Here is a 144,179-nt window from a genome sequence, read left to right as displayed (position 1 = left end):
CAGTATGGGAGTAGAGCCACAGATTAGAAACAGCATTAAGAATTAACAAAAGGCAGCTGATGGTGCATTCACTTTCTGCCTGGCCAAAACTAATTTGGGGATTTCTTTAAAGAGAGCATAGGGCACCCTTCAGTGTTGGCTTGGGATTTGCACTTGCAGGTGTTGCTGCACTCACAGTCCAGTAGAGGCAAGGCTGGCACAGCACCAGGCCCCCTGTCCAACCAGTAACAAGACATGTTCATGCTTAGCACATATGCATAGGCATGCATAACTCTACAGCACCTGTACAGTCATGGTCAGTTACACTGGTTAGCACAGATACACTCAGCACTTGCAGAATGCACTTGCAAAGGCAGACAGCACCAGTGGCCTCATCTTGTTCCCCTCTCTCTCTGACCAGGGTAAGTTTTGCTCAATTCCCGAATGCTGTTCCCCAACATTGAGCTAAAATGCTTGGCAGTGACTCCTCAGCCTCTGGTGATCTTAATACACCACAGATCTTGCAGTCACACAGTGGTGGATGTCCCCCCAGCCCTGTGGGGCTGATGTCTTGGAGGTGACAGGGCTTTTAGGGGTGTTGTGTCCCTGACTGGGTTATTGGGGTTCCTCTTCTTATGCCTCAGGAGAGCAGGTTCTTACCACAGGTCCCACAATATTGCAGTTTAAATGTTGATTCACTGTGTACAGGAACAGTAACGCCAGCAAGTTTCCCAAGCAAATTTCAGTTAGAATTGTCTCTTTGTAATTTCCTATTTCTTATTTTATCTATTTTGCATGAGTTAAGCAGCTGTCCTGAGGTGCAGTGTGTATCAACTAATTGCTTTGCTTCCTCCAAGATGCGGCTGCAGTTTTGAGGAAGAATAACATGCATGTGCTTGCAAAATATTTTGGAACCCTAACATTTGTATGCTCCCCTCTACACTTTTCTTCTTCAGATTTTCAGAGCTGACTAATACTTAAATTTCAGAAAAAATAAAATACTACTTTGTGTTCATGAGGAAGATGAGGGATTTCATATTCACAGCCTTCATGTCAAATGCTTGTATTCTTCAAGAATTGCAATGCAGAAGTAAAATCAAATTGATGTTATTAGCACTGAGGGAAATATTCTTCATTCTCCAACTCCTTTTTTTTCTTTTTCTTTTATGACGCTTACTGCAGCAGTATGAAAACCTCTCTTAAATGAATCAGAGATCTTTTTCTCTAGATTGTGTTTTGATAAGTATATAATTTCACTCTACTACCCAAAAGACTCTGATTTTTCATATGGTGTTTAATTGTTAACGTAATCAAGCACAGATGTAGAGTGGAGAGGTTTCTTTAACTAAAATGATTTCCATTTTTTGACTCTGTTGAACAGGTGCATTTCAGGGCTTCACACTTTGAGAAGATTTCACTTTATGGCTGGTAAATGTGTGTATGTATTGGTAATTGATATGGGCAATGATATATTGCCATTTTTCTTTGAAGTGTCTTAGCAAAATTTTTCTTAGCTGGAAATTCCTGTTTTGTGCTGCTGATTCTGCAGCTCTTCTACAGAACCCTGAAACTCACAGTTTGGGTTTTAATCAAGTTTGCTCTTTAAAATTAAGGCAGCACATAAATAATCTTAAGGAATTAATTCAAAGCAGTTGTCATACTTGTCAAATGTCTGTAGTCTGCACAATTAAATGCCCATGGGGGGACTGGTGGAGTATAGCACTGTTTGAAAGAGAATTTACAATGAAAGAGAGTCTTCTTTTAAACAATCGACAGGACATTAATGAGGTCAGGATAAGCTGGAAAGATTGGATATTTTTTCTTGGTAGTTACAATAATGTTTTATCAAGAGCTTTATCAAGAAGAAAAGACTAAGCTTAGAAATTTGCCTGCTTCCTACACACTTCCTACACACTGTGATCCCTTTTCAGTACTCTGTCACGTTTTCCCCAGGGTAGCTGTTAGAAAGCAGTGTCTCTAGAGTTTCTTATTAAGCTTTGTGCCCTTAATCTGGTATCTAAATTGATATTTCTTAGAGCTTTTGCAGAAAAGAAGAGGGATTGTAGGATTTTTTTTTTCCTTTGTAAAAGCTTGTGAGTTTTTTAGTTCATATCTAGAGCTAAGTTTCAGAAATCATTGAAAATAAAAATGTATTTTATTTTATTGATGAAAAACAGCAGAAATTATATTTTTCAGTTTGTCTTGAAAACCCATGCCTGAACTGGATTTAAAAAAAAAAAAAAAAAAAAAAAAAAGCTTTCTCACTGTGGCAATCTATTTCTTGATATATAGTATGAGTGATGAATATTTCTTCCTCTCCTCTTTTTTCTTGCTTTGGGGATTCTGGATGATAACACACAGAGGATTTGCTTTATGATCATTTAAGGTGTTCAGGAACAAGAACAGCTTTAATCAGTCAGCTGTCTGTCTAGTCATGGCAGAAAAAATGCCTCAATAGGAGATATGCCTTCAAATTTACTGAGTGTAGACAAGATATGCTGCAGAGAAGTTGATCATCGTATTATTAAATAAAATCTTAAGAGGATCATCTCCCTTTCATAGGATTGATTTTTATCATGTTGGCTGTGCATTTTATGCTCTTCCTTCCAGAACATCCCCTGTTGTTCTGAGTACTTCCCAAAAGGCAAAAGACAAACACTGTTTCCATTCAGTTTTCATTCTGTTTCTTGTCTGTTTCTTTAAAAGTTCTTTTCTTCTTGAGATTTTCATGAGTCAGACATTTCGAAGTGCTTCATGAATGAGACAGATGAAGAGAAACACAATGTCTGTGAAAGAAAATGGATCAAGTAAATTCTGAGAAATAGTTTGCATGCATAATTTTCAACATATTAGCTTTTAGGTCTCTCAAAGCTCTGTGTGAGGTTGTTGCCAATTCAAGCTTTGTAAGTAGAGCTGTTCATGCCTGATAGAAAATGTTGCACTACTACCAAATTAGGAAAAGAATACTGTTTAAGTATTGTGGGCTTTTTGCCTTATTGTCCTCAAAATCCAGAAGATGCAAAAGAGAAGAATATCCAGTCTGAAATTACAAGATTGGTTTGCAAAAGTAAAGCTAAATTTCTGAAAACTGGTCCATGCATTTTCAGTTCTACAGTGACTTACTGAAACTGTTAGAGCTGTTTTTTTCCTAGAGACATCACGTTGGTATATACCACATAGTAAGGCAAAATTTTGCCTGTAGCAAAGTCTCTTGTTTAGTGGGCTTGGACACTCATCTACACATATCTACACACATCTACAAAAAATCTGCGTGAATGACTGCTTCCAGACAGAATAAGCGTGCTCATTCTTATTAGATCAGCTTACTCCACTGTGTGGTGAGACAGTTCTTACTGCCACCTTTAGCTGTCTGATCTAACATAATGTAGAAAGCTGGTTATTTTTCTCCCTGATCAGCTGTGAGAAAAAGGTGAATCAGATCTATACTGCTCTTTGAGAAACTTTTTTTTTTTTTTTTTCCCCAAAGGCTGGTAATGCCTCTATCTTCACAATAATTGTGTCATCTACAAAAGATGTTTCTAGACACCGTTCTATTCCTGCCAGTGACAATAAATGTGACTCCTACTTCTTTTGGGATGAGCAAGGTTGATTTAATCGATCTTAATCCTGAGACAACTTGAAAAAAGAAATTAGATTTTCAAGCAGTATTGAATTGAAAAGAAGATATACCATAAGTATTGTTTTACAGGCTTCATTGTTATCAGCCTGTTATCTTACTGTTCTTCCAAGTGACTCTCTAAGAGAATTGAAACAGCGTGTAACAAGGTAGACTTTCAGGGACTCCTGTCTATAGGACAAGTGCTTGCTTCTCAAGCATTCTTCTGAGAAGAGGGAGTGGAGCTATTTAGAAGTTGATTTTAGGTCTGTTTCTGCTCTGACATGATTGCGTACCTCCTCTGCAGTGCTGGGTAAAATAGCTGGTTGTATGGTTTTTTTGACTTAACATTAGCTCTTCATCTAAAGGATCTTGAAGTGGTGTCATTTCAGAACATGATCCTCATTAATCGATGGTTTCTTGTAATTGTTTTTCAAGATTCCTCAGCTATAACATTATGTTATAGCAGAGAGCCCAGGCAACAAAACATTGTAAGTGAAAATATTTGTATTTTCATATGTAAAATAGACTAAGAGACCCTATGTTGAGAAACACCTGATTGTGCTAAATTTAATAAGTTGGAGTTAATACTCCAGACTGCATGCACATGAACTTACAGACACTACAGTAAATTACTGCTCTCTCTGAGACTGTTGGATTTTTAGGTCAGTAGTTAACTGGATAATCAAATCCAAACAATTATGAACAATTGCATTTGTATACTTGGTCATTGTCTGACAGGTTGTTTTTGGCTAACCAGCACGGCTTTCTTGATTACTATCTCACTAGTGGTAGACTGTACAGTTTTCTGTGATTACTATTAATCAATTTTTAAATTTTTGTTTATGATTTCTGACTTCTTCAAAGAAGTACAGATGAGGTTCAAAACAGTTTTGTCATTTGGTTTTTTTAACCTGAGTGGTAGTAAGTTCACTGTCTAGGGTAGAAGTGATAGTTTGGTGCTATTTTGCCAAAATGGGAAAGGTATTTTTGTTAAAAATCAGACTTCTGAATTTGTTCTAATAGAAATGACAGATTTTCTTGTCTTAATAAAAACAAACAAACTCATTTTTACTTATGAAACATTAGTAATAAAGTAAAAAAAAAATTTTTTTCTTTCAACAGATATTAAGAATTTTCCACAAAAATTAGACTAAGGGAATGGCTTCAAACTGCACGAGGGGAGATTTAGGCTGGACTTTAGGAAATACTACTTTTCTGAAAGACTGGTCAGGCACTGGAATGGGCTGCCCAGGGAGGTGGTGGAGTCACCGACCCTGGAGGTGTTCAAGGAATGTTTGGATTTTGTGTTGAGGGACATGGTTTAGTGAGAACTATTGGTGATAGGTGGATGGTTGGACTGAATGATCATGTAGATCTTTTCCAACCTTGGTGATTCTGTGATTCTGCAAGCGCTGATGAACATGGTGGTGTCCATGTGGTGCAGTTTTTTTCCACATGAAGGAATTCAAATGACACACCTTGGCTTCATGTGTACTTCTATGTCAGATGCCATTTTGTCAGATTGCCCCTCTGCTGCCCTCTGCCACGCAGCACAAAATGAAACTGAATATTGGTAGGAAGATTCAACCTCTACTGCCATGCCACCATCATCTGCTTCTGGCATCATGGGACAACATCATAAAATAGGAGGCATTACTTTCAGAAAAGCCTTCATATGAATATGTATCAAGAAATGATTTTATCTGGTGACTAACCAATTAGCTCTTTGCTTATCTCTTTCAGATATGGAAAATCAGAACACAAGAAGTTTTTTCAGAATAGCTAGAGGTGTTTAAAAAAAAAAAGTTTGTTTCAGATGAAACAAGAATATGGAAGGGGAGACAGAAAATAGTGGTAATAATAACACTGTTGTTTTGAGCATATCTGAGCCTTATTTATGTGTTTAATTAAAGGATATATATTCCAAGAGGAAATGCCAAGTGATTGTTTTGTGATGCTTCAGTGCACAAATTAGTATAGTTTTGCTCTTCAGCTTTTTAATTTGGGCTTATCAGTCATCTTCTGTCTAAACTGCTTGTAAGGGAAAACTGAGGTCTTGACTAAATGAATGATTTCATGCCTCCTGTCCATGGAAATCTCCAGGATTTTTAATGGAACACTAAATTTATGAAAATTGGCTTCATCTCCAATGATGTATTCCACTGCATTGCATCTTGAGTTGAGCTAAGAGTGTACAATGGGAGTATATGAATCACAGCATCCATTCAACATCAACAATTTTTATCTAATTAGTTTTCTTTTGAAGATTAATCTTTCTTAAAGAAAATGTCTATATGCATTTTCTAGTCAGAAGAAATTTGAAAATGGTGACTAATTTATGTGAGATCATTGTTAATGCTCTATATGGTAATAATCATAGAATCATAGATTCATGTCTTTTTTTCTGGCATCTCACAGACCTCTGATGTAGTGGTAGTTCACTATTTTTCCTTCAGCAGGCTCTTCTGTATTTGGATCCAGTTTCATTTTATTTATTAATTTTAATTTAGGATATTTGAAAGTGATCATCTTGCTTATTTTCAAGATCTGATACTTATAAGGATCATAGAGCTTCAACCTCCCAGCCGCTAGTAGGGCCACCAACCTCCCCATTCAATACTAGACCAGGCTGCCCAGGGCCCCATCCAACCTGGCCTTGAACCTCTAGGGACAGGGCATCCACAACCTCTCTGGGCAGCCTGTTCCAGCACCTCACCACTCTCTCTATAAAGATCTTCCCCCAAACATCCAACCTAAATCTTCCCTCCCTAAACTTAAAACTATTTCCGCTTGTCCTACTGTTATCCCTTTCAAAGAGTTGATTCTCCTCCTGCTTGTAAGCTCATTTAGGTACTGAAAGGCTGCAATGAGGTCACCCCACAGCCTTCTTTTCTCCAGGCTGAACAAGCCCAGCTCCCTTAGCCTATCTTCATAGGGGAGGTGCTTCAGCCCCCTGATCCTCTTCGTTACCCTTCTCTGGACCCTCTCCAACAGTTCCCTGTCTTTCTTGTATTAGAGGCCCCAGAGCTGGACACAGTACTCCAGATGGGGCCTCTCGAGGGCAGACTAGAGAGGGACAGTCACCTTCCTGTTGCTGCTGAACACCTCTCTACTGATGGAGCTCAGGATACCATTTGCATGAGATCTGTACTCTTAATTCCTGATCTTGAGCATATTCCTCCTTATTTGATGACAAAAGGAAAAATGAACAGGTGCGAAAACAAGCACAGATGATAGACTCAGTGAACTCGTGTTTTACCCTCATTTTAATTTATGGAATCTCTGTTCCAGGATTTTTTCTCAATTCATTATTCATGGTTGTCAATGATCAGAGCAGCCTAGAAAATGCTTTCCCAAATGAGCTGGCTGCTAGCAGAATCTGTATGAATGAAGTTGCAGGCTTTAAAAGAAGCAAAGGGAAAGGACAGAGGTTTGGTATACGTGTTTTCTTCTGTGTGTGTTCAACCAGGAACCAAACCATCACATATTAAAACGTTTTCACAGTACACAGAGGAATATCTGTCTAGTTTCTGCCCTGTTTTAGCCCTTGGTTTCAGCTCTGAATATCTCCATGACTGCAGCCTCTGCACAGATTGGAAGGTTTACAGCTCCCTGCCTATTTTGCTAGCAAGAGAATGTTATTAAAGCACAAAATAGGAGTAGATCCATTATGTGTATTATTGTATAGAAGTAAATAAAACCTTAGGACTCTGAAAATAAAGAGTTTGTTTCTGAAGCAGTAGAGGACATTTTTTATTACTGCTACTCATTACTTTCCTAATTGGCTTTGTTTTTATTCTGTATATTGATTAGGTAGTGAAAACACTGAATTTTGAAACTCTAAAGGACTATATGATTTTAAAGAGTTCTTGAGATAATAGAGTTATATTTTATGGACTTTTTGAGATAAAACTACTGTTTTCATAGATGAAAAAACAAATTTGCTCAAGGTATCATCAGCTTATTTTGCAGTCATTTTGAGCTTGCCTGGGCAAACCATGCTCTCTCAGCTTCAGGCAATCGTTGTGAAAGTTGTGCTGCAGTTAAGCTTCCTCCTCAGTGATTTTTGATGTTGCCTTTCATCTCTAGTCTCTTTTTATTTTTTATACCTTATAATGTACTAGGTACAGTGGTTTTTCAGACATCAGTTGTAAGGGTGGTCACTAGTGCTTGGCATAGTTGGAAGGATTTGGGGCAGGCTGCAGGACTGCTTGAGGATGGCAGCTGCCCACTGCACACCACAACATGACACCTCCACTCAAGCATACCCAGGGAAGGGCAGGAGCCTTTGGAGAAGGCAACACAGGGTGACAGAAAAGGGGGGAGTTGCAGCTGAAGGCACACTTCTGAAACTATGCTAGGGAAACTGAGGGACTGAGGCCATGGGTGGCCCATACTGGGTCAAGAACACCCCTGAGTGACTGCAGCTTGTCACACACTGATGTGGGTTGCCCCTGACACAGCAGGACTACTGATTTCATTTGTTTTTGCTTGTGAAATTTTAAATTCTAGATCATTCTAATTCATATGAACTCTGAAATGTCTTTTCAGTTGATTGCTTTTTAAGTTGACTTTTAGAGTATTTTAACATTAATTCCCATCTTATTCTGAGGTCATATTCACTTAAAAAGAAAAAAGAAAAAAGCACATAGACAAGATATATGTAGTGAGAAAGCATTCCTACTATCACATCAGCCTTTGCAGCATGGTGCCAGATTTTTGTAGTATAATTTTAAATTTAGCACAAGGAAGAAATGGAAGTCACCTTTCAATTTAGACATTTTTCCTGTGGTCAAGATGTCCTAAGTCATCTGTTGAACAGTGGAACAAGATCCTTTCCTCCTTCTATCAACTCTGCATACAAACTCCTTTCCTGATATCAGAAACAGAATGGAGCATTATCTGTGTATGCTTAAAACAGGTAGTGAAGATCATTCACAACATTTACTTTACAATTACATTGTAGTATTCTAGTGTTCCTCTTCTCTTGCAATACCAAAGCACTTTCCTGATCAGATCTTGCATCAATTCACACAGTTCTCTTTCTTTCACATCACTCACTCTCAAAACTGTGGAAATACTTTTTTCTGGGATGGATGGAGCCAGTACAAGCCATCTCTTCTGACCAAAATAGTTGTTGAGAGCATCTGGATTTGAAGAGCTGTTTTTCCTCAGGATTTATTTTTATTCATGTTTGTTCAGTGATTCTGTTCAAAAGATCGTCTCATAAGTAGTTATCATTAAAGATGATCACCATATATGGAATGGATGTAGATAAGAGAACTAAGAGTTCCTGCTAGCAGTGCTTTGCTATGGTACTGAAACCTTCCTGTACAACTGTTTTCTTTTGACTGTTTTTCATCTCCATAGGGAAAAGCAGAAGGAGATGGATAAAGGGATTACCAAGTATAGAAAAGCGTGGAAGCTGTAGAAACTGATGATTGTTTTTGTAGTTTATTAGGTGCAATTTTAAAAAATATGAGACCTCACAAAATTCAGTCTTTAATCTTGTGTCTTGACACGTAGTAGGCCTTTTGTGTTACTCTTTTGTCTTTATCTAGATTATCAGCAGTTTCAAGTCAGGAGTTTAAGTTGGCATTTTGTCTTCTCTTCTTCTCTCTTTGAATATCTGGAGATCATGTTTGAAGAGATGCTTTTTTTTTCCAACAGAAATGCTCTGACAATATGAACTTCCTGTTTATGTTTGGCTGGCTGGCCTGCCAGCTGTAGTTTGATAGTTATTACAATTAATTTATGTGTAAAATAAAGGCTTCATGTGCATTGCTGAGGCATTTTACACCTAGCTGACAGAATAAGCACCTTTCTAATTACAATGCCATTCTTGCAGTGCTGTGTCTGACCTTGCTTATAAATCTGAGTCGGACAAGCGTACAGGAACCTATAATTCAGAAACTGACAGCATTCCCAAAACACTCAAATCAGAATTGCAACCTTCATTGATTTGAAAGGAAAAATTCTTCTTCTAAATGACTGAAGTGTAGCCTTATGTCACAAAGGAAAGAATAACATTGGGAAGATCTGTGAAGGCATAATTTGTGAAAGAGTACATTATTTTGTTGTCTTGTAACTACTGGTACTTATTTAACTAACAATGTTTATAAATAAAGGCTTGATCCTGAACTCAGACGTATACCTATAAACCATCACCTACACACTCATTTTAAACAATCTAATTTATTTTTCTGGAATACATACAGACTGGATTTGGAATAAATAAGAGCCGCGTACGAGTGCTCTCCTATAATATATAGCCCAGATTCAAAGATAAACTTTTGCTTGATTATGTGGCCTTGTAGCTTCTTGAATAATACAAAAGATCCAAAAGCAGTGTATTGTAACCAGGCCAATAGAGCATTTGGGTAAGTTGCAAATTCATTTATCAGCCCTTGGCCATTTTTCAAAAAATGTGCAGGATGCTGCAAATGGAAGAAGCAGCAACAACTGGATGCATGACTAGTCTCTTCAGATACCTAACATCACATTACTATCACTCATGCTTCTAGGTTGACTTTCCTTTTCTCTTTTTTCATTCTGTGCCTTTTTAATGACAAATTATTGAGAAGATATTGGAGTTATTCCTCAGGTAATACATATTGGATTACTCACATATCAGAATGAAAAGATTTTGAATTTCACAAGGGTTTTAGATGTGGCACGAGGGTGATTCCAGCATCTTGGCTGAGCTGAGAGTATGCAGTACTGAATTTTAGGGTGTGTGACACCAAAACTTTTAGATAATTAACTACGATTCCTTTAAGATCATTAATTATGATCAGGCCATTCATTTCAATATTGAAATTACAGGCATCCAAAGAGAGTGGTTTAACCCATATATGACTTACATCATTATCCAGATTCTATTTCCTACTGTCCCTAAGGATTCTGATCTCTTTTGCTTACATCTGTAAGTTTGATCAAATCTGCCAATTTTATATGTTTAAGCAAACATTTTTCTTTCTACACGATTCCCTGACAGAAACTTTGGAAACATAAACTGCTCAGGCATCAATTTGATACAACTGAAAGAGGATATAAATCCAATCAACTAGATAGAGATTTTCTTATATTGCAGAGTCTTTGAGGAATGGGCTCTTTCAGTAGTTGTTTGAAAGTTACCTAGCACAAGACCTGACCATGGAAATTTCTATGTCTTCTAAGATACAAAATTTTATTAAAGCTAGTAAAGATACCAGTAAATTGAGATGAGTATTTTTATTCTCAGAATCAAAAGTTTCAAATAGCAGTTGTCTGGATTTTGCATGTTGTCAGTCACTGTTTTGCTATGTTGAATCTTTGATAGTACGGAACATTTCCTATTACTTCAAATCAAAAGTAATGAATTGAAGTAAACTGGGAATAAAGTGGAAAAGCATTAAAAAGAAATAAAAAAACCCCAACCCCCCAAAAAAATCCAGAATAATTTAAAATAAATTGAATTATTCAACATGTTTCTAAAGTAAAATTATTAGAGTTTATCTCAATAAACATCTGAGACACATTTTATTTTTAAAATGGTAGTGCAGAAGGAAGGAGGTTATTCTTGGTATAAGATCATGATATTCTGAAAAGAAAACAGAAACTTCGTCTCATAACATTTACAATAACTCTTTTCATTTTAGATTTCTTATGGTAATTATAAAATGGTAAATTGTTTCATATCAAATTTAGCTTTAAGTTAAACTTCATAAACTTAATTTTCCATCAAAACAATTCCAGGCATTTCCCAATTCTAATGATAGTCTTGATCCATGACATTACCTTTTCATTTTTTTGGGGGGGGTCAAGTGGATGAACATATTAATTCAGTATAAAAAGTTAAGTTTTGAAATATGTGCAAGAGAATCCCCAAATGATTATGGTAGGAAGAAATATCACGATGTAAGGAAAGGTTATGGCAGACAGGTAATCCAGGAGCAGTGACACTTCAACTGTGTCTATGAAGAAAGTCTTTGTATGCAGTGCTGGTCAGCTTGCCTTCAGATAAGAAGATAAGCAGTTGCTGTGATTTTTATTAAAGCTTTTTATGTACATGCTTATTTAACACCTTATTTTAGGTAGGTGTAGGAGATGAATTGTGTTACAATTATTTTTTATACCAAAGGCAGTAAAATAACAAGCCTGAACAAAAGTGGGACAGAAGTAAATGTGGAATAAAAATATAAAAATGTAATAACTTATCCAGGATTACTTGGAGGTGAGTCTTTTCAGGATTCTTTAGGAGACTTTTATCTTTTCAAATGTATGAATTCTAATGATCTAATTCTGACCCATAATTTAAGAAGAAAAATAATTTGTTCCAGATGTTGTAGGGAACTCAGCAGCCTCATGTGGTTCATTTGTAGTACGAATGTGTCTTTATGGACAAATATTACTGTGTCCTTCAGGCCTTCACAAAATTTACAGTTGTGTATTTTCTATGTGTAAAAATACCAAGAAGAATATGAAGGAACTATGTAAAGTAATTCGAAAGAGTAACTCCTCAGTCTAGCTTCCCAGCAGAACTCTTGTTGGCTACTAGAACTAAAGCATTCAAAGAAATCCTATTTTATAGTAATTACATTCTTACTGTCTTTTGAAGCATACCATATTTCATAAATCTCTGAATGTTTTTTCTTACCTTTTAACTTCTTCCACTGTAATTCGAAGTAGTGAACATTACATGTTAAAAATGATGGCTTTAAAAAATAATGTTCCTGAAAGTGCTCCCTACAGTTCTAAAGTCCACCCAAATCAGCACCTGTGTAGCTTAAAAAAGTGCATTATACCTTGGCCTGTTATGGTGCTCTTAGCAGCGCTTTGGTAACTTATATGGATGCTAAATAACAGCTCCAAAATTCTTGGTGAGTAATGCAGGCATCTGAAATTCAGATGTATTGAATGTTTATACACCACAAAAGCATGTACTCAACTTGGGGAAGAACATCTCTTCCTTAATCGATGTGTTTTGTTTACACAGTATATATTTCTTTAACAGTCCAGAAGCATATGGCTTTCAGTGTTCTTATTTTTGTCTTTCATTCCAACCAGTTTTCTTCTATGAGACTGTCCCTCAAGAAGACACACTTGAGATTCTTTGTGTCTTTTCCTTAAAATTCTGCCCCCTAAACATCTTGTTTGCTTTCCTGGGCAGTTTTTCTCTTAAGCCATCATTTTGACATCCCTCTTCCCTTCTTTATAGGGCACAAGCTTCTACACATGCTGTTTGGTGCCTCTTTGTGTCATCAGAGTAATGTGGAAGCTGCAGAACTACTGATTTTTTTCTGCTGTCAATTTAATTTCATAGAGCTAAACAACAACAAAAATCCTATAAAGCACTATAATTAAGTTTAGACTTAGTTTTCCAAGCTAAATCAGTGTTTATAAGTGAAATACAGCACTTTTTTAAAAGTAATCATTGTATAGGAATGTTGCTGATTTCTGAACACTCTGAAGAAATTTACTGAGATGCAATTTTCTATAAATTTGTATAGGATGGGGTCTTTCACACATACATCACTCCTAAGTTATGTTTATTAGATGTTGAAGACCTTTAGTGTTTGATGAAGAAAAGCACTTGCTTTTCTTTTTTTGCTTCTTATTACTTATTATATGCTGGCTTCCATTATGATTTTTCCTGCTGTGCAGTAAAGATGCAAATGATATCTGATGTCCCAAAATACCAGTTAAAATTGAGTTGCGTGTACATGTCTGCCAGCAGTTATTTACCTGTCTTTCAAGTCACTTGTCTAATGCCCAATTCAGTAATTGCCTCCTTCAGTGTGTATTATAGAAACTATCGACAGTCTGTCAGATACTGAAATATGGTGTACAATCAATGAATATACAAATGATATGGTATATACAAGAGCTTAGCTTATATAATTATTATACCAGAACAGAAAAGGACACTCATCCTATCCTGGGCTTGCACAGGAAACTCCGGTGGAAGGGATTTCCAAAAAGAGGCCCTTCTCTACTGGCGGTCAGCTCTTAAATGGGTCTAGGAGAGGTGGAGCCAGGCTCCACCCTTTCCTGCAGCACAGGTGAATTGCCTTCATCTGTGCTCCTGTGGCTGACTCATTGCTCGCCTCAGGTGATTAACCAGAGGTTCAGGCTATAATTCAGCAGCTCTATACAAATGGCTTGCTTGGATTTTTTTTGTTGTTTTGCTACTTCCTATGCTTTGATTTGAACTAATAACTTGAGCTAGAATTGCTCTTTGTACTTGAGAGTACCATATCTTTAGTGTCAGGTAGTCAAAGTACTCTGAATGGAGGAAAGGGCTCACAGATGACAGCAACATGGCTCCTAAGTACCCCTGGATGGTATGAACAGGTATTTCACAGTGGAGACTGGTTTGTTTCTATCAGAAGCACCAGAGAGCAGGAGTATTATCACTGCTGACCATCGTTGCAGTTTCTTTATATTTTAGTTGTATCTCATAATTACAAACTTGATTTGTAGTGGACTAATTCCATGGAGTGCTGCAGGTCTGGAGTCCTCATCATCAAATCCACAGTCTGAGTGGATTTGAGCATACCGTGTGGAGAGGTGTACTTTTGAGAAGCACTAAAATGTCTGCTTTGTGATTGCACCAACTTTTGCTCTCGTTTTGTACAATGTGAAAAGGTAGAAAGTAAAAACTGATCAATCTTTGGTGTACAGGTTTTAATTATGAACATCTTAATTGAATCTCCATTAATTTGTTCTCTCCATTTAACTCTAATGTTTAGAAACTCCTGGCATATATAAAATATGCGTTGTAAAAATTTTCTGCAGACACTTGCAGATATAGCTGGAGGTAACTGGTGTAAAGGTTGCATTAACCTTTTTAATTAGAACAGACATATATTTTTCTATTTCACACTTTAATGATCAAATATAATCTTCCAAGTTACTAATGGCCATTGCGTTTTTCTAGACCATTTATAAGTTAAAACAAACTGTTCCATTAGTAGAAGAAGTAATGAAACTCCCTTTCCTACTGACATCAGTCCTTGCACACCAGCCCACATTTGCATTATTGCCATACAATCATTGAAGCAGGCAGAATTCTTTGTCTGTTGCTGTACGCCTGCAGAAACACAGATTTTTATTTTATGTTTTTTTGTTTGTTTGTTTTATATTTAGCTACTGCTTCTTGGAATAGATTTGAACTAAGCTTTTTCTGAATTTCCTTTACTGAGGGAATAATTACTATCATTTTCTTCTCACTAGAAGTAAATTTCTACTGGAAAACAAACAAAAATAGGGGCTTAATGCCCCTAAGACCTTGTCCACTTTCAAATTCGAGGAACATATCGAAGGGAGAGTGAGATGCTGTAAATACTTATGATTTATATTTTAGGAAAGCTTGTTATAATACAATGTACTCAACAGAAGAATCAAATCAAGAAGGCACCTACTTATGAAATGCAGCTTTAAGGTTAAAGGTTAACATTAAATTTAGGCTGAGAATTCAGAGCAGTAAAATCCTAGACGTATGGAGCTTGATTATTTGCTATCAGTGCAGTCAAAGAGCATAGGCTTTTATTTCAGATAGGAGCATCTAATCTGACTTTCTTGAGAGTACGTTTTACAGACTTTAAGCCAAGAGAGAGATGAAGAGGAGAAAGCACTGCCCTTTCCTTCTACTTTGGTGCACAAGGTAAGAGATATGGGAAAATTTCCACATACAGTCATGCTCCCACCGTGAAGCTGAAGAGAGCCACTTTCCTCATCATGTTTGCCAGTGCTAATTCTTCTTATTGCTAAAAGTCTGCTCCTTATTACTGCTCTGCATTTACCTAGCCAGTTTAGCACATAGAGTATATGCAGTAAAAAAACCTACTCAGCCTTGTGTCATCTGTTGTTCTGGGTTTTGTATTTGAGGGTTTGTTTTAAATATCATTTACCTCTCAAGCTCTTCTCTTTTGGCCTTATGCAACACATTTTGTGTAACAAATCTGTGATGATTAAGCCTAAAGATGAGTTCTGAATTTGGGAGATGTAGTTGGCATGTAGTTTGAGAATAGATCTCAGAGTAAAGTTTTGGTCCTCTTTAAGCTGATAGGATTTGTCCCAGAGATATTTTCACAGGAAGGAATTTGTGTGAATAGCATAGCTGTGTGCTCTGACAATGTTGGAGTGCACGTTGCTCATCAGTGCTTTTTGGATCAGGCTGCTGGGGCTGGACTGGGGTTAAGTCTTCCTGTATGTTTTTAAATGGAAACTTAAAGATCTTTTTACTGCATGTAATACAATGGCTGTTTCTCTAATTGGCAAATTAAGGTTATTTCATTCTCCTTTCAAAACACTCCAAAAGGTGGGATGAATAATTTAAAGTACTTCTCGTTCCATTTTTTCTACTGTTTAGTGAACACTCACTGAAATGTCAAGAAAATGTGTTATTTTAAAATTACCGATTGTCTTCTTAGATGAGTATGTTTTTATGACCAAACTATATGATATAATTAACTATATGTGTATATATACATATGCTTGTTTCCATGACATTTGAGACAAACTAGGCATATCTTTCTCCTGAAGGAATTACTTTTTTTTTTTTAATTTGCAGTCCTACTTACTTGACTTGAAAATACAGGATTTAAAATGAAAACATTTTCCAAATTACAGTGGAGGTTTATTTTTTAATGGGTGTAATGGCTAATTTGCAGTGATTACATTATTTGCAAATAAAAATGCTAGCACTGCCTCCCTGATAATCAGTGGGGTCTCCTAAAGTAGTAGCTTGAGGGCTTGCTGTATATTTTTGGATTATTTCTTCTCTCCCTCCACTGGATGCAATCAAAACAGAAATGCATCCTAGTTGCTTGTAGCAACCAGAGAGAATTAGGGCTCTGCTATGAACCAACAGCTGGGAGAGCAGCTGCCACATCTGATGCCCAACAGCACCCTAACATCGCACAGTGGTGCGGATGCAGTAACAACTTTGGTCTCCCTGTGTGCTACATTTCTCCCTGAAGCTGTAACTCTTCTAGTAGTAACTCTCCTAGTTCAGATAACAGTTGGGGCTGCAGTTGCAATTTAAAAGCAACAGTTGCTACGTGTGAAGTAAACTGATAAGAAAAGTAAAGATTCGGAAGCCAGAAAGATGGAAGAATTACTTTTACTTGAAGTCTCTGCACTGTGAAATAAGAATGCTGGGGCAACCATCTCAAATTTTTTGCAATTAGCTTCCAAGAATTTCTAGACAATGTTATGTAGGCAGTTGCTATTTTTTCTCTACATTTTTGTTTCTTGAAACAATACAACAATTAATACCCATACTGCTGGAGTGTTGGTTTTTTTCCTTAAGACAAAAAACATCCTCTCTTGCTCTGAAGGGTGTATGAGGCACTTTGTCACAAACATATCTTTGAAAAGGAATCAATGTATTCTGCTACTTTGCAGTAAACAACTCTGATTTGGAAGATAAAAGCAACCACTAACAAAAGGTCTTCATTTACATTCAGGCACAATTCCTCACTCAAATTTGTGAAAGAAATAGTCTTTTAATTTTTTTTTTTTTTCTCAGAATTGAGGGAAGAAAATAAATCCCCCTCATGGATTTTAAAATCTTTTTAGTTTTGAATAATTAAATAATTTAAAATGGTGATAAATTCTCTTAACTCTCTTTTGCTGATGCAATCTCTGATGACACTCTTCAGATAGGAAGCTGAGATTCTGAAACTGCAAGGTGGCTGGAACATGAAACCTTGTGCTTCTGACAAACTTCTGCAGTCTCAAAGGATTCAATTGAGACTGGACACTTAGAGGTTGGGAGTAATAAACTGCTTGAGCAGAAGAGATTCCAGACTCTGGAAGGAAATAAGAGATGGAAAGTGATTTTTCTTTAGATAGCACTCTTAAACAAGAATATACATGTTTATGCAAGGTCTGCTCTCAAAGTAATATCTCCTGTTTTATTATGTTGGCCCCTATCATAAGAGGCAGATGTGGTGATATGGCAGTAGAAGTTGAACCTTCTCAACAATATTTGATTACATTTTGTTACTATGTGGCAAATGGCCACAGAGGGGCAGTCTGACAAAATGGTGTCTGACATGGAAGTGCATGTGAAGGAAAGATATGTAATTTTAATTCCTCCATATGATATTACCCTTGACACTCATCAATGCTTGCTGATCACTGACGGTGACAAAGCAGTGGATGTGAGCACAGCAAGGTGGTGGGCAGTGCATCTCAGTAGTGGTGGCAGTGATAGTGGGTCACCTCTGCTGGTGCAGATTTTTACAAGTGCAGCATGCAGGCTCACGTTTTTGTGGTGAAAATGCAAGACTGTTGGTGCTGACTTTGTTGAAAAATAGGTTTTTTTGTAGCTGAAAATGAACTTTATCAAATAGTGTTATTGTGCTCGTAGTTGTTGTTTCCATGGAGGCACTCCTTCCACAGTGATCTCCATGCTTTGCAAAGTACTGTATGTGATTAAGGTATAGCACTTGCAAGAAGGTAAAGGTTTTGAAATTAAGTAATGGATGTTTTCTGTTTTGCTGTGTTGATGTTGTTTTGATGTGATGGTGAATTTTGATAGCTTGTTTTTTTTTTTCTTTGCCAGAACACTTACAAGGGAAAGAAAGAGCACACAGTTGGTGATTGTCAGCAACTTCCATGGTTGACACAAACATTTCAAGTGTTTATTTTGAAATACAAAGTACCCCTTGTGCTCATTAATATTCTTCTTGAATCTTTTAAAGAGCTTTTTTTTTCACTGTTAGAAACTAATAGCAATATAGTAAAACTGAAATAAGCTCTTGTATTTCAAGCGTTCTATCAGTTTAGCATTGTTCTAATTGCTACCAGTGTTTGCAATTTGTTAGACTATCACTTCAGATCTCCCTGTGAATTCCTGAGAATTGGGAAAAGTACTTAACTCCTTTTAATTTCAGGGAGAGTCTAAGACTCAGTTTCATCTAGGTTTCTCATTTAGTTGTAGACTTTTAAGATGCTGTTATGGTTTAATTAGTCTTCTCTATGCTGATCTCTTGAAAAGGTAGTTAAAAGTACTGCCTTAACTGGGAAAAGACTGCATTATCATATGAAGAAACAGAATTTCAACTTTCAAGATTGTTTCTTAATTCCTGTAATGTTTCTGCACTGAATTAGTTGTTGCAGCTTCACACTGACTTAACTCAAGGATTTTTGTCTTTCTTATGTTTCCAGGCATACATTCAATGTTTCAGCGCTAACTCCAAGCCAAATTACAAACAGAGTTATTGTATGTCTTTTCTTTGAAGTCAATATGAATTCTGATATTCAACTTTGGAGTGGTTGTTTTCAGATTATGTGCGAAGAAAATTATAGTACAGTCCACACAATACAGCAGGCAGCTGGATCTTTTCATCTTTGCATTTTATATGGGCATAATAAATCAAAACTGTGAAATCATGATTATAAATCGTATTTACTAATCTTTATTTTCAATTCTTATTTTTGAGGTATACAAGATATCTCATAAGAAATCTTTCTGAAATTAAATGTTAGTTTCTGAAATGAATTAGTGAATGTACTGACTTTTAACTTCATTGGCATCTTTATTAGTTTTCTTTGCAATTCCTAATCAGTTTCTACTGATGTCATGGAGCAAAAATATACCTATCTAGAGGCAATTTAGTATCTGTGAGCTCCCATAACTATAAAACTGATGGAAAAGTAGTTTACCAGCTAAGTAGCATTACCATATGTCTACATGGTAATGGAATTCAACTTCTCCTGTATTTTGTCTTATTTTAAAATAAATAAGCAATTATTTTTTCATATATTTTATGTGCAAAGTAATTTTAATGTAAAGAATACTTGCATCGTAAGTATTGCAATATATTGTAAGATATTTGAGTGGTCAATCCAATATTGGGGAAAAACATTCCATTTTGCAGTAGAAAAAGATATGTAATTATTCTTGGTTTGTTTCTGTAAAGAACTGTGGAGTATCACCTTCAAATGCTTAATTCTTATGATCTGTGTTCAGACTGATTAAAAGTTGAATCCTTAAATAAATTATACCTGCAGCCAACTTTTATCTATTCAAGAAGGTCTTAATAGAATAATAAATATTTGTAAAGCTTTTTATTTCAGTAAATATTAACAGAAGTATTTCAGGCTATGTTTGAAGAATGAACTTTTAGAATTCTCTTGTAGTTTTATTTAGTACGATCTTAGAGACCTGTAGTTTACTGTAGTATGTAATGGTTGCTGTACCAAATCATTGTGAGTGTATACTTCTACATGGACTCAAAGCAATAATGTAGGACTGCTTTGATTGGAAAGCTACTGCAATACACCTGGCAAATTCTTAAAATCTGTATTCTTCCCTGGCAAAGACTTCTGAGGTCTGTTGGAAAATGGTCTTTCCTTGCGGGCTTATCATACTCACTGTCCTCATAATTGAGTGTTATAAGGGGTCTCATGCACAGACCAAAAAGAAAGCTATCATCACAGAAGAAATTTATCATTACACCCACAAGTTTAAGCCTTGATCCTCCTCAGCCTTCAGTTCCCTTGTGTCACTGTAGACCAAGGGGCAACTGCCCAGGGAGCAGAGGCAAGACCTGGAAATGTTAGCCAGGATTAAACAGTCAAGATACTGAGACCAAGTGTCCAAGATGCTTCCACTAGGTATGGAATAGTGCTATTTTAGTGTGACTATGGATAGATAAATTCTGTGCTGCATCACAGGTTGATTAACTACATGGATGTAGTTGCTTCTTTATGTGCCAAACTAGCCAATCTAAGCAGGTCAAGTGGAAGCAACTGGAAGAAAGTGTGTGGAAAGATAAAACCAGTCAAATGGTAGCAATAAATATACAATTATAGCTGAGTTAATCCTCTTTTCTTGCCCTGAAAAGATGCAGAAATCCAAATTTGGGGGCTTAGTAGAAGGAAAGAATTTCCCTGTACTTGAAAAATATTGCATTGGTTACCAAGAAAAAATGCAAGTTTGATTTAAAGGCTAGATTAAGATGTAGATATTCTAAATAAAACGATGGGATACTATCGTTACCAGAGATAATAAGGCAGTGTTTTGGAGATGCTCAGGACTTCCTTCCTCGCTTACTTTGGTGGAGTAGGTTTTAGTCAAATTACAAGAAAAAAAGAAAACAACACACTAAAGAAGTACAATAAAATTCCCTACCAGTTTAATATTTTCATGAAAACTGTAGGAGAAAGGATTGATTAATGACTAAAATTATTTTAGCTTCAATTTCTGTATTTATTTGTAAGTAGCTAGAATCTTTCTTAAATTTATCTTTTTTCACTGAGATATTCTTTGTAAACAACTCCTTTGTCTTTTTGGCCTACTTACATTTACAGTATGTAAAGCAGGCACCGCCATTTTTGCACTGATTTGAGGTACCCTCCTGTTAGGAAACAACAAATTTTAGAAATTATCCTCTTCATTCAAAGGTAACAAAAGCAAATGCATTCAAATTACTGAAATAATCAAAAAGTTATTGTAGTACATCCTTTTAGGTAAGTCTGTAACAGCTTGAATATGTAGTTCTGGGTACTCACAGTATTGCAGCATTTTCCCAAACACATTTAACATTGACCTGCTCACTGGGTAGCCAAGTAGCAGAATAAATTTAAACATTATTGCATTTTTCATCCATTACCAGAGGAGCAGAGTACTCAAGACTCTATTTTTATGTGTCACAGTGGAAAACCACATTGCTCCAGAGTGCATTTAGCAATAAACTACTGAATCTGAAGCATACAATAGACTTCCTAAAATGATAATTTCATTCATAGTGCATGTTCATGAATCTTATTGCTTTTGCATTATCATTTCTGACTGCTTCTGAAATTAACATTGAGAACATGAATGAGGAAGGCAGTGTAGGAATGTGCATAACAGATAAAATGAATAAAATAGTGCGTTAGAATTTTTATAAAGCAAATACTAGTAAGTGTAGTGTATAAAAAATATTTTAAACTTGTTGCAAGAAAGTACTAAGAACATAAAAATAAGCTACTCTAAGTAGAGTTAGTATGATGTGAGATTTATGACTGCAGCACTGTTCTGGGAGACATTTCTGGAACATGTCCACTGTCTATCTTTTAAAATATCTGTAACACAAAGAGATAAACAAAAAGAAGTGGTGCAACTTCCTTTACTAGGAGTGTCTAACAATGTGACTAGTCTAGTATTGGGTTAAAGAACCTGATGATATCTCTATGGAGATAGAGCCTATTTGATAAAGAAACATATGTTTTCCAAGGCTATTTTGAATTTGGTTTTTCCTTATTCAGTTCTCAGAATTGGCAAACTTTTAATTTTGTTGGACCATGTGGCATCTCCTGGATGTTTTTCAAGATGTCATTTGAATGAGTGAACGTCAGACTTCTCTTGACTCCGAAACATAAGAGAGACAGCTTATATACAACTCTCTCTCTAAGACACTGAAGAGATGTACTTTTCTTGAGAACTTGATGTTGCATAGGGCAGAGTTTCTCTCGTTTCCTCTCTATTTCAGCATGTCACAAGAGGGTTTGTTTTCAGTCTTGTTAAACACTTATCTTATGTAAACTTTTTTTTTTTTTTTCCTCAGGCTGAAATCGTCTGTTTGCTTAAGTGGAAATTAAATCTCTTTGGAAAGAAGATACTGCAACCCTAATATTTGTCAAATGAGCCAAGTTCCACTGTCTGAAAGCTGCTGTCACATATTTGTGAGGGTTAAGAGCCGTGTTTCTACCTCCATCAAAATTATTGCAATCTTCATTGGGGGCTAAAGTTGTAAAATTCACAGACATGAGTAGCAGGCACAAGGAACAGATGTAAAACATAAAGGATTTAGATAACCACATAGACAAAAATAATTTTGCATAACCTTTTGTATTTCTGATGAAGTATATAACTTCATTAATAACAAGGGAAGGACTGTACAGAAAAAGAAAGATCCTGTAGATCTGACTTCAAGTCCTGGGTCCAATCTAAAGCCTTTTAGCAGGTTAGAACATCTATTATTTTGTTTCCATTTCTAACATGAGGAACAAACCGCCATATAAAAATATGCATAAGTGACTTTCAGTAGACTTTCAGTAATTTTAAGAAATTACCATATTCCTTGTAGTTAATTCAGTTTTACCATTACAGCAGATAAAGTTTCAATCAAAGATATCATTCAAAGGTATATTAGTAAAAGTTATTTTTACAAATGCAAGCTCTTTTGCCTCTTTATCTTAATATCTGAAGTAGAATTAATTAAGCATTGTTCTTAAAACAATTTAGGAGAAAGTAGTAGCATCTAGTAAACTTTACATCCTGGTATAATCAACACCTAATGCTGAACGCTAAAACCTTTACTCTCCAAAGTATTATGTACTTGAACTAAAGTACAAAATCTGGTGCAAAATCTTGTTGTTCCTAGACTTTTTACAAGCATTGAGTGTACTTTTTCTCACTTTCAGTGCTTCACTCTTAGCAGTGAAAGGTGAGTTAGGCTGAAAACTTTTTTTATGCATGCAGGAAGGTAAGCCTTAAACATATATATATATATATATATATATATATATATATATATATATATATATATACACACATATACATATGTATGTATTTTTTAATACATCTGAAGCTAGGACTTGAAACATACATGATATGAGTTTCATGGTGTGCAACAGTGGAAGATAGCATCTCATTTGTTCATTCGTGTATAATAGATTTCTGACTGAAGCATCTACTAAACTCAGTAACCAGTATCTGATAGGCATGTCTGACTAAAAAGGCATAAATTATAGATGTGAAGATCAATTCTTGGTTAAGAAATCAGCATTTACCATTTCTTTGGTTAACTTGAGCTACCCATATTCTGATTTGAAATACAATTGCTTGTGAATTAGAATAATTTTAGTGCCTTCTGCCAGGCTATGATACCACTGAATGCTTAGATAAAGAGGAAGTAAAGGACGGTACTTCTTAGAGACATCATTAGAAGAGATAGAACAGAATATTTGGATAGAAATGGGAATTTCTGAGAGCTGTGTCTGTGTATGTGTATCAAGTCTTAACAGCAGAACAGTGCATCAAAACTCATCAAAACTTGACTATAGGCTCTGGCACTGAAGCTGTGCGCAAGTACATAATTGTGTTCTTTTCCTGAAGGGATTTTGAACACAGTTTACTTTTGTAAACTGCTTCAAAGATACTAATTTGGATATTTTATTTTTCTTCCCTTCTCTGTTTCAGCTTCCTTTTTTCAGTTTTCCTTTTTTTTTTTTTTTTTAACATAGATATATTCTTTCTATTTGGACTAAGAAATATTTTGCCTCTGGTTCTGAAAGGATACTGTATGTCCCTGTGTTTTAACTAGTGTTTAAAAAAAAAAAAAAAAAAACAAGCCAGATTCTCAGTGAGATCAAATGCAGTCTTACTGAAAATACTGGAACCATCTAACCTCCCAGACAGCTTACATTTGAAAGTCTGGCTAAGAACTTAACCTGGTGGCATGTTTCTTATTATTTTTAGTCTTTTTTACAGAGGTTTCCATTATTATCAGACTGATGTTTGTCTATCTTGTCAGATGCAGAATTGATGCAGAACCTCTGAAACAATGTTTACGTGAAAATATTATTGTCACCTTGACTTTTCTAGTGTTGACTTAATGTCACTTCTTGCTGTGGTAACGCTTCCATGACAAAAGGACTAAATGACATATTGAACATATTTATGCGACATAGTGCTATTTAAAAGGAAGTTAAAATATTTTAGGTGAAAAAAAAAGGAAGAAAAAAAGTAATGGTGTTAATATGTGTTGGAGACAGGCTTTACTGAAAATTCTGAGCAAGAAGGGTCTTTTTTCTTTTATCGATGCTGTGAGACTTATGTAGGAATGGTGTGTTATAACATGAATCAGCAAAGAAAATGAGCTTTACTAGAGTGTACTGATATTTGAAAGAGTGCAACTGGATTATTATTTTTTTTTTCTAACATGCACGTAACATGTGCAGTGCTGATGTCAGAAAATTCTTACTAGTACTGAATCTTCTAGAGATTTGACAACTGAATCTTCATTTATGACACACAGGAGATATAAGATTATTCTGCATAAGAAATTTAAAATCTACTGCTTTACTTGGGAAACAGTCAAATATGCTGTATTACAAGGTGTTTTTATTTATAGAACTAGTATTCACTCTATGTCCATATATAATGATCTAGAAAAACAGATCATTTTTTATTTTCTACAATATATACTTCATGTAAATCTAGACCTTCTCCCTACCGCATACAAATGTGGGCATGTTTGTGTATGCTAAATTTATAGTCTGGAACAAGCTTCATTTGGATCTGTGTGATTTTATGGTTATAAATTTTTATCCTAATGTTGCATTAATTTGTGTATTACTACTGGTTATGAGATAATTCTTCAGAGTTTTAAATAACAACCTGTAGTGTAGCTGTAAGAAAATAAGAGGAGTTAATGATCTCACAATTGTATTTATTTACAATAGCATAGCAAAGGCTACGTGTTATACTGGCTTATTATTTAGGCTAGCAAGCAGCACACTAAAATGTTATAGTGAAATAACAAACCAGATTAATGCACAATTTTTCATGACTAGTTTGTTTTTTCTTCAGTAATGCCAAGATGAATATGTGCACCTCTGGGATTTTTTTTTCTTCTTATGAACCAAAAGGAATCTTTTAATGCAGTGAATTAGGTAGCCTTTCAAGATGATCCCAGCCTCATTTCTAAGAGTTTGAATATGCACCCATGTTGGAGAAGTATCTGTAAATGTTACTCACATACAGTTTCTTTTGTTTCCTAGGTAACTATGATCCAGAAAAGTTTATGGATGATGTATAAATCGCCAGTGAGGAAAAGAAATGAAATAAAATAAAATAAAATTAAAAAATAATGGTAGGGTAATGATTCTCTGTTAACACTGAAACTTTGGTATTCACATTCACATTTCAGGTACGATATTAGGAAGAATGTCTTGTCAGAAAGAGTGATGGTGCATTGGAATGGGCTTCCCAGGAAGGTGGTGGAGTCATCGTCTTGGAGTTGTTTAGGGACGTGGTACTTAGAGGCATGGTTTAGTGTGCAATATTGGTGGTAAATGTCTGGTTGGACTAGGTGATCTTAGAGGTTTTTTCCAGCCTTTACTATTCTGTGATTCTATGATTTTTAATTTGATATTCACATTTTCTTGTGCATACCTGTGAGTGTATGTATCCATCCATAGCCTTTATATGAGTCCTTTATACTTTTATGAGTCCTTTTTACTCAGCGTTTTAATCTGAGACAGGTTGCCAACAGTATTTTTATAGGACAGGTTCTACTACCTTATACAGAACCCTCTCTTCTGCTATTAGCTGATTTCAGTTGGGCTTCCTGTGGAGAAATATATTACTTACATCAAGATATAAATATTTATGTTGTGATGTTAGTTGCTAAACCTTTTATATTCCCAAATGATTTCAGCAGGCTTCTCAAAGAGCTCAAATGGTGACCCTTTCTCTGAAGTTCATTTTATAGCATCTGTTAATGTGTTTCAAGCTTCACAAACCTATCCTTTTCCTAGATCAGGTAGAGTCCTGTGCTAACCTGGTTGTTGAGCTGCCTCATTGGAAGCAGATCACACCTGGTTACTTTGAAGCATTCACCTGCCTGCATAGACAAGATATTTTGTAGATTTTAATACTTAGAGACTCTTGGCCGGCAGACTGCAAGGTAAAACCAGCTCTGCTCTACAATAAAACCACTTCTGCAGCTACTAGCAGAATGCTGAGTTTTAGATTTCTCTATTCTTCCACTGGGAGCTCTAAACTACTTATTGCCTTTTCAGTCACAGAATCATCATGGGGAGATTGGTTTTGTACACTGACTGAGAACTAAGCTTGAAATACTCTAGCATTAGAATATTGTATTCCAGTGGCTTTCCTCCATAGCTTCAAGTTATTAAAATCTATAATACCCAATATAGCAATACTGCTATAAATAACACTGCAGCTTTGTTTTGAATTGTCATCTGTCAGTTATCCCATGTCTTTGGGATGGGTGGTGATTCTTCTTCATTTCATCTGTGCATATTTGAGATTTTGCAATAAAAGTTTCTTGGAACTAGATTGGGTTAGTCTGTACCATTTTGCCAGGCCTCAAAACAATCCGTTTGTGTTGATGGCAGCCAGTGGAAAAAAAAAAGGGGAAAGTATCTTATGGATTACTTAATTTCCAGTTAAGAAACTGAAAATGCCATTATTACATATCCTGAGCAATTCAGTGTGGTGCTGAGAAATGGATCTGGAGAACCAATCACCTTTTGATATTTAGGGGTGGAAGTTGTGCCTAAGAGACTCACTTATGTTCTTTCCTTAACAGATTTTTTTTTGCAAAGGAAAAAATCTATGAATAATTGCCTGCATAATTTCCCTTTGCTCTATGTGTTTAACTCTCTATTGTTGATCTCTTTCATGTATTAGTGGGATAACAAACTTAATCTTTTGGTGGAAGTGTATTACACTTAATTACACGTAATTGAGCAGTTTCATCCCCCTCAGCTCTGGATGCTTAAATGAAATATTAAAAAGAGAACTCCCAGTGACCAGATCTCACATAAGAATCAGAAGATAAATGCCTAGAGAAAGAAGTTAAGTCCACAAGAGGTCTCTGGAGATGTTAGTCTTAGTTCATTGAAAAGGACTCCCATATGGCTAAACTTCAAATTTAGTACATGTGCTGAAATGCCCAAATGTGGATGGGATGACATATCTAAGGAGTTTGTAATGCCATAAATGGAGAAAGAAATCCATTTGTGAATTGTTAGCGTGTTTTGTTTCTGAAATTAGAGCCCTTCATTGTTTTTACTGTGTTTTCAGAGAAGTAGGGACAATTTTGAATTTTTCCCTTTTAGATTCATCTTATCTCTATTTGAAGCAATGAGTTTCTTTCACAGCTTGGTAAGTAGTCTAATCTGCCTGTGGCTGATGGACTCTGGGCAATATTGATTAAAAAAAATAATAATAATAACAAAAAAAAAAAAAAACCCTCTGCAGATCTGATTCTGTCTGTTTCCAGCTGAGCTGAGTATTCTAGAAGTCCCTGTGGATCCATAGAGCTGTATTTCCACCAGGTTGCTTAAGGTTTTCCTAAGGCAACATGGGAGCAAAATTTCTTACCAAGCTGAAAATCCAGGTACTTTTTTCCATCAAGATGAATGGAGTGATCTTTGAAGCAAGACTGGAATGAATCTTATGACTGTGGGTCTGGATCAATACTTTCTTTCTTAAGAAAGAAAGAAAAATAAAGGAAGAAAATATATTCAAGTTGCTGAGCTTTTAATGAGTAAAGAAGACGGGACAGCTATTTTGTAATGTTCGGTTCAGCTGTTCTTGTGGCAAAGATCAAGATTTCTCAAAAATTCTGCTTATGCTTTTGATAGTCCCTCTCAAAAATGAACAACAGGTATTTGTCACCTGTGTAGTGTATATGAATGAGAGAAGGGATTTAGAGCTGAACCTTAGAAATACAAAGGTCAAATAGGCTATTCCCTACTTAACTGTTCTTTCTAGGCTCTTATAATAGATTAAAATGTTCTGCAAATAAGTAGAAAGACTCTTACTGTTGAGCAAAGCTATATAATTTCTAGTGGGTGCAGCTGCAAAGCAAAGACACTGTTGAACTGGGCAGAAGGCATTCCTTAGTAACAGTGCATCTGCCCAAGTAACTTGGTTACGTGTGATCTCAGGCTAATCATTTTACCTCTCTGTCACTGTATCCATTCTTAAGAATGAGAGTAATGTATAACATACTTGCATTCTTAAAAATATTTATTGAAGAAATAATCATCCACAGAGTTCTGAAAATGTAAAATTCTGTGTGAATCCACAGATGGTGTTTGACTCAGCCTAGAGAGACAGCTGTGTTTCTTTTTACACTACTTTGTTAATTATTGTCAACATACTGACAACACTAGTAATATGTTTAGGTAAAGTCAAAGGGACTATACTTAGCCCTCCTTAGAGGAGGTAAAAAGGCAAAAATGACTGATTCAAGACAGTCAGCATGACTACCAAGGGAAGGTCGTGCCTGACCAATCTGGTGGCCTTCTATGATGGACTGATGATATCAGTGAACAAAGGGAAGGCAACCAGTGTCATCTTCCTGGACTTGTGCAAGGCCTCTGACGTGGTTCCCCACCACATCCTTATGTCTAAATGGAGAGATACAAATTTGAGAGGTGGACAATTTGGTGGATAAGAAATTGGTTGGAAGGCCATAGACAGAGGGTTGTGGTGAATGAGACTTCGTCCAGTTGGAGACCAGTGATGAGCAGTGTCCCCCAGGAGCGTGTCTTGGGACCAGTGCTCTTCAACATCTTCATCAGTGATGTCAGTGATGGGCTCAAGGGCACCCTCAGTGAGTTTGCTGATGAAACCAAGCTGAGCAGTGTGGTTTACACATTAGAAGGAAGGGATGCTCTGTTCCTGGAGGTGTTCAAGTCCAGGTTGAATGGGGCCCTGGGCAGCCTGGTCTAGTATTAGGTATGGAATTTGGTAGCCCTGCGTGTGGCAGCGGGGTTGAAAATCTATGATCCTTAGGGTCCCTTCCAACCTAAGTCATTCTATGATTCCATGATTCTATGACTGCTCAATCTCTGGCTGAGATGGACTTTATAAGTTATTTCAAATAATGGAAATGATTAATCTATAAATTACTAAAAATAAGATACTAAGTATTGCTCAGATCCTGTATGTTTTTAAATATGTCCTATCTTAGTGACAGGCTTTCTGAGATGTTAGACAATTGCATCTCCCATTTTACAAAACAAAACATTCTTATCATCTATTCAGGCTATAAAATTACCCTTTTTATAATGTAGTATATGCAGTTTCATGGCTTTGAGACTTCTATAAACCATATAAACCTGATGAGTTCATCCTGCCAATGAGTTATTGTCCTTACACAATTGTTTTAAAGTGACTTCTTAGTTGTTCCATTATAGTGGGAATTAAAGATTAAGGAAACTTGTTTAAAGAGTGCTTACTGCTGTCTTTTAGCACAGGGAGCACTAATTTGCCATTGTTAAAAGATTAAAAAGTACAGTGATTCTTCATTTTGCAGTCTGCAGTGAAATTAACTCTTATGAGACGAGAGAGGGATTTGGAGGCAATTCTGGGTGAGGTGTAAAAGCATTAAATAAGTGATAAAGCAATCAACAATAGCAGCTATATGCAAAACCTTCTGGGCACTGTAAAGGAGGACAGGAATAATCTGTAATCTTCACATGTAGCATCAAGAGTTACTGATAGTGAAATAGTACCTCGATTCCGGGGGACTCTTTTCAGCTTTCTGTCCAGACTCTGTTCCCTGGTTTGCTCCTTGCCGGAGGCCTGGAGCTGAGATCGTTGTCTTCAAGTTCTCCAGTTCTTCCGCATGACTTCCAGGACACATTTTAATTGTTATATTACAGTTCTAAATAAGACAAGTAAAACTTCAACTATGCTTGTCGTTATTATAGTTTTCAATGGTTGAATCAAAGGCAGAAAGTGAGATGCCTTTAGAACTATTTGGGAAGTTTTACAATTTTACTCTTTCATTTCCCATTCTTGAACCTTTACTAACTACATGATTTTACCTTACACTCACATTCACCAAAACAAAAAAAAAAAAATACAGGAAGTTGACATGTTACTGCAATAACTAAGAACTTCCTTTGATCAGAGTAGTTGAACTGCAGGATTTTTATTTTTATTTTTATTTTTATTTTTTTTCTGTTGGAGTTTTCTATTTTTCCTCTGGAATGGCTTAGTTTCTAATTAAATAGAGCTGTAAGGTGTTTTTTTGTCTCTACTTTGCTTCTGTAATGTTCATCATCTGTTGAGTAGTTGGAAGATGTTCCAAGAAACTGCTTTCTTTCAAGGATTCCTACACTTGGAAATTCACTAGGTAATTCTGCTTTTTATTTTGATTTATTTTTTTTTTTACAGAACCTGTTTTCTTGGTATTTTTATTCATTCTTTCAAAGTAACTAATACCTCTGAAAAAAAAAAAAGAAGTATAGAATAATTGTATATACAGACATAGCAGCGCAGATCTTCTAAGAGAGAGGAAATCAGGCTTATGGATATCTTGCATGTCTATTTCTACCACAAGCCTTTTATTTTGATTTAGACCTAAAACGTAATTTAAGTTGGACAGCTGAAACGCTTTAAATCAGCTTCCTCATTTAAATGCCATACTCTGGCAATACCGACAGCTCCCAAAAGACAGAAGTTTTCTGCCCTTAAACCTTCTGCATAATAATTTATTTGTTGATCCGTTAAAAAGTATTGCATTATCTGCCTAGACAGTAGATTCTGACATTCACAGTGCTTGGCCCTTACCCTGGGACATATAAAACCCTCTTGATGAATTACTTATGAAAAGGCTAGGTAGACAAGGGGCACAATGACAGTAACGTATCTCTATTCCTTACCTATTTCAAATAGAGCGTCAGTGTATTTAGTGTGTATGCTCTGCAGAACTATGGCAGTATTGTGAAACGGCATTCATTTTTTAAGTTTCATCTCCTTCAGTGCCCCTCTTTTCTCTTCACTGAGAAGAATACCAATTGATGTAATAACTGTAAAGAAGTAAGCCCTCAAAGTGCATATTATATTATCTTTTTTTATTATTTTCATATTGGATTCCCACACAATGTCAAGTGAAATGCAGGGATTCTGCATCCTCCAGACTGTTTTCTAAGCCGTACACTGACATCTGCAGCTCCAACATGAAAAGCCCATCAACAAGTTGGTTCCCCTAACATAGAAGAGGTTTCTGCAAGAAGAATAGATCATGCCTATATGGATGACAGAATTCACTGGCTGCTGGATCAGCACAAGGCTGAAACCTGAACTAATCACAGACAGAGCCAAATGTATGGCACAGTTCACTAAGCAAAACCCATATCCAGGCCCCTCTAAAACAAAATATTTTGCAGCAGTTCCTTTGGAAAGTGAATGAAATAGTGGACATTGTTTACACAGCCAGTAGTCCATAAATCCAGGGATTTTGAAAGACTCTTGGATGCTGCGGTGAACTGTATTTCTACAAGTGAATAGGGAAGATGTTTTTTTTCATTATAGAATTAAGAATCTATGCAATTTCAAACTGATATTTATATAGCTATTCCATTCTCCTCTCTGAAGATTTGAATCCTAACCAGCAAAATTTGAGATTATAGAATGTTATGAAAGAAAATTTATTGGCTGCTGAGAAACCATTCATTTCAGTAGTTTGCAGTGAAGGAATTTCCTAGAGAAAATATTTAGATAGTAAAGAAAGTCTTCATATAGACTGCAACGGTCTTTTTTCGCTTCTCTTTGTGGTCTTTCAGGCCTTGTCAATAACTGTGCAAGGATGGAGAATGAATCACAATATATTTATATTTCATTTGAGCAAGTAGAATGTCCTGTGCTAAAGCCTTGGACTTACCTCATATAGCAGAAGATTACTCTGGGATAACTGCACAGAGTTCAAGCCTGTGGTAAGTAAAGACTGTAAAATATTGTTCTGCTTAACCATTTATTCTTGAGCTTGACTTGCTTTTTGTCTGTTCTCTGCCTCTTGTAAACATAGGAGAGGATCTCAACTCATCTCTAAGGGACAAGTAAAAATATAAGTTGTTTTTCCTCTTTCCTTGTTGCAAGAAATTTTCTAGGGAGAATTCCTACTTGCTGCTTAATAGATTAAAATGCTAAGGAGTGATCTTTCTTGTCAGAAAGTTTTGTTAGAAGTCCTTATCTGTACTCTGTATGTTGTATTTCTGTTTTCATTGCTAGTTTTATATGACAAGATTTAGGAAAAAGAATTTTAATGGCTTATACTATACTGACGTCAAAATCAACCAGCCTCTTGAATTTTGCCTCAAAATAGTCAAAATTTCCACTAGTGCAATGCACTGAAATCCAAGTGAATGAAATAAATCCTACAGGGTCTGGGAGATGAACAAATATGTGATTGTTAGGCAGGAGATAACTTACATCTTCAAGGAAATAGAGATAATAATCACCACTGTGTTCTTTTCATTTTTATTTTCATTGGCATTGTAAACACACTCTCTAAAATATAATTGCAGTTTAATAATGAGATAGCTGCAGTAGGTGAAATAATTTGTTCACTTTGACTGTATTTACATTATGTGTGTTGTTAATTAAAAGCATATGATTTTATTGATTGCAATACAGTAGAAGGAACATTAATTATCATGATTTATAATGATAGATGTTATGAATCGTTATTCTTTTTCCTTACTTTACCATGCTATTTAGATTGGCCATTTTTATATTTATTAAAAAACATTATGATTAGCAGGTTTTCTAAATGTTCTAAGTAGTTCTTTAAGATCCCATTCATTATAAATTAATCAAGACTTTTTATTTAAAACCAGTTACTTTATATAATTTTTATCTTATATTTAAAGAAATTAAGCTTCCCCTTTAGAAAATTTGACCTTCTTTTGCTAGTTTTGTGTTTGCTTTCCACTTTCCTTTTTGTAACTCTCATCTTCCACATTTCTTTCCTTTAAATGCACTGCCTGAGCTCATGAACAGTGTTATCTAATGTCTCTGATAAATCTTGTGATTTCTGATATTTGAGTGACAGGGCTAGCAAATCAGCTCTTGCCTCAGATTTTGGGATGCTGGCAGAATGTGCTGAAGAAACTCTTCACATGTGCTATCTTCTAATAAGCAGCAGATAAAATTTTGAATAATTCCTATTAAGTGGGGGAGGTTTGCTTCCCTGTGAAAGATAAAAGGAGAAAGACGATATTTTTGCCTTTTAGATCAATGGAACAAAACATTTAGTATAGCAGTAAACCTATAACTAATTAAACCCACTAATCATTTGCATAATACATTCTTCTCTTCTTGAAAGACATAAGAGAATGGAAGAATGAGGGAACAAACTGAGGAACAAACTTAGGAACACAACTGAACCTTTCCAATATGCAAGTAAGCATACTTAATGTATGTAAGCATGCTAGCAAGCATACTTAATTCCAAGAGAATACTTCCCAGGGAGATAAAAAAAAGGGAAAGGCAAAGAAAAACTAAAAACTAAAAACTAAAAACTAAAAAAAAAAAAAAAAAAAAAAAGATAACACCTCAACAACATAAAAAAAAAAAAAAACAATAAAACGACAATAAAGATTCCACTTTAGTGAGAGATTTAAGAAACCCAGACAAGTTAGTGTTTGCTTTATTTTAAAGTGACTTAAAAGATGAATTGACCACAGTACAGACACCTAGCCTCTGTGATTTCTGAAAGTGAGTAGCTTATTAAAGTAATAGAAAAAAGCAAAACATTAAAGAAAGGCCGAATTCAGCAAGATATGTCTCCAAAGAAAATCAACTGCTAATTTTCACTTATCTTAGGACAACAACTGAACACGTCCATCAAGCAGCATGACAATTCTTTAATGCTTGTGCCTTAAATTAAGGTTTTGAGATACAGGTCAAATAGGAGATATCGGTAGGGGAGATGTGGCCTGTTCTTAAATAAGAAGTCAATATGCAATCATAAATTATTTATTTGGCCTGAATTTACTTATTTCCAAGTAAAAGAGTTTTCCCTTTAATCCTCAGATTATTTACAGCAAGCATTTAAGTTGTCCTTTATGGAATGTTCTTGATTGAATTTCCTCATCCTAATTCCTCAAAACTGTTCACAGAGACTGCATGCTGTGTATACTCAATCTCTTTCACTCTGTGATGAGAAGACTTGAGCATGATACAAAACAGAGGATGGTAATCTGAGTTATGCCTGTTGCTTTTCCTTAGCCCTTTTAAGAGTAGCAGCATATTCTTTGTATCACTAGGTGAGGACAAATGTGCGTGGCTCTCATACTAACTTTTGGAGCAGAAATGAGGAAAGGCAGTGAAGAAATGTGTAAACAGTTGCCTAAATGTTCAGAACCAGTGTGTTTTCCCTGACTATGTATTTGTATTCCGATTATTTGATGTCATATCTCCTACTTTGATTTTGATAGCAGAATGCAGATCTTTCTTTACCATGTATATTAACTTTTGTTGAGCAGATGCAGAAATATCTCAGTCTAGCTCCTTGCTGTCACCATGGGATAGAACAAGTAAATCATGGATGGTGGGACTGTAAACTTGCTACAAAGAGCATTTGGGCTGCCAGGAGATGCCACCAGAAGAGATGATGTCCCCTAATTCCATGTGTTTTTCGTGCAGGTAAATTGGTGCCAAAACAGAACAAAATTATAGTCTTTGATGTAATTATTATTCAACCCCAACAATATAAATGGAGTGTCAGTAACTGCAGACAGAGAGATTTCTATGGAAGTGGGTTAGTATCATACATAGCATATAATGTTTCATTTTAGCAAGGACTTTGCCACTTCTCTGTACGCTGCTCCCATGTGTCCAGCCATCAATGGAGGTAGTGGAGGATTGTCAGTTCACATATTAAGTGGCACTAAAAGACATGGTCTCCACCACCATTTAATTTAGATCCAGATTGATGAGATTCATCCAGTTTTCCTTTCAATCAAGGTGAAAATCCTTTAACTGTACTTCAAATAGAAGAAAATTACTCACTTTCCTGACAGAAAACCCAGGAGGGGAAGATTCATTATTGAAATGGCAAAAAAAGAATAGTCTCTGCTGTCCTCACTCACTCTCTAGTGAGATTCGTTTCTTGCAGATTTGTGCATTACACATCCAGAGGCTGGGTCTCAGTTTTGGAGGAATGCAGAAACTATGAGTAAATCAGTCTCATTTCTTTATAAGACTAATGTCGCCTTGGGTTTACCGTTCCCTCTTCAGTTAAATCAGAATTACCACATGAGTCTAAGTTATGACATCTCTTTCCCTAAAAACAGGAGGAAAACACTGGCGTTTATACTAAAATAACATTTGCCACATGAGCTGTGCTTTCTAGATATGGCCTGAAAAAATTTTCGCAGCAGTTAAAACTTCCTAAATTTATAGACTGTGAGGGAACTTGAGGCCAAGTGCACTACATCTTTTCAGCAGAATTCAATTTATAATTCTAGAATGAAGACTAGGCTTTTACTAATAAAGCTCCTAGTGAGTCTGAGGATAGAAAAGATAAGCCCTTTTGCTCTTTTTGCTACTCATTTCTGGGACTGAAAGGTGAAGTCTTCAGAACACCACTTTAGGATTTCTTGAATAGCTTTAATGGGCTTTTAAAATTCCTATTCTGAGTGTTTTTTCAGATTGTACCTTTATTTCAGCTTTTATATAGCAGTTCTACGTATTCTCCAAGCTATCTCTGAGGTAGCCGGAGACTGCACTAAATATGCGTGTCACAGAGGAAGGCAGAGAGAACTTTTGTTTTGTTTTGGTTTATTTTATTTGTTTTTTACCTAAGGCATCTCATCTTATATTACACTATCCAGTCACTTACCTGCTTATGTAAGTTCACATTGTTTATTGCTAAAAATCAGTGTTCAAGTTTAATCCTCATTGCAGCCAAAGTAACAGATCTTCAGATGGATTAATTTTTGTGGTTGTCATGAATTCAGGTGAAGCAGTGACCACTTTATGTCAACAGAGCATTTGCTCTGCTAAGATTTAATGTTTCATCCATCTTGTCTGGAGTTTTCTCATCTCTTCTTGAAGGAAAAATAGGGAAGAGACAATATCCTCAATAGCTGTAAATCACTGTAGGATTGACTTCAGAGGGAGAAGGAGATGGGGAGATGAAGGAATAATGGTTCGAAAGAGTTGAGATATCTGGCCATAATAGGCAGATGAAATAAGAATTCATTGCAGTGCTGTACAATTTATTCCTTCTTTCAGGAAAGACCTGTCTCACATGAAGAGGGTATCTATATGTCTTTGTAAGGTCTTTGTAAGTCTGCTCTTACTGCAGTGGATGAGGAAGCTGCAGGGAATTGCATTTAGCCACCCCACTTATATTCTGCCCACAGATTGGCGCTGTGAGAACAGTGGCAGCTCAGTGTACTAAAAAATGCCAATGGACTGGATTAAATTCAGGAAAGAGGGATTTCCTCATCAAATTTTGCTAGTCAGAACAGAAAGGCATCAGTATTCCCTATGAGCTGATAACAACTTTAACAGATGTAGTATAACCAACACCACCAGGAAACAGCATGAGCGAATCTTTCATTTGCTTCTGTAGAATAGAAATTACAATAGAAATTGTCCCAAAAGGTTATGTTGAAACAGATCTTCATGCCAGCTTTTATAAAGCTTTGTGCTTTATAAAAAATTGTGATGCTTGGAAGTTGCTCTACCAAAAGTTTTGATTTTATTTTTCCTTTTTTAATTTTTTTTTTATTTTTTAATATACTTACCTGAGGAAGTGGCAGAAGTTTTAGTGTAGAGACACTTGGAAACAGGAGTTGTTGAATATGCCAGCCTATAGTAATGCCTAGAGCAGGAAGCAACAACTTAGCCTCAGGAAAGGCTTTTAATTGAGCCCTAGAATACTCGGTAGGCTCTATTTTGAAGGTTGCTTTTCTTTTTTACTGAAGTTGAAGAATGAAAGGAAATAGTTTTTCAGCAAAGGTCTTTCCAAGATGACCCTGTAAGTGTCTTACTCTTGAGACTCTGCTGAATGGATGGTGAGGGGATCAACGTTGTCAGTTGCAATGCATAAAGAATGAAACAGTTTTCTGTAGCTTAGTTGAGAATCATGAAAGTTACAGAATTATGTAAGGCATATAGAAATGTGCTCAATTTCGTGGAAGGAGAAGCATAGGATGAGTGCTTATTTCATTAAGTCTGTTTTTTTTTTTTCTATCTTCCTTGCTTTTAAGAGTATATCATTTATCACTTGGTACCCAGAGTCACCTGTGCTAGCTGTGGAATTCATTTTTGCATAGGTGATGTGGATTGAGGTGAGCATTGCCCTCAGAAAGGAGTGGGAAATAGTCTGAGTTATGAAATTTGGATGGTGGTTTGTGAAGTTTTTAAGATGTCTAGTAGTCTTTTTAATTTTGCATAGGCTTAGCTTATATGAGATAAACTTGGGGCCATGGATCCATTGGCTTCCGTAGTGCTACCAGAATAAATCAAAACAGTAATTCCACAATAATGGAAAAACACATTGTTTTTTATTCAATTCCCACTTCTGGTAGCATACAAGCGGAGGAAAAGAAATTTGAACTTCTGATGCTTTTACCCATGCACTGTAAAGGTTTTTTCATGAGTCATAAATGTTCAGAATCATAACTTTGATTTACAGAATTGTAATCTTTCTATATATTTGATAAAATCAGATTGATTCTCTGTGGATAAAGAGAGTTGATTTAATAAGAGTCAGTTATGTTCACAGCAAGTAACTGGTGATTTGTAAAGGAAGGCTCCCTGGAGAGTTATATCAATTCTAAATGGACTAAGAAAACAATGTGAACTGTTAGTTACTTGTTTTCCTCATCTGCCTTTTTAGCGGTCTATGTTTGTTCTGCAATACCAAATCAATACGTTGGCAGTAACTCTGTAAGAAGAGTCTTACTTACTGTCAGTCATATATTAAAAAGTCATTGCTCAAGACCAGAGTGTCAGACAAAATAAACAAGTTATATTTTATCCCTATGTAGAAGACTGAGCTCAAGATGATGACTTTTACTTCTCTTAAAAGGAATTAGGTTTCATACATTTCTGAGAGAAGAGAGAATCATCCTAAATTCTTCAAAGAGGTTAAAGCACGAAGTCACTCTCTCTCGGTTTGAAGAATGATCAGTTCTTCTAATCAGCATGAACCAAATGTCCATTTCCCTGACAACTGCACTGCCAACATTAATGAAGTCCATTGATGAAGTTCATGAACTCCTTCTTGTCCTACTCACAGATACTGTAAGATTACCAGGTATCTTCACAGCCGAAAGAGTAGACCATTATATTCCACACCATGGTATATTAAACTCAAGATAGGATGACATTAAAAGTTCTGGGATGAGCTAACCCTCTGGGGCCTTCAAAAATCCAGTCCTTGGCAGAGCTGACTGGTCTGCGTGCAAGTATGGTATGCTAGATACTTAGCACTGAATTATCATTGCAGGCAGCAGTGCAAAGCAGAGAGAATAAAAAAATGTCATTTAGATAAAGCAAAACAAATTTGTGCTGAATAATAAGGATTTAATGTGTAGCTTTTTTGTTTGATTTTTGTGTAATTAAGTAATTGTTTTTGTTACTGATCTATTGGTAAAGCCAGTAACAATAAAATGAAACTGGAATGTTAATAACTAAGTAATTCTTTCTGATGATTCAGATCTTAACTAATTTTATTGAAACAAGATTTTGCTTTTCTTGGAAGGCGAAAATTATTGATAATGATCCAGTTGCTAATTTGGAAATTGCATTTTTCTAACAATCAATGCAATTAGTGAGAGTTGCTTGGATTGTTCAAAGCAAAATGCAATGTTACAGATTTGAAATGCTTTCTGTAATCACTTTATGTGTGTAACTCTTGGCAAACTGTTAAAATAAGATAGCGATAACACTAAAATGATTATTCCTTTTTTCTTCCTAATTTTCTTAGTGTTTCTCTTACAGTAAGTGCCTCCACTATTATTAAAAGCAAAACAAAACAAAACAAAAACCCTGATGTGACAGAGGGAAACAAGAAGCATCTTTATTCTTTCCACTTTGTATCTGAGCATATGCATGATGTGCCCCTAAGTCTTATATTTAACGTAGAAATAAAAGTGGAGAAACAAAAAGTGAAATTGCTGGGAAAACTATATTGTCTTTATCAGAGGCCATTGTGAACTCAGAATGAACTCTCAGTTGCTGAAAGCTCGCATCTTCATCTGGTTGGCTGATAAACACCTCAGTGTGTCTCTCTAAATCCCCTCCACTTCTCTTTAGCTTGCCATCACCACATGGAAAATGGCAATGGCAGGATACTTAGTTAGGACTGAATCTGCTCTGAAAGAGATACTTTTTTTTTTTTTTTTTTTTTGTATTTGAATGGAGAGAGCAGGGAAGGGAAAGGAGGATCAGAGGAACTGAAACTCTTTTATGAATTGTTTTTTCTAGGAGGCAAAGAAGGTGACTAGCACTTGCATGGTAATGGTAGACTACTTATGAAGTCTAAAAGAAGAGCCTATCCATTCTCAATCAAGAGTATGCCTGAAGAGGTGTTTCCACTGCTCTGATATCCACAGGAAAAGGAAAGAAGGAGAGGAGAGGAGAAGACTAAGAATATTGATAATGCAAAGGAGATTCTGCTCTCATTAAAGCCCCCCTGCTGCTGAGATTTCAGGCAATTTGCTAGTCAGTGTTATTTCAATACCTGATGTGATCCATTAGCTGGGAAAGAATCCTCCTGAACTATAATCAGGGGACTGTGGCTGTGGATGGTGTAATGACTCCCCTGGGGCTGTCTTTGTAGACAGCGTTAAGGTCTCCTGTGGTGTGCTTTGCTTAATACAGAAGATTTTGTATCAGTAACTAAAACAGAAGAACTGTTATTCAGTGATATCCAGGGGATCAGGCCCAGCCAGCATGGGTTCATGAAGGGCAGGTCGTGCTTGACTAACCTCATCTCCTTCTATGACTGGTTGACCAGTCTGGTAGATGAGGGAAGAGCTGTTGATGTAGTCTACCTAGACTTCAGCAAAGCCTTTGACATGGTCTCTCACAGGCTTCTGCTGGGGAAACTGACTGCCCGTGCTCTGAACAGATATACACTTCTTTGGATAAGGAACTGGCTAGAGGGCTGTGCCCAAAGGGTAGTGGTTAATGGAGTTAAGTCCAGCTGGCGACCCGTTATGAGTGGTGTCCCCTAGGGATCGGTACTGGGGCCCATCTTGTTTAATATATTTATTGACGAGTAGATGAGGGGATTGAGTGCAATCTCAGTAAGTTTGCAGATGACCGAATTGGGAGGTGGTGTGGATCTGCCTGAAGGTAGGTCCTACGAGAGATCTAGATAAGCTGGATCACTGGGCTGAGATGAATGGGATGAGGTTCAACAAGGCCAAGTGTCGGGTCCTGCACTTTGGCCGCAATAACCCCAAGCAGCGTTATAGGCTTGGGAATGAGTGGCTAGATGATTGTGAAGAAGAAAGAGACCTAGGGTGCTGGTTGATGCTCGGCTGAACATGAGCTGACAGTGTGCCCGGGTGGCCAAGACAGCCAATGGCATCCTGGCCCGCATTAGAAATACTGTGGCCAGCAGGAGCAGGGAGTGATTCATCCCCCTCTACTCAGCACTGCTGAGTCCACACCTTGAGTATTGTGTTCAGTTTTGAGACCCTCACTACAGGAAAGATGTTGAGGCCCTGGAGCGCGTCCAGAGAAGGGCAACGAAACTGGTGAGGGGTCTGGAGCACAAGTCTTATGAGGAGTGACTGAGGGAGCTGCTATTGTTTAGTCTGGAGAAGAGGAGGATCAGGGGAGACCTCATTGCACTCTACAGCTTCCTGAAGGGAGGTTGGGGTAAAGAGGGGCTTGCCCACTTCTCCCAGCAACGGACAGGACCTGGGGAAATGGCTGCAAGTTGTATCCGAGGAGGTTTAGGTTGGACATGAGGAAAATCTTTTTCTCTCAGAGAGTGGTCAGGCACTGGAATGGCCTGCCCAGGGAGGTCATTGAGTCATCGTCCCTGGAAGTGTTCAAGAGGCGTCTGGACGAGGAGCTGCAAGATATGCTATAGTAGCTTGTGGTAGCAGTGGTAGTGAGAAGACGGTTGGACTAGATGATCTTATAGGTCTTTTCCAACCTTGTGATTCTATGATTCTATGCCAATTGTAAGAGCGTTCTGTTTTTCCTGTGAGTTATTTGTGCCAACCAACTTTGTGGCAGAGTGCACCCAATTCTGTGTAAGTTAAGATTAGATTCTATTGATTGCTGTGTATTTTGTGAAACAAATACCAGTGTCATGTCTGCTTTCCAGGTATTCTCAGCAAATCAAAAGTTGCTGAATGCCATTAACTGCTCCTGGTTGGGAAAATTTTGACTTTGCAAATTACACACTTCCATGACAATATAAACAGTAAGTATGTGCCACAGAGCAAAGCAACTTTTAACTAATTAAATTTAAGTTTTCTACAAAAGTTTAGTACTGATAGATGGTGCATTGAACTATTATTCTATTTTTAAAAATGGATACGTAGAAGCAGCCTCTGCAATGCATGAAGAAACCCAATAAGTTCCAGTTTATAACTGGTGCTTGGTGTGGTGGTAGCAGGACTCTTAAGTGTATTCTCCCAATGAAAAAACAAATATTGCTAACCAGAAAATCTCAAACCCACTTGCATTATTTGTCCTGACAGTACAGTACACGTATATGGACAAGCATTTCTAAAGGAGAGGAATGTTATAACCTAAAAAAACCCCACATAGTTAAGAAATTCACATTGTAATTTCTAATGATTCATTGACTAAATGTTGTTTATATAAATTCTTTAAACAAATTCCTGAAGCAGATGGAATTTTCAGTTGCCCTATAGCAAGTGTGTGTACCAGTCACCATTAAGGTGTGAAAGGCCCAAGGAAATATTTTAGAGTGCTTAAGGATATCAGATGGCAGTCCTGGGATGATAACAAAGGCCTGGAAAGTGCAGTTGCAGGACAACATGAGAGGCCCTCACTGCTGCTTTTTATTGATTAGAACAGATGCAAGCTGGAGAGACCGATTTTAGATCTTGACAAAAAAAAGCATATTGTTTGGCTTATCTGTGCTGATTAAAGGCATGAGAGATGCTGAGGTGTTTATCCTGGAAAGTGTTCAGACAAATAGGAATTTCCTGCTGGAGATTCATCATAGCATATCCAGAGTTGGAAGGGACCTGTAAGGTTCATCAAGTCCAACTCCTGTATATTATGAGAGATGGTAATATAAACCAGGAGCTTCCTGTTCGGTCCTTAGACAAACTGTGTGTGGAGGGCTCGGGAACAGAACAGAAATGTGTATCAGCACATGAAAATTAACTATAACTCATTATGTAGGTAAAATTGTGCTTGGATTGTGTTTGTAAGTCTGCAAGACAAATTGCAGTTCACTGGTACCATAGTTCAGAAGTTATATGCAGAATTAATCAGTCTGATACTCTGTACTGTGTACATGCAAATATCACCATTAAATAAATTCCATCTTTATATCCATGAAAAGGATGTTGCAAGGAGCAAAAACTGAAAACAACAACTTTTAGCATTCCCTGTAGAAGAAGAGTGAGAGATGTGGGGGCTGAGCAGACAAAAAGAAACTGCAGTATAGATTTATGTAGACATCTGGGAGGGATCACCAAAATATTATTTTTACTTTGTTCTTTAAGTGCCTTCTGTAGGAGGAGGTGGGTGCATTCCTTTCTGCTTTTCAAAATTTTAAAATCTTAGCTTCAAATGCAAAGTGTCTAGTTCAGATCTGGCAAAGGTTCAAAAAGATATTTTACAGAAAAACTAAAGATTTTCGTGTTTCAGATGATCTACTAGAAACTCAGCAGGGCTGAATCTATGTCAGAAACAGCATGCACCATCGTGGAGTCCCTACTGAATTATAGCCTCACAGACTACAGCTCTGCATGCTGTCTCCTGGATATTAAGCAGAAAACGAATGACTAGAAATGCTACTTCAGTAAGTATTTATTTAAGTGCTAATATAATTTTGGATCAGTCATTACATACAAAGTTAACACCAGAGGACTCTTCGTGAACCTCAGTTAACCCTGCTGTTACAAGTGAAGTGAGCTCAATGGAAACTGAAGCAGTGCAAATGAGGACTGGTGTCATGTGCACAAACAGTATGAAAAAAAAAAAAAAAAAAGGTAAAGTTGAAAAACTGTAGTGAACACAGGAAGGGTGCTATCAGTGGCCTTAGACTGTGAAAAATGGATCCTTAGAGTTCCCTTAGAAATATTATACATCTAATGGTAGCAGCTGTTATCCAAGGGCTCCTCTGAAAAATAGTGTTTGGTAGATGAGAATGTGCTCTATCAGATAGTGTTATTGTGCTCTTTATATCCGTTGTAGTTTCCATGGAAACAAATAGGAGGCATTACTTTCAGAATGACCTCTTTTGTCTGCGGGTGAGCAAACTGTATTACATTTGAGAGTTAGAAATAATATAGTACAGAATTATGATAAGGACAAGTGTAAATTTTAAAATTTTAGGAAGGTTTCGGCTGCAGCTTGCATCTTTTGTCTCAAGCAAGGGCTTAAATTAAGTTGGATTCAGTCTGGAAATCTCCCTAGCTGAAATTCCAGAGCTTGAAGCCTCCACAGGGTTAGATCAGCAGTGATTTTGACAGTATTAAAGGTAGATCAATCAAAACAATTCATAAATTTGATCCTAATTCCTTTACTATTGTGGAAAATTGCCTTTATTATAATATCTTCACAAATGTAAGGTATAAATATCTTTCTCCTATTGGCTGAGAGCTGGAAGAGAATGAGAAAATGTATACTACCCATCTCCATATTTATTTAATTGGGGGAGCAGGGGAGGGACACATTTATTTTTGTTGTGGAAGTTTTCTATTTGCTTATTTTATTTGTTCATTGATTTTCCCTCTTTTCCTTATCAGTTAATTTTTGGTATATATTGGTAAATTTGAGAAATTAAAAAATTTTTTCTATAATCCCTCTTTTTTAAACATCTGAGCTATACCAGGTTCTACCAGCTTGTATTTGGCTTTCACTTTAATGTACAGTAAGGAAAATGTTCCTTATCAAATACTTAATCCCTATTTTTGATGGATGAGACATGTTGATTATTTTTTTCTACTGTAAAATCTTCTGATGAATGGCCTCTGCTGCCTAAGAATTATTGTACCTTTCAGCTCTAGACCAGGTGGAGTGCTGCACTGCTGCATTTAGAACATTTTCTAAAACTGTGTTCCCTATTTGATAAAGGATAATAAAAAAGGCTTCTTCAAGTATGTTAACAGCAAAAGGAAAACTAGAGAGAATGTGGGCCCCTTACTAAGTGGGGGGGGGTTCTCGTAACGGGGGATGCTGAGAAGGCACAGATACTGAATGCCTTCTTTACTTCCGTCTTCAGTGAAAAGGCTCTCCCGCAGGAATCCCACACCCTGGAGGTTAGGGAGAGGGTCTGGGGAATGGGAGACTTCCCTTTAGTCAGGAAAGAGGACGTGAGTGAGCGCCTAGGCAGTACTAAGGTCCACAAGTCCATGGGACCTGATGGGGTGCATCCACGTGTGCTGAGGGAGCTGGTGGAGGTCATTGCCGAACCGCTCTCCATCATTTTTGAGAGGTCTTGGATAACAGGGGAGGTCCCTGAAGACTGGAGGATAGCCAATGTCACTCCGGTCTTCAAAAAGGGCAAGAAGGAAGACCCAGGTAATTATAGGCCTGTCAGCCTCACCTCTGTCCCTGGAAAGGTGACGGAACAACTTGTGCTGGATACCATCTCCAGACAACTGGGAGAAAAGGAGGTTATCAGGAGTAGTCAGCATGGGTTCACCAAGGGGAGATCATGCTCGACCAACCTGGTGGCCTTCTATGATGCTGTCACATGCTGGGTGGATGGGGGAAGAGCGGTAGATGTAGTCTACCTTGATTTTAGAAAGGCATTTGATACTGTCTCCCACGACATCCTTATAACAAAGCTGAGGAAGTGTGGGATAGATGAGTGGACAGTGAGGTGGGTTGAGAACTGGCTGACTGGCAGAGCGCAGAGGGTCGTCGTTGGTGGTGCAGAGTCTGGCTGGAGACCTGTAACCAGTGGTGTCCCCCAGGGGTCTGTGCTGGGTCCGGTCTTGTTCAACATCTTCATCAATGACCTTGATGAGGGGATAGTGGCCACCCTCAGCAAGTTTGCTGATGATACGAAGCTGGGAGGATTGGCTGACACGCCTGAAGGCTGTGCTGCCATTCAGCGAGACCTGGACAGGCTGGAGAGCTGGGCAGTAAGAAACCGGATGAGGTTCAACAAAAGCAAGTGTAGGGTCCTACACCTAGGGAGGAATAATTGCATGCACCAATACAGGCTGGGGGATGAGCTGCTGGAGAGGAGCTCTGCAGAGAGGGACCTGGGCGTCCTGGTGGACGACAGGTTGGCCATGAGCCAGCAGTGTGCCCTCGTGGCCAAAAAGGCCAATGGCATTCTGGGGTGCATTAAGAAGGGCGTGTCCAGCAGGTTGAGGGAGGTGATCCTCCCCCTCTACTCTGCCCTGGTAAGGCCTCATCTGGAGTACTGTGTCCAGTTCTGGGCTCCCCAGTATAAAAAAGACAGGGATCTCTTGGAAAGAGTCCAGCAGAGGGCCACAGAGATGGTGAAGGGCCTGGAGCATCTCCCGTATGAAGAAAGGCTAAGTGAACTGGGTCTGTTTAGCCTTGAGAAAAGACGACTGAGAGGGGACCTGATCCAGGTTTATAAATATCTGAGGTGCGGCGGCCATAGTGGTGAGGCCAGTCTCTTTTCAGTGGTACATGGAGACAGGACGAGGGGAAATGGACATAAGCTGCAGCATAGGAAGTTTCGCACGAATGTGCATAAGAAGTTCTTTCTGGTGAGGGTGACGGAGCACTGGAACAGGCTGCCCAGGGAGGTTGTGGAGTCTCCTTCTCTGGAGATATTCAAGTCTCGCCTGGACACCTACCTGTGCGACCTGGTGTAGAGAACCTGCTTTGGCAGGGGGGTTGGTCTCGATGATCTCTAGAGGTCCCTTCCAACCCCTACAATTCTGTGATTCTGTGATTCACAAAAATAGAAAAGGCAGCTCTTGCAGACAAGCATGAAAACAAAATGAGAAGTTGAGTTTAGTCATTATTTGAAATAATTCAGGAACAAAATCTCCTGAATTAACTCCTTATTACTGTATGAGTCTAGTTACTATTTTATATATATGTATAAATATATAAATGTATATATATATGTTTTTTTTTTTGTTTGTTTGTTTGTTTTACTGCTTTCTGCTTTGCAAAATGATTGTATTTAAAAGCAGTATGGAAATGACCAGAAAATCTAGATGCAAGTAAGCAAATGCTTAGGGCACCCACCCATGGTGGAAAATCTGCATCTTAGGTCAACTCTAAAGGTGTGGAAAGCCTTAAGTGCATATGAAAATTTGAATGCATTATAGTGAATTGGATGGCAGGTATAAGGTGCTCAAGCTTTGAAATGATTGTGTTTCCTTAAGCTGTTTTCTAGGATGTGGTGTCTGTTGTAGTAGTGTTGGAATTCCTTTACTAAAGAGATGAATAGAGCTGGGATTCAGTTTGATTTTTTTTTTTCACTTGTTTTGTGGTGTTCTGTTTTGTGTTTTTTGTTTTGTTTTGTTTTTGTTTGTTTGTTTGTTTTTGTTTTATTATTCTAATACCTGAAACTATGTAAGCATTTCCATGTAGCAAGAAGGTGTTTAGAGCTTGCTGTCCATGAGACTGGAACTGGATCGACTGACATGGAGATGTGCACGGAGATGATCACTCATGCCTGGAGATCATATTAACACAGTACAGTCTCATGTGTGTTCGTGTCTCTAAAGGTCTTCCCAGGCATGACCGAGCCATACTTTGCTGGCTTACAGCCTTGGCAGCCCTGTCTGATATTACAAAGTGAGTGCTTTCTTTTTTGCTCCTGTTGATGTTGCCCAGAGCAGCCAGACTGGGAGAATGAGAAGAGCTTCATCTCAGTTGGGCCAACAAGGGTTTTTAATATCTGCCTTGGGTTTAAGGGAAACTCTTCTCTCTAAGATGTTTCTGCAGAGATGCCTGAGGCTCAACACACTGTCAGTTTTATCAAAATGGTTCTATCAAGAAACTGTCAGCTGCATAAACACAAGACAGCATTGCACAGAAGACGCTATTCTACAGGAGGGTGAGAGCTCTGCTGATTTCATATACCCGTTGGCATGGATTTTTTCTTGCAAGTGGATAATACTTTCCTATCCATTGGGACTGTAAATTTAAATTCTGGTTGTCCTTGTTGTGCTCTGATTATTTTATGAAGGGCTTTGCTTTCCAATTTCATGCTGGCATACTAATTTGATAGTTATTTCTTTTCTAATTTCTTATTCTCAGACCTAATGTTTACACTCCCTCTAATTGTTTTTTATTATTACATTTACTGTTTTAAATTCTGGTTTTTCTCAGTACCTTAAGAATCTTGCTGCCAATGCAGCATCTTAGCTATACCACTGTGCACACAGTGTTCACTGTCTGCATTTGCATAATGAGCTCAATTTTGTTGGCTGATTACTTTGTGGAAAGAATTGAACATTTAACAGATAATAATTGCAATCTATCAAACTACACAGTCAGCTCACAAGTGATCACAGTATGTTTGCTAAAACTTCTGCTGAATTTTATGAGCTCTCATTTTCTGTACTGAAGTCTGACTAGAAACCTTACCTAACATTCAATTCTGTTAGAAGAAAATCCTGGATCTTAACAGACCACATGTTCTGATACTATCAAAACCAAAAGACTACTCAAAAAAAAAAAAAAAAAAAAAAAAAGTGTTAATAAATTTTTTATTTGTTAAAGGTAATGATGTATCTTAATATAGTGCTACTTTGAGGCCAATAGAGATAGCAGCTTGCAGATGGAAGATGATACTCCTCAGCTTAGCATGTCAGTATAGTATTATGTTGTCAGTGGCTGCTTGGAGCATTGATGGCGCTGTTGGTGCTGAGAAAAACCACAGTGCAGTCTGCAGCAGCACTGCACAATAAATCCAGATGAGTAGCTGCCATGCACCATGATGAGATTCCACCACTCCTGCAGTGCAGGATGGTTTGGAAGCTTCAAGTCTTCTGCATGTTGAAGATGATGACAGTTACTCAAGATATGAGTAGTTTCAGTAACAGGCAATGCAGTTTGACTCCAAACGATTTGGCTGAAAACTCATTACGTTTTATTTTCCTGGGAGTCCAAGAAGTTTGAAGTATCTAGAAAAGACTACGGTTTCCCCTCGCCTCCATGATCTGTACAAAATGAATTTCCTAACAGTATTTGAATGACTCCCATGTGATTTAGACAGATGGTCCTACTGGCTTCATGGGTACATAATTTCCCTTGGAAGGAATTCCTTGCCAGAACTGTATTTATTCCAAACCTTGGTTTCCTATTTTCTAACAAGAATCTTTGTTGATTTAGAGATAGAGCAAAATAGAGACATTGTAACTAAATGCCACTTCAAATCGAAGTGGAGAATAAGCACATGTGGACATGAAAGCTGCAGCTAGGAGGTCCATGGTTCTGGCTGTGGCAGTATACTGGGTTTTTTACAGCATGAGGTCTTACAAACCAAGAAAAGGTTAATCTAAGAAAGGCTTCCAAATGAAAATTGTGCTGCAGGATGTTGTCTCGGTAATTCTATGAAATGTACTTTATCTAAACAATCAAGAATTTAGAGGAGAGAGAAATTCAATTAGATGAATGCAAATATGACAAAATGGGCCTTATTAGTTAAATGATTACTTTCTCTTTTTTCATCTTTTTTACTGCCTTGCTTGAACCTTTCATCTTCAGCTCTAGAGAACAGCTGACATATGGATTTTGTTATTCAGCCCTCCTTCTCCTTTCAATTAATGTTCACTTTAACAGCACGATTAGACCCTCATCATCCTGTTTTAATAGAAATGTTACTTTCTTACAGCAGTGACCTTACATGCAGACAGAGGGATGCTACTGTATATATAGATCTTTGTGTTGCCTTATGAGTGTCTGTATTAATCTAAAGAAACATTTTTAAAGCAGAATCCATTTCAAATGCAGCTAGCACCCACAAAATGGATGATTATGATACCACGATGTTCTCTGACTTAGAACAGGGGAAAAAAAACAAGGGCAGATAAAAGATTTTGAGAGAAAAGAAAAACATGAATTTCTTTCAAATGATTTATTTTCATTTGAGATTTTTTTTTTTTCTATGTTTATTTCTTTAAAAGTCTACCACAGAAATGTCTGCTATCCCCATTCATTGTTCTAGGGTAATTTCATATGTTCTCCTTGTCTTGTTCTATTTCCAAGCAGGAGACAAACCTGATGAAATATTAGTCAAGTGTCAGTGGCCAATTTAACCCCATCTAAACTAATTTTTCAAACCATGCTGATTCCTCCCTGTGCACAAGTACATTTGTATTTAAGTTTAAGAATTTTTTTTTTTTTTTTTCTACTGAAATAGAATCAAACTGCATTATGCTTCTTTAATTTACTGGCTGGTTGGTATTGTACGAACAGGGAAGGTGGGTTTTCCTGTCAGTCTCCTCAGTGTTCTGACTCTTTTTGAACAGTCCTTGTTAGCTGAAGCAATAAAACCCATACCTTATTCATGATCTGAAATTAAAAGACTTGCTCTGTGTAACTTAGAATTTGATCAAAAGTGGAATCCTAAAGCACATGCTCTATGGAAACAGCATTTTAAATAATTGGAAACTAGGTGCAATGTTTTAGCTTTGAAGTAAGAGTTGCACCTCTGTATATTTATATGTGGTCAGTTAATAGATAAAATGCCAGAAATGGTGTCATGAATATAATTCACTGATTTGCAGAAATCGTACAAATGTTGCAGCTCAGCAAATGACTTCCTTACAGCAAATAAATGCTAGTTGCTTCTCCTGATGCTAATATAATGATGTTACATTTCAAACAAGTTTTGATTTTCTATTTGCTCAGACTAGTTTGAACTGTACCTATGGTTGTAGCCCAATATGGGCTGATAGCTTATTTGGGGTCTTGTGTTTGCCTACAGATGGCTTCTCAATTTTTCCAGGTTGTGGTTTTGTTTAGTGTTCCCATGTTACTTTTTGTTCTTATTGTTTCCTTTAAGTCATATTTTGTTTTGCTCGTTAGGTACAAGCACAAAAATACTTATCCTTTGTTCCCTAGACTGGAGGCACTTCAAGGATTGGAGACAATGATATCTAAAAACAAAGAGGGGGGAATACTGAGAAGTCAATATGATAAAGATGAAAATTGGGGAAAAAGAAATTGAGAAACTGGAAAAATACATACAGATATAGAGACAAAAAATCTGCATCTTAGAAGGCTTACAGATACAGACATAAGATATTTATTTTACATTTTTCCCGTGTTTATTTCCCTGAAAAAAACGGTGTTGTTGAGTATAGAGAGAAATTTTCAAGTCCATATAAGAGAGCAAGGCTGGGTGAGAGTCTTCAAACCAAAGGTAACACGGCATCAGTTTGTCTTCAGATAACTGTTGCTAAAATGGTCATTTGTCTCTAGATTGTGCTTGATCCAAAGGAGATACTAATGGTTGATGTTCTGTTCCTTATAGGGCACAATAGAATTTTATGTTATTAAATTTATACTAATATTTAGCATTTACATAGAAATTTCCTGCACTGAATGTTTTACAAGTACTGTCTAATTAATCATTTCAGCTCCTTTCATGGACTGTATGCTACTGTAGCTATTTTGCAGATGGGGAAACTGCAGCTAATTGAATTACTGGAGGCAATGTAGTAAGTGCTATTGTAGAAGCAGGACTTAGTGCTCGGGCTGTGAGGCTTTATGTTTGTATTCAACTCATCTCTGATTATTGTGTACTGTATCTTTTTGCATTGATGTGATGCAGTATTGACGAAACTCACTGATATTAAGGGTCAGACCTGCAGTTTGCAGCTCTTTCTTTGCTAGGGGATAAAGAATGCAAAGTGGCAGCTATTTAGCTGGTAGAGTCCCAGGGTTATCCAAAATGCACAGCGTAAAAGCTGTATATTTCCTAACAAGTCTCATTTGCTGGTAAAGGAATTGATGTCTGCAGTGGATAACTAGGTGTTTCTGGAATTATATAGAGGAATGAGATATGCAGTCATTACATTGCAACATATATTTTATATTATCAGGTGTATGTAAGTATTTCTCTGTTCAAACACCTACAGCAAAACATCCTAAAGCACACTGGAGCTCAAGATCTCCATAGACATAACAATTTCTTTGTGTTGGTTTTTTTTTTTTTTTTTTTCCAGTTGGTGAAGGGAAGCAACTGAAAATTAATATGCTCCTTAACCTGAAGTGCTTGCTGAATTTCACATATTGATTTTGAGTGAGTGAAATAATACTTCAATTCTATTTACTTTCTGGCAGGAAATTGTGGCATAGTATTTTCCAGAGAATGGCTTTCCTGCATATTGCCCTGATCACCTCCCCTTGTTGGAACACAAATAACCACATTAAAGCACTAGGGCATTTGATTCAGTGCCGTCTGTATGTCCTTGATCTTATTAAACTTTAAGTTCTCCAGAAGGGTGGGTTTATACAGTGGTGTCCCAGTGATGCCTGAAAAGATGTGGCACAAAGTTCAATGAGCTTTGTGTTACTTTGTGTGCCCATTACTGTACAACCAGCCCATCTTTAATAGTATCAATGACATTCTGCACAGCAACTAGGGGAAGATGGGGAGCTCAACTTGGAATCTAATTGAAGATATGTTTTCTTTCTTTTTCCTTTTGTTTCTTGTCTTTCTTTTTTTCTTTTTATTTTTCTTCCTTTCTTTCTGTTGTGCTGAGTATTTATGAGCAAGTTGGAACGAGACTGATGCACATTCCTTTGGCTTTTAAGTTACTGATGTAATGCATTTGATCCCATTTCAGCTTTACATTAAAATGAAGTCAAGAATTAGCAGAAGTTCACTGCAAAATCAGCGATTTTGATCTCTGGTTTAATTACAGAACATGAAAGGATTGGTTATTTCAGATATAACTAACTGCAACCACTTACTTAACAAGGTAGCCTATTAATTTGATAAATTTCTGAAATTTGAGGCAGCTCTGCATTGTGAAAGACGTTTGTGCAGTTCTTTTGATTCAATAATACTCAACATCCAGGTTATTTTAAGTTCCAGTGTGACTATATGCATAGTTTTTATTTTCCATTTGACATACTGCACAGCATTGCTGGTTCACAGCAAGTTGAATTTGAGCCAGCAGTGTGCCCAAAGCGCCAACCATACCCTGCAGTACACCAGGTCCAGCACTGCTGCCAGGTGAGGGGAGGGGTTGTCCCCTCTGCACTGTGTGGCTTTACCTCCAGCACTGGGTGCGGGTTTGGGTGCCACAACATAAGAAGGATGTAACAGAGAACGTCCAAAGGAAGGCTGTGAGGGTGGGGAAGGGACTGGAGGGACAGGTGTAAGAAGAGCACTCAGGTACTTTTATTTGTTCAGCCCAGAGCAGAGGAGGCCGAGGGAAGGCTGCATGGCATCTGCAGCTCCTCACAGCTGAGCTCTGCTCTCTGTGATAGCAACAGGGCCCGAGGGAATGGCATGGAGCTATGTCAAGGGAGGGGCAGCTGGGAGTTAGGAAAAGGTACTTCACCAGAGGGCGATGGGCCTGGAACAGGCTGCCCAGGGCAGGAGTCACAGCCCCAGGTGCTGGAGTTAAGAAGCACTGGGACAGAGCGCTCAGACATAGGGTCTGAATTTTGGATGGTGCTGTGTGGAGTCAGGAACTGGACACAATGAGCCTTGTGGGTCCCTTCCAACTTGGGATATTCAATGGTTCTGACTCTGTGAGTGCTATGGACAACCAATATAAATCTCCCTCAAAAAAAATTTAAAGAAATCACAAAAAAAAAAAAAACCCATATTTTATTTATTCAGTGTTTATTCACAATCTTTTTTTTTTTTTTTTTTGTAATTCGCTTATTTTAGAAAATCTGCCAAAAATAAGTCGCCATTATTTTTAAAAAGAGACTTTTATAAAGGTTAAAAGAACAGATTTATGCAATTGTTAACAGTCTTTGACCGTACTGTCAAATACTTGGTTTCATCAGCTATTTTCAGAAATCTGTTCTCATATTTTCCAGCCTGTTTTATCAATGTAAGTAAACCAACACGGTTCACAGAAGGCCAAAAATATGTCAAATGTTTTTTTGAAGACAGGAAAAGTTAAACCCATGAACTCAGGAATTGCACAGACAGGAAAACAGAAACTAGTGGTGAAACCTTTGTCCATGCTGCTGTCCATGCTCTCTGTTTACATACAATTACAGAAGTTCACTGCAGATTGTAATATATTTTATAATTTGAATATGTATGTGCCCTTATGTTCACTTTATCTAGTGAAGCTATTTTTCACAGTACTGTTTAGTGTAACTTGGGAAAGAGTGGTAGTGATATTGGATAAGTAAATTCTACATTTCTTCTTGTTTTGTTTTTTTTTTTTTATCTTTCAAAAAGATGTGATTTATCATATTCCCAATTCTAATCAAAGTATTTCTGAAAGTTCAAATATTCTGTAAAGAGAACGTTATTGAAGGTGTTGATAAAACACTGCAATTATTTCCTTAGTTCTTTAACCAAAGGACTACCTAAATGCTTAACTTTCATTATGTAACATCACCTTGTAATGCTGCCTACATGACTAGCATACATTTGGGGAATTTATACTGCTTAGTTATTAAACTACCTGCGGTAGGCAGCTGACGTAGACTTCCTCCCCCCAAAAAGACTTATTCCAGTAAGAGTACAGCTCATAAGTAACTTTTTGCTAGAGAAGATGCATCTTGTTTCATTTAAAATGAAGAAATGTCATTGAAAATATCCAGACACAAAATATAAGATATTTACTAATATTTACTAACTTGCTCGAGGAAGTAAATACTATAACCAAAAATTTCTTTAAAGATAACTACACAAGCAGGGCATTTCACTCTAAAATTGAAGCAGTGCAACAAGTTACTTTTGCTGAAACTAATCTGGTATTCAAAGAAAGGATAGCTCTCCTAATAAAAAGATACATTCAATATTAGTGTGGAAGGTGTATAAAGAGGAAGCCTTCCATACAAAATCCTTAATAAAGCCATTACTTCTTCCTTCCATTAACTCAACTTTAATCTTGGACTTGCCTACTGTCCATGACTTTTTGAAGCACACTGCTTCCCACTTCTAAAACTGGAAGATAAAATGACATTAACTGCCTAATCAACAGTTCTGGAGCCAACTCACAACACAGGAAAAGCTTCCTTGGTGAATTTATTCAGTTACAGAGTAATTATGCACCACTTATATTACCTATCCAGACTGCCTTTGGGCCTTTTTATGCATTGTTCTATCACCTGGTATAAAATTATTAACAGACAATCTAGAAAATGTCATCCATTGTATTCTAGGCTACTTTCCGAAAAGATGGGTGCCTTTCACCTGTGCAAAAGAATATTGAAACTCCTGAAGTCAGAATAGAGGAAAATCATACTGATGAGGTAGTATGCAAGAAAAAGGTGAAAGTCCTCACCACCACAATGCCATTTGTAGTAGAGAAGGAAAAAAAAATAAAAATAGAGTGAATGAGAGATTGTGAGCAGTGGGAATTTACATGTCTACTGAGATAATTCTTAAAAGCACAAATGAAAAGCCCTGAACAGAAGAGCATGCAAGAAGTGAGCAAGTAAAATTCTTGCAAAGTGAAAAGAGTAAGTAATCTGCAAATACTAGAGAGGGTGTAGAGTGAGACAGGAGAGGAAGCTTCTGCTTAGCTGGTGACTGCTAGGATGTGCTTTACATACTTTTCTTGTGGTGGAGGTAGCAAAAAGAGAAAGGGGAAATGAAGCAAAGTCCACAGTGACCACTAGGGTGAGTCTTAAGTATATGCAAAGAGAACTACCTCTGTCACATACAATTTTTTTCTTCACTGGGAGAACTCTTATCTGCTACATACTGAACAGACCACAGTTTTCCTCCCCATCCATTTCATGATGTCAGTAACCAGAAGTTATACCTATTTTTTTGTTCTATTTGAATATTAGGTTTTATTTGCATGTGACTGTGAAGTTCTGCAGTTAGTAAACCATTATCTATCTTAAAAGTCTACTTTTCATATCATCTCACGTGGGCACTGTGAAGGTAACATTTCTACACGATACGTTCATTTTTTTGAAATTTTAATGTAGACATGATGACCGTATGAAAAACAGGACAATATGGTAACTTCTTATTTTCCATCTACAACCTACCTACTTGCAAATGCTCAAGGAATTTCTCCTCCTTGCCAAAAACTATTATCTTATAGGACATAATTAATAAATAGTGTTGGTTTTCATTGAAATTAATTTTATACACATATTGCTATCTAATTGACTGTTATTTATTGACTCAATATCATGTTTGGTGCTTTGAAATATGGATTCAGAAAAGAACTACTAATTGGTGCACAAATAGTTACATTCTTTAATTTTCTTAATTTCTTAAATAATACTTAGCAGTGACATAATGTAATACAGAAAAGAAAGCTGTCAGAATATTTATTTAGCTGCCTTTCCCAGAGCAAATGGGATACAGCGTTCTTCAAGAAAACCATGTTTGTTCTAAAATTTAGCCAACTTCAACAATGTCAAAATTTTACCTACACTGGTAAAAAGTGTAAGGCAGAATTATCAGTCCATGCATTTGATCACTTCACTTTCTCAACCATATTCACAAAGACCTGTGTACAGAGATTTATTTTTCATTTGTTCACTTCTCATGCATATGAATTCTGCACTGTTGCTTCTAAAAAATTTTTTAAAAAATCATCTTGTCAGACCCATACAAAATACAAAGGTTTTAGCACTGTGCTGCATGAATATGACAGTGATGCAATGATTTGCAAAAAGGTTCTAGGCATTTTAAAGAAAAAATTTCAACAATCTGGGTTCTGAATCTACTTTATGCAAAATAAAAATGAAGCTATGCATGTGATCAGTCTGGGAAAATACTGTATTTTTAGGTCATCCAATTTCAGAGAAGACCTTTTGTAAAAACCATATTCTGAAAACCCTCCTTATTTATTTTACAATATGTACATATACACGGCCTGATTTATTTTAGTGCTTATTTTTATATGAAATAATCAACATTCTTTTACAGAATGTAACCAAAGCTAGAAAATCTGTCATGCTTGATCTATGTGTTCTGCACTCTGATGTTCCTCATGTCGTTTAGCAGCATGGGTCTGTAGATCAACTCCAAGCTTTCCATGTATTCTAAATAATCAGTCACTCGAAATCCATGGAGTGCTTCTTCCTGCACAAATAGACACAGAAAATTAGCTCAGAAAAAAAATATGCACTATTAAAATTTAAAGAATTACAGGCTGCTAAAGAGAGCTAATTTTCTACTGTTTACAGTACAATACACACATTTTAATACATTTAATTTAAAAATTAAGCATATCTGCTCCCGGACAGTACTTTCCAATTAACCTTGTGGAAACAAATGTTATTCATCTTATTTTTGGAGAGCATGAGATATAATGATTCATAATGAAAACAAAATGAGCTTTAAAAAAGCAAAGTCAGGTACTAAAATATTATTTTTAAAGACTTTTGTACCTGCACATGGTATAGTGAAGTTTATTAATGTGACGTTTGTATCCAATTAAGTTCTCAATAAAACCAGTAATGCTATGTACTATTTTTATAAGCAATAATAAAGATGAATGTTAAGTAAAAACAGAATAAACACTTCTGCTTGACAAGATAGTAAAGATGGGCTTATCGAGGCAGCAGGTTACAGTGTTCCTGGTTCACATGTGGAAATCATAAAGCTATCCATTTTCATCATTTCCAGAAAGGATTCAAAAAAGGCCAAGCAATACATTTAAAATTCAGTTAATATGGAAACTTCAAGGTATCTCAGAAGGATCAGAATTGTGAGTATCCCATCCCAGCCAACAGACAAACCCAGAAAAGAGAAAAATGTGTTCACTGACAATTCATTATTTGTACTTCCTTCTTGGCACAGAGGAAAGGCAAAATACAGAGTAACAGAAAACGATCTTTATGAGTTTTTCATCTGTATTTTGTCACTAGGAGAACATGTAAAAAACACTCACTCTTTCAAGTCTCAGGCATAACACTGTCTGAATTGACAGCAAAGTTGTCTCCAAGTTCTTTAAGTGCAAATGAAAGTACATTTATGTTTTAAAAATAAAATATTTGTTTTTAATTTTTCTAGCTAGCTATAACTAGCTCTTCTCTGAAAGAGTGGTCAGGCAGTGAAATGGGCTGCCCAGGCAAGGTGCTTGAGTCCCTGTCCCTGGAGGTGTTCAAGAATTGTGTAGATGTGGTACTAAGGAACACAGGGAACATGGTTTAGTGGGCAATATTGGTGGTAGGTGGAGGGCTGGACTGGATGATCTTGGAGGTCCTTTCCAGCTTTAATGATTGTATGATTCTACGATTCTACTCATTAGGTAATAGCAACAATGGTGAACTGCTGTCAAATCATCTTTTCGTGACATATAATGCATGTGAGACATTTAAAAACAAATTACTATCAGGTCTTTTCGGAAAACAGGCAAATGAACCTGTTCATAGAGCAAACGATCACTGCTAGTATGAAGTTCAAGCTGCAACATTGCTTAAGAAAACATAAAATATTCAAGGGGCTTGTTTTTTCTTTTTGAAACTTGTTTTATTTTCCTACAGTAGTTTAAATTTCCACTTATGAGGGAATTGCTCCACTAGAATAATCAACATTTGTGAATGTTGTGCTGAGAGATTACAGGCTAAGACTTAAACCTAAATTTGCGTATTTCAACAAAAGGATAGTTCTCTAATTCCTCTGCAAGTACTAAACCCAGGTAAACCCATACTGAAATACATACTACATCTGAAATTGAATAAGATGACAGAGTAACTTTTTTCTTCTTGAAATAAATTAAGAGCTATCAAAAGCAAGAGTATAATGAAAGTATATCACTAACTCTTCTTTTTCTGCAGTTCTCTCAATGGGTTGTAAATATTCCAGTACTACATTAATCTAGAGTACTTATCATTAATCTAACAGCATCATGACAAATCTCTAGCCTGTTCACACTATAGGTGACAGTGTGCAAACTGTATTATATAATTTACATCAACTATGCTGGTTAATGCCAACAAGATTAAGTTGTTTTTAAGCTTGTACATTGATCAAAAACAGTCAAACAAAATGATGTACTGATTAGACTGTATACCAAACATTTCTAAGAAAAATGACTTAGTTGATGTATTATTCATATTCAGAATACTTTGGTTGGAAGGTATCTACAAAGAAAATCCAATCCAACTGCCTTACACTTCAAGCATGTTACTGAGGGCATTGTCCAAATGCTTCCTGAACACAAACAGGCATGAGGCATCAATCACCTCTCTAGGAAGCCTAGATCCAGCATTTGACCACCTCCATGGTAAAGGAGTTTCCTCTGTAAACTTCACCTAACTCAGTTTTCTGCTGTTCCTGCCCTGCCAACAATGACCAGGAGCAGAGCACAGCACCTCCCTCTGCTTCCCCACTTTGGGGAGCTGCAGAGAGCAATGAGATCAGCTCTCGGCCTCCTCTTCTCCAGACTGGACAACCCAATGTCCTCAGCCTCTTCTCACAGAACATACCAATCCAGCCCTGCCATGAGCTTTGTTACCCTCTTCCAGATGCATTCAAGTACCTTAATATCACTCAATATTTAAAAACATAAGACGTATGCTAATCAGAAGACTACGATGCAGAGACATAGTTCTTAAAATAACTCTGACTGGAGAAAAAAAACAAAAAGGTAAAAAAAAAAACCCAAAAAACTAAGAATATCTCAGGAAGAAGACTTCTATCAGGTACTATGATGACAATAAAAGGGAAATTCCAAAATACAGCACTTATGCTAGTGACGACACTCAGTTTATGAATTACTGCGGTCAGTAAGTGATAACATTGTTCATGGGAGATGGAAACCTCCTTTCTCAGCCATATTAGTCATCTGTAGGAAATATATGGAGTCTTGTGTCATTCTGAACATAAGCATATTTCTTTTATTATATTCTGCATGTGAATCTGCCTGTCATGTTTAAAAAAAAAAAAAAAAGCAGAATGGTTCTCACTTTGTCTATTCAGCTTTCTTTTTTTTTTTTTTTTACTCCTGGTTTAACAACTGCATCCACCAATGCAGCTCAACTTATCTTGATTCTTCAAGTATCATTTAAGAAACAGGCAGAAAATAACTGCTTTAGATTAAGAAGCATATTAATTTCCAATACAGAAATCTTTGTTTCCCTCCCACAACTGGAAAAAAAAAAATCACAAAGAAATCCTTACTTTAAGAAAAACCTGGAGATCTTGGGCTTCAGTGTGCTTCAGGATGTCTTGCTGTAGGTGTCTGAACACAGAAATACACATATAAACCTGATAGTCAGGACCGAGGAAAATACATGTAGCGATGTAATGACAGATCTCACTCCAGTCCATGTAATTCCAGAAACATTGAGTTATCCATTGTAGACAAATCTAGATGACAATGAAATTATATATAATTATATCACTCTAGACATTCAGTCTAGATAACTAATCAGCATTATCTTCTAACTTTTCTATACTACAGTCTTTTTCTCTTATAACATCAACCTACTTATAATAGGAAGAGGGATGAAAATACAGAAGAGGCTGAGAATCACTATATTTGTTTCTTTATTTTTAAATCACAAACTCGAATAGCCTTTCTCTATTATATTCTTCTTACTTTGGAACAGAAATAAGCTCTCTTATTGTAGTGAGAGAGCTATGCATTAGCAATCTAATCCCATGTTCCACAAAACAGTTTATGCTTCATCATGACTGTAGTCTACACAATGCTCCATAAATTATATTCTATATTTTTAAAGCACTACTTATTGTAGTAAGCAGGAAAAAGTTAACATTACAGATAAATTCTCTAGTGACATCTCATTAGTATAAAAGAGTTTTCTTTTGTTTTTTAACCTGACTTTAAAAGTAGCCTTTATAAGATGAATTTTGCTTTCGTATCAACTGAACTGCTTTCTCCCCCAAATTTTTCACTTCCTTCTCATGGAAAACACAGAAAATTATTCTGAGGAGTAAGATATTCTAATCATTTTTAATGATACATAGGAGTTTCTAGTATCTCACCTTTATCAGATTTTCTGGATGAATATGTAATGGAAGATCATTAGCTGCAGTACATTTTACAAAAGTCAGTTGAAATCTATGTTAAAATACTCTAAGTCACTATACATTCAACATTCTCTCAAGCTGTTTCGTAAACACCACACAAGTGCTGCACAGAAAAAAAAAGCGTAGTTCCAACTTAAATTCTGAATTTCTTCGATTTTGTGGATTTATTCTACCAGAGAAGTTGACGATACCTTGTTATGTCATCATTTACCTGAGATGGAGTGAAACCAGACATGTGGAAGGCAGAGAAGACAAGTGGCAACTCAGCTTTCAGCAACATCTCAATGTAGTGAGCACTGCAAAAGTAGACTGGATGGATGCCAGATTCCACTGAGGTAATAGGTAGGTGCATCTAATTAAAAACAACATTGAGAAAAAAAGATCAGATCACAGAAATGTATAACTGTAAAATTCCTTTCTGAGAATAATGTACAAGAATATATGAAATTGCTCGTATCATAAGTCATCTCAATTATTTTAGAGGTAGGAAATAAAATAAACAAGTAGAGAAAAAGATGTTATCAGCTAGAAAAACATGTTGTTAAGCTAAGAAAAATCCAAAGTTAGAAACTCTTATACATCTTGACTACTTGTTTGCATTAGCAATTTAAGTCTTTACTGCGTGTACGCTTTAATTTTCAAAGAAGGTATGGAGAAAACATTACTGTATTTTAAACAAATACTAATTTTTATTGTTTTTTTTTTTTTTTTTTGCCATTTTACTGGTGAATAAGAAGTGGAAATTATGGTATTTACTGTTGATTCCTATATGCATGCTTTTTTTTTTTTCAGTAAGCACAGCTGGTATAAGTGAAATTCTGTTTTGTGCTACAAAAGGAAAAGAGGTTAGCATATATTGTCAGTGTTTGGTTTCTAGCTAATGAATCTTTGGCTAATGCAAGAAGGTTAATGTACATCCTTTGGAGCTTTCCACCTTTCTGAGACAGGCAGCATTACAGCCTAATGGGTGCACAGTACTCATTCATGTTTTGGCATTTTATTTTAATTTACATTGTGAAAATTATGCAAACAGGTTAATTATTCAATTTTCTCTTTGTTTTTTCAAGATGTGAAAGAGACATCATGTAAGTATTGAGAATGAATGTTAGTACTGCAGCAACTCTGCAATGCTGCTTAGATCTTGTACAGAAGACAAGTTCATAGTACTAATGATGTTCAGCACAATTATATTCACATAATGGAGCAAAACTGCATTCTGTTAACAGCTTCAAGGCTGAACTCAGTGCTGTGAGTGGACCAACAGAGTTATTTCTCATGAAAAGACTCATCAATTCACATTCGCAGAGAATTGCATATAGAAGAAATGCAAAATACAGAACTCACAGATAACACATATTTTGTAGTTTATGGTCAAAACATTTAAGCCAATGTACATAATTGAGACAATGCACAAAATCAAGTTGTTTTACATAGATGATGCCATATCTAATCAAATACTAAAATCATGCTGCCTATATTACAAATTTGATTCAAAAATATTAATAATTTCAAATTATAAAGCATTCCGAATTTGAGCAGTAATAATTTTTCAAAGTAACTAAATAGATTTTAGTGGTTTTATCCATAAAACTGAATTTTACTGAAAAAACTAATGGATGAACTTGCACGCTATTAAAAAAAGGTCATTAACACACACAAAAAATGCCACGTAGCCTTCACACCACATTTAATGGTGCTACAAGGTTTATCTTACTGTCATCTTTAAAATTCAGTAACACTGTCTTGCCATCAGTCCAGCTGTACTTTCAAACAACCATTTAAGCAAATGTCAAATCTGTATTTTTCTGAGATTTCTTTTTTCATGTCACACATTCAATTAGAGAGCTTTAATGATAAAGCAATAAAATAAAATAATAATAAAAACCACAACACTTGAGGAAATTGGTGAAGTCTCCTTTGAAAAACTTTAAAATTTGCCCTTCGGAAAGAATCAGCTTTTACATTCTTACAGACAAATGCAGTCTTGGTATCCAGAGAAACGCTGAAACAAGAAGATGAGAAAATTGCTGAAGAAATGTTAGAGTTTTCTCTCCATCCCCTGACATTATGAGGAACACAGAAGATGCAAACCAGTCATAGCCAGCATAGCGTCCCTGCAAACAGCCTGCATTTTCTCAGTTAAGGAACTCAGGCAAAAAGCTCTGCACTGCCATTCAGGAATTGCAGACCTCCTCCCCCAGGTCCAAACAGAACTAAGAGCTGGTTTGTTATAGATGTTACAGGGGAATAGAGCTGCACAGAAAACAGCTTCTAGAGGCACACCTGTCTCTACAGATACAATAAGAGAATTATTTGAGCTATTTTCCCTGTAGTCTACCTTTTTCCAGTCTGTAAGTAACTGAACCAAATCAGCAAAAGAAAAGAAAACCCAAGAGAAATCTGTAAATACAAAACCATTACATCAAAACAAGCGTGCCTACAGTATTGGAACTAAGAATGGTGGAGGAGGAAAATGGGAATTGAAAAGATTGAGGGGATAAAAAAAAAGGAAAAAAAAAAAAGAAATACTGTCAGAAAAGAGTTTAATTATATTGTGACCAATGTGCCTGAAGTGTGCTTCAAAAGTTAAATTAAGTCTAATGGTTGAAGAAAAAAGCTTATTGGAAAGGGTTATCTTTGTTATGACTTCTGACATTTTTAGATCTTCTATGTAATATTTTTTTTTAATAATAAAACATTCTTGCTGATCAAATTACAGGCACAGATTATTACACAGGAAATATCAATAACACTGTAGACACTGTGGAAACACCACAAATATTTATTAATGCTCAAAGGTGTTTTGTTCCAGACTCCTTACCACAGATGGAAAGATGTGTAACAAAAATGAATGAGACAGAATTTTAACAAAAATAGGAACAGACGGCAAAAGATTTTATAGTGCATTCAGTGTGCATCTTAACATTTTTAAATCTGTGTTTTTTCTGTTCATGCAGTATTTATTACACATACACCAAAAGCCCAGATTGAGTGTTCAAATTCTACTGCCATTAAGAAAGGATACGAAGTGAGGATACCACAGCTCTCTGCTGTTGTTTCAGAAACTGCTCACAATTCATTAACACGAAGCACAGCTCATTTTCAGCATGTTCTTTTAGCAAGTTCAGATGTTTTCCATATCTAACACAGAAAGTTAAAAACTGAAATTTAGATTAAATCCATTTTTAAAATTCTAAAACAAAACCAAGAACTCTTATTTAATAGGCTTGTGAAAGATAAGAAGTCATAGCACTGATCATCAAAAACAGGACATAGTAGATGTATAAAAATGGTTTAATAAAAGCTACTATCTTTCATTTAGGAAGGACACACCCCAAACATTTTATACTTGGTGTTAGAATTCCTCACTTAAATACTGCTTCATTCAAAATTTCAGAAACTGTGGTGGGAAGGAGCAAGAACTCTAATGAAACGCTTTCATGGTCCACTTTCCTCATGTATATTGTTTAGAATTCCATCTATTTTATTGGTAATTATTGGCGCCATAATTAAAATATTAATGCTACAGATAACAATCTGTGGAAGTACATACACATTAACTTTTCCATCATCACAGCTCTGCAAAGTACCAGCCAAGCAATACGTGTTAATGACATATAACTAAGCTGAGCTAAACAGAACCCTTTAGAGAAGCAACGTGAAGAGGAAAAAAAACCCACATAACTCAAGATAATGTAATTTAAGCGGTAAATCTTACTAACAAGTTACAATTAACCTTTGCAACAATCAAAGATAATAAGCTACATAATATGTAAAGATAATTTAATTAGTACTAATAGCTTTTTCATTTTTGAAGTTAGAATTCATTTTCTCAAAACATAATCTTTAGATTTAGATCGTATTGCTTTAACTGAGTTAAAGGATTAAATATCATTAAAGTCACCACATGAAAATCAAACAAATTCTAGAAACAGTGGGTAAATATTTTAATGTACCTGACTGTCATTTCAATACCAAGCTGCTGCACCGATGAAAGGTTTTCTTTCTTCACATCTGCATCTGTGGCTAAAAGAAAAGAAAAGAAAAAATAAATAAATAAATAATATATGATTTTAACTAAATATTAATGTAAAGCTTGTATGTATGAATACCAATACTGGAGAACTGTTTCATATTTGAAGTGAGTTGAATACTGTTTGCAGTGGAAGCATTAAGGAACTGTATTCCTCAGACTCGTTTTTTTAATTGAAAGCAGTTTCTTGACAAGAAAATGTCCACTTTTAGTATGGTTATATGCTTTAAAGCATAATGAGAACAAACATCTTTTTCAGACCCATTTCTTGGCAGAGCTTCATACCTTCTTGCCAAGAAATCAGACAATGCAGCATTTTTTATTTGCTTTCTTCTATCCCAGTGGCCTTAAAAGTATCCTACCTGTAAAGCTAACCTAATCAACAAAATTCAACTTTTATATTAATCTATTTATAGGTGGCTGATTTAAAAAATCTTATATTTCCATGAAATTTTCTTTCACACACTGTAGTACAGACCTGTTTCTTATGTCCCTGAACTAAAAATTGAAGTGAGACAAAAATTAATAAATCATGAAATAAACCAAACTCTGTTAGTAAAATTTTCTCAAAAAAACAAAAAATTAAATATAAAAGACAGGCTTCTGTCTCATCTGGGTCCATATCTAAGTGAAGATAACTACACTTCAGAAAAAAAATCAATCCAACGATACTATGAGTTAAATTTTGAGGGCTTGAACCTTTAATATAATTCTTTCAGACAAAATATAAAGAAAAAAAAAAACAAAACTTCAAAAAAATTAAAAAGTCTGATAAGCATTTTTTCTCTATCTTTTCCATAAGATAGAGAAATTAAATGGAAGGATTCCCTGGCTATCCATTCAGGTAAACACCAGATTCCTGGTAAGCAAACAGGGACTAACGTAAAATATTTACAGGTTAAGGGAAGAAATTAAGCCTCTGATTAGAAAGATCAAAGAAAACAAAAAAAAAACAGATACATTGATTTTAGGTTTCTTGAATAAAACAATACAACAAAATTACAGTTGACAATGAAGCAATAAATTTGAGCAGAGGAAGTATGATAAAAAAAAAAAACAGAAAAACAGTACCACAAACTTAATGGAAGATAACAATCTAACTGTTAAGGTCCTGAGAAATTAACCTTTTTCTTTTGACAAAGATGTTTATACGTAAGAAAAATCAAGTGAATCTTTCAGTAAGATAAATTAATTCAATAAGCTGATAAGTCTGAGATATTAATGGCAAGTCCAAGATGTTTTTTTTTTTTTTTTTTACCTCAGAAGTTCAAGTATTCTATGCATAACCTACCATAATATTTGAAAGAATACATATAAAATCACATGGAGTGTCAGTGACAATGCTGTGGAGATGTATGAAACATTCCTTATCTTTTTACAGCTTCTATTCCAAGCTGCCTTTTTACTCAAGCTGCAACTACCATACTAGCAGCCAATTAACTCCCAGGTTCCTACTTGCAATTGTGAATATCAGAGCTGTATTATATCCTGGAAGTCATGATGGAAAACGAACAAGGGGGAAATATATATAAGGATACTATCACTAAATAGCTAATTCAGTCCTGGCATGACCACAATGAATGGCAGAAGAAAAGGAAACAGTACAACAATCCATGAACTGCACTAAGCTCTGTCTCCACTTTGAGGAGATTTCCTCCTGTGAATGGAAATGTTGGAGCTAGTATTGCAGTCCAGCAATGGTGTGATAAGGAACAGCCATAAAGGAGCACACTATCCGAGCCACTGTTTCCATTCTCTAACAGCTTACAAGAAGCAATGAGTGCTTATTTCTTATTACCATTACAAGAATACAACTGATTTCATTGATCTTTATTGCCTTTTTTTTTTTTCCCTATGTTCTAATAACACTTCCTTAGTTGCTGAAAAGACTTTTCTTCTTTGATTTTTTTTCCCTTTGATTTTGCCCTGTATTGCGAAAGAAGATAAAATTAACATGGAGTTTGGAATGAATAATTATTTGTTATACAGTAACTCATCAAGGAAAAAACTTGCTTTTGTGCACCAGTGTATGCGATATAGACATAGCTCTGTACACTACACAGTTGACTTACTAGCGATTCATAACTAAAAATATGAACATACAAACTGTGGTTCTTTCTCCTGTGTTGAAAGTTTTGATTTTCCATTTCGCTTTCCAATTAACAGACTGGAAAGATTAGGACAACTTCCTATTGACTAAAAACTGCACCTAGAAACTTCAATGCTCCATTAAGTTTAAAAAATTAATGTTTTAACAGTAAATATGAATATATGCATATTGCAATTTGTGGATCAAAAGCAGACTAGCAAGCTTACAGGAATACACTGTGATTGCACTACTGAAATGATGTTCATGACACTACGGATTTCATTTCACTTCCAATTCATTAGACAGATTCTTATTAATACATTTGATAATGAACTCCTGAAAAACAGTGAATTTCTTAACAAAAGGTATTAATGGATGAATTTTCTAAACTAAAATGCCATTTATTGTCAAAAAAAGGACAAAACACAACTCTGAACTGTGATTTTGATAAAAACATGATACAGAACTGTGACTATTATTAAATTGAATTAATATGCATTCGCAACTTCTTTGTATTTATTGAATGAAACAAAAATCTATGCTGAAAAGGATTTTAACACTTTAAAAATTAAAAATACAGCAAAATGGAAATTAATACAAATCAAAACTTCTGACGTGAAGGATGTCAGAATTCCATGCATTTCTTTAGAAGCTGTAAAGCTTTACAATACAAAATTTAGTAATAATAATTGAAAGTTGATTTTGTTTCTTATTTAAAGTACATTAACTCAACAGCAGTAGGCATGGACAACAGCAATATCTAAACGATTCATTTTGTTTAGCCTTGCAATCACACTTTAGCAACCTACCACGCACCCTTTAGAGAAAATAATCATGATAAATATAGGTATTCCTGTTATCAAAATTGTCTTAGAAATTCATTATTTAATACAATCTTCATTCAAAAGAGAAGATGCTTCCCTTGAGACACCAATGAATGCAAACTATTAATTGCCAGAGATAACTATGAATAAAAACACATGAACACTACACGTGAAACAAAAATGTAGAATATTATATTTTTCTACAATAAGGAAGTATCTCATCCAATCATAGAATTTTTAGAGTTGGAAGGGACTTTAAAGGTTATCTTATCAACTGCCCTGCAATGAACAGGGACGTTCACAGCTGAATCAGAGTGCTCAGAGCCTAGTCCAGCCTCACATTGAAAGTCTCCAGGGATGGGGCATCCACCACACCTCTGGGCAACCCATTCCAGTGCCTCAGCACCCTGCTGTAAAAGATTTTTTCCTTACACCCAAGCTAAATTTACTCTTTTTAAGTTTGAAACCATTTCCCCTTTGTCCTGTCACCACAAACCCTGCGAAGAGTCTATCCCATTCTTTTCTGTAGCTCCCCATTAGATATGGAAAGGTCACTACCAGGTCACCTGAAAGCCTTCTTTTCTCCAGGCTGAACAGCCTCAGCTCTCTCAGCCTGTCCTTGCAAGGGAGGCTTCCATTACATGGATTATTTTTATGGACTTTCTCGGGATGCACTCCAACAGGTCTGTGTCTCTCCTCTACTGAGGACTCCATACCTGAACACAGTACTCTAGATAAGACCTCAACAGCGCACAATAGAGGGACAAGATCACCTCCCTTGACCTGCTGGATGTAGCCCGGAATATAGCTGGACTTCTGGGCTGCGAGGGCAATTTGCTGGCTCATATCCAGACTCCTACCTACTAGTACCCCTAAATCCTTTTTGGCAAAGCTGTGCTCAATTCTTTCATCCCCCAGCTTGCATTGGTAGTCAATATTGGCTTGACCAAAGTGCAAAACTTTGCACTTGGATTTATTATACCTCATGAGGTTCACCTGGGCCCACTGCTCAATCCTGTCTAGGTCTCTCTGAATGGCATTCCGTCCCTCTTGTGTATCGACTGCATCTCACAGCTTAGTGCCATCTGCAAACTTGCTCTCAGTGTCACTGATTAAGATATTAAAGAGTATTGGTCGCAGCACTGACCCTGGGGGGACACCACACATCACTGATCTTCATCCAAACACTGAGCCATTGACCACCACTCTCTGGACTTGATCTTGTGGAACTCTTCATCCCTAGTACAGTCCCCCCAGCAAACCCGTATATTTCAATTTGGAGAGAAGGATTTTGTGGAGTACTGTGTCAAAGGCCTTACTGAAGTCCAGACAGATGATGACATCAGTGGTTCTTCCCTTGTCCACTGATGCAGTGACAACATCATAGAAAGCCGCTAGGTCAAGCAGGCTTTGCCCTTGGTGAAGCCATGCTGATATTCCCATATCACCTCCCTGTCTTCCATGTGCCTTAGCATAGCAATCAGGAGGATCTGCTCCGCGACCTTTCTCGGCACAGATGAGACTGAGACAGGTCTCAGTAGTTCCTGCAGTCATCATTTTTACCGTTCTTGAAAATAAGTGTGATGCCTTTTTTCCTTTTTTGCCAGGAGGAATTTTTCAAATATCATTGAGAGTGGTCTGGCAACTACCACAGCCTATTCCCTTTGGATTCTGGGATGCATATCATCAGGACCCAATGATTTGTGGATGTTCAGGTTCCTCAGTTAGTTACGAACCTGATCTTCCCTTATAGCAGGAAGGATGTTACTTCCTCAATCCCCTACTTCCAAACCAGTAATTTGAGGGCTATGTGATGAGCAATTATCAGAGAAGATTATTGTTACTAGCCTGCCTGTGTCACTCACTAGGGGGGTATGCCCTCCTGTACGTTTTTTTTCTGGACCTACAGAAACCTTTCTTGTTCTTCTTGGCTCTTCCTGTGAGGTTTAGTTCAAGTTAGGTCTTGGTTTTCCTGACCCCATCCCTACACAGCCTAGCAGCCTCTTTATACTCTTCCCATTGTACCTGTGTCTGTTTCCACTGCCTGTGCACTTTCTTCGTGCTCTTCAGTTTGACCAGCAGCTCCTGGTTCAGCCACACTGGTCTCTTGCCTTCCTTTCCTGACAGCTCACTGTGCTTCTTCATTTCTATTTACTTCTCTTTATCACTTTCAAATCTGCCTCTTGTTTTGTTGCAAATTCCATTCCTTAGTTGTCATGCCTTCCCCAAAAATTAGGACGAACACGAAGAACAGGATAAAGACAACACAGGGACCAATTCTCTATGCAATCCCAGATGTCTTCTTCCCTCAAGGTTATGATAGATCAGTTGCACTAATTCTGGTCATATACTTCAAAATGCGCAGTACTTCCCCAAAGTTTTGTAGAATTCAAGAGCATTAAAATATATATAATGCAAAGCATGATTTCCAAAGGCAATTAAATATGATAATCAATCTATAGCTACAGATACTTCAGCCTGAGTTAAGTAGTACACAGTCCAATCCTTCCTGATCAGACTAGACTTCAATATAGCAATTTGTTGCACTTTACAACTCATCTGAAAAGTTTTCTTATTTTCCCTCTTAACAGAAGAAGAAGCTGACTCAGAAGATGGGCTGCATTGAATTACATTCACACTGAAATGACTAGATGCCAAACTGAAACGGCTTTACAGCATATTTCATACATGTATGAAATTTATTTATTACACAGGTAATTTATTCCTGTGTAACTGCTGTCACCACAAAGAAACGATTGGCTTCCTTTTTGTATTAAGGGGAAAAAAATTACTAAAACTGTTATTTATAGTATTGACTTTCCTTTTTTCTTTCCTTGGTGCTCAGGCCAAATCTTTTTATGGCTATATAAATTACCATTGCAAAGTGCTAATTTTTTAACTTCAATGATGGTAAGAACTTTAGTTTTCTTTGTTTGGATGGAAATTACTTTTGATTCACAGGAGCCATGTAAGTAACAGTACTACAAACAATTAATGAAAATCCCATGGTGGTCACAACTTCCTGCATAATTTCTGTATGTGCTTCCAGAATCTTTACAAAGTGTAGGTTTTTCTTTGCTATCAGATCTCTATTATGTGGCTTTGTTCATATAAATGGACAGAATTGTGAAACAGAGAAAATCTTTTATTTAATTAAAAATTACCTTTTCTCCTACTTTTCTTCTTATTTAAGCTCAAGGAGGGAAGGCTTAGATTAGATGTCAGGGGGAAGTTATGTACAGAGAGAGTGGTGAGGTGCTCAGAGATGCTCCGTCCCTGTAGGTGTTCAAGACCAGGCTGGATGGGCCCTGGGCAACCTGGTCTAGTACTGGATCTGGAAGTTGGTGACCCTGCCTGTGGCAAGGGAGTTGTAACTTGGTGATCCTTGGGGTCTCTTCCAACCTAAGCCATTCTATGATTCTTCATTAGGTATCCAGACACTGACACTGTCAATGGGCAGATACAGAAGGAGTTAGTGTAAAATGCTGTGCTTTGTCAGTACCTATCTTCTCTCCTTCTGATAGCCTTATGAAAGCTGTTTTAAAACATTTTATGGAGTTGGAGTAAAATAGAAATCCTACAATTCTCACTACACTCTCTTCTGCCATTTTGCTACTGTTATTTGATGGTGTCATCTGCTTCACAAAATCACTCATCTAGAGCACTTCTGAGAGCCTGAATCTCATATTCATTATTTGAATTGTCTATTAAAAAAATCCTTTTTCAAAGAAAAGTTGTTATTATTATCGGACTTAAACTGTGAATGGAGAGAGACTGGCTCCCCATCAGTGCTAAGTAATCTCAAGTGTATTTTCACCTTGACTTCTGAAAGCATCTATTAAACCATGAGAAAGAATGCTTGTCATAACATCAGAAGATCAAAATATTTATATCTAGAATTTCTTCTCTGAGTATTCACATCATAAACACTCAACCTATTTTTGGCAGCAACATCATTAAGAATGAAATGTTTATTAATTTCAGTTACATATGAACTAGCAAAGGGCGGAATGCTTTTTGCTAGCAGCATCCATCTTTAAAGAAGTGTATTCAACAAATGATGCAGGAGGAAGGAAAAAATGCCCTTCTTTCTCCTTCCATTTGAATCCATTTTGTGGTGTAATCCCGTATTTCTCATTCATTACTCCTTCTGATAAACTTCCTATCAACGTTTTTGACATTTCTCAGCTCATCATCCAATTCACTTGATCCACAGAAGACTAAGTTTACTAAGTGGTAGAAAGCTCCTATGAGATTTTGTTCAGCCTGAGAACTAAGCCTCAATTAGAGGAGGAACACAGCATTACACCTGTTTTATGACTAAGGCCTGAAATACCTGAGATTCTGTTACTTCAGCTGTTTCAGAGATAAAGTTGAGTGGAGAATTCAACTGCAAGGTCATCTGCAAAACAAGAAATACTAAAAGAACAGTTAACCCTGAAAGGTCACAGCACGCTTTAGTTCAGGAGATCTGGAACACATGGAGACTGTGACATTAACAGCTTAGATGACTTTGCAGTTGAAATTCTTTAACAAATGGTTTGTTGGAACCTTGAGAAAACTAATACATTTCTACAAGACATTTCTGTTTTAATCACAGAATGGCCAGGATTGGAAGGGACCTCAAGGATCATGGATCTCCAACCCCCCTGCCACATGCACAGCCACCAACCTCCACATTTAATACGACACCAGGCTGCCCAGGGCCCCATCCAATCTGGCCTTGAACACCTCCAGGGATGGGGCATCCACAACCTCTCTGGGCAGCCTGTTCTAGCACCTCACCACTCTCTCTGTAAAGAACTTCCCCCTGACATCCAACCTAAATCTTCCCTCCCTCAACTTAAAACCATTCCCTCTTGTCCTGCTGTTATCTACTTTTTCAAAGAGTTGACTCCCCTCCTGTCTGTAGGCTCCCTTTAGGTACTGAAAGGCTGCAATGAGGTCACCCCGCAGCCTTCTTTTCTCCAGGCTGAACAAGCCCAGCTTCCTCAGCCTGCCTTCATAGGGGAGGTGCTCCAGCCCCCTGATCATCTTTGTGGCTCTCCTCTGGACCCTCTCCAACAGCTCTCTGTCTTTCTTGTTCTGGGGAATCCAGACCTGGACACAGTACTCCAGATGGGGCCTCACAAGAACAGAGTAGAGTGGGACAATCACCTCCCTGTCCCTGCTGGCCACTCCTCTTCTGAAGGAGCCCAAGATACCATTTGCTTTCTGAGCTGCAAGAGCACACTGCTGGCTCTTCATCTATCAAGACCCCCAGATCTTTCCCTGCAGGGCTGCTCTCAAGGATTGCTCCTTCAAGTCTGTATGGATGCCTGGGATTCCTCCGGCCCAAGTGCAAAAACCACGAACCAAAACAATGAACTGCAATTTACTAGTAACAGGGAGAGTCACAGTCCCTAAGACATAATGCCTACTTTACTGGTATAGCAAATTTCAAATGCCTGCCATAGAATCACAGAATCATAGGTTGGAAGGGACCTTTAAGATCATTTAAGATCTAGTAGAGCATCCTGTTACCTATTACAGCTAGGCATCAATGATTCAACTTTCAGTGATTGTGTCTTTTTACAGAATAAAAGCAAATTGTAAAGTATTAAACTTGGAAAAGAGGATAGAGTTCATTAATGTATAGCATCATACAGTATGTTACTTTCCTCATCTGAATCCACATCACAGTAGCACCAATGCTGCTACCAAAAAAGTAAACTTTAAGATTTGTCTTACTGTTTATAATTAAACACTGCAAATGCAAAGCGGTTTATCAGTTACTTTTCCTTCCTCCTTATCTTCAAAATGATAACAACTCAAACTAATTTGATTTTTCCATATTTGCAAATTTTATAACAAACTGAAATCCTGAGGGATTCCACAGCAGATGGATGACTGTTATTTTAATTACAGCTACCTAAGGGTTTAGAAAGCTTTTTTTTTTTTTTTTTTTTCTTAAGATAATCTATTTTTCATTTCAAGGAACACAATAAACACTGAATATCTATGCTTTTTACTAACAAACTGGATCCACCTCCATGACTATTATGGCCTTCTTCATTAAAATTACACAACTGTTAGATACTGTTTCTCCAGACCTCAATTTATTCAAGAGACAGAATGGTCAACACATCCAGTTGCCAAACACGTTTGGCTTATTTAAATATGGAGCTAGAAAGATGTCTCGGGAATAGTAGTTTACTTTTTAACAACTCATTACCTCTACCTAATTCAGAACAATATCTCTAACACCAGCTTAAGATTTTAGCTTAGGTAACACACATATTATCATAGTTTCCGCCGGGATGGAACTGTTTTCTTCAGAGTGTCTGGTAGGATGCTATGTTTTGTTTCTAGGAGAAAAACAACATTGATAACACACTGTTTACAGTTGCTGCTAAGCAGTGTTACACAGGCTTAAGGCCATTCTCAATGAAGTGCGTAAGGACCTGAGAGAGAAGGGAATTAGGACAGCTGACTTAAACTGGCCAAAGGAATATTCCATACCATACGATGTCATGCAGAAGGAGTTCTGAAGGCAGTGGGAGTTCATCTGGCTCTCTTTTGCTCAAAGAGCTAGCTAGGCATTAGTTGGTGGGTGGCAATTGCTTGTGCATCGCTTGTTATATAAATTCATATACATATATATATATATATATGTACATATATATTCATAACTATTATTCTTTTCCCTTTTCTCTATATTAGAAAATAGTTTTATATCAACCCACAAGCTCTACTTCGGGTTTTTTTCTCAATTCTCAACGTGACCCTATAAGGAAGTGGGGTGGAGTCCATGAACAACTAGCATAGTGCTTAGCTACCTGCTGGGTTAAATCACAACATGTGTATAAGGAAAAGATATTACAAAAGAACAAGTCATTCAAGATAGAATTGTTCTCCTTTGAGAAATTCCAACCTTTGACTTTAGCATAAAATTCTCAGAAATATACATAAATCTGATCAAACATTATTCAATCAGTGAAAGAATGAGAAAAGTAATTTTGTGTAAATAAAGTCTGATAAAGATTTTCGGTGTTATTTGTTCCTCTTGTACAAACAGTGGAGGTGCGATACAGAATTGAGTTCTAACAGCACATTCCCTGTCTTTGTAGAAAACCACGCTATATCTTTTATGAAGTAAGAGACAGAAATGAGTGTCAATTTAGCTATTCAACTAATTCATACAGTCAAGCCCTCTTACTGTTCCAGAGTGATGTTTGATCACAGATTCAATTTTAGAAACAGATTTTTGTTTCACTTTCTTGTCAATCAGCATGAATTTATCGTTCTTAATTAGTTTTCCTGGACAATCATTGCTAAACTATTTGAAAAATGCACTATGAAATTTTAGTAATTGTCTTCATATCAAATGCAAAATATAAACCTTTGATGAATTATGCAGTTTGACTGAGCAACACTCTTCCCAGGACTGAAGAACTCTTCACAGAAAGAATGTGTGATAATGGTAGAACTGACAGAGAGAGAAAGCAAGAAGAAAACACCTGACCTTTGCCTACATTACATATGATTAACTAAGCTCCAGGTTACTGACTATCGTTCAGAAGGCCTCTCACTATCCCATTTCTAAGTTCCTCTTAGAATACCAGGGAATACTGTGATGGAAAACTGTTCATCAGCCAGCCTTTGAAGTTTTTTATTGTGAAAGAGAAAGTACTATATTTAATTTCTGAACTTGAATATTTTCACTTTAGCTTCAAACTCCTGTTATTTACTTTCCATCACCTTAGGATTTAATTTAGCATTTAGTGTTTCTAAAATGTTATTCTTTACAATAAGAGCACATGAATATATGTTTGGAGAGAGTGAAATATTTGATAACACCAACTGTTTTAAATTATGTAGGAGAAACAAAAAATCTCCCCAGAGAAAAGGAGGAGGACTTTGCATATCGCTGACCTCTGGGATTCACTTTTTTCCACTTAGCAGCTAAAGCATTGAGGACACAATGCATCATGGAATTTCTGTTTGAGAATTGTAAACATATATGACCTTTCAAAACTAATGATCAATAGTGCCTGTGCAAGAATGCATGAAAAAAAAAAAAAAAAAAGGTTTATAAAATACAAAAAGGCATTTTGTACATACCACGGTGGTTGATTAAAAAAAATAACAAAAAAGTAACAAAAATAATTTTAAAAGTAGCTTGGTTTGTTGAAAAGTTGTCTGCGGACTATACTATCCTCCAAGAAAAATGAGAGAGACATCCCCCAAAGCAGAAAAAGAAACTGCACCTGAGCCTTCCATATAATTGGAGATTATGTCATACATTAAACTATGACCTAAAAAGAAATAACGAGAGAAACAAGATGTGCAGTCTAGATGTGAAATCTTTTATGTCACGAAGACATTATGTGGGCTTTTAACAGAATCTCTGAAATGATCATTTCCATTGAGAACTGTCAGATATACACAAAAAGGAAATTTTATGAGTCAATGAAAAGTACTTTGTTGCTTGTTATACCTCCTGAGTGATGCATGACAACAAAAAACTCTTAATGAGCAGAATTTAGAAGAATCTTACAATGCAACTTCAGGTGAACTGAGCTTTTAAGGAGGAATAAAATAATGACACAAATGGCATTTTAGCAACTCTCTTCATTAAATTAAAGATTCTCAAATAAAGATTATTCTGTTAGCAAGTATTCAGATGGTAGATGGCTAAATGGCAAGGCTACTACATAAAAGAAAGAGAAGCTCTGAATTACTAAAGGGGTTTTTTGCTTTCAAACTTCAAAGAGAAGTCTGAAGTCTCCAAGGACACTTGGATTTGCATGCTGTGTACGTAAAAATTAAATGTCAGTATAAGTAACAGGTTCTTCCCAAAGCAGGCTTGCTTCTCCAGAGTTAGTGGCAGACTGAATACTCCAAATGAGTTAACTGCAACTTAAGAGAAAAGTCTTCACAGATAGTAAAGAATGAAACTGCATTTTCCAGCAGATATCACTAATGTTCTATATTTTCTGATTTTTCAAGTGTTTCAAAATATTAAAATGTATTACTTCTCATGCAGAATAAATTAAATTTATCATTTCTCCTTTATTCTTGGCTGTAATCATGACATCTATATGAAACTAACACCCAGATTACTCTGTCAATTACTGCAATTCTGCAATGTATATCCTTTAATGCAATATAAACGGCATACTTTGGGGTGGATTATATAATACAGAGATTTCAAAAGATGAGCCAGGTTGATTATGCTATCTTAAATATTTATGCCACCAGATCTGAAAATCTTTTATGCCTGAAGTAAGTATAAAGAAATACTCTGAATCACAAACTTTAACTCTTCTGCATCTCCTTTCCATTAGACGTATAGGAATGTGAAAGCATCTAGAGACCAGTCATTGTCTGCACTGTTTCAAGTACATCATATTTTGTTCCAAACTTAGGTATTTCCCATCAGATAAGCAACAAATTTGTGAGTTGCTGAAGAAAATTTTCAACAACACCGAGACTGTTAGACACATTTTAAAGGAAAGAAATTTAAATACATAGATTTAAATACATTTAAATGCATACATTTAAATACTGCACAGCAGTAAATCATTCGGAAACTGACCTTCATATCTTCCCATATTGAAATAACAATTTGATCGACTCTCAGACAGATGTAAAACGAATTTTTCAATTAATTCTGCCAAAACTGGAAAAAGAAGAAAAACATTAAAATGTTAAAGGTGATGAACGAAATCAAGATCTACGGTGCCTAACAAAATGAGAGTATGTAACTAGAGCTATTTGAATTTCTAGATGTTTATTCATGTTTCTAATGGGGGAACAATTCAAAACATACAGCCTGCTTTTATATTCCCAACACCATTTCTAACTTGTATTAAATTTGAATAGGCTTACCAATAATATATTCTGTGTAAACCAATAGAAATTTCCACATTATCTTTAAATCCTTGAAGGATGATTACAGAATTTGTTTCATGGTTTCAGTATAAGATGAAAATTAACTATTATTAAACTATAGTGTCTTATCTCTTATTTTTTTCTGTGAGTGTACACAAGAAAGAAAAAAAAAGCCACCACAAAATGATTCTGACAGAAGTGAAAGATGTTTTAAGTGCTGGTTCTAGTAAACAACATAAAACCAACTATGTCATCACAAGATAAAAAACTACACACTTAAATTTAAGTAACAGGAGTATTTCCTTTTGGAACTTCTGCACTTTAAGATGATTATTATAGCATTATTCAGTTCTTGCCATGGAACTTGGAGTCCATACATAGATAAACAACTTGTTGAAACTGATCACTGTGTAAGAAATTGTATCTCCCACCTTAATGGCTGTTACTTAGGATATTAGTGACAGCTCTCAGGAAAAGATCATTTAAAAAAAAAAAAAAAAAGTGATTCCCCAGTTCTGCAAGTTTGAGGCTCCTTCAAGTGAACACACTACCACTTAATAGATTTAAACAAAAGGATACAAGGAAGTCTTTATACATATTGCATGGAGGATAGTGATACTGAAATGTGATACATTAATAACTCAACATACAGCAATGATGAACATTTTTTGATGAGTAAACGCTGTTCCAAACTAGCTGCTGTTGCATAAGCCCAGTTTAAAGACTAGTGACATAAATTCTTCCTTGCAGCAACACAAAGCAAGGAAACATGACTGGAGAGTAACAAGAGTTGCTGCTGGTGGGATTTTATTTATTTATTTATTTATTTAAAGTCTGAACATTCCAATCTCCCTGGCATCACCTCAATCTAATAGCACTAAATCTTCAGCCCCTACTCATTCATTCCTGACAAAACATTGTGCATTCACAGGATGTTTTCCTATTTTAAAACCGGAAAATTCCAATAAACCATTTTAGTGGGAATCTGTACAAACTACCATAGCAGCATGGACATGGTGTAAAAAGCTGTGGTGTAGACAGCAATGGAGAGAAGCAGAAGTATTTTGAACTAGCCTTGTCAACAGGAATCCTAACAAAGGAGTCTGCAGTGCAAACTATTTTCACGCACAACAAGGAGGAGAAAGGTAGAGCTTCTACTCATTGCTTGTTATGCCAGAAAAAAGATGAAGAAAACAACTTTCAAGACCATAATCAACTTTTCTTCCAGCTATTTTAAACAAAGTGACATTAAGTCATTATTTTTATATTAGTTATCTAACATTTATAGAAATCCATTTACAATGAATGAGTTCTTAAAAAGTTTTTAAAAGGCTTAGTTTCACTATTATTATGCTGAGAGGTCCCTCCATAGGAAAAATAATATCCACTACAACTGCTAAAAACAGGTTCACAGTTAGAGACAGCCAGCTCTAGCAGTAACAAAGCTGATTTTCTAATGCAAAGGACTAGCAAATCAAAACAAAAAGTATTAAACATATAATTTGTATTCTTATGCATTCTTATGAATAGAAGTATTTTAATCACAACTTTAATAAACCACATAGGGATAGAAAAAAAAAAATAAAATTGTAGAAGAGCAACAGTTTATTCACTTTGTGAGAATACAAAGCCTTACAACTTCATTAATACACTTAGTGAAATGTGGTCCACAAACAGTGTAAAAAATATTGCATAAATAAAACAAGAAAAAAGCCCACAAAAACCAAACTTCTAACCAGGTATATGTTCACTGTATGACTATTAATATTGTGATAACTGAAATATGCCATCCTACAATAACAAACAGGAGCTATGTTAAAAGAATAAAATATTGCATAATTCAGAAAATATAAATCAAGTTAGTACACTGTATTTTTCTTCCCTTTCTCTTGGAAGGCATCCACACGCTTGACCTACCAGTCAAATATTTCAGTTCAGTGCTTGAGTTAATAGGAGAAGTGACAGCTCAACAACTGCTAAGCAATTTTTTGAAACTCGAGCACAAAATTGATTTCAACTATTTGGCAGTATTTATTTGCAAGCCTACCAGGATCTTGGAAAAGCTTTTAATCAAGTTTCAGAGAGGAAAAGACACATTAGAGTTTATCAGTGCAAATTTGGTTAATACCTAAATAAAGGGTTTTCACAGGACATCGTCTCTTCCAAGAGAACGTTCATGTGAAATGACAAGGAGTTACTGTAACTCTTATCCTTTAATGCTATATAATTTAGCTGCCAAGTAAACATACTCTAGAAATCTTTAAAAAGATGGAAACTGGCTCAGTGATCTTCAATTTATTGGAAAAACAGCCAAACAAAATTTAGAAATGTTCACTGTACAGCAGAGTGAGCATTGTTGCAATAGCCCACGTTCTGATACACAGAGTATCATGGCCTAACAACTTGCTGGTAATGTTTATCTTCTTACATAATCATAGTTTGACAGTAAAAACACTGAAGTTTTTAAAAGACTGACAATTATCTCAAGTAAATTTAAGCTGTTTATTCAAAATAAACACAATTTTAATTTAGGAGTACGTAAAAATATACAAAATTAAATGGAAGAGCTTTTAAATCATCTAAATTATTACAGCATGCTCATAAAAAAGTTGTATTCCTGCAGGATGCTTTTTTTTTTTTCCTTAAAGAAATAATGTACAAAAGAAAAGTAATACAATTTTTTTCTAAACAGTATAAGAGCACTGATTTAAAAAATGCCATGTCTCAAACTGTTTTACTAGGTACCAACCAGGAGAGGTTATCTAATACTGCTCTGAGGAGTTCAAGCCAGAAACATAAAAACAGCAAAAAGTATTAGAATTTTTTTATTTTTCCTCTAAGTAACTAGTGTTATTCTAACATATTCTATACTAAATCACAGATGCTTCTAACAATAGCCCTTGGACCGTTGACTTATTTAAAAGTTAGGATCTGAAATTTTCAATACCATCAATCATAATTAAGTTAAATAAATCAATGGTAAACATAATTAGCAAGCACTCCATTCCTAATGGCACACCTGGGAGGACTTCTATGAATTCCCAAGACAACAGGAGAGACTTCAGTTAGTGAACACAGAAATGACAAAGGCACAACCAGCATTTTGTTTGAAAAGAAGACAACAGAAATTCTGACAGTAATTCCATTACACCAATGCACTTGTAACTTTTTTATTAAGAGGAAAACAATTTTTTCAAATCCTGTAGTTATTGTATGATGTTGGTTTGGAAGGTGGTCCAAACTGTTTTGAGGGACGGAAGAGAGAAGTTCTCATCTGCAATTACTCTTTCCGTGTGATTGGAAGACCTGCTGTTTCCCTCATTCTGAAATAAACTCCCTTGAAAAATCAAGTAAGAACATAATAAGGTAAAAATGTATTTTTGTATTATTCTAAAATCCTCTGCTGCAAATGAATTATTGTTTTGAAATTGGTTATACTCAAAATAAGAGCAGACCTCAGAAAGAATCTACACCTAATTGAATGATCTTTGAGGCAAGAGACTTGGTCCACACTTTAAAAAATTAAATTAAGCTAAAAGAACCTAGATACTTTTTTCTGTAAAGTTAAACAGGCTCCTCTGAGTATCAACTCAGAAGTGAAATCAAATGCAGTTTGCCTGATTTGAAAATCATATTCTAGAAAATTCTCTTTCACATACTTCAAAAGAGAACATATGGAAAATTACTCTGCAGTTAGTCACACCTTCTTGGGGATATCAAATGAAGGTTGAAATCTAAAACTTTTTCTATCCAAAAAACAGTAGTATGATATTAAAGACTCTAAAAACAGTATTTCAATGTCTTTGAATCCAGAAGGCCTCTGAGTTGCTGAAAAACACCTGAAAGACAACACAATCACTGTTCTACAGACATCACTAAATTGGGAGGAGCTGCTGACTCCCTCAAGGTCAGAGAGGCCTTGCAGAAAGATCTTTAAAAACTAGAGGGCTTGGTAATCACCAGTCATGTGAACTTCAACAAGCTTCAGCCTGTGGACAGGGTAACCTGAGTGATGAGAGGCTAGAGAGTAGCCCCATGGAAAGGGATCTGGGCATTTGGTTTGATGGCAAGTTGAAAATGAGTCAGCAGTGTGCTCTGGCAACCAGGAAGGCCAACCATATCACAGGGTGTATGAGGCCCAGCACTGCTGCTGGCCAAGGCAAGGGATTGTCCCATCCTGCTCTGGACTGGTGTGGCCTCATCTCAAGCACTGTGTGCTGCTGTGGGTGAGATGATACAAGGAGGACATAAAATTGTAAGAAACTGTACAAAAGGGCTATGAAGTTGGTGAAGGGTGGGGAGAGCAAGACATATGCCTTGCAAAAGTCCATGCCAGGCTTAACAATTCTGTGGATACTTTCTTGCACACTTTTACTTACATCTATGTTGGAAACAGTTAACCTACTCTTCTGGTTAAGAAATCTTAACGATTCTCTTCAATTTCTAATTCTAGCTTATGGTATCTCCAACAAAGTTGCAGAAAAAAACTTACACAGGTTTTGATAGCTACTACAAAGCACAAAGTGAATTCTCTTTTCTCCTTGTAAATCAGCTACTTTAAAATGTATGCTCTGTTTGCTTTTTTTTTGTAAATAAAAAGTATGTTTTGTCAACAAAGAATTCCTTTTAGATACAGGAAAACAGACTAATAATCTTCAACATAAACTTAAAAAAATCCAAGAGATCAGTCTAGAAAATAGGCTGCATTCAAACAAAATTGATTTTACAGTGATAAACTATTTATGCTTTCAATGTAGCATTGAAAAAATACACTGAACAACTAGATCTCAGAGATGCAAGAAAAGGAAACGCACCTTTTTTGCTAGAAAATATAATGGTTTTTTAATTGTTACAATTTGTTTTTATTACACTAGCAGAAGCTCATCAAATATATTCAGTTGTTTCTCAGTGGTTATGAATCTCCATTTGCTCACCTGTTTCGCAAAGCTTTGTGAATACATGCATTTGTGGGCATGTACAATACAATGTAAATTATAAGCACAGATACGTAGAATTTAGAAACATTCAGTTATTTATATTCAGTTTTTTATTTTAACAATATTTATACAAATGACAAGTTTCTTACTAGCAAATACTAAATAGGTTCCTGTACAAATTACTTCCTCAAAACTTCTGAAACTGTTATGTTGCTTTCTTTCGTACAGCTATACAAATTACCATAAAATTCAGGTCTCTTATGCAAAACACACTTGCTGGGTTACTTTGATCCCATATACAAAATATTTCTTATATATTCACAACTTTATTAGTTGGTTTCGTAAAGAATTTAAAGGGAAGTCTTTGGCATCTATGAAAAAAATATTACACTATTCTGAACATAATCAGAATTTTTACTGAATTGGAAGTCAGCAATTTCTGAAAACACCTAGCTTCTTTATTGCTATACAAGTATAATTTTTTATTACAAGTGAGTTATTAAGGCATTTGATCATTTATGCCATGAGTGACTCCAGCTTTTTTTTTTTTTTTTTTTTTTTTTTTTCCTGTTTTCACTTATCTATAACAATTAACCAGTATATGCTTATTCTTTGTTAAAAATGCACATGAGAATGAAGAAGCTGAATGAGAAGATTATTTGATGTTTAGTAAGCCTATATTCCGGAAACATTTATTAAAATTTGTCAATTCTGTTTCCTGGGGACTATCACATTGAAATAGTTTGTTAATTAACACAAAATTGACTACTTGTTTAGAAAACATAACTCAGTGAAACATTAAAGAACAGCTGCATGCTAAAGGCCTTCTGTTTGCTTGCTTTGTTAAAATCAGTAAGTCATACTCACTTGCTCCACTGATGGTATCTGGTCTGGTTTTCATGATTTTGCAGAATTGCCTTCTGCAAATTTCGGCCCACTCGGATTGTCCATCTGGATTTTGTAAAATCGATATCAGCTTGTCAAGAACTTTATCTAGAAGAAATAAAACTAGTGTTATTCTGTAATGACAACCCTGGCTTTTTTTTCTCCTTTTTTAAAAACTTAGCTACTATTGTTATTAGATACAGAGCACCTCAGAGACAAAGTAGATCCATATCAAATATCAGAAAAGTCAAATATAGCTATTGCCTTTTTTTTTTTTTTTGACAGAAGTCACGTTACAAAGAAAAGACTAAGAATCCTTTATCGTACGACAAATTGGAGGAGCAGCTAGACTCTGAAGCTAACCACATTCTGTTTTACACAGAACAGAATAACTGATTTAGCTACTGCTGCGTTTTGAACATTTAAGTTGTTCCTGTGGTACATGCTGTAATTGCGCTAAATTTATTACATCTTTGTTCAAAAATTAGAAGAAGTGGAATTTATTTTAAAGAGATAAAATTGGTATTTCCATGTAATTTCATCTCTGATATCGAAAATTTCATCACAGAATCTAAAATAATAAAGATATGCAAAGAATATTCACCAAACATCACTGGATTAAAAATAAAAGTGAGGTGGTAGCATTATTTTATTGAATGCTAAATGAAGCATTCCAGGTAGAAAGCAACAGTGTTCCACAGAAAATTTCTTCTTTTTCCAGTCAGCAGCTTTTTTTCAGATACTTATATTGTGGATAGATACAAAGGTATATACATGTATGCCTTCAGATTGTGAGGCACACCTATCAAGTAAATTTTGTGAAAATGCACTGGATCCCAAATGGTATGAAAATTCTTATAATAGCTGTGCTAATAATCCCCAATGCTTCCCAACTTCAGCAGAAGGAGTCAAAACTGGGGAAAAAGACTTCTCTGAACATTTATGTTTGGTGTCACTAAAAAATGACCCAAAACTACCTTGCAAATTTGATATTAATATTTAGAAAAAATGTAGGATTTCACACTCAGTTCTCTGAAGAAATGCACCCAACATGTTCCATAGCCACAGCCACAGGTTCTTCACTGGTGCTGTCAAGATGCAAGAATAATTCGGGCATTTTCTAACTCCAGAGTGCTTTACCTGAGCACTGTATTAAAGTACAGTGTTTTGGTACATACAAGTCATAAAAATAGCAGATAACATTTTTTATTACATTCTTTATAAAACAAATCTGTGCTACAGTTTGTAGAAAAATCTTTATGAAAGAATCCTCTTTATTACAAAGAATTTCAAAGGTTGCTCCTCACTGTCACTCTTATCTTGTTATTAAAGCCATATTCTCGTTTTCTTTACAATACAGAAACACATATTCCAAGTTAATATTGCCTCTGATGCAATGACAAAAGGACAGAAAGCATGCACTCTTTTCTCTTGGCTAAAAGTTTTTTTTTTTTCCTCTAATTTCAACCAAGTTAGAGGAAATTACATATACTCTATCATTTTTCTAGAATCAAACATCATGGGTCTAGGCAGTAAGTTTCACAACTAACCAAGTCCAAACAGAAGTATGAAAACAGAACAAACACAGTGACACTGTAACAGACATAGAAATGCTAGGCTGGCTTTTAACAAAATGATGTCTGTACTTAAAAGTCTGAATATATATCTTTTTAAATCAAATATCTTCTGCACCTAAAATTTCTATTTTGGAATTCAGACGGAACACCGAATATTAGGAAAACTATGGACACATGATGAAGCAGCACACTGAACAGTGCATACAAAGTAGTGATTAAAATAATGCATTCATATGCTTTGACTAATAGTTTGTTTCTTTCCAAATCCAAGATTTGTTTAAAAATGTAAATATTATAGGAAGGACTGATTCATCTACTCATTCTTTCATTTCTTCTTTCCTCTGAAGGCAGAGCAAATTTCAAGTTAAGTAATTTATAAGGGTAATTATATGGAAGAGAAAAGAGATCAAACTCAGATTTCTAGCATGAAATACTGGCCATAAAAAAATGGAAGCAATCAATAAGAGCATCTCTCCTCAATCTACTTGGTTCCCAGAGTAATTGACCGTGTTATGTATTCTCTTGTCAACTTGAGAACAAAAAAAAGTTTTTATCCTGTAATAAGATAAATGCATAGAACTCATTCCAACTGTGAGCAATCCCTTTTCTGTGGGATCATGCAATTCCTATCACTTTGAAAAGATCACAGTCTGGGCTATTCTTTGCTCTGCTTCTATGTCTTGGAAAAAATAGAACTAAACTCCACCAACCACTGTAGAATTGAATTCTGTCTTAAAAGGTGACTTCTTATTAAAGACTCAAAAAGTGTTTGAGCAAATCTATTGCTCTTTACAAATCCTTTCATTACTTTCATATGTGCATAGCGTTTCAGTATTCAGTTTTCAAACACAACTTAATTGTTTCTACAATAAAAATACTATTTTCAAATGATCTTATTATTTTAAGCTGATTAAAGTATTTTCAAAAGATTTACTATAACGCATATAGTTTAAGCTGGTCTAAAGCCCTTAATGATATATAATCAGTAAATTGTTTTCCTCTTACTAAATTTATTAAAACAACATATACTATTTCAAAAAAGCTGATTATAGCAACTTAATTATTAGCATTAATAACTCTTCCAAATTAATTAACATGAAATTTCTTTTTTCATCCTCAACTAAATTCTCAGTTAATATCTTTCCAAATAACATTCACTGATGCTTCGAACAGTTTATGTGAATATGAAAAATTAGTGCAAAGAAGGACTGGCTCCTAGAGTATTATCATAGGATTTTAGTTATTTTTTTTCTTTTTCTGCCGTTTCTGTAACAGGTTAAGGTTGAAGAAAATCTCAGAACTGCAGAAAACACTCTTTTACAAGTTACACAAGTTTTCACTTCCTGAAGGACTGTAGTAATTCAGTTTGTCAGCTGAGGATCAGAAACTACAAGTTGAGACTTAAGCAATCAAGTCATTGAACAGACCAAAATGAAATTTTGATTCCACTAATGGAAATAAAACTACACAAAAATGCCACAATAATTTCAAGAAAGTAGGCTTTCAAGACCATGACATAACCATCTCTGCTGCTTCCTCCTGGCTTCTTGATTTGACCCATATTTTTCTTTGCAGTTTGTCTCTATATAATGAGTAAGACCTTCCTTTTCAGATGACAGTGGGCTATTAAATTGATTGACAATAACAAGAAATCATTGGAAGAAGCTTATGCAATTTAATTCATATCCTGAAGTTCTGAGTTTTTCTTTCCATGTAGCTGGTTATATTTTCCCATTTCTTTGTGCTAGCACTGGTAGCTTTGTGTAGCCTTGTCAAAAAAATAATCTTATTTACCAGTTCATGAAGCTATTGAACCTACACTATCACTGCACATGAAATCTGAACCACCACACTATAACTTTCTGTAAGATCATACTGATTTTGTTCCCGAAAAGAAGTGGCTTATTAATTCTTGACATTATTCTTCAGCTAGCTTATGTGCCTAAAGCAGGCAAGGAAAATTCGTAAGTGCTTTAGAAAACCTAAGAAATGCCACAACCCCTTTTTTATTTAATTGTGGACATGACAAAACTGTTTTTCTGTGACAAAGTATCTCAGACCTGTAAATTCATGTGTACCTCATTCAAAATCTGATGTCAGAGATAATGAATAACCTGACTGCATTATATTGCCCTGTTACATGAAAACAAATCCTTATAGGAATACGCATTTCAGAGAAGCCCATACACATTTCAGATAGGTCTGTAAACCTATTGTCCTTCATCTTTCAGTAACTCAGTGTGAAAGAGAGTGAAAAAAATGAAGCTTGTAAGAAGGACAAGCCACAAAAGTGCAGGCGATAAAGATGCTTGTATTAACTTACAAAGGATAACAGGCAAGCTATTAAAGCTGGTGTTTGACAGAGGACAGTGCAGGGAAAGCAAGAGATTAAAAAGTCTGCTGAAAACAAATCTGATTAAAAAAACAGAAACACTGCAGCATGTTTCCACTCAAGCCAGAGTACAAAGCAATGGCAGAATTCAGAAAACAATAGCTGAGATAGAATAACAAAAGGCTTTAGGAATATGATTACAGAAGATCTTTGGTAGCAATTCTGGACTGTAGCTTAGGAAGAGAGAAGATAATGAATCATGGAAAATACTAAGCAGAGTGTGTCATTGCAGGAAAATTACAGATGCTATTCTCCAGTCACTCTTATCACCAACTGTCTCAAGTGCAGAACTAGGAGAGAAGATAAACAGATCTGTGCTAACAAAGTGTGACTTTTATAGTATAATACAGTTCTAAAACGTTTAACTTTTAATAACCTACAGCAGTTAATATTACAAGTAAAAAATCCATTATTTTTAATAGTTGTATTCTGAATAACAAATAACTACACTACTCTACTACTTATGTGAAGTCAGGAGTTGGACTCCGTGATCCTTGTGGGTCCCTTCCAAATCGGAATTTTCTGTGATTCTATGATTTCAGTATATATTCACACGTCACACCTCAAAGGCACAACTTGTAGCTCTGCTCTAGAATCTCTCCAATGTATCTGTTTTCCAAAGACTGCAGTACCCACAACTCACTAGCTTAAACTGACAGTTATCTTCTGTCTTGCATTACTGAAGATAAAGAACTTTCCTTTGTTTTATAACAATATGGTTTTTTCTCTTGTCAGAAGTGATTTAAAGTCATCTACTCTTTATAAAATTTGTCAACTCTTTTATTTTTCCAGATATTTATAAATACATGTTTAGACTACTGTTAATGTAGAATTTCTGTCTCTTCTGAAAATCAACATCTGCTAAGGAAATTTAAAAATAAGTTCTAATAATTACATTTCAAGGATATAATGAACGTGAACAAATATAAAAAAAGATTTATTTACTGTAACTCATTCAGCATGTTCTTCTGCATTGTCTATGCAAATTAAAATTTTTAAATGGATTCTCTGTATGAATTAAACTGCTTTGCCTAGCTAGTTCTTCAAAGGATTCTTCAGTCTGCCCACATTGTAAATTGATGTTCAATGTGGAAATCGACTATCCTAAACGCTGTCTATTTCACACACCACCAAGTTTTGTAAACACAGGGATCTGAATCAAGGAAACAGTGTACAAAAAAATTGTAGCTTAACCATAATGTCTTGCTTCAGTTACTAGCGAAATGATATAAATATATCTCATGAGTCACCCACCTGACTTGAGCCAAAAGGTTAATCTTGAGGTTTGCATAGGAATTAGATTTCTAAACAGAGCTTTGCAGATTGACAGTTGCACAAAGATAGACAAGCAAAGCCAAACTGAGTTGTTTAGCTACAAATGCAGCCAAAAATAAAAAATCCTTAGGTATTCATGAGATTATAACCTAAGGAAACAAAAAAAAGAAAAAGAAAAAAAAAAAAACACAAAAACATATGCCTGTTCAACATCTCCAGTATTTGCATGCTTTGTATGTACCTTGTCTGAAATCAGCTTTCTTAGGAACTTCTGCAAGATAGCACTTTGGCAAAGGGAATGATGAAAACATTGGCCACGGATATGGATCACTGCCCTAGAAAGAGGACAAAAAAGTAAATTAAGACAGGAGATGAATTAATAGCATTTTCTCAATTACTACACATGTCAGGTTCCCAGAACTACTGATTATGCAACAAAATTATGCTTGATACTACAGTGCAAAATAAAATACTTCATAACTAAAAGTTAAAGGACACAAAATCCACAAAGCATTTGAGCTATACCTTGTTCTGGTGCATATCACTGACAGTTTTGATGCTATGATGCTTTTTTTCAACCAACAGGGAAATAGCCGTTCTCAAAAAAGCGCTGTATTTCAATTTTATACATGATCTACTGGCTTTCCTGTGCTGACAGTAATTTGCTTTTTGTCTTTGAGAGCGACAGCCAGTTAGCAGCAGAACATTTAAAGGAAGTGCTTAACAAACACTGCACTGTTAGAACATCAATGAAAGCTCAAAGTATTAGACACTACAGATGAAAAACCATGAATAGAAAAAACATCACATAAGAGGATTGTAAAAAAAGAAGAGGCAAAGAAGAAAATACAGGAATATAAAAGTGAGAAATAGACAAATTGCATTCAATTTTATAATGAGAAAAGAAACACTAAAATAAAACAACACAAAAATTTCATCTGAATGTGGCAAGTCCCAAACACATGCAAACTAAACACCTAGACAGTAAAAGGAACATATTTATTTTTCCACGACAATGGTAGACATTTATAAAACTAAAGGCAGACTGCTATTTTTTAATAATAAATAATTTGCACATGCTGATATCAAAAAGTTTTCAATCAATGAGAGTTAGAGAAATAAAAATTGTTAAAACTATTATAACCTTATCTAGCGTTCTCAAAGGCAAAATTCTTTCCTGTGGTCCTCCAATAAGATTTATTCTGACAAGAACATGGTTTCTCTCAACTGATAGACTATCGACGATAAAATCTCTGGAAAACAAAACAACACACAAAACTAACTGAAATAGAATTAGAACCAATTTATCAGTGACACGTCTTGGCAATTAGGAGACAAAAAAAGAGCAGAAAACTTCACAAATTTTATTACATCCATATGCTCAGTAACTAGGGCAGAAAGAGTTAATAGAGTGTCAAGATTTGTTTGTTATTTGGACATCCAGTAAATTTCTGCCTTAACAAATAAGTAGTTACTCAGAATTTAGGAACACACAGCTCAATGTCTGAAGTTACTCTGCAGCCCAGGATGCTAAAATTTTTAAAAGGAATAAAACTCAGTTTTTATACACCAAGTTTCTTAGAATACAGTATGAGCTATTGATCAAAGAAATAATAGGTCTCTTCTTCAAATAGTAATAATGGCATTTATCTGTCGAGATTTAGCCCACACCGTTTGATCCAAGCTCTGTACTGGCCCCATATGGCAAATAGTAAGAGTTTAGTTCTTAATGTTCAAATGCTCTCAGAAAGGACAAAGTGTCAGGGACTAAATGACTATCAGCTTCGGACCATCAAATAAGCTTTCATTTCTTAAAGGTGCATTGTGCATTATTATTTACATGACAGCAACAGAAAGCCACTGCAGTTGGAGAGATGACTAAGTTATAAATACAAAAAAATCAAAGTACTGGAGCCTTTAGTACATCACAGAATCACAGAATGGCCAGGATTGGAAGGGACCTCAAGAATCATGAATCTCCTACCCCCCTGCCACATGCACAGCCACCAACCTCCACATTCAATACGACACCAGGCTGCCCAGGGCCCCATCCAATCTGGCCTTGAACACCTCCAGGGACGGGGCATCCACAATCTCTCTGGGCAGCCTGTTCCAGCACCTCACCACTCTCTCTGTAAAGAACTTCCCCCTGACATCCAACCTAAATCTTCCCTCCCTCAACTTAAAACCATTTTCCCCTGTCCTACAGTTATCAACCCTTTCAAAGAGTTGATTCCCCCCCTGTTTGTAGGCTCTTTTTAGGTACTGAAAGGCTGCAATGAGCCCAGCTCCCTCAGCCTGCCCTCATAGGAGAGGTGCTCTAGTCCCCTGATCATCTTTGTGGTCCTCCTCTGGACCCTCTCCAACAGTTCTCTGTCTTTCTTGTTCTGGGGGCTCCAGACCTGGACACAGTACTCCAGATGGGGCCTCACAAGAGCAGAGTAGAGGGGGACAAGCACCTCCCTGTCCCTGCTGGCCACCCTTCTTCTGAAGCAGCCCAGCATATCATTTGCTTTCTGAGCCGCAAGGGCACACTGCTGGCTCATGTTAAGCTTTTCATCCATCAAGACCCCCAGGTCTTTCCCTGCAGAGCTGCTCTCAAGGATCACTCCTTCAAGTCTGTATGGCCTATATGGATGCCTGGGATTCCTCTGGCCCAAGTGCAAAACCTTGCACTTTGCTGTGTTGAACCTCATTAGGTTGACCCAGGCCCACCTTAATGCCCCACCTACATGAACACGAATAATATTATATACATAAAAAGAGTAACAAGTAAAAAGAGTAATTATTTAAAAATGTGCATTTACATTCACACACACACACAAAGAAAAAAGATTGATGCAAATAAAATACTTTCAGATTTACAGTTTTGATTTGGAAGTAGGAAACAGAACAAGTCTGCTGCATTTTTTGTTAATTTGAAACTGATGACAAGCGTGCGCACAAGAAAAAACAGATTAGATGACAGCTTCATTGAGAGCATCTGTATATTTAAAGCCACTACATTACTCATATATTCTGAGGAGAAAAGTCTGACAGTTAAAAGTAGCATTTACATTGGTCAATTCTCACCCTGGTCCTTCTGAAGCTTCTGTGACATTTTCTTCCTGAGCAGTGAGTAAAACTTGTGACACTTTATACTGAGTCTCCAAGAGCAAAAGGGTATTAAGCTCACAGCATAGCACATTTAACAGCCTGCAGAAGGACACATCAAAATGATAGTGTATCAGTCAGAATACCAGTAATGCAGAATAAGACAAAGGTGAACACTTTTATGAGATCTCAACATGGGGGAAAAGGAGGGAAGTTTCAGGATCTGAAAAACACTCAGACAGAACTGGGTTAGAAATGCTCTTATATATCCTTTTAAACCACTCAAGTGTCACAACCTTGAGCAAAAAGGGAATAGTTCCTAGAGATTCTTCATTGGTCAGCTCAGTATGATTTTGAATTTATATCACAGAAATGACACAGACTGAATAAAACATTCTATGTGACATGAAGAAATTATTCAATAATAGGCTGGTAAGGTAATTTAAAAATTAGGTTATTCTGGGCAGCGTGAGGATTGGAGAGAGACAAGATAAAAATACATCTTTCCTTCAGAAAATATGCTCATAAGCACTTCTGTATGACCACATTTAACAACAGTTCAAAAACAATAAAATATTTAACATACAACTAAACCAGCAAATCTGCTGTTTTTCATATCTCTGAAAATCTCGAAAGAATGGTTAATAATCACAGTAGCACATTACACACAATTTTTTTTTTAAACTTCAGAGCAAGTTAACAGTAAAACTAATCCATATGAATCTGTCGTAGGTCAATTCAATTCCTTGTCTTTTTCTTTATATTAATCTGTTCACTATTAACACAGAAACAGAATAATTTCATTGAAGGCTTCCTGTTCATGCAAAATGATACAAATATGCATTCTTGCTGCTATTCTTATATACTTTTATTACAACCTTAACAAACATAATAAATTATCATCAGTATTACTGTTTGCCTTTATGTAAGACTTGATATGAACTGTGTCTTGTTTGAAATTTATAGTCTATTAGTCAATGCTTGTTTCTTCCATGAAATTCGCAAAATACTTCTACTGACAATGGCAAAAATTCACAGGCCATTCTATGGATGATTTAAAACCCACAAATTCACAGTTGTGACCAAGGAATAAATAGCCAAGATAATATAAATTTCCTGGATGGAGATCAGTGAAGAGTGGTGCCCCCAGGGGTCAGTGCTAGGAATGATGCTCTTTAACAGCTACATCAATGACATTGACAGTGAGGTCGAGTGCACCCTCAGCAAGTTTGAGGATGATACAAGCTGTGCAATGAGGTAGACAGACCCAAGAGACTAGATGCCATCCAGATGGACCTCGACAGGTTTGAGCACAGGACCCATCAAAATGGACGTGGTGTTACTGGTAGTTGGAAAGCTGGATATGAGCCACCAACGTGCCCTTGCAGCTCAGAAAGCCAACAGCATCCTGGGCTGCATCAAAAGAAGCATGGCCAGCAGGTTGAAGGAAGTGATCCTGCCCCTCTATCGTGTGCTGGTGAGGCCTCAGCTAGAGTACTGTATCTAGATGCCGAGTCCTCAGCACAGGAGAGACACAGACCTGTTGGAGTGCGTTCAGAGGAGGTCCACGAAAATGATCCAAGAAATAAAGCATTTCTCCTACGAGGACAGACTGGAAGAGCAGGAGAAGAGAAGGCTTTGAGGTGACCTGATAGTGGCCTTTCCATATCTAACAGGGAGCTACAGAAAAGAATGGGACAGACTCTTTAGCAGGGTCTGTGATGACAGGACAAAGATAAATTGTTTCAAGCTTAAAAAGGGTAGATTTAGCTTGGATATAAGGAAAAAGGTTTTCTACAGTGAGGGTGGTGAAACACTGGAATGGGTTGCCCAGAGGTGTGGTGGATGCCCCATCTCTGGAGACTTTCAAGGCCAGATTGGACTAGGCTCTGAGCACTCTGATCCAGCTGTGAATGTCCCTGTTCACTGCAGGACAGTTGGACTAGATGACCTTTTAATGGTCCCTTCCAGCTCTAAGGATTGTATGATTCTATAATAGTATATATTTTTTCTTGCTGCTGCTGCTTTTTTTTTTGTTGTTCAGGTTCAAGCCTTTTCAAGTTCTATTTATTTTATGTTAACTATTCCTGACACTGATTCATTTTCAGTACTTCTCTAAATCACATAAGAAGAAATGACACATCCACTGCATGGTTGTTTTTTTTTTCATTACTATATAGAAGAAAAATCCACCAGAAGTGGACCGAAACCATGACCATGAAACTGGACCTTTTCTACCATTAAGTAGGATAATTATTAGTGGTAAAGAACCTGTCTGAGGTTTCCAGCAGCTAAAAGCCACAAGGAGAAGACTGATGGCTAAGGATGCTTAGAACATCTCCAATACACAAGGCAAAGCAGAAAAACAAAGCAAATCATAGGCAAACAGAATTAGGCAGAAGGGTAAGAGGCAAAATATGAAATATCCTAAAATAAACAGCCCTTGCTAGGGCATTCAAATGACATTTTAAAGGCTTAGGCCATCTAACAAGGATACTGGCTAAGAAGGCTGTGATTGTTCAGTCTGAAGAAGAGATGGCTCTGTGGGATCTTATCAACGTTTATAATAGAGCTGACTGGAGAGTACAGAGATGATGGGATGGGGAGAGAAGGAGAAAAATAGAAGTGAGAAAACACACGGGTCAAGATAGGTGGCTTAGTAACTAAAGAAAAGATGGGAAAAAACACAAGTGGTTGAAAGGTAGTCACACAACACTTCCCAGAAGCAGTTCAGTGCTCTGCCATCTTCTAAGCAACAGCTACCTGCAAGACCAAATCCCACCACACCTAAGTTTTCATTGCCAGGTATGCTATTATATGGTATACCCTTTTGGCCAATAAGCGCCAGCTCTTGCATACTTCAGACTACTTGCTGGGAAGTAGGAAAAAGAGAAAGTCCTGCTCCTGAGCAGTGCTTGCACAGTGTCAGCCAAAACACTGGTGTGTTATCAATGTTGTTTTAGCCACAAATAAAAACATACAAACAAACAAAAAAGTTACCTTAATCTCAGCCAGACCCAGTGCATAGTTCCAGCAATAAAAAATAAAACAAAATGTTATGCTATAAGCAGAAGTAGTACATCCACCACAGGGAAAAAAGAAATAAGGCACATCTGAAGTAAACTATACTGTTGAGATCTCAATAATTTGTTTGTTCAGACACTGCGCAACTGTTGACCAAACCTGATATGTGTATGCCTATGCCATCCATAATGCATTTTAATGATGTGACCCCCAAATGGAGGGCTAGGCTAGTCTCCAGGAAAGGGTTTTTTCTTGGCCTACAATCATTGACTGCTATAAATACAGGCATGGATGATTCAGCTTAGTGTAAATACAAAGAATGCTTTGTATAGAGCTCAGTTATGGGACAAGTTATGCTCTATGCTTCTCTCTCAGGAATCAATATTAAAAACATGAGAGGAAAAATGAAGATTGGGACCTCATAGGATAATTTCCTTCTTGATAAATGAATATGGATACCACCAGAGAAGCCCGAATCAAAATTTTCATGAAATAATTCCACTGTTGTCATCACAGGGGATAACCTCAAAAAACTTCACATCAAAGCCTACATTATAAATTTGATTTATTCTTTATTATGCTTTGAGTAACTGCCTGAGCTCCAGTGAGAATACTAATCCAAAAAGTAAGTTACAATTACTATCGTGAGTGCCAGATCAGTAGAAAAGGCTATAAAAAGAGAAACTGAAAGGCACCTAGTTAGTTCTGAAGCATAACAGGCACGTGGAAGCTCCAACAATGTAAAGCTTTTCAAACTGCCTTTTCAGATTGAACAAAAGTTGATAATAATGAGAGAACATGCCTCCACACATTATCTTTCTAAGCAACCAAAGGTTATAATTGTCACACTGAAAGCAAAGCCACAACATAATATCATGCAGTGTGCTGGGAGTTAAAGAGTTAATGATGCAGTTCCAGGGATTGTCAATATTTCCAGTTTCTTGGTCTCAAAAGAGAAGAATCAGCTACAACTCCTAGAAAACTTCATTTTTCCATTTCCATTTTCCATTTGGAAGGAAAGACAAAACTGACTGGGAGTCACAAGACTTTCCTCCCTGCTCTGTGGCCATTCCACCTACAGCATTGCCGCAAGGACTTCAGTTTCAGAAACTCTCACTTTCTCATTTCATTTGATTGATTAGTTTCAATTCTAATCATATTGTATTATATTGTGTTATCTCACATTCCACTACTATATTTAGTAAATCAAGTTCCTTAGCTTGTTGTCACCATTATCCTCAGTCCAGCCCCATCTCCCGACCTTTTCCCTTCTCCCTGACTTCCCAGGGGCATGGGTCCACAGGTCCCTTTGCCTCCTTATCAAAGAAGTAGCCCAAACCAGGCTGAACCATGACACAAACCTAACAAATATATTAACGTATAAACTAAAAAAAACCAACCAACCAAACAAAAAAACCCAAAACATTAATTATATAACAATCACATAATGTGAAAGCAGACAATCCTGTTGCAGCTCCATTTCATTAGTAATGCAGACTCTGTTCTCTTTTAAATTTGGATTATTAAACAGGAGTCACTGATTTGCAGGACATGTGCACTTTCCAGTTATCGCTACTGCAGAAGTCTTGTCCCTTACATCCAGTATGCACACTTAGCAGTAAGATGCTGCTTTCCAAATAATTGTTTACCTTTGGATAAAATAGTTGAAAATGGCTCACTAGTTAATTGTTAATTGAATCAGTTCTCATGTAACAGAGAAAAGGTTGATAGAAAATAACTGGAAGATTATTTAGGCCTTCACACTTACAGAATACGACTCATAGAATTAAAGAAAGAAAGAAATACTTCCAATACACAATTCCTTCTTGCTATTACCATATTCTTGCCTCTCCTCAAGACGAAGAACTCAATGGAAATCCTACCAATATCCCAAAATCTGTTGCAAGAGTCGATGCAGTGTCATTCAAATGTTAGTGATCAAAAGATTTTAGAGAAATTACATAACACTGTTCATGGGCTCTGGCAGTATATTTAAAGGAAAGAAATGTGGAAGACCAGAGTTACAAAAAGGAAGGTGGAAAGCAAACCAAACATGCAACAAGCAAAAGAATGAAATGCTTTCTAAATGGGAAATATAATTTGTTTACAGAAAAGTTATATAAAGAGACTGGTTTAAAATAAAAAGACTTGCTTCAATTTATAATGAATGAGATCTTAAAGAACTACTCAAGAATATTTCAAAAACCTTCTGCTAATCATAATGCTTTTTAATAAATAGAAAAAGGGCCAATCCAAATAGCACAGCAGCCTGAGGAAAAAAAATTATCTTTTATCATTATAAAGCATGATAATTAATACTCCTTTAATTAAAATCACATGCTCTTAATTAAGAATACACACAATGTAAGTACAAGTAAAGTGAACAAATTATTTCATATACCACAGCTACCTCAATATTAAAATGCAATTATATTTTAGAGAGTGAAAAGAATGCACAGGTGCTTACTACATCTATTTCCTAAAAGCCCTATGTTATCTCACGCCTAACAATCATATATTTGTTCATCTCTCAGTTTCGACTAATTTTGAGGCAAAATTCAAGAGACTGATTGATTTTCATGCCAATACAGTATAAGCCATTAAAATTCTCTTTCATAAATCTTTTCCTTTCTTGCTTTGTAGGACAACAGAAAGACAAGGGCTGCACCAAAGCATAATGCCTCCTATTATATGATGTTGGCCACAAACATTAGAGGTGGATGCTGGTGGTATGGCAGAAGAGGCTGAACCTTCATGCCAATAATAGCATTATATTTTGTTGCAGTGTAACAGATGGCAGCAGAGGAGCTGCCTGACAAAATGGCATGTGATGTGGCAGCATTATGAAGCAAATGTGTGTCGCTGAATCCCTCCATCATACCAACTGACACCCCACAATGCTTGCTGAACACTTATGGAGACAAAAGAGTGGATGCTAGCATAGTGAGGTGGTGGGTGGTGCATTTCAGCAGTGGTGACAGAGATAGTGGTTCACTTCCTCTGGTTCACTTCCATTTAGCTAAGAAAACAACTACATATTTTAAATACACTATTATTAAAAAAAATAATATTCAATCTCTGAAGTACAGTATACACATGAAAAAAAAAATACAGTTGTAAATTACAAAAGCACTTTTGAACAATAGGGAAGTTTACAGGAGGTTAGAGTACAACCTCTGAGTTCAACAGACTGAAGTTGAGCACTCAGCTCTGGACCACCTACAGTACAACAATACCTGACTACAAAAAGAAAAACCTACATGGATATTTAATACTGCAACAGAGTAAAGAAGGCGGTTTTGGTTGTACAATTAGTATTAAATTTAGTGGAAAATCAGCAAAATCATCCTGTGACAAAACCGTTCAATCTTTCAATGCTGCAGTTATCACAAACATTTAAATATTTTATTTCTACATAGCAGCAAGGAGAAATGTAGTTCTTTTGCTCTAATTAGCTGTTTACATTTTTAGATCTGTTCAACTTCTGATATTCCATTTGACCTAAATGTTGATGAACTTGATACTCTGGATGGGATTTGGTCAAGACCGTAACAACTAAATGAGACAAAATTTACTTTTCAGAACACAAGTCCATACTCAGCAGGGTTCACAGAAAAGTTTATGAAACACAGTTTCAAAAGTAACTGTATGCTTCTCATATTAAAATAAGCTAAGGTTTCCCTGCAAGTCTTAATGCAAACAATATGGTAATCATGGCAAATACCAGATTAATGCAGAATTTGTGTATTATACCAATAGGGAACTTTTAATAACTACATGGTAGCTTAAATTCTGTTTGTGCAGGCAGCTGAATTTTCATAATAAAGGGATTGCATGTGCTAACTCTCTATTATTTGGAGAAAAAATTATATAGTGAGTCCCACATGCTCGTAGAAAGCCATTAGATCATTAGAAACACACATTATGTTTTTCATACATAGGCCTATGTTAGAATTCCTAGACTTGTATCTTCCTTTCTTTTACAGAAAAAACATTAAAGGGCTAAAAAGGGAAGAGGGCTTTTGAACAATAAAAACAAACAAACAAACAACAACAACAAAAAAAACGGAATCTGGCAGTTTGGCTTTCAATATGAACTGAAAAAAGGAATATCTGAGATTCTCTGAATTTTTACTTGTTTTTTCCTTTGCTGGTGTTCAGCAGAAAATGTCATTACCATAGTGACCTCTAAAGCTCAGCTTATCTGTTTAACAATATGGCTTATTTTAAGTGATATCAGATGAATTTGTTATGTTTCTTGTATGTGTCATTATGGATAGTTCTGTTACTTCACATGATAGAAGCCATGTTAAAAACGCTGTGAGCATTAAACACAACTTCACTGCATGATCTATGTATTTGTACCTGTTTCTTATAGCATAGGAGTCAACTGCTTACACATTCAGATTCAATTATTAGTTTTTGCATATAACCAAAAGCTTTCTCAATATCCTGGTACAAAAAAGTGTGTTCTTTGACCTCAGAAGGGTCACAATCTAAATGCAAACTACTACGTTAAACTTTAAAACATTTTGTTTTTCTTCTTCATTTAAATCAATATGAGTTTTGTCAAGATTCTCCTTGATTCTTAGGAATCACGATAATCCTAAATGCTTAATAGCATATTATTTTTCAAGTAACATCTTAGAATTGACTGTTTCTATCTAATTACTGATTTCTCCAAAGCAGCATTTTTAACTCTTAACTTACAGGACAAACACACAAATTCTACCACTGTTCATCCCCTCTATACTCATCCTTGCCAGGAAGTTACACTATGTTTCTTTATATATAATATAAAATAAACAGTGTTACCATGATATTAAAAAACAGATGTAGCTGCAGAAAGCTAATAATGCAGTACTCAACCAAGTATAACCTATCTAGCTATTCTGCACAAGGAAAGTTATCAACATTTTCCATACTGTAAAGACAGTTTGTATTTCAATTGCATGTTACTTAATTTCAATTAATGTTACTTAACAAGAAAAAGAAAAAAAAAGAATTAAACAATTCATATATTCATCTTTGGAAAAAAGAAAAAAAAATAACTCAATAAATGCTGAATCTGTAATTTGTATATTAAAATATTACATAGCATTTTAAATATGTTCTCACTGTCGAACTCATACTTTCTAAGATTAAGTGTTCCGTCAGGTTCTTGAAATGTTTATCATCCAATAGCAATTTTCTCAATCAGTTTTGCTGAAATTGGTGGTATAAAATACTTTGCTTATTTTAATACTTCAGTATGGGGTTTTTTTGTGTTTTTTTTTTTTTAAAGCACAAAGGATGTAACATATTCTTTTCAAACAGCTATACAAAATAACATCCAATTTCTATTATTGCTTATCGTATTACAATATAACCATTTACATGTAGCAAGATAAAAGTCATTGATATTTTCATTTTGTAGAACATTTTTCATTCAATCTTCTTACGTTCGAAAAAAAGAGAGGATACAGGGATGGAATTTCATCTTCATGGATAATAAAGCAAAACAATATTATTTGCTCAGAATCAACACATTCAAGCATGTTATGTACTATTTCATTAATGTAACCAGTGAATAAAAAAAATAAGCATCTTACCGTAGACCAAAGACATGCGATTGTTCATAATTGAATAAGGAATGAATTTTTGCTTCTGAGTTCAAAATTACAATTCTGTCAATGATATTCTGCCAAAGAAAGACAAATTAAAAAAAAAAAAAATCAAACAAAAAAACCCAACCTCCATCTTTCATAAAGATAACAGTTCCAGAGGAATGTTTACTATAAAACAAAACATATTTTAACTTGTATCTGCAGTAAGAAGTGCTTTCCCCCAAAAAATAAAGAAAAAAAAAAAAAAAAAAAAAACAATGGTAAGACGAAACCATACACAAGATTAAGAAAAGAAATAACTTTACAATTAGTAGAAGAAAAAAAAAATCATTAAGCAGACAAACAGATCCTAGCATATCAGTATATTCTCTTATTTAGTATTAATTCATAACACAAATGTTAAACTGTTGTCGGGTTTTTTAATGTCTAAAATGCGTATACATCTAGTTTAATGAAAAAGCATTAAGTCTTTTAGTATAACACGTCTGCTAACACTGTTTAGTACTGTATGTTCCAAAACACAGTCATTTCTTTTCAGTGGCCAGAGTACAACATCATTCATAATTAGGCTTTGAGGTTGAGATTTATGTCTTTTATCCTATGGCATCTAATGTAATAGACAGTGATCTATGGCTGCTTCCTACTTCTTCCACAAATTCAACTTAATTCTCAATCTCTCTATTTTATTGCATATCCAAACTGCTTCTGAAGCAGTAACTTCATTATATTAACAAGAAATACGTTAAAAAACTCACTGATGTTGTTATCGTTTCAGAGGCATATAATATGGTAAGAAGAAAAACCTGAAAACCCTTTTTGTGCTTTGTTTAATGTGAATTAAATCTCAACTTTTATTTTATCCTGTTTAAAAAGTATGGTCTCAGAGACAGCAGAGGGAATTACTACTCAACTGGTTAGATCAATGAGTCATTTCAATATCAAATTAGAGAAAAGATGCACGCTTTCTAAAAGCAGCCAAAGTTCTATATTTCAAAACAGAGAAAATTAAATATACCAAGTAAAATTCCCAGTACTAGAAAAAAAAAAAAAAAAAACTTGTTTCAGTTACTATCTTATTAAAAAACAATCATACAATCTTATTTTAAATAATAATGAAATTATATTTACCCTACTAGTTGTTTTTTGTTCTTTTTTAGGGGGTGTGGGGGGAGGCAGAAGGCTATAAAGAACAGACAATTTCCATACAACAGGTTCACAATAAAAGTCACAATAAAACAATTTGACTTAGGCTTCAAACCTCTTCATAAAATTGGTAGTGCAAGTGATTATTTGTTTATATTTTGAAGATTTTCATACATTTCATAGAATCATAGAATCATTTGAGTTGGAAGGGACCCTTAAAGGTCATCTAAGTCCAACCCCCCTGCAATGAAAAGGGACATCTACAGCTGGATCAGAGCCTGGTCCAGCCTGACCTTGAATGTCTCCAGAGACAGGGCTTCCACACCTCTGGGCAACCTGTCCCAGTGCTTCACTATTACTGTAAAAAAAAAAAAAAAAAAAAAAAAAAAATCTTACATCCACTCTAAATTTACCATCTTCAGATTTGAAACCACTTCCCTTTGTCCTCTTACCACAGACCTTGCTAAAAAGTCTGTCCCCTTCTTTCCTACAACCTGCTATAGATACTGAAAGGCTGCTATCAAGTCTCCCCTGAGCCTTCTCTTCTCAGCCCCAACTCTTTCATCCTGTCTTCATAGGGGAGGTGTTTCTTCTCTTGGATCATTTTTGTGGCCATCCTCTGTACATGCTCCAACAGAACTATGTCTCTCCTGTACTGAGGACTCCCTCCACATCTGAATGCAATACTCCAGGAGAGATCTGAGCGGAGGGGCAGGATCACCTACTTTCTTTCACCTGCTGGACATGCTTCTTTTGATGCAGTCCAGGATATGATTGGATTTCTGTGCTGAGAGAGCATATTCCTGCCTTATGTCCAGTTGCCAACAGTCCCACTAAGCTTTTTTCAGCAGGGCTGTGCTCAATGCTTTCATCCCCCAGCTTGTTGCAGCAATTCTTGCTATCAGTACACAGTGCACAGTGCTCCTGGATTTATTGAACCTCATGAGGTTCCCCTTGGCCCACTGCTCAAGCCTATCTAGGTCCCTCCAAAAGGCATCCTGTCCCGCAGGTGTGTCAACCACATCACACAGCTTGGTGTCATTCACAAACTTGTTGATGGTGCACTCAATCCCACCACTCTCTGGCTACAATTTTGCAACCAGTTCCTTGTCCATTGAATAGTCCACCTATCAAATCCACATCTTTCCAATCTGGAGAGTGGGATGTTATTGGGAACCATGTCAAAGATCTTGCCGAGGTTCAGATAGATGAAAACAATAGTTCTTCCCTTGTCCACTGACACAGTTACACTATTACAGAAGGCCACTGAGCTGGTGAGGCAGAAGCTGCCCTTGGTAAAGTCATGCTGATTGTTTTTTATCACCTCCCTGTATTCTGTGTGTCTTAGCATAGCTAATGCTTAATACCAAAGCGTCTATCTGGCAACAAAGCTCCTCCTCTCACACTTACATTAAAAGTAGCAACCCACAAAATAGAGAAAGTGTGAGAACAGAGAGATGAGAAGTCCCTAAGGACTGCAAAAAAGGAAACGTCACTCCCATTTACAAGAAAGGTAGGAAGGAGGACCCAGGGAACTACAGCCCAGTAAGCCTCACCTATGCGTCTGGGAAGATCATGGAACACATCCTCCTAGAAGACATATTAAGGTTACATGAGGGACGAGTAGGCAATCCAAGTTAGCCAGCATGGCTTTATCAAGGAAAGATCATGCCTTCTATGATGGAGTGATGAATCAACATTTTACTTGGGTAGACAGTGATAGGACAAGGGGGAATGGTTTTAAACTCAGGGAGGGAAGGTTTAGGTTGGATATCAGGAGGAAGTTCTTTACAGAGAGAGTGATGAGGTGCTGGAACAGGCTGCCCAAAGAAGATGTGGGTGCTCTGTCCCTGGAGTTGCCCAAAACCAGGTTGGATGGGGCTCTGGGCAATCTGATCTAGTACCACACCTGGAGATTGGTGGCTCTGCCTGTGGCAGGACTGTTGGAATTTGACAATCTTTGGGGTCTCTTCCAACTTAAACCATTCTATGATTCCATGAAAGCAGAAAGCGGACCATATCCTGTCTTGGAAGCAAGAGAGAACAAGGTCCAACACAAATTCCTCTCAAAAAATGTGCAGATTAATCTGCACTGCTCAACTACAGAGTAGGTGACTCCTACTTTGTATTTGTATTTATATTTGTATTTGTATTGTATGTTTATTTGCTATATATTTGTATTTGTATTTATTGTATATATATTTTGTGACTCTACTTTGTATTTTCCAAGCTATATTCCCTTTGATGTGTTGAAACTCTCAAATGCACAGTGGAGACAGGCAGAAGTCTCCGATTCATCTGTTCTATTTTCTAAAATATTTTAATATGGTAAACTTAGTTTTAGAAAAAACAATCAAACAAAATGGTATTTATTAGGAAAAAAAAGCAAATGTCGTATCTATTTTCCTAAAGGCATGAAATCAAAAGCTTTTATTATTAAACAGCTGAAAGTAGTAAAAGCCCAACTGGCAATCTGTTCAGTCAATGATGTAACTAGTTAGCCAATAATACAAAGTAGGATAAAATGCTTAAATACTTAAAGAAATAAAGAGCATATAAATGTGATCAAGTTCTGCACAATATCTGATATAGCTCAGCATAAATATTACAAGTTAGATGATGTGGTGATGTGACATGATTAAAAGATGCATTGTCGTTTATATTATACTAAATATTAGATATTAAATTTATTAATTATATATACATAGTAAATATATTGGATGAACATCCCCTTTTACCTGCCTGGTTCTCTTGTGTTAACTATACAAGCTTAGGATTTTAACTTAGACTTACACACTTTTGAAAAGTACTTAAATGAGACAAGCCTCATTCAAAATATCTTTATCTGAGTTTGTTCAGGGAATTTCAAAAATTGCATCAGTATTGCTATTACTACAAACATTTAGAATTTGATGAAACTAGAGGAAGTTCCTCAAAACAAAAGGGAAACAAACAAACAACAAAAAAACACTACTTAAGATCTACCTCGGTATGAAAATTCTTAGATGTTTACCACCTGGAGCATACATGTCCCTGCTTCTGGTGCCTTACATTACCCTAAGATTGAGCAGTGTATATGTCAATAATGAGTGGATTGAAAAAAATGAAATGTTTTACCCCATTTGCTCCTCAAATCACCAAAACAGTGTTACAGAAAAAAAAAAAAAAAAAGTCTATTAAAATCACTTCCAAACATAACACAATTATGATATACATTGTCTAAATAACAACTTAAGTTGTCACCAGTCCAGAGCTTACAATATGCAAACATTAAATTGCAACAGCGATTAAAAGTGGTAGCTCATTTAGCAAAGATCTAATTTCAACTGCCACTCAAGGTCACAGATTCAATTTGCCTGTGCTTCACAGAAGGGAAGAAGAAATGGATTGTGTCTGATGAGTGAAGTAACACAAAATAATTCCATGGTAATACAATTTTTCTTAAAACTGAAATACGCCTTAATCAGTAGTTTTCCAATTATGCTTACTTTTGTATGCATAATCTGTACTATTAAGAAAGTTTGAAATGTTTGTACTTTTTTTTTTTAGTCTGAACCCACAGTATGATAAAGCATTATTATAGAAAAAACAAATATTGACATTTTCCGGCATTTTCTAGCAAGTAATTGTATGTGCATACTGCAGTACTTACGTATGTCACTTCATTCCATGGAAAAACACATCTTTGTGCAAGCAAAAAAGTAAGATCTTTAAACTGGGCGTAAAATATTATCTTCAGCATTTCAAAATGAAAATTTTGTTTAACATGAATTGATATGTGCATATACTGCCCTCATGCTGTATATATTACAAAATGCAGAAAATGTTGAAGTCTTTCAGTAAGGTGCAGAAATAACTTATATTACTTTATAACTTTATTACTATAGTAACAAAATATACTCTTTTTTTTTTTTCAAAATAGAAAGTATACTTACAATAATGTCTGTGGGTACTTCACGGTGTGAATACATTGGTTTATTTGGTATATCCTGTTTACTCAGTAGCTCAAAAACTGCAGGATAAGTAAGCAAGTTTATCAGATATAGAAAAGACTGGAGAAAGATAAACAAAAGTGAAAAAAGTGATTGTTAGTCAGGTAAGCATAAACAAATATATGTTAGAAAGTCTTTAAGTTCATATTTTTCTGTAGATAAATTGACATAATCAGAGCTTACAAAATCAGACTGCAAAAGTGCATACGCAATCTAAAAGAGCAATAGTCTCTATAAACTATCACGTTTTACAAGTGGACGGCTTAGTGAAAGTTTACAACTCTTTTCCAATGGAATAAATGAGATATACAATCACAGAATGCCTCCTGTCCAGTTTTTCAACCATCAGAACCCCAGGTCCCTCTCCACCCGGCTGCTCTCAATGAGTTCTTCTGCCAGTCTGTACTTGAATCTGGGACTGCCTCAACACAAGTGCAATATCTTGCACTTGGACTTGCTGAACTTCAATAGAATCTCATGTGCTCATTTTTTAAGCATATCCAGGTCCCTTTGGATGGCATCCCTCCCTTTTACTGTGTCAACTGCAACCCTCAACTTGGGGTCGTCAGTAAATTTTCTAAGAGTACACTTAATTCCACTTTCTGTTCATTTACAAAGGTGTTGAAGAGCACTGGTCCCAAGATGGACCCCAGGGGGACACCACTTTTGACTGGTCTTCACCTGGACATAGAGCTGCTGACAATAACCCCCTGGCTATGATCATGCAAGCATTTGTTTTTATCCACCGAATAGCCCAGCCTTCAAATCCATGTCTTTCCAATTTTGAGATAAGGAAGTGGTGTGGGATCACATCAAAGGTCTTTTACAAGTCCAGGAAGATAATGATAATTTTGGAAATAACTTTAGAATTATTTTGAAAATTGTAATACTTGCATTATGATGTAATTAATTTTGAGAGATAGCATACTCTAAAATACACTGTTCTCTCTCTTATCTTACTGCAGTAACTGAAGACTTGAACTGAAAGCCAAAATTTTAACATTCTCATTTCTGTCATTTTTGTCATTTATTACATCACCTTTAAATGGATCTTTAGCATTATGACCTGCCATACCACAGAAGAATTTTTGCAATCGGTAATTATTTGACTAGCGTATTAGAACAATTTTGCCTCACACACCAAAAAGTAGGAATAGATGCAATAAAAAAAGCTATCAAAGATAGCAAATAAAGATGATTATTAATAAAGTTCTCACCTTCTGACAGCTTTGGTCAATAGGGTCAACTGGAGTAGATTTGGGTTGAGTTATCCTCACATCATCTTTTCCACACTCCAAAAGAGCCCACAGTTCAGCTACAAATGCCTTTATAAACCCTGCAATAAATATTTGTTCTAGCCATGAGAATGGTAAGAATACAAAAAAAAAAAAATTTAATATAAAAAAAAAAAATTTACACCAAAATTCTAACCGAGATTCTCAAAATTTTCTACATTTCTACATTCACTAAAATTTCTCAAGACAGACTGCCGGAGGCTTACTCTTTCTTTTCTAGTCTCAATCCTTTGGTCAAGCTACCTTTCTACAGTAGTCTGCTTATATTCAATTTAAAACCTACAGCAGCAGTTTGAAAAGAATACTGTACTAGAGGATGATATTTATATAAATTGTGTTTTCCATGTAAATAAGCTTCTGATGTTCCTGAACAAGTTAACTGCTGCACATTGAGGCTTAGCTCGCACTGGCTCTGTGGTTTTCTTGGTTACTTACTGTAAATCTGTACTTACTCACATTTTATTGATGAGTTTATAGTATGAAAATGGCAGAGCATAAAGTTCAGGACTGAAACAACTGCTGGCTGAATTTAAAATGTTCAATGTGCTTTAAAAAAAAAAAAAAAAGGAAAAATAGCCACTTATCTTTAAAATCTCCAAGTGTAAGTTACAAACATAAAGTTTGTATAAGTATAAACTTTATAGACATTACCCAACCTGCTCTTAGCATTGAAAATCAATGCAGATTATCTTTGGTGGACCATTTTTCTTTGATGCCAAAGGCCGTAAGAAGCAAGCTGGCTAAGAACCTTAATCAGGACAGATGGAGTTACTCAAGTAGATTTGTTCCCTGCTTTCTGAAAGATCCCAGAGGCATAACGAATAACTAACAATCAGCTTCTCTGAGTTGGTAGAATGCCTCTGTAACAGTATTTCAGCCAAACTTTACTTTATTGATAAGAATCTAGTCAATACAATGACAAACTAATTGACAACAGCTGATTTCTCTAAGCATAATTCTGAAGGAATTTTCTGGTATGGGTTGACACATAAGAAAAATCGTAAGTTCAAAAAAAGACTCACTTCCATCTCAGCCTTGTGCAAGAGTATCAGTGACACTCCAGTATACAACATTTAGCTCAGTTTCTCATTCTGAGCTGTCAGTAGCTCTGGAAAATCACATATAAATAACAGGAAATAACACTTCATAATTCTGATCTGCAGATCAGTAAGAAGTATTTGCAAATTATTAACAGTTTTTTTTGTTTGTTTGTCTTTTTAAGCAGTCTTCAACATCTTCAAGCACAAACATGAAATGTCTAGAAATCCAAACCAATGAAATAAAGATTTTATGTAATGTATGGGAAAAAAAGAAAAAATGGCATCAAGATAAATGAATTACTTAAATGCCTGAAAAAATAAATTTCCAACAAGAAAATTAATTAATTAATGAACAGGAATTTAAACTACGTAATTATTTCACACAGTTATCATTTTTAGCATCTTTCTCATCATTTTTTTTCCCAATATGCTCGACTACAGTATCTAGCTACTCATAACAACATTTTTCCTAAAATTACCTGAACTCTGTAGAGCTACTGCAGCTGTTGGTGTTGTTGCCATTTGTGCCACAATCACTCCATTATCAAATTCTTCACGTTCATTTGTCTGTTAGAAACAGCACAACATTAGTACGTCAGAGGGCGTAAAATTCAAACAATGTCTTCAACTATTGATTTCTCCTGCACTTGTTTACAGAATTTAGTCCACTGTATCATCAGACTTGAGCAGTTCACATATTATCCTCTACAGTCTTGCCAGGGTCAAATTCCAAACCAAACACCTTTATCAAGTAAATAATCATATAAAAACTTAAATGAAAAATACAATGGCTGGGAGACACAACATCATCAAAGAATAAAAGCTTCAGTATTATTATGTTCCTTGCACATATTCAATTGGATGCATGTGACATTCTATTTTTTTCTCCAAAAAATGCATATCATCTGATCTTTGGTTATACATTAAAATTTCAAGCGCTGCCTAGCATATTTAGATTTCAACACCACCTATCTACATGGTCTAGAAAAAAAAAAAAGCAGAAAACTTCAAAAAATAAAAAAGAAAAGAGTCAGGAAAAATAAATAACATATACCTGGCACTTTAAGATGATTAACATCCAACAAAATTAAATGTATGGGACACTAGCATCAAGCTTGAAGATCTACAATTTAAAATTTAAATTACAATTTGAATTACAAAATGATTTCTGAAGTTATTTTCTTATTACGTTCTTTCTTCTTCATGTTATTATCATCATCGAAAGAATAAAACCACTGTACCTGCACGATAACTCTCACCTGGTGTTTTTTTGATAAATTGTTGAACATAAAGCTCACACAGTCACTCATGGCCCCAGTACTATGTAGCAAATATAGTCCTTTAGGTGTGGCTGAAAAATTTAGCAGGGCATCCAGCAAAGTCTCTTCCCATAACACACTGAAAGAGGAAGAAAATAGTAATTAAAAAAAGAAATTGAAACTAGTTTAAAAACAAACAATTTAAAAATCAAAAGCTTTCTCATTTAAACAGCAACAAAAAAAATACATTTGGGAAAGTTATATGTAACAGACTCTTACTTTGCGCAAACATTCAAACTTATCCTGACAAAAGGATTAGGTTAGACAGTAAGGAAGGAGTACAGAATAGACAAAATAATGCAATGGGGAACCCAAAAGACCTGTATCATCCTTACATGCTGTTATGATATTTTATCTAACCCTGGACAAGGCATTACTGTGGCAGTTACAAATAGGCAAAGTTGGCAAAGAATTTGTCACTGATGTAAAAACACTGTAAGGAAATAATAAAAACTTGCATTCTAGATCCTGCAAGAAATTAGTACAGAATTATAAAAATAAGGCTCCATATTTCTAATAGCTTCTTGTACTAAGAGCAGTAAATGGAAAACATTTTCTACAAACATGGCAGGAATAACAGCCATTACAAGAAGCAAATATGATATCTTCTGACCCACAAAACAGTCTGTACCCCAAAAATAAAAGTGAATAAATTCTATGTCCTTTGGCAAAGTACAATAGCTGCAAGCATCACTAGAATCATATGATTCTCCTGCACAGAAAGCACCTGCTTACAGGATTCTCACTTCTAGTTCTCATTTCTCACTTTTGATTCCTATCACTAACAGAAGCAAGCAGCTGTTTTTATAGCAATCAGTCATTACCCCAAAATTTAAACACTTCTCCTAACGCCTGCCATGTCATGTTCAGTAGCAAAAATTTCATCTAGAAATATATCAGCTTGACTTATTCCATAAAGAAATGAAAAATCTAGATGACAGAATGAAATTGCAACTTATGCCAAAGGTACTGATTAGTGATAGCCTCTTCATTCACATCTCTGAATTTCTTTTTATCACTAGTTTTGAATTGTTATAACCAGTTTGCAAGCCACCATTAGAGTATTAACCGTTGAGGAATATTTGCAAATTATATATGAAATCTATGGTAACCTATAAACAAGAAAATCTACTTAACCAGGTCTTCACCATCACTCTGAATTTTCAGACTCACAAATGTCTGTATGCTTTCAAATGATAAATGTACAAATATCTACAAGGCACATTATATTTCAGTACAAAAGCAAGGACATCAATCTTAACACGTACTTGACTTTGAGCAAGAATTTAGGCAATCTTGCTACACAGTATTTTGACAGCACAGATACCATTCAGAAAAAGAGTTTTAAATTAACACTATGTCAAAGCCATTAGATAAATTCTGACAGCTATTTTGTTTTATGCTTTCTAATTCACATTTTCCTCAAAACAATTTCTGAAGTCAAAGAGAATCAACTCAAAAGTCAGCTTAACATTGATCAGATATAACTATGTGAGCCAAAAAAGTCATTAAAGGTCAAGAACAATTTTGTGACTCAACTGATACACATCCTAGGATGACATCACTCATGCTATGCTTCTGGAAGAATTCCTAAAAAACACAGTGTTATAAAAACATGCTTCAATTCCAAATAATTCCAAATAAGTAATTGTGTGCATTCATATTTGTACATATTCAAATACCAAAGAACAATACTTACATGTTTTTTGAGTCTAGACTTATTGATGATGTGGAGTCTGCACCAGTTACAGGGGTAGGTACTCTTTCTGAAAGCAAACTTGCCTGTGAAATAAAAAACAGTAATAATGAACAACCCTTCTTACTACTTACTTATTCCATTTCCAAATCTTGGTCACTCTCATAATACATCAAAAAACATCAGTGATCAGATTGTAGCCTAGACTTTGTTATAGAATATACCATACCACTTACATTTTTTATCCCAGAATGCTCTTTCTTTGTGTTGTTTTTATTTTTTTTCCCTCGGATATAAACCGACTTAAAGCTATTACATTTTTTTAATTATAAAAATTCTCTTTAAAAATATTTTGTTTTCACTTTTTACTTAGACTCCCAAGTAGAAAAATTCTCACGTAAAAAAAGGAAATAGACATTTTATTCTGTTTCTGTCCCAAGAAACAGAAACAGCAGTCTCTTGAACTAATAACACAGTATCAAATTTATTGAGCAATTCTGTCAAATTTTATTTTATTTATGAATTACATTAAATGATATATATAGGTATGGATATACGTAGAGTTACAAACAAAGATTCTATGTATGTCCGTGTATAAACAAACGCATATATTTGGTGAGATTTCTAATTAAATGCTGTTTTAAAATAACTTGTGAAAAACACTTTATATTTAGCAACATTTCTCAAGATAAGGAGTACACTTTACCATTCAAATGAGAGTAGTCGTTAATTTCAATGAACACAGTGGAATTATTCTCTTATAATCTAATATATACACAATATTCCTATATTAAACTAATTACCTATCAAGGACCTTTTAAACTTCCCTTTTATCATCATCTCCACAAAAATGCTAGCTTCTGTCTCAGAATTCCACTAAGATTTACCATGAAAATTTTTTTCCTCCACCAGTTTTAAAACACACAAACATGTAAGGCAGATGTAAACAAACCAGTCTACCTTTCAAACACCTGTAACTAATGCTTGGATAGAATTTTTATTTTTACTTTACTCAAGATCAAAAACGTAGATGCTTTAAATGACAACAGAAATAAAAAATCATTAATATGGCAGTGAGAATTTGTTTTACTAAAATGTCGATTCCTGAAGTCCTGAATATGCAGACTCCTTTTGACCTTCAAAAGTGATGTGAAGAAATAGAATTTTGTCAGTTAAATGATTCATAATTTAATTCTAAGCATTCATGCTATTTTCCTTTTGTATGTCAAAACAAGTTGTCTAAATGATGGTCTGTATCATAATAAAGCTTTTTCAATATGCAGAACAAGTATTTTGAAAATGCATGGTTGATGAGATGCTTTAGAGCAAATAACGGGAAATGCCCATCAAAAGCTTATGCCAGTCTGACTGTAATAAACATTAAATAGATAAACAGGTTAGTTCCAGTAAGATTGACTGCTTACATAACAAGAAAGCATAAAAATGACTGACAGATTTTTGAGTTATACAAATTACAGCATGGTTAAATTGAACTAAACTCTATAATTCAGTAAAATTCTGAAGTTCTCCAGGCAAAGAAGAATGTAAATTTCAAAACCAACATTTTATAATGGGAATTTGAATTTTCTGTGATATAGTAGTTATATTTTATTTTCTATCAAAATTTATGCTTTCATGATAATACCCCTACATGAAAGCAGTGAGAAATATCTGAAAGCTAATGATTTAAGTCTTCGATTCATGGTTTATCTGATATTTTCTACCTTAGTATACACTGTGACCGTTTCTAAGCATAATTAAAGCATACAGCATTTGGCAAGAATAGCTGTTCCATTCTGTTTCCCTTGCAATCAATCGCTCTCCTGCTTCCTTGTCTCCAAAAAAAGTCTTTAGTCTTTTGTCAGTTTTTACTTTCCAGTTTGGCTTTATCCTTCTCCTCTAAGAAAATATTTTACAATCACTAGAGGGAGAGAGGGGGGGGGAAATGATTCAATTTTTCAATATAAAGTGAAGTAACACAGCTTAATTTTGTTTGCTTCCAATAAGAATTTTGGTATCCATAGTTCAAATACAATGTTTCTGCTTAGACAAATGCCAAAACTGAAGTTTTGCATGTTATCTAAATATTGCCCAAGTTACTTTCATGATTTCAACATGTGTCTGAATTCACTGTGAACTTTTTGAAAACTGCTTTTGCAAGGAGCACCTGGTGTCACTCTTCCATCTTAACAATAACATGAGGGCTGCTCCAGAAGTAGTGCCTTCTATTTTATTATGCTGGCTCCTGATGTCAGAGACTGATGTTGGTCATAAGGCAATAGAGGCTGAACTTTCCCACTAATATTCCACTGTGTTCTGTTGCATTATTACAGATGGCAGTAGATGCGCAGTCTGACAAAATGGTAAGAATTGGTAAGAATTTTCACACTGCATATGATTATAGGAGCAAAAAAAAAAGAAAAAAATATATATAGAATAAAGCAAGGATCTACATATCTTGTTCAGTAAATTTATAATAGAAAGCAGAACAGTCTTCATGGTTGTCCCCATGATCTTTCCAGCAGAAAATGCATTGGACTAATAATCAGATGGAAGAGAAAGTGTACACTCTACATAGTGTATCCACACACAGATAGCACAAGAACTCCATCTTTGTGCATCTTACTACAGTCTCTTAAGAATATCTCAGTAGCATCTAACCATCTAAGTCAACCATTTAAGTCAAATATTTGTCAAATATTTTTCTATCTTCCACCAAAACTAATTGGTTTAACTTAAAAAATATTGAGATCACATCAGAGGAGTTTTTCCTTACAAAACAGCCCAGAGCAGGAATGAAGATCAGATCTCTAGCAGACAGTGACAAATACAGAATCACAGAATCATCCGCAGGTTAGAAAAGGCCTCCAAGATCACCAAGAGCAACCACGAACCTGACCTACCAAATCCCATCACTTAACCACATTCCTTAGTATCATGTTCACACTTACCAAATACATTCAGGGATGGGGACACCATCACTTTCGTGGGTGGACTGTTCTGGTGCTTGACCATGAAAAAATTCTTCTTAATATACTGTCTCAATCTCCCTTGGTCCCTTTCCTCACATCCTATCACTTGAAACTTTAGAAAAGAGGCTGGACATTCTCTTCACTTCAACCTCCTTTCAACAAGAAGCAAGGAGGCCCCTCCCCTGCTTCTCTTCTCTATACAAAACAACCCCAATTTCCTCAGCCATTCCTCAAAAATCTTGATTTTCAGACCATTCATCTTTGAGAATAACCCTTCAACTTTGAGAATATCTCAGTAGCATCTAACCATTAAAGCCAAATATTTAAGTCACTCATCTCTGCACACACCTGAGTAGCCAAATAGCCTTCCTGTAGTGAGGGGTCCAAAACCAAACACAGTATTTCAGGTGTGTACAAAGGGACAAATCACTTCCTGAGTCATACTGGCCACAGTATTTCTGACATGATGTCACTGGCCTTCTTGACTAACCAGGCACACTTCTGGCTTCATGTTCAGCCAGCTGCCAACCAGGATTTCTAAGTACTTTTCTGCTGGACAACATTCCCGCTACTCTTCCCCAAGACTGTACCTCTACATATACCTGTACAAGTGCAGTACCTGACAATCCTGTTGAAAGTCATGAGATTGGACTTGGCGCACTGATTTAGCCTATGCAGATCCTTCTGCAAAGCCTTCCTACTGTGAAGTAGGAAGTCCTGCCTAACTTACTATTGCCTGCAAACTCAGTGAGGGCGCACTTGATCTCCTCCATCCAGATCTCTGATAAAAATGTTAAACAAAATCTGCCCTAGTACTGTTTGCTAGGGAACACCACTGGAGACCAGCAGCCAACTGGACTGAACTCCATTCACTGGAACTCTTTGAGCCAGGCTGTCCAGCATGCTCTTCATCCAGACAACCGGACATTTGTTCAAGGCATGAGCAACCAGTTTCTCCAAGAGAATACTGAAGGAAACAGCATCAAATGCTTTACTAAAATCCAAGCAGACAAATAGTGAACATTAGATAATTTCTAGCATCAATGATAACGTTTAAAAAGCAGTTGATCAATGAATGATAGGCCTACCTATACATCTTCAGAGTTCCTGGTTTAATCTTAAGACACATAAGTCTCAATTTAAGCTGCTGCTACATTTACATACAGAAGGAAATTTTGAAAAGTAGAACTTCACTTTTAGAACAATTCCAAGCATTCTTATCTCACCTCTTAAGTAAGAGGAATCTATACTAAGGAAAATCTGTCACATTAAGCTAAACCTCTCAAAGTAAAATTTTTCTAAACTTCCCAGTACAAAGTAAGATTTACCTTTTTCCAGGCCTCTCCAATTGATTCATGCAAGCCATAAGGAATTAGCATCTGCAGGCCTTCACATGTTCTATACATCTGACGACATACAAAAATGAAAGCTCCTTTAACAACTTGCAAAAGCTTGGATCCAGATAAAAGAGAAATGTCGTCATGAAGAAGTTTCTTTGTGAACTGAACAATTATACGAACAGCTGTAGGACTGGAAATAAAATAACACTTTTAAAATGTTGGTTTGTAGCCTTCAATGAGCCCTGAAAAAAATCCTTTGTCAGAGCTTAGTTAAATTTTTCTAGGAGTAGTGGAAAGAAATTATTACCCACCCTGGAGGAGTCCAATATATTAATACTTCCAACAGTAGTCCAAATAAAGGATGTAAAGCAAGTGGTTTTACCTTAGCTATTGGTCCACATAAAACAAACATGCAGCCACTATCTAACATCTAGCCCAAAATGCTGTGAACTACATAAACTGTGTTTTGAAGCTGAAGCTTCCCATAAATATTCCATTACATTCTGTTGCATTGTTGCAGATGGCAGCAGAAGGGTAATCTGACAGAACGCTGTCTGATACGGAAGCATTTATGAAGCAAAAGTGTGTAACTGAATTCCTCCATGTGGAAAATACTGCACCCACTGTCATTCAACAATGTTCGCTGAATGTTTATGGAGACAAAATAGTGGATGTTTGCATAGTGAGACAGTGGGTAGACAGTGTGCTTCAGCAGTGGCAGCAGTGGTGTGAAACACGAACTACATTCCGTATACACCCATGAAGACCTTCACAAGTGCAACATGCAGGCTCTTGTTCATCATTGGTGAAAATGCATAGCTAATCATGGTGGCAACATTGAAATGTAACGTTCTGTAGCTGACGTTCTCTTTCAAGCAGTGTTACTGTGCTCTATTTGTTTGTTGTAGTTTCCATGGAAATAACTAGGAGGCATTACTTTTGGAGCAAGTCACATATTTCTTTAGAAGTGCGATTTTACCTGGTTATACACATAAATCTCTCTCTTATACATTCTCAAAAGCACTTCCTATTTGATAATGAGATATTTTTACTTCAAACACAAACAAAAGATGCTACAAATAATTTCTTAAAACTGAGTATCTCTTCATAAGACTAGCAATTCATTAAATTCCTCACTGATGTTATTCACTAATGTCTTCTTACCTATTTTCTTTTGCAGAGTTTTTATTTTCTCCATAAAGAAGAACAGAAAGACCATCTTCTGCAGCAGCAATCCTTGCCAAAATATCAGCTACATCAATTAAAGTGGTTTCAAGGCAATTTATAAATACCTGTTTGGGAGCCAAAAAAAAGTTTTAAATTCATTGCTTTACTAAAAGCTGTTTATTCAAGTCTGCTTATATATGCAGAATTTGAATGAAGGTCACCTTTCTGATGTCTGCTGGATGGTTTAAACAAAAGGAAAGCAGCCTATGCTCAAATGCCATCACATAAAAATCTACATCACAGAAGGCAGTAATTGCCACTTTTAATGATTATGGCAGAAGTCTGATGACTACAAAATACAGGGAACAGACATTTCTAAACTCTCTTCTCTTTTCCCGCAATGAATGTGGAAAGATTCTTGATAAGCCATCTAGTATCTGAGTCAAGGTGAGAAACACACTATTGTTTTGCTGCATATGCACTGGAAACTGTTTGGTAAGACATGGAATTCCAGTTGCACAGGCTCTTGGTAGGCCTGTTTAGACCAGAAGACCTCCGTCCTCTTCCAACTTCAATCATTGTGTGATTCTGTGAATATACAGCCAAGAGATAACTGGAGTCTCTCCCATCCAGAAACTTCAAATTACCCAGATTTATAAACAGATGCTGTACCCAAGAAAACAGGGTAGAGTCAACAGAGAGATCAATTTTAGGCAAAGATGAGCTAAAGGGAAGTACTGTTCCGAGTGGCATTTATTAAATGCTTAGTATGTCAGAGCAGAACACCACTACCCTAAAGCCGAAGTCCACTGCTCAAATCCTTTCCACTCCTCTGTTATTCATCAAGGATCACTGGACTCATGGGAGAAGGGATTTTCACACAGCTATGCAATTCAGCTCCTGCTTTTTCTCTCATTGGTAGATCTGTGTATTATATAGAGCACCCAGGAAAAAGTCTTATTACTTTACAATTTAAGGAATTTACTATTAATGCCAGCAGTCAGTATAATCAGAGATAAATATTATTAGGACTTTGGTTTTTCTCGTTAAAATTACCTCTGTAACTGAGGGTTAAAAGAAATTGACATTTTATTTTTAGATTACTGTGTTTGGCTGTTTAGAATTTTAAAGAAGGAAAACACTATGCTGTCACTTTCTCTTTGGAATAGTATTATTTTGCTTTCCCTGTCCAAGAAAAAACACACAGTACTTTATTTTCAATGTGAATACCATATTCTGTACTAGTTATGCTTCAGCAGCAACTCAGAGACTACAGAACTCAAAAAGTCAAAAACATTGCTCACAAACAAATCTTTTTGACAATTCCTGCTCACAGTCACCGAGTTTCTCTCTCTACTGGAGATATGCAATACCACACTGCTTAACAGGTAAAGTCTTTACTCTTAATTAAAGCAGATGTGTGGCCCAAATAACATGACGGTTTGTTCATTAGGCCCACCGTGGAGCTAAGGAGCCTTGTATGCATCTCCAATGCTTTCCATTCTCAAATGAAGCCAGGTATGTGGCCGCAGGCCTCAAAGTCTGAGACAGGCACAATTCAGCACTGGAGAGCCACGTCCTTCATTGCAACGTTGGGTTCATAAGTGTCTACAAAGTGCCAGTGGTTTGCTTGGGAAACAAGAATTACAATTCTGGTAAAAGAGAAAAAGCTATTCTGACTTTGTCAATCTTTCCTAGTTGTTGGTTTGTCAGATTGGATACAAAATAATTTGTATCTTCATTAGAAGAAACATGGCACTTTTCAGATTCACAATACATACATAGCATGCTACAGCTGGTTGGCATTAAGTATTCCTGAATAAGACTTAGGTTTTTTTTGTTCAAAAAAATCTGTTACTAAATTGCATGATTTCTTATAATTGGAGAGAATTCAGCTACCTGTGATATCTAGCTATCTGGGTATCACATAAAAAAAGAGAAAATGAAGAGCTGTTAAGGACTGACTTACTACTTTATCAATTAAAAAGTTACTACTGTATACATTTGTCTCTCATGCTTTAGAATCCAATGTGACCATAAAGGTTGCTTGGAGGATTACCTAGTCCTCCATCTCAGCCAATCCATGCATTATCATCTTAGTACTATTTTTTAAATTTGATAATTAGTGTCTACAGTATATTCAGGCTTAACAATTTTTAGTTCTTCAAAAAATCTGCACTACATTTTTGCAGTCAGCAATAAAATCACGACAACTTGAAGTCTTAATTCTGAAAAGTATCCATAAATATAAAATAAAATGTGTAAGTGATGCTACTTAACTCAGTACAGACACTGGCAAAAGAACTAAGAGTATTGACGTGATTTTCAACGCTATAGTTTTAAACATTATAAACAAAATGCTTTAAAATATTTGAAAATACTGTAAGCACTGGAATATTTTTGATATGCATTAATATGAAGAATCTTTCCTAAAAGTTCACAAACTGCTCAGAAAAAATAATAATCAGGAGGGTATTAAAAAAATTAAGAATCTGGATGAGGTAGTAAAGTTAGGAATCTAGATGGTCTTTTGTACATCTGAGTAACAGGAAACTAAAAACTTCTCAGCTATTAATTTCTCTCAAATACCATAGCTCAGGCTCTTAATGCACGCTAGATCCAGGTCCTCAATTTCTCTTTCTTGAGATTTATAGTCACCTAAGGCAATGAAAGCATCTTGTCAAAACGAAAACAATAGGATAAGCTGAAACTTAAACTCCTTGCAAGGCAAGTTCAACTAAACTTTCAAGTACTTAAAGGTAGACAGTATTTCACAAAATTTGTACAGATCTTACAGAGTTTTTTTTTAAATCTCTTCCTTTTACCAAATCAGAAAACTCTAATTTTCCATATGGTATTATGTATTTTGCCCACACTAATTACTGGAAACGTTTAATTTCAAGTTGTCAACCACATTTAGAAATTATCAAAAGTAAATTTCCTTTTAAATAGCAGACAGAGTGGATTAGAAAGATAACACATAAAATAGGAAAAAGTATAGGAAGAAAAAGGTTCCCAAAGGGAATGGTCTCACTACAGTTCAATTTTTTCTACTATTCACAAGATTTGAAGAAAACTATATGACAAATGATAATGACAATATATACTATTTAAGCTTACTGTAATAGCTAAAGTAGAAAATACTACTGGAGTTACCACATGACAACATAAATTTTCTGAAAAAAATATTAAAAATATAATATACTACATATTTAAAATTTATTTTGAAGACTACTACAAACCTCTGTACCATTCAGTAAACTTTGAAGAGGATCAAGTAGGGCATCCATCACTGCATCTGTATATAAACAGTCAGTAGCACACCCTGTTTGATCACAGAACACTTGCAGAATCTCCATAACGAGACTTGCTGGAGAATAATTGTCTGTCAAACACAAGAATTATGAATATATGTATTAAGTTACATAAACATATGTATGTAGCCTATATAAATGCTATATTAATAACACTTTCTTTAAGCAATGGTTTAAAGAGGGAGGGAGAAAATCTTACAGAGAAAGGGAAGATAAAAATCTGCAAAACAAACAGACCCAAATTATTATTTCTTTAAATGTTACCAGAGGTCTCACTATTACTATACATTTTAGCATATATAAAAAACATTTACCTGTATGTGCTGTCAAAGCCTCCTTTGAGTATCTTGGAGAGTAATAAATAAGTTGAGTAAATAATACCAACAGATCAGTTAGGGATACGCAATCTATAAAAAAAGAAAAGAGCACTCTGGAAACTCAAATATGACTGCGATTTTATAAATTTGTGAGGAAAGGGCTGGTATCCATGAAGCAGAGGACACATAAGAGGATGAGACTTTTACTTTTGTAGGGGAGAGAAAAAAGTAAGTATCATCAAAAGATCATTGCTTACATGGAGTTATACAAATAATATATAAATGAAAAAAATGATTCAGTGAGTGGATGTTCCTTCCTTGCAACTTCCTATACTGGGTCTCTTAAGATCTCATTCTCAAATTGGAGTTATGAAAAATCTTTAATAGACATAACTACTGCTATCCAGAAATGCAATTAATTCTATATTGGATTAATAGAGATACTAATGTAATGGAAAGCTATGACTGTTATCACATTGTGTATCACTAAACGTAGATTTCTCTGGACTTCCAAGGGCGTTTCCATCTCATCTCTCCTGTACTTACTAACACCTCTGTTCCATAGCTATCGATCATTCCCTCTGCACTGTTTTATTATATAATTAAGTCAAACTCAGAGTAATTGGTAAAATTGTATTTAATTTGAAGTACTGATTTTGTTTCACATGTGAAATCTCCAAGCACTTCTCTTTCCAATCATAGAATCACGGAATGGCCTGGGTTGAAAAGGACCACAATGATCATTTAGTTTCAATCCCCCTGCCATGGGCAGGGTCGTCAACCACCAGACCAGGCTGACCCAGAGCCACATCCAGCCTGGCCTTGAATGCCTCCAGGGATGCAGCACCCATAACCTCCTTAGGCAACCTGTTCAAGTGTATCATCATCCTCTGAGTGAAAAACTTCCTCCTAATATCTAACCTAAACCTCCCCTGTCTCAGTTGAAAACCATTCCCCCTTGTCCTATCACTATCCACCCTCATAAAGTCATACGCCCTCCAGTTCATACTACTCCCTTCAAGTACTGGAAAGCCACAATGAGGTCTCCCCGGAGCCTTCTCCTCTCCAAGCTAAACAAGTCCAGTTCCCTCAACCTTTCCTCATAGGAGAGGTGCTCCAGCCCTCGGATCATCTTAGCGGCCCTCGTCTGGATCCGCTCCAAGAGCTTCACGTCCTTCCTGTACTGGGGCCCCAGGCCTAGATGCACTAGTCCAGATGGGGCCTCAGAAGAGCTGAGTAGAAGAGGACAATCACCTCCCTCTCCCTGCTGGCCATCCCTTTTTTAATGCACCCAGAACACAGTTGGCCTTTTGGGCTACAAGCACAAACTGCTGACTCATGTCCAGCTTCTTGTCTACCAGGACCCCCAAGTCCTTCTCTGCAGGACTGCTCTCAAGGAGATCTTTCATCAGCTTGTATAAATACCTGGGATTGCCCCAACCCAAGTGCATACCCTCCACTTTGCCTTATTGAACCTCATTAGGTTTTCATGGGCCCACTTCTCCAGCCTGTCAGGTCCCTCTGGATGGCTTCCCTTCCTTCCAATGTATCGACTGCACCGCTCAGTTTGGTGTCATCCACAAACTTGCTGAGGGTGCACTCAATGCAATCATCTATGTCGTTGATGAAGATGCTGAAGAGCACTGGTCCCAAGACCAACCCCTGAGAGGCATGGCTTGTGACCGGCCCCCATCTGGACACAGAACCATTGATCACAACCATTTGGCTGCATCCAGCCAGCCAATTCCTAATCCATCGAACAGTCTATCCTTCAAATCCACATCTCTCCAATTTAGAGAGAAGGATGTGGTGAGGGACCATGTCAAAGGCCTTGCAGAAGTCCAGGTAGATGACATCCCACTCCCCCTCCCCCATCCACCAAAGCCATCACTCCATCATAGAATGCCACCAGATTGGTCAGGCACAATCCGCCCTTGGTGAAGCCATGCTTACTGTCTCGAATCACCTCTTTATCTCATATGTGCTTAACATAGCTTCTAGGATCCACGGAACTCCACGATCTTCCCAGGCACAGAGGTGGGGCTTACCGGCCTGTAGTTTCCCAGATCTTCCTTTCTCCCTTTCTTAAAAAATGGGAGTAATGTTTCCCTTTTTCCAGTCACCAGGGACTTCACCAGACAATCAATTATATCAATGTCTTGACAAAAGATATTACCCATAGCTAGAAAGACTGAATCATATACTGATAGAACTCTCCTTCAACATGAAATTAATACATATATTATCAGGAAAAAAAATGCTCTATTCAACCATATCCATCAAAGATTAGAAAACAGTGCTGAAGCTGAAAATTATCTATGTCATCTTTTAACAAAGTTTGGTAGGCACAGAATTGCTAAAACAGAACTTCATCCTGTAACACCTACAGTATTGCAGTCGAAACATATGTAAGTACAAATATGCTGTTGTTGCTCAAAAGGTTCCATTTTCCTCACCTCCCCTCTTACCTTTTTTGTTTTTCAGCTGTACTGGAAAGAGATTTCGGCCTTGCTTATAAATCAACAATCTGCCTAAAAGGCATAATGAATGAACAAAATAGATGTACTGCAATTCTGATCCAGTATAAAAAAACTTCTGCTCATTATCTACAACAACAACAAAAAGAAAACAAAATTAGTACTTGACTATATTAATTTACTTTACAATAGGTGGCTGCTACTTATAATGTGTCTATAGTACATGTAGATCATTTTATATACAAAGACAGAGAGTATAAATAATTAAAAGACTACCAGTGGTGTCTCAAAAGCCAGACATAAAATATTTGATTAAGAAAAAGAACAAACAGGATGTCTGGATGTCTTCCTCTTAAGGTAGCATGCTCGAAGATACTGAGAAAGCAAATCCATGAGTTTGTAATGCAATAGATACAAAAGACTCACTAGAATGCTGCTGAGAGAAGTCATCGACTCTGGAAGTTTTACTAATTGCCGTCTTGCAAAATTCAAAATAATCAAGACATTGCTGGACAGCTGCATTAATCTGTAGGAAAAAAGAGCACATAATAACACAATACTCGTCATTTTTTACAAGAAACATGTTTACTTTGGTATCCTAGTATTGCCCATTAATAAAAGAATGTATAAATTCACATCACTGAAGCTACTTCATGTTTCAGGGCTTTTGAATGGGTAACAGAAGGGATGCAAAACTTTACATGGCTATTAAAACACATTAACACAATCTACAGATGTATAAGCACGCTAAACCAATCAATCTACAAACAAGAACACAGAGAACATGTAAGCATTCTGAGAAGTTTGTAACAATACTCGATTGCCATATGGTCATTACTATGGAAGATTTTCATATACATATGTAAAAAACTTTGTTGAGATTATATCTACTAAACCTTAAGGTTGGTTACTGGGTGCTTCCAGCTTTATTACAGAATATTATTCATTCACATAATACAATCACTGTTTATAAAAGTTGAAATTTTATCACCATGGAGTTAGAAATGAAACAAAATGTAGCACATGAAAAAAAACTATGTTTAGACACCACATTTTGGATCTCTTGATTTTTTTCACAGTGACAAAAACTTACAGATATGCACAAAAAGAAAAAATACCATGCCACCCTTACTTTCACACCATTACATAAAACTACCCCGCTCCATGCTTATACACCACAAAACTATCCTGCTTATGGACTGGACTTCCTATCATAATCTTTTAGCTGCAAGCCATTTGATTCAACTTGCTGACACTTTTAACCCTTAGCAGTTCATATCTGACTTTCAAGAGTATGATTTTTTTCTGACTCACTTTACATCTAAATTCAGCAGAGAGTTATTACTGCATTTCTTCATGCAACGTTTTCTATTTTTATACAATGACAGAAATAATTATAAATAAGGATGCAAAATAAAGTATTAACAGATAAAAATCCTACTTAAACACTTGCTATAAACATTCCACTTACTCAGAGCAGGTCACATATCTTCTCTGTATTAAAAATTGGCGCATTTAATCAAAGATAAAATTAGGGGGAAAAAAATTGCTCATAGAATCATGGAATGGCCTGGGTTAAAAAGGACCACAAAGATCACCTAGTTTCAACCCCCCTGCCATGGGCATGGTCGCCAACTACTAGACCAGGCTACCACATCCAGCCTCATCTAGACTATGAACATGGAACAGCTCTCACAAGAAGGACAAGGCAAAAACAAGAAACATGTAGAAATATCCTTTGGATATACTTACCAAAAATTTATATTTCTTTTCCAAAAGCCTAAGTATCACTGTTCTGCTGTAATGTGCATGCTAAAATTACACAGAAGAAGTAGTGTCAATTCCAAATACATGAATTTTAGTTTTGAAACAAAAAAGTCAAAATTATTTCAAATCCTATCCCATTAAGGATCCTGTGCACAATATATATTCAATGTACTGAAATCCAGCTTGCTTAAACTAATATTATATTCAAACCAGCCTCTGTTTGCAGTAGATTAAGATGTCAAAAAAAAAAAAAAAATTGAAAAATTCCACAGAATGTGCAGCAGATCATACAGTAAAACATAGTATCGATAACAAGGTTGAAGTATTTTACATGTTTTACACTAGTTAGCAAATTGTAAATTACAAGTTTAAAAATGACAGACTGCAAAAATCTCTAACATCCACTGGAGCAGACAATTTGCGTACCTTAATATATAACTTACTCTTGAGGAAGGGAGGGACTAGTGTCAAAGGGTAAAGGATCTAAATGCCTAAAGAAATCCAGATTTCCTTAATTACAGTTTTTATTACTATAGTTTGTTATCAACGTCCTAGTAGGTCCGTGATAAAAAGAGTTATAAGCAAAGTTTTCAAGATACGTCTGAATTCAACAAGTTTGGTGGGTTTTTCTTTTACTTTCTTTTTGCTTACCGTCCACTTTTTAAACCATATAGCCTTGATATCCAGCAGAGCCAAAAAGTAGACTGGACTTAAGAAGTCTGAAGAGGCAGGATGACTAGGATCATGTTTTACTGACAACAGTGACAAGGTACTCTCTACTATTTCCTCCATGTACCTTAAGACATAAATAGGAAAAAAAAAAAAAAGCAAAAATCACTTAAATCTGTCAGTAGTCTTCTAAACCAAACCTTATTGTAAATCCTTGCTGTTTAGATAAAAATTAAATATCAATGTTATCTTTAACTCAATCTTATAAGGACATTGATTTTTTATGTTACCATGAAAGAAATGAACAATATTAAGGTGTACTTTCTTAAATAATTACGTATTTTGTAAGCACAAGATGTCACATTTGTTACTTTGCAAAACACTCTGAAAGCTTAATAAACAGCTTAATATCATCCATGGTCACCCCTATGCAACTACCCTATCCCACTTTTCTCTTCTTCTGTTATTTTATCCCTTTCCACTGACAAGTCGTTTGCATACCCTTTTAAAGTATTTTGCTAACATCACATGCATCTAATCATATGTCAAAAAAAAATCTACAAATTGAGAAGCAACAATGAATTCTTGAAGGCAACATACTTTTCTGGATAACGAATCCAGGAAGATGGAGCTTCCTTCTGGTATTCATTTAACAGACGAACCTGTTAACAGTACTGTAAGTTTTAAAATTATCCATGATATTTCAAGAACAACAAAAAAGATAAAAGGCATGAAAAGTTTATACCTTTTTAAGTATATGATTTACATCTGCATTAGATACATCCAGACCTGATGAAATACGAAGAGAATATTCTCCAGAAAGGAAGTAAAACTCCAAATGTTGTGCTAAAAAAAACAAAACAAAAAAACAAACAGCCCAGCTCCATGACAAGAGAGGCAAAACAGACTTATTATACAGTTTCATAGTAGAAGGTAAATGTTTTTCGGGAAGTAAATGACTCACGAATTCAAAAATGTAGTTTAATGCACATACCTAAACTTGTATAGACTTCTCTTGTCATATTAAATGGAGATGAAGAAAAGGTTTTTGCATAAAACCTAAGAATTTTCTCCTAAGAGAGAAAAAGCAAGCAAGGTATTACATAGTCATAGAACCGTGTATTAGTATTGCACAATAAACAATATGTAGTGACACTACTCTTAACTTACTGTTATTTCTACAGATCTGAAACATATTTTATAAATATATAGTTTGCTATCACAGAAACCTCCAGAACACTAGAAATGTTACCTGAACACTTCAATTGACAGCACCAATGCAAAGGCTCACTAAAATACAAAGTAACTGACTGGCAAATATTACCATAATTTTCTGTTAACATTAATGCTTTTTATGTCATTAAACATGCCAATGACTGTAACTAGCATTAAAATCAAGCAATTGTACATCTTCTAAATTGAAAGAGTAATACATGACAGCAGCTCAGGCAACATTCATTTATTTGAAAATCACTTTAAAATTCAGAAAAGAAAGGAAGAAAAGGCTTAATTGGCATAATAAATTATCTGAAAGTAGTTTAAGGAGCTACTAACTCTTTCGTCTTCATTGCCTGCGCCATATTTCTGTGTATTATTTTCTCATCATCATGGAGTATAAGCTTGACTTAAATAGGAAATTTTAACAATGAAATGTTTTACACAAGATTTTTGCCAACATTTTGTTTTACAATATTCAAACCTCTTCATCCCTCATTAAAAATACATAAAAGAGTACTGTGGTGTCTAAAAATCTACTGAAGTCCTGCTGTAATCCTTTAAATCAAGACCTGTTGGAATCATACAGGTCTTTTTTTAGCTTCAAAAACTTTATCTCACAGAATCACAGAATGGCCAGGATTGGAAGGGACCACAGGGATCATGGATCTCCAACCCCCCTGCCACATGCAGGGCCACCAACCTCCCCATTTAATACTACACCAGGCTGCCCAGGGCCCCATCCAATCTGGCCTTGAACACCTCCAGGGACGGGGCATCCACAACCTCTCTGGGCAGCCTGTTCCAGCACCTCATCACTCTCTCTATAAAGAACTTCCCCCTGACATCCAACCTAAATCTTCCCTCCCTCAACTTAAAACCATTTCTTCTTGTCCTGCTGTTATCTACTTTTTCAAAGAGTTGACTCCCCTCCTGTCTGTAGGCTCCCTTTAGGTACTGAAAGGCTGCAATGAGGTCACTTCGCAGCTTTCTTTTCTCCAGGCTGAACAAGCCCAGCTCCCTCAGCCTGCCTTCATAGGGGAGGTGCTCCAGTCCCCCCATCATCTTCATGGCCCTCCTCTGGATCCTCTTCAACAGCTCCCTGTCCTTCTTGTACAGGGGGCTCCCGACCTGGACACAGTACTCCAGATGGGGCCTCTCAAGAGCAGAGTAGAGGGGGACAATCACCCTGTCCCTGCTGGCCACCCCTCTTCTGATGGAGACACATCTGACACATACACAAATAACAACTGCCTTAGGACCTTGCTGGACTACTCATATACATACGTACATACATACTCATACATCTAACTTCTTGTTCTTTTTCAATACTATTGAATACAGCTATGTATCTAATGACTCCGTACAAAACACTAACTTACACTGACTATTTCATCAGGATCTGACAGAGACATCGTCAGGTGCTTACGCAGATTTGGCCAACACTCAGAGTTCAATACATCAGATGGAGGGGCCAAGCACAGCATCTGCAATGCTTCTTGGCGAACCTGAAGAGTCAGAAAGATAGACAATGCAAATCTGTCCAGAGCAACCTTTCAAATAAGTAATTTACAATTTAATTTGGAGGAAGGAAGAACTTGACTTGCTTTACAACAGATAAGGAGTCTCAAAATGCTTTCCCATGGTGATTAGGGAAAAACACAGTCTGTGAGATGGGAAAAAAAAAAACAAACATACATATTATGAAGCAACAAAAACATTTTGTAACATTAGGTTTTCAATACTAGATGAAAGGACTGTATTTATTTCTGTCTTACTTTCTGTTTGTCATCAAGTATTTTGCTACCAGGGAATATATAAAAAACACCACCAAATGCTACAACTGCACCTAGCTGTTCTTTAAAACGTCTGTAAGGCAAATTGGAAATACAGTTACTAAACAATCTGTATTTTATTGAACTTTCATCGGCTTCATAACGTAAATAATTTTAAATAACTTTTTTATTTTTATATAACAGTAATCTCTAGTCACTTCATATTACTGAAATCAAATGAAATTTCAACCATATTTAATAGTATCAGACACATTACCTAGGTGTCTAAGAAAACGTAGCTTACATGATCACCATGTTTATACCAGTTTTTCCAAGTTTCATAGTACCAGTAGCTGACTGGAGGTCAAAGACCCAAATTAGCACTGCCACTGACAGAAAGGCAAACATAACTCGGACATTACACATTCAACTCGGGTAGCTGGCAGATCTGCAGGCACCTCTCTCCTGAGAGGGATAATGCAAAGGACAACATGGAATTTATCAAAAAGACCAAAAGATGTGTTTGTAGGAAACCATGGTTCAGCTTAAGTCCTCACATAACAATTTTTTATAACTAAAAACGTTCATCTATAACACACAAACTCCTGATCAAAAAACTAAGATACTTGCTGCAACTACAGTTTTTGAGCCTGATTGTCATAATGAATGAAACACTGCATTGCCATGCACTTACAGCACTGAAGCCAAGATACAAGAAACAAGACAAGATTCCACTTATGTACATAAGAATGCTTGCATAGTAGTCTGTTTTCCAATATGCCATAAAAGATTGATACAAATTAATGTTTATTTTTTTTTTAAACTTACTTCCTTAGGCTGAATAGGGTCAAACTTTTCCACAAGCAGCTGCAATTGTTCTTGACTCATGAATGTATAACTCTGTAATACACATTATACAATGAACATTCATGTATTTTATTAAGCTGAATAGCAGAAGATTAAAATAACCAGTCTTTCTGTATCTAATTTACTTTTAATAATTAGAACTTCAAAATGTTGAATTTAATGTTAAATATTCTCTGAGATTTGGCCAAAGGTAAATTTATAGAAATAAAAATTTCCCTTAAAAATATTGCTTTACTTCACTTAAAAGTTTCCTGTATCTTCATAAAATGCCCTATGATAATTCATTAAGTAGTATAGTGAAGCAGTCCAGAAATAAAGTATATGTTATTTGGCTTCTAAAGTAAAATTACAAAAAAAGTTGAATAAAATACAGCTTTAACTATTCTCTTAGTCTATGCAGTACTTGCATAGGTACTTCAGAACGTATACAGGATTCTCCAGTATATGCTGTCTAAAGGTCAAGCAGCTAGCATAAGCTCAGTACTTCAAAGTACAAGAATGACATTTCATTTATTTTCAACTATATCAAAGATAGGAAGCATTAATCATTCTCTAGGGCTGCCTTTCAATCTCTGCTAGCAGAAATTTTGCAGTATCATGCTCATTTCATAACATAGAGATAAAATGCATTTACTTGATTGAATGAAGAGTCACTGTCAGAACAGTTGTCTGTATAATAATCACTTTGACATTTTTTCTTGGTTTTACTATCCAGCTCCTTATTACACATCCGATCTTCTTCGAACTTGTTAATTAAAGACTCTACCACAATCGTCATGACATTCTTCAAGGCATGCATCATTTCTCTGTATCTTCAATATAAAGATGATTTTCATATTAGAGCATAGAGGTAACAAATTCAAAAACCTCACGTAATGAATTAGGCCGCTTAAAGTGAATATGGCATGTTACTTAGATCTGAATGCAGTGGATGAAAAACAATGAAAATAAAAATGCAAATCTAAAATGAGCAACAAAATATGCAGGTATCCTTCAGTCAGGAAGGAAACTGTATTTCAAAATTATAATAAGATTCTCTTTTGCCCTTCTAAAACCATTCAAGGAAACCATCATTAAAACAATCCTACCCAGAGAGGTTCTTAAGCAGGAAGCATGTGAATCCATTTGAGGGGAAGATCTGCGCCTGAGGCAACAGATCAGTTCTAATTATTGTTATTGTTAGTTTTTTCAGTTCTTTTTCTGTTGTAAGCCTTGAACAGAACCAGAAAAGAACATGCCAACTTGATTCAAGGTCGTGAATACAGGTCACAGAATCACAGAATGGCTTGGATTGAAAGGGATCCCAAGGTTCATCAAGTTCCAATCCCAACCATCCACCAACCTCCAGATCTGATACTAGACCAGGCTACCTGCAGCCCCATCCAATCTGGACGGAGCATCCACAGCCTCTCTGGGCAGTATCTTCACACCTCACCACTCTCTAAGAACACCTCCCCCTGACATCTAGTCTAAACATTCCCTCCATGAACTCAAAACCGTTGCCCCTTGTCCTATCACTAAGAGAAAGGTAAGACAGACCAAGAAGTAATAAAAATGTGAATTACATGCATATACTCACTGCTTTGATTCACGCGTCTTCTTAGTAACATGTTGGACAAGAGTATCATAGCCAGAAACTTCACTCTGATTTTGAGTAGAAGTACATTTTTCCGATTCTTCTTCAATCAGAGAGCCCAGAGTATTATTTATATACTGCCTAAGGTATTTCACAAATTCATAGCTGAAACAAACATCCGAAATTGAAACGTGGCATTACTATGTGATCATTCTCACACGTTTTTAGTGTTGTATTAACATCTTTCTGCATAGGTATCTTACTTTTAAGGTAAGGATTTACAGAGAAATAAACCTCAACTGTGAAAATACAATAAAGATTGATTTTTTTCAATATCCAACATAATCTAGCAAGGAACAGTATCAAATTGTTAAGGTTTTGCAGACAAAAACAAAGTATCAAGAAATCTCAAACTTAAAACTGCAAAAATAAACAAAAAAACAAAACTTATTACTTTGAGCATCATTAATTCATCACTGTCTTATTTTGATTTTATCAAATGCAGATCCGTAACTACTTTGTGTTAGTTACAATAAATTTACAGTAAGAAAAATTCAAACAGAAATCATATAATCACATCATAGAATGGCTTAGGCTGGAAAGGACCTTAAAGACTATCAAGCTCCAATCCTCCAACCGCTTTATCATGTAAGCACAGAGGCACAGCTATAAAGTGTAAATAAAAGCAACTCTTACAAGTTAGCAGCTCTTGCTTTTTTGGATATATTAAAAAAATCACATTATACTGAAGATACAAAAAAAAGCACAGAAAATTTTATCTTGTATTACGATACATACTTTATCATTGAATTGCCTACCTCAAGTTCTATCAGGTATAACAGTTCTATTTTATTTTTTTTCCCTCAATTTCCTGCTTATTTCCCCTCCTATCTCACTTTTGTTCTAAAGGAAAGTAATGGAAATTCATTTCAAGAAAGATGTAAACACATTTATTTGCATTCTCCTGCCTTCTAGACTAGCTTTTCACTTCTGCAGTAATGAAATTGCCCAACTCTCTATTTAATAAAAGATTTCATAAAGCTCTCCCTTTCTCTTTTTTTTTTTTTTTTTTTGAAATAACATTGCCATGGTATACACTTTTGTAGTGACAGCTTTATTCTGGCATACACAACAATCACTGAGTTTATGCCTTCCTGAAATCCTAGTATTACCTTTTGCACCTTAAAAATACTTCCTAACAAGTATTTCAGACATCTCAAAAATACTTCTTCTCATGCAGAAGTCAGTCACACTGATCTGGCTAGTCTTACAATGGAAGTTCCAGCATGAAAAAAAAAAAAAAAAGAAAAAAAAACCTGTAAAGAAAACTCCAAGATTTAAATTTTATATGTATCAGGACTGTACCAGCTATTTATACAATAAAAATCTACCAAACCAAAATTCTTGATTTCTATTACTGCATTTAAACTTCAAATTAATTCAAATTTCCTTTTTATTTGCTTTCTGAGGACCCTCTGTCTCCCTTTTCCACATCACGATGAAAAAGTTTGAAGTGAGTACTCAAAACCTGGTAAAAATGCTGACACACAGTAACTATGATACAGAAATAATACTGACAAGAATGCAGAGCTGAACAAGGGAAAAGCACATGCTGCTAATAGCCTGCAGTCTGGATGGATGGTTTAAGTGTCAAGGAGAAAGTTTCCTAATTGTTCTAGTCATAAAGCTCCATATGACCTCCTTGAACTTCCATGAAAACCCAATCATACAAGTGTGGGTCATGAACGTGTAAAGACTCCAACACCTCCAGAAATACTCCAGCATCAGAAAGTAATGTTCTCACTGAAGAGAACATTTGAAAGCATCACTTGACACACTATACATTAATTCTATGTTAAAACCTCCCTTGTGAAAATGAAGGATCTGTTGGCATCCCAGTGTTTTACCATACCAGAAATAATAACGGACGCCATAGTTTCAGTGTTTAGAATTGGAACACTATTCTTTTACTCCCATCAATTGTAGAGTTTACCCCTTTCACCCTGATAATTCTTCTAGTAGCTTTTCAGAAAAAAACATTGATAGAATTAATGTCATGTTCTTCATTTTACTGTAGATGTCCTGTAAATGAAAGTGTGCTGCTTACAAAGCACATTTTTAATTTTGATATATCTATAGCAAACTTTTTACTCTCAGGTTTGTCTCAGGTTTGGTGCTGAAAATCTTAAAGACTTCTACCAAATTAAAAGAACTGATACAACTTGTAAAACAAATTTGAAATGAACTAAAAATCTATTAATGCATTTAATATCTTGGAAAGATACAAATGGATGAAAGTGTGAAAATGACAGAACAAGAGTTTATGCAAAATCTCACTATTTCACTTATTTACTTTTGCATAACTTCTACTACTCACAACACAAAGTTAAAACTACACAGATTTTGGCAAATTCCAGATAGTTCCATTTCTGAGGGGTTAAGTACCAGGTAGTCAGCTTTCTCAAGAGAAATCAAGTCACAGAACTCTGGTCCATAATAAAATGTCTTCAAGATCACTTAAGCTTGATATTCCCTTGACTTGTCATAGACGCATCCTAAAAATCCTCCACAGTTGAAAAGCAAACATGTTTGAAGTGGAAGTTTATGGAACTACCATGGAAGTTCACATTTGACTTAACAAAAAATATGATGCATTTCCATCTTATGCAAGATGTAAACTTAAGGAATAACTTACTGATAAAAAATACAAAGGTTCAGTAAACTAAGTCACACAGAACAAACAAATATAGAAGTCAGGTAGCTTTTTAAAATTTTACTTTATTCTGATAAACAAAATTATATTGCCTTGCAAGTGTCAAAAACATCCTGATAGTCTTCAGGTAGGACTTCTTTGAACTTCTGTTTGTATTTCTGTTTAGTACCATATGAGTGCATGTGCATTAAGTAGTAACTGAGGAGCTGTTCATGAGAAATTTACAAAATGTAAATGTAAAAATAAACAGTAAAAATAAAGTATCACCAAGAGTGAAAAAATGTCAGAATTCATTGTATTCTCTAAATTAACAGCTCCTGAAATCTGATTACTGACAGGAGTCTCTCTGTAAAAAAATACATACATGTTCATTCACACACTGATACAAACTGCAAACAATTTCCATGAATACCATGTTCAACATATTTTACTTCCTCCTGAATGTTAAAAATAGCAAAAATATTTTTACTTGTGAAAATTTTCATCAGTTTCCTCCAAATGCAAGAGAATCTCTTCTGCACATTCCACTGACGGAGCCCCAGTGATTTTTTCCTTCACACTTTGCAGCAATTGTCTAAGCATGGACTGTAACAGAACTTCATCTTCATTTGTAAACTGAGACATCTGTAAGAAGTAAATTAAGAATAAAATGATTTCATTGTTTCTTTTTTTATTTTTACCTTAAGATGCAACAAAAACTCTCAATTTTTGTGCCTGTTATCAAAAGCATGAGGTGATGCTATAAAAACACCTGACTACAAACAGGAAGCGTTTGATAGCGCCTATCTTCCAACTAACTAGAATCAATATAACCAAATCAGTTTTAATGGGTTTTCTGTTATCTTAGTGCAACGTTCTCAATGCGTTAAGAAAAATCTGAGTATTTTGCTTTTGTTTGTAACTGCGTGAAGACCACCCCATAACTACAAAAGAAAAGAAAAAAAAAAAAAGTTCCACATATGTAATTACTATCTTGATGAGAAACACCTAGAAGTCTCTCACCACCTACTCAAGTACTGTTGCTGCTCAGTTCTGATTTTTCTCTCTCTCCACTCAGAGCTAGAGCTGTGCCTGCCATGGAAGGTGCTGGAAGCTTTTGCAAGTAACAAGAATCAGGTGAAATTGTCATAAATGTTTTATTTCCCCATGGTATCAACAGCAGAATGACCTGACAGAGTCCTGTCATTTCAACATTACAGCTACTGGGAAAAACAAAGAGCAGCAGAAGCGGGAAATATATGTTAAGTACAGAAGATAGCATTCTCAAGGGTTGCCAACCAAACAAAACCCCTCAATTTCTAGTTCACTATTTAATAAGCTTAAAATCATGCACAGCTTAAACTTCTTTATATGCCAAGGAACGTTTCAAATCCCTAATGCTAGTTCTACTTTATATACTAATTATATTCTAATCTATTTGAGGAAGAATGATTTAGAGAACTTTAGAAAAAAAAAAATGAATCAATCAAAAGACACTCCAAACACCTGTGAATAAACAAGATGCACACTTAGAAGTGACAATGTAATAAATCACTTCATGAAACTTGAAAAAAAAAATCAGTTATCTAGCTCCAATTTCAGAAGGTACGCTTTAATAAAGGTACAGGGTAGCTGAGTTTGAAGTTCTCTGTGGCAAGTAGTACAGCTGATAAACGTTTCATTTTGATCAAACATGATTCAACATGAGTGCAACCATCTTACCAGAAACAGTATTAAAATAAATTAAAAAAAATAATAATTCTAATCCTTTGTGATATTCTTGTAACTCCCTGGTTTGCAGTCCCTCTGCCTTAAAAATTACTGTCTCTTGGCATTTAATCAAAGTCAATTCACTTTAGGTCTATACCAACCACTCTCATAAATCTTGTATTTAGACCCTAACATCATCCTAAACCCCTGGAAAAGAAAAACAAAAACAAACATCCAAAACTCCCACGATATTTGGAGCCAGGAGGCATTTTTAGAAGTGTAGGTGTTTGAATACCAGTTAGCAATCCCTGCAAAGCACCTTTCACATTATTCATGGAGACAAATTATGGAAATACTGCAGTTTTATCTCTCACTCCCTTTGAAATGTATAATGTGACTTACATAAGCACTAACTTGCTTATCTTAACATTCACTCGCAGCAGTGTGTGGTTTGGGATGTTCAGCAGGCACACCTGCTTCCCTGCAAAATCTGAATTATCACTTCCCAGCTAAAACACACCAAACCCAGTTTGCGCACGCTTTGAAAGTTCAAATTCACCGCAGTGAAATCACTCTACAACCAAAAAGTCTGAGGGATGATGAAAGAAGTGCCCTGCTGCAGCCTGGGTTTATCCATGCGAAGGGGAATTTCACAGAAGCCCTTGTCTGCTTGTCTGAGCAAGACACTGAACCCAGACGTTTAGCAACGAAGCACCCCATAGGAACACGGATTGTATCAGAACCTCCTCCTCTCCCATTTCTTATCGTCAATCACTTCAACTGCCCATCAGGTTTAGGAGCAACCAGATTTCTCATAACACGTATACAAACAGCTTTTGTTTTTCAAAGCGTCAGGTTCCCCCCGCACTGTGACTAACAGTATAGAGCACTCCGCCCCAGTCCCCTCCCGCACCACCAGTCCCGCGCAGCCCCTAGCTGCGAGCGGCCCAGCCAGGCCCTGCCAGGCCCCGCCACGAGAGCAGAGCCATCCCCGGGGCAGAACCGGCCGGCTCCCCGCCCCGCCGCGCACGGAACTCCAAGACCCGCACAGTCACCTCGGGGCGGCGATTGCCCTCCCTTCGCAGCGGCCGCACGTCTCCCCCAGTCGCGGGCCGTAGCAACCAGCGGCGCCCGCTGCCGAGTCTCGCAGGGCCCCTAGCAACATCGCGAGAGTCTCGCAGGGCCCAGCCCGCACCCTGTTCCTCCCTGCACGCCCGTGGGAGGCGCTGCTGCGGTCATTGCGTTGGCGTGGGTGTGTCCCGGTGTTGGCTGGTTAGCAGCCCGGGCCTCTGACCGCCTTCTCCCTTCGCTCGCCGACCACGGGGCAGAAGGGCGGCAGTCCGGACACGACGCGGCCTCCTTTGTCTGTGCAGCTGCCCTGCATGGGGTGGTCTCCGTGTTGTTGGCCAAACAACATAAAGGGACAGCGTCCCTTTATGCACATCGACCTTTATTCCTCCCCCTACACAATACTGTGATGAAGCACCCACCACCCAGGCAACTGCAAGGGAAAACCCAGGGATTGAGTAGCTAGGATGCATCTGTGTGCCAGTAAAGTGCATGAAGCACTGAGACATGGCTCACTTTGCTGTCTTATCCTTAGCTGGGTGTGTAAGGGCTCACCTCTGGCAGTCCCTGTCAGCTCCACCCTGTGTTGTGCGGGTCTTCCATCAATATCATAGGCATTCGTTGATATTACTCCGGTTTACAGCAGTATTTCTCTTTTCCAGTACCCTATAGCGTAGAGTCATACAATCGTTTGAGTTGAAAATGTAGGAATGGAATATTGTTTTTGCATTAGATATCAAAATGGGGGAATTGAACTGGAGAAATAGTGGACAGTGTATTTGTATTTTGTAACTTGTCCTTAGAAATAGCTGATGTGAAAAAATGGAAATAACATATACTTTAGTAGCATATTTTAGAAATATAATTGCTGAATTATGTGATTAATTCTTGCTTGCAAAACTGCAGTAGTTTTTAAATGTTGCAAATAGTATAGGTATAGTATTGTGGACTAGAAAGCGTATTGTAAGGCAGTTCTGTACCCTCAGCAAAAGGAAAACAGACTTAACAAACATCAAAACGGGCAAGTCCTCCACACAAGACTGGATTGCCTCACTCTGTGGGTAGGTTGAGATACAGCAGGCAGGCATCAAGATACTCCCCTCTAGCCTCCTTCCAAACTTATCTCTATCCAAGGACAAGCAGATGTCCAGAAATAATGACCAAGTATTGAGTGAGCAAGTGTTAGAAGTTAAATAATTAGTGATTTATGCTTAGCTAGCAAAAATTTGTTTAGCCAGTATCAGTACATTTAGTTGAGCTTCAGGAAGGTTGTGAACACGAAGAACTCAACCAATGAGGAACCCTGGGAGGAAGAGATAAGCGTTGGGTAATAGGGCATAAAAGATTTAACACTGTTTTCTGTGGGTGCTTGTAGGACACCCGCCATTGCAATTGCAAATAAAGTCTGCTTTATCAGAGATACCATCCTGATAAATTATTTGGATATTTCCAACAGAAAGGACTCTTAAAGGTCAACTAGTCCAGTTCCCCTGCAATGAACAGGGACACCTATGGCTATGTCAGGTTGCTCAAAGCCTGGTCCAGCCTGACCTTGGGTGTCTCCAGGGATGGGGTTTCCACCAGCTGTCTGGGCAACTTTTACCATGGGATAGAGGCCTGGGTTCATAACCAGACTGAGGTAGGACAACTTCAAAATGGGTGCATACCGTGATTTTGTCCTACAAATAAATGCAAAACAGAAAAGAGCAAAGGCATTTTGATGTGATACTGAAATATTTTGGATTCCTGGTCCTTACTGAAAGACATTCTATTTTAGCATGCCTTTTCTGTCTTACAACACAACATACTGCAGCTGTAGTGGCATCATAGGAAGTTGTTCTCATTCTACCAGTGATGCTTCCAGAATCTTTCTGTTCCTATCTATGCTCATACACGTTGTGTTTCATCCACAACAGAAACCTGGAGCCTTTCTTCCTGAGCAGAGCTGGCAGATCTCAGGTGCCATTTGACATGATCATTAGTGGGCATGCAGACAGATACCTTTGGAGGGTGAGAAATGCTATTCTAAAGTGCATTATATTTACATGAATGCATATCAGCCACATGAGACATTGAAATCACTAAAGTCACTCACGTAGATTTCACAGTGGTGAAATTCCACTGCCTCTTACAGACAAGTCATCTTTCTCAATGCAGAAATATGCTATAGATGTTCTCTCCCAGCAGTACAAACAGGAAGAACCCCCCTCAGGAAACTCAAAAGACATGCAATACAAATAAGTTTTCTTCAGATTTCCAGGTTCTTAGAATATCAGACTGCTAATTTCAGTGATTTTAGAAACTTAGAGGAACAAGCAAATGCATCAGTTCTTCAAATGTATAACATGTAATCTGAGTTTCAAAATGTGAAATACAACATGTGAAGGATGTGAGACATTTGATTGCTACAGATGTGGAGTCTACAGTACAGGAGAGATGTAAGCCTGTTGAAGCACATCCAGAGGAGGGCCACAAAAATGATTGAAGGGATGGAACACCTCTCCTTTGAGGACAGGCTGAGAGAGCTGGGGCTGTTCTGCCTGGATAAGAGAAGGATATGAGGTGATCTGACAGTAGCCTTTCAATATCTAAAGAGGAGCTACAGGAAAGAAGGGGACAGAATTTTTAGCAGGGAGATGGCTTCAAGCTTAAAGATTTAGCTTGGATATAAGGAAAAAGTCTTCTACAGTAACAGTAGTGAGGCACTGGAAGAGGTTGCCCAGAGATGTGGTTGATGCTCTGTCCCTGGAGGCTTTCAAAGCAAGGCTGGATCAGGCCCTGTGCAACCTAATCTAGCTGTGCATGTCCCTGTTCATTGCAGGGGAGTTGGACTAGGTGACCTTTAAAGGTCCCTTCCAACTCTAAATATTCTAAGTATGCTTCTGTGATTAATAAAATTATCTTCTCATATTCCAAAGTTTGAATTACTACCTTTGGAAACAGTTTATTCCAAATTTTCCAATACCAGTATTCAATACTACTCCAGTGGTGTGGCCACACCTTAAGTATTTAGTGCACTTCTGGGCACGCAGTACAAAAGAACATAGAACTATTAGAGAGTTCCAAAGGAGGGCTATGAAGATGGTGAAGGATCTGGACAGGAAGATGTATAAGGAAGGGTGGAGGTCCCTCGGTTTCTTGGTTCAGCCCAAAGAAGAGGAGATGGTGGGAGACCTCATAGTAGGCTATAGATCCTCATGAGGAAAGCAGAGAAGCAAGTGCTTATCTCTGCTCTCTGATGACAGCAACAGGACTCAAGGGAACAGCATGGAGCAGTGTCAGGGAAGGGTCTGTTTGGGTGCTAGGAAAAGGTTCTTCACCAGACCATGGTTGGGCAATGGAACAGGCTCCCTAGGGAAGTGGAGCTTGACAGAGTTCAAGAAGTGTCTGTATAGTGCTCTCAGACATATGGTCTCATTTTTAGCTGGTCTTATGTGGACTCAGGTGTTGGACTTGATTGTTCTGGGTCCTTTACACTGGGGATATTCTGTGTTTCTGTGATTCTGTGAATCTATGAAGTTTCTGTATGTCTAAAATATTCCTACAGTGTCTCCAGCACAGCAGTTCAGAAAGGAGAAAACCATGAACAATAAGGGAATCTTCTTTACAGCTAGCCGTAATGGTAGAAATAGTTCATCTTAGTGCTAGCGACATTAAGATATGGAAATAATTTCTCTTCTTTCCTCTCTTTCTGGTGTGCTCTGCTGTTTTCTCCCCTTTTCTTTTGTTGCAAGACCACCATCCTTTTGTGGATGGCACATAAAGATCTGTAGAGATAAAGATTTTATGTAGTTAATACATATCCTTTAGAGTCTCTAAGAATGTTTAACCAAGAAAACACAAAACAAAGTTTTAGAAGATTTTTTAAAAAAATTAGCTTTCTATAGTCAGTCCCCAAGCAGAATTGAGGCCATGTGGAGCCAGGATATCCCCACTTCAGCTTTTCACAAACTAGATGTCGGGAATGGAGAAATAAGTGTGAAATCTGTGTCTGGAGGTATGACAAGCCTACCTTCCTTTTCTGAATACTCTGACAACCCTTAAGCAGTTCTTGAGCCCCCAAATAAAAGATGAAAACACTTCATCAATCCTTCTATGATCAGTGTGGCATTTATTGTCCTCTCACATTATTATTCATGGAAATTTCCCAAATTTAAAGGAACAATGAGCATGTTTTAAAAGTTCACGAGATCATAATCTAATCAAAAATATCAAAAAGGAAATGGCTTAAAATATTACTGCTGATGGGAAAGTCTATTTAAATAATCTCCAAAGGAAATTTTCTATTTCAGAAACCATCAATTCTTCCCTCCTTGTGTTCTCTAGGGAAATTCTAACCCATTGCTAGATGTTTCCTTCTAAAAAAAATAAGGGAACACTGGGAGGATAGCAGGCTGGATCATTTAATAGTTCCAAGTGAACTTGCAATACATATATTAAAACATGTCTACACAGAATTTACATCAGTTCCATTACAAAAGAGAATTGAACTATCATGATTTTAATGTAGTTATATCAGATGAGTTTGAATCTCACTAGTGAGAGCTAAGCCTATGTAAGCCTTCTGTAAGCTCTTAAACAAATCAAAAAATAAAATTGGGTCAGTTTATGGATTACCTATTTGGTAATTACACTTCAATGATACTAATACTTCATAAAGACTGAAGATCTTACATTGCTATTCCTAAATCTCAACATTGAACTTACTTCTTTAGAAATTAAGGAAAATAAAATGATCATTATGTGCCATTATGAAAATGAATGGCACAGAAGTACAAAATGATTAGCAAGCATCATAGTAAATCTCTGATTTATTTACCATCTCTTTTCTAATTAGTATTTGTTTGTTTTTTTCTCATATGCTTCCTGAAGGTGGCAGCAGTACTCAATAGTTGCGTACGTGTCTGACTTTTGAACTTAGTGACCTCCGTGGCGTTTCTTTCAATGTTAAGGTATTTGTATGTATTGTTTATAGTACGCTAAGGTCGAATTTTTATGGCACAGTTATTGTAATTTTTGCACATATGATATACAATATCTTTGCACACTGAAGAAAATATTCTGAGTTGGAGTGGCAAGTTACTGCAAATATGACTGAAAAATAATTTTAATTAATATTGTACTGTTGATTATAGTTAAAGTTGTCCATTCCATTGACTTCAGTGAAGCCTGGATCACATACATTTTCTGAACTGAACTGTTAGCTGGTTTGGGGAGACACTATGTTAGTGTTAGCACTTCAAAACACTGCAAAAGTTATCTGTGATCACTGAGGAAAGATAATAGCCCGTCTATAGGGTTTCCTTCAGTTCCATTCTTCCCCTTCATCTTAATTGTTTGCAATTACTGTTAGAGTTATTCAAGCCAACAGTATCTCACACCAGCACAGTAGGATTTTAATTCAGAAGAAATCTTTAATGTTGCTTCTCCACTTTGCCTTTTAATTTAGACTCAGTACAGTTTACATTAAGTGCCGTATTCTTGCCACAAAGGCAAGGCAATTACACTGACATTAGAACCAGGAAACAATTTAGAGAACTCTGATCTCCTTGCAATCTACAAGCAGCTGCCGGGTCTGGAGCTTGCAGGTCCCGGTTGCAGTCTGGAGAATCATGAAGCCAGCAGCAGTGCTGGTGCTAGGTGACAGCAGGCCTGCCAGTCTTTTATGAGATTCAGATCTGCTCTCACCACTCATTCAACACAGGAAGATATTTTTGTAATTGCCTGATTGTGTGACCTATAGAAACTTCCTTCAGATTTTCCTCAAAGCTTATTGTTAAGTCCTGCACCCGTCACACGTTTCAGAATTCATTCATCACTTCCTTCTAATTGCTGATGTGGTAGTTATGTTGCAGACAACTATTTCTATTCCTTCTTCTTTTTGTCTTAGGCTTACTTAAAATGTGGCATTGCAGTTATTCCCTTTGTTTTACTACTATCTGTACTATAAAGCATGCATAACATATCCATCCCAAAAAATTTGATAGCTTTTTTTTCCAACAGCTTCTTCTGCTATATAAATACCTCTCTTCATCATCACATGAAGTGCTTTCTGTAAACCTGATTTTGCAGGGATTCAAATACTTAATTTGTAAGCATTTGTTTTATATTGTATACTTGATACAATTTACAGTCTTTTCAGGGTTTCTTCTAGAAGCACAGATTAATCTGGATGGATATGGGATGCAAAAATCTTTGTTCTCATCACATTTGGAATGATGTTAAATGCTTAAAAGAGACAGTTGTACACTTCCCTGCTTATTTGTAGTTACAGCCTTTTGTAATACTTGCTCAAGAAGACAGAATTTGGGCTTTGCTTTGCCATGCTGTGTTCTTCTGTGAACTTCCAGTTTGTGTGGAGTTCCAGCTCTCATGACTTGAGTAGAATTCTAATAGAGACATGGTTTATCAGTCAAATGTATTTCAGCAAGGAAGAACAAAAATACTTCTATATCTTGATACACCTCCACAGTACTTATTTTATCCTAGACTAAATCACTGTTCCCAAAAGATGGATAAGGAAATAAAATATTAGTTATATTTTAGATTATTTTAATATTTTGAGAAAAAATGTAGTTTTTATGGAAGTCAGCTTGCAATTAGGAAATTTACCCCCATACCATGCATAACAGGGATTATTAGGGCTCTGTTGCAATTTTGGATTTAGTATGTTCAGGTGGAAGGGTCTTGCCTCCTACCAACCAGGTCTGAATGTTCCACCTGTTAGACACAAAATATCTTGAGGTTTTAATATCTATTTGTAAACTCAGAAGAAAATTGGACAGACAGCAAAAAATATATTTTCTCTCCACCTCTTCCTCTCTTTAATTCCTTCAGGGGAGCTCCCTCCATGTAGGCATTTGTACTTATACTTATCCATTTGGAGCAGCTACTTGGAAAACAAAACAAAACAAAACAAAACAAAACATATACCAACTCTTTTCTCCCAGGTCAGAAGATTATTTAAATCACCAAGATGGGATTCAGGACCTTTTATATAGGAGGTTGCTTTTTTTCAGTTCTCTGAGTAGTACTTGTTACAATACCAGTCTTGCAGTATTCTGCTGACGGAGTAAAGCAACTGGTGGAATGGGAGAGGCCAGCTAATGATGAGAGTCAGGAAATTCATCACCTGGCTTTATAGGCAAAGAAAACACAAGCACCTAAACATGTCTGTTCAGATAAGACCAAGTCAAATCTTCAATTCTTTCACATAGTGGATATTTATAACACCATGTTTTGTGAACTTGTAATAACTTGATTGAGGACTGATTAATCTGTTTGGAATTCTTGGAGAGCCCTGGTAGCAATGCAAAGTATGTCAATACTGTGTTAATTACTATTTTAAAGTCCATTTGGCACACACTTTCTGCTTGACAGTAGTTCCTAAGCTTGCACTGGAGAGCAGTGCAGCAGCTCATGGAAAGAATCTGTGTGGATATAGTCAATAAGATGCTTTCCCAGTGAAGGATTCATCCCTTGTTATAAGTAGGACATACTTAATTCTGAATAGTTCTTGGTAAAGTTCTCCCAAAACTCTGAAAATACATAGCTGCTTAGTTTTCAGCATAATTTCACTAGCTTCTCTGATGCTTTATAGTGTTTATAGCACTAAATAATTGTAATGCCATTGTGTTTCATACACTTTATTTTACTGTTTATGCACCATATGGCATTGATGCATATTATATTGCATATAACTCAATACTATAAACATGGCATTACAGAACAGAGTTGCTGCATTTTTTTATTGCAGTTAGGTTGCCTACTATGATGAAAATAATATAAAAACAGGTGCAAATTATTATTCCCTTTCTTTCTACTTTTTATTCAAGAAATGACCTGTGGGAAATTAGGTGCAATTTTCATGATATTTTATACATACATAGATCTTGGAATAAAATAGTAAATAAGCTCTGCAAGAATTTTATGGTTCTTACTCCTGCTTTTTAAAACTAGTTATATTTGTAATGCTTTTCCTCAGAGGTTACTTGAAGATCAGTCCTGAGGCTTATTGCACATTCTCAGTTGTTTCTGAAGGTAATGCATGCCAAGAAGCTCATTTTATAGAACTAAAACATTTATTTTTTCTTTTATATTCATGTGCTGATTTTTATTTTATTTTTACAATTAAACCAGGGTACTCCAATTCCTATCCATGAGAGGCCTGCTGTCTTAGTTGAGCTTACCAAGATGAGGTGTTCTCTGCAGGTGATTGTAATCCTTTACGGAAATACACTGCATGGCTCTCATGGCTGCTCTCTCTTATGGACCTGATTCCAGGACGGGACCTGATACCCAAAAGGGACAACGAAATAGCATTGTTTAGACAGTGTGTGGGAAGGTGCAGTGACCCACGACCCACAGCTCATTCTTTTGCTTTCCCTCAATGTACTGGACAAGCAAGATGCAAGCAGAAAAAGTAACGTGAAGCACTGTCCATCGAACCTCACTCTAGAGCTTGGGTGCCTTGTATAGGGCTGCAGGTATGTACATCTCTCTGCTACTGATATCAAGAGTCCACATCCTCTCCTGATGGTAAGTGCCCACAAAGACTGCAAACTTCTGGGGAACCCTTCAAAGTGTGCTTTAGGTGCATCTGAGGAGATACCTGCTGGGGTAGATCTACCTATCTCCATCCTGACATCCTCCATCCTGAGTGAACTCAGCACCACAGAGAGGGAAAGGATACTGCCCAAAACAATGCTAAATTCCCATAGCAAGATGGAACTTGACTCTGTAGTGTTGTGGTTAAGTACTG

At 36.2% G+C, this 144,179-nt stretch overlaps 1 protein-coding gene across 6 annotated transcripts; it reads right to left on the bottom strand.

Moving 5' to 3' along the window:
• Positions 1-55,539: 55,539 nt before the first annotated feature.
• Positions 55,540-135,732, bottom strand: TBC1D32 (TBC1 domain family member 32). 6 transcript variants are annotated; one of them, XM_085217396.1, is made up of 34 exons: positions 135,406-135,731; positions 133,131-133,285; positions 129,952-130,113; positions 129,007-129,184; positions 128,334-128,405; positions 127,113-127,238; positions 125,510-125,588; positions 125,261-125,361; positions 125,116-125,177; positions 124,498-124,642; positions 123,832-123,891; positions 122,506-122,605; positions 122,071-122,208; positions 119,600-119,692; positions 119,214-119,356; positions 115,969-116,096; positions 114,793-114,994; positions 110,496-110,578; positions 108,737-108,875; positions 107,957-108,044; positions 106,360-106,496; positions 105,086-105,202; positions 99,993-100,081; positions 91,357-91,479; positions 89,429-89,537; positions 88,526-88,619; positions 83,023-83,148; positions 76,923-77,006; positions 64,353-64,422; positions 63,422-63,537; positions 62,367-62,521; positions 60,608-60,748; positions 59,524-59,584; positions 55,540-56,478 (listed from the first exon to the last, which is right to left on the bottom strand). In XM_085217396.1, the coding sequence occupies exons 2-33, from the start codon at positions 133,283-133,285 to the stop codon at positions 59,552-59,554; spliced, it is 3,648 nt and encodes a 1,215-aa protein (XP_085073522.1). In that variant the 5' UTR covers positions 135,406-135,731; the 3' UTR covers positions 55,540-56,478; positions 59,524-59,551. The 6 variants fall into 6 exon arrangements, with proteins under 6 accessions (XP_085073522.1, XP_010705733.1, XP_010705734.1 ...); XM_010707431.4 differs by having other exon boundaries at positions 59,524-59,712; positions 135,406-135,729; XM_010707432.4 differs by having other exon boundaries at positions 59,524-59,712; positions 106,360-106,478; positions 135,406-135,728.
• Positions 135,733-144,179: the final 8,447 nt, after the last annotated feature.

The sequence above is a fragment of the Meleagris gallopavo genome, chromosome 2 (genome assembly GCF_905368555.1).
Source record: "Meleagris gallopavo chromosome 2, MGAL_WU_HG_1.1, whole genome shotgun sequence".
In the NCBI taxonomy this organism is placed as follows: Eukaryota; Metazoa; Chordata; class Aves; order Galliformes; family Phasianidae; genus Meleagris; species Meleagris gallopavo.
This window is presented reverse-complemented; position numbering and strand designations above follow the sequence as displayed.

Excerpts from the sequence above, each read along its gene's own strand:
- TBC1D32 (XM_010707431.4), bottom strand. The coding sequence starts at position 133,285 with ATGTCTCAGTTTACAAATGAAGATGAAGTTCTGTTACAGTCCATGCTT. Across the intron at positions 123,892-124,497 it reads TATGGTTTAAAAAGTGGACG|CATGCACATTACAGCAGAAC; the intron begins GTAAGCAAAAAG and ends GTGTAATTTTAG. Across the intron at positions 89,538-91,356 it reads GAAGCTTCAGAAGGACCAGG|AGATTTTATCGTCGATAGTC; the intron begins GTGAGAATTGAC and ends TTTGTTTTCCAG.